The sequence below is a fragment of the Phalacrocorax carbo genome, chromosome 7 (genome assembly GCF_963921805.1).
Source record: "Phalacrocorax carbo chromosome 7, bPhaCar2.1, whole genome shotgun sequence".
Classification (NCBI taxonomy): domain Eukaryota; kingdom Metazoa; phylum Chordata; class Aves; order Suliformes; family Phalacrocoracidae; genus Phalacrocorax; species Phalacrocorax carbo.
In genome coordinates this window covers 34329251-34473429 of record NC_087519.1, presented here as the reverse complement: position 1 = coordinate 34473429, position 144179 = coordinate 34329251, and the positions used below count along the sequence as shown (strand labels likewise).

Sequence of the window (144179 nt, the reverse complement as noted above, 5' to 3'; positions counted from 1 at the left end):
TAAATTATATTCTATGTGAATGCTATGTAGGGACAAAGTCGGGTTTAGCGCTCCCAGCATACAATCTTCTAAGTAGATGAGCCTCCAATTAAAGAAAGATACAAATCATTCATTCTGAATCTCAACATGCTTGGACTTTGGGTAACTCTGGAAATTAATGCCTCAGATTTATTTCCAACTCAAGTGAGGCTAATTAAATTCCACAGTTCCCTGTATTTATTCTCTCCAGATCTACGTACAGTGTAGCAAACAGCTACTTTAAACAATTCCAAGTAGCTGTGATATGTCTGTGATTGTCTACTGTAGCTCAGAACCATAAAAGGTATAATGCAAGTTTTTTCCCTTTTCCAGTTTTTAATTTTTGTCTGTTTGGCGCATATTAAATAAAGGGATTTTATCTTTCTGTTGCTACTGCTCATTTTTGGACACACCCCTGACCCCACCACAATTAACTAGAGTGTTCCTCTCTGCCTCCACACAACATAAATAACAGCCCAGACCCAACAGGAGGAATATGGAGGAATAAAACAGTATTAAGTGATGAGTTATTTTAAGTGTGTAAAGGGATAAAGTCTTACATGCTACAAAAGTCTTGTCTCAAGGGACTGCTGATTGGAGAGGGAATTAAATTATCTTGCACTTCTAGAAGATTCATTCAGCAGTCTTGCAGCCACCTGTTAACTGTGCTACCATTGAAAAACCCTTATTTGTGACTGCATAGTCATAGATCAACTCACCCCAGTTCTAGTTTGTCTGTAATTCCGTAGTCCTCAGACACAGACCATGCCTCTTGTAGGGACATCTCTATTGCAGGCTCAGCTTGAGGATCTCTTCACAGGAGCTTATCAAATTGCATTGCTTCCTTTGCCTGCAATAAGAACAACAGAAGCAACAATTGATCTCTGAATTGCAAATCCTTTAAGTGATAGATTTTTCCCTCCTTGATTCTATTCAGAGAGGATCTTCCAAGGTAAGGCTGTGCATGAAGCTCATCAATCAACTTCAGTGGCTTAAAAAGACACGTCAAAGCTCACTTGAATCACCCTTAACTTGCTACCTCACCTGAAGGCAAAAGGATTATCTATGGCTTAACCAAATTCTAGGTAGGCAGCTGGCATGGACTGGAAAAGACCCCGTGCCAATACTGTAGGAGCAGGGAGTTTCAAAAACATTAAGCTTTTAATCCAATAAAGAGGAAGGGACTACACCAGTTACACATGCCATCAAACTTAATATAGCTCTGCTCATTTTAAGGGAATGACTAACTTGTAAAACTAAGGATGTGATCTTGCATGACAAGCGTCTAGCTGCCATCCCACGATTATAAACCCGAGATTATGCCTGGCTTCACACCTACTGTGTTCACAGAGGCACAAGAGAGGTAGGCTGTATTTATTGCTCTGAATGTTGCTTACACAGACACTGATTTATGATTATACTTCTTGCAACAGCTTGAGCTATGTTTTGGTCTAGGATAGACAGCCAGAAGAAAAATGAAATTAGAATCAACCAATGCTGAATATAAACATATGTTCACAAGTGTCTGGTCAAATTTATGATTTTCATTAAGATGTGCTTACTTTTAAGTCTGTTTTACAAGGAAATTGCAAAGCAATTACTGAATTGTTTAATCTATTTTTATTTTCCATGACCTCTGATATTGCTGCACTGCAAAATAAGGTCTCAAAATTCACCATTTAATCGCATAGAAATCTGAAAGAATTTCACCTCCTTTCCAGGTGCTATATTTAAATGCCTATACCCTGCATAATCTCTCCAGAGGCAAAAATAGACGTCCTTTTTATAAATACCTATAGCAATAATATTTGCATCTGTTTTTTGGTTGGTTTTTTTTTTGCTTTGTGTTTTTGGTGTTCTTTAATTTACACACACGCTATACAAAGCAAGGAAGAGTGAAATTGCTTGTAAGTACAGCTACACAGAATAAATCCTGCTCTGGAAGGATTTTGCAATATTTGGAATCTTGGTTTCATTCTGACTGGAAATTCTCCAAAGGAATGTTTTTCCATAGGAAAATGCTGACTCATCAAAACCAAAGCATTTAGCAAAGGCCAGCTACAGTGGAAACCTGTCTTCTACTGGAAACATGCCCAGGCTCCTGCCTGAGGCTCTGTGCTGCACAAATGGGAAACCAAATAATCCTGAAACTAAAAATAAGAGGTTTTATATGGAGATAATCTCATGGAAGGTGCATTAGATCCTCTCTTCAATGTCTGAAATTTCCAGGGTTTCTCATTCTGACAGAATTCACCTGGAGGATTGCTATGCTAGCAGAGAAGGATTCAGGGTCCTAACAGGGTAGAAGCCTATAGTCCTCAGGGCCAGGAGGTCCTGCTGCTCCCTGCCTTCTCTTCCCCCATTTGCCAGCCAGCCTGACAGAGCTCAGGAACTTTGGTTTATGAAAATACTCTAAAACCCACAAAGCTCATACAGAGCACAGAACATATCATTACCACTACTTTTGAAAAAAAAATATTTCTCTAAACTTTCTTTTGCCCCCCAAAATGCTTCCAACTCTGTAAAGCATCACACTGAAATATAACATCATCTATGATACTCCTATCTGGATTCTCACACCCATTCCCTTCACCATTAAATGCTTAAAGTTCCTGAGAAAGATCTTCTCACCTAACTGAAGAGTATTTGATATTTCTGTTAAGTGGAGAAATTTTCATGGAATCATAATATGTCCTGAGTTGGAAGGGACCCGCAAGGATCATCAAATCCAAGTCCTGTCCCTGCACAGGACAACTTCAAAATCCACACCATGTGTCTAAGGGCATTCTCCAAATGTTTCTTGAATATAATCATATAATAATTAAAATATTAATTTAAATATTAAATAAATAAAATTAATTGAAAGGACCATTCAAATTTATCAAAGTATAAGCATAGGTCAAACTACCACAAAAATCCCAAAACTCATACATCAGGGAGCTGCAGGTGCTTAGTCACCCTGAAATGGTTCCAGGTCTCGAATTTGCCACACACAGCTCTGGAAACCCCAGAAGTACAATCATCCTCCTCACCACCCCAGTGAGCATCAGTGCACTCACTTGCTCTTATAGAAGCAAGAACAAGACTTGGCTCAAAAAATTATTGTTTGAAGCTTGCAGTCTGGGTAACTGTAGCTTGTGGAATAAAATTTGCAGGGAAGATCATGACAAGAGGTCTCAAAACCTAGCTGACTCTCTTAATCTAGACACAGACCCTAAGGCAAAGGGTTTGTACTAAAGGATGATCTCATCTTGCTAATAGACACAGAAGTGGTGTCCATGTTATGGTGATGAGATCTGCCAGCCGGTACTCAGGTGACAGCACACCTGCTCAGCAGATCATTACAAACAACCTTTACCTCACCAGATCTTCTAATGCGTAAGTACTTCTCAGGGAACTAGGCCATCACAGACTGCTATGCAGTCATTGTGCCCTGCTCTGCAGGGAAGGACTGAACAATTCTCAGCATGCCAAGAAATCCGGCTCTATTTCCCACTTCATTTAATTTGGACAATTCTATTCAGAGCCAGAGCCAGCAGCCAGAGGGGTCTACAGGAGCACCAAGTGGCTGATGCTCAACCTAAGCAAGCCAGAGACAATGCCAGCTCCTTCAGGAGTAAGATTGCTATTATGGGCATGAATGTTTTCAAATCAGTGGCAACTTTAGATGCCTCTATAAGACATGCATTCAATGCAGCTTTTGGAAAGTGGAGTTGACTGCTAAGCAAGTCATCTTGCAGGGAGCACATGACTCTGGTGCCCCAGAATTCGAACCAGCTGCCCACTAGCCTTAGTGGGACAGGAGGAGTTTAAACTTTCAAAATAAAAAGGAAGTTAAATTAAGGACAGCATGCTATTAAATAACTGAAATTTCCTACAAAAATTGCAGTTTCTGGCATTGTTTTGCAATTAGATCATGTCTCATCATTTAGATACACTAAAAGATGTAATAATGGGAATTACTGTAATGGAGTTTATATATAGCTAATAATCCACTGGCCTGTATCTGGGAAAGCATCCCACAAATGTGCAATACTCAGCAGGCAGCTGAGATGTAGGCTAGGAAGTATTAAGTTGTCCATTATATATCTGAAAATTGCCTTATTCCGCATAAAACAACTTCCCGGTTGCTTGTCCTAGCAATAGGACCTGCAACTTCCTAGTGTGGCATTCAAAATACAGTGGCTTAACTGACAGTTCCTCCTTTTCCTCTGTATCTCCTTGAGGTAGGTTTTCACACTTGCCAGTATTCTGGATCCTTGCCTTTCCTCCCAGACCTCAAAGACATTCCCTTATGGCTATCTCAGAGGGGCTGGAGCAAAATATTTTGGAGCCCTTAAGACACTGTGGAACTTCAGACCCACAGGATGACCATTATATGAAGAATCACAGTATGACTGTAACAAAGAAAAGCACCACTGCAGTGGCGTGAATCCCTTCAGGCCAATATTAGGCTCCCTCTATGCCAAAAGAGAATCCTCTAGAAAAGTCTCCTTTCTATCTTAGCTATGTAGTTTCCTACTGGGTTGGGGGGGGGAAGCTAATAAGCCTTCTCTCATTACTGACTAGAGAATGAATGAACCTCTGTATTCACTCAGCTGTAATTATTCTTTGTGAAACTCCTCAATGGAAGGCAAAAGGATAATGGGGATTATAGACATAAGGAACATTTCAAAGATTCAGGGAATCTTATCAGAATTTTGTGCAGCCAGAACCATACAGTGAAAACTACAGTACCTTTCATGAGAGTTACTTGCCACTCATATCTACTAAGCACAAAATACTGGGAGATGAAAGGGACAACAGAATCTAATAAAATCATAATGTAGGATTTCCACTGCTCTCTTCTAAACTTGCCTCGTATCAGAAAGTTTGACCTTTGGGGCATTGTTTCTTGGAACGACTCGTTCTGGAGCACAAAGGGGAGAGGATGTTCTGACGCTTGTCCTGAAAACATATGAGCCTGGGTTGGTGCAGCTCAAGAAGCAGCTTTAGCAGAGCTGCTAATGAACAGTTACTACCATATAATCAAATGCAACATTCTTGAGGAAGAAATCACTAAGGGTTGGGCGAATATATCAAAGGAATGTTCAATCTAGCCGAGTGACACTGAACTCTATAAAGAGGAATTTTTTCAAAACTTAATTTTGTTAGAGACACCCTGAAGCATAAATATACAAATTGAGGTACTTGGCAAAGATGTTTCTCTTGATTTGTTTGAATCAAAAATCCATCCATTAGGAAAGAAATCCAACCCCAGCTGCACAGTAACCTTAAGTAAACTAGAAACAAATTGACTGATAATTAAGGCCAAAGCATTCCACATGACTCACAGGCAGTGATCCAGAAGAACAAGATTATCATAAAGCTTCAATATTAAATGAATTTTCCACTAACCCTGTTAAGTCCCAAGTGTTAATATATCCTTTTCTTGTTCAGCTAGGTTGTCCAAGGTATGATAGAGTGGAGGTTGGTTTTACCAGTTATATGCTGGCATAGTCAAGAATAGTCTAGCAGGTACTTTGAGGCATACATGAACTTGAAAAGGACATAAAAATGAGACAGTTATCAATAAGTTTATGAACCTGACTCTCAGGCATACAGTTTGAAAATGCATAGTCTAGTGTACAGGAAAAGAATTTATTTTATAAAGCAATGGAAAGTTTGCGCAAAAAGTAATGGACAAGAAAGGAAATTGCTCAGTAAATAAAACTGTATTTATAGCCATTTACTAGAGGGTTCCTTGTGTCTTCCTTTGAAGACACTCCGATGATGGCCCTACCATTTGAGACAGGGAGCTAATTAGGTGTGACTACAACTATCCCTTTACGCATAGATGTGAAAGCATGCCCCTAGCATGAATACTTACAAGGACAGCAGAAGGCCGAAAAGCCATACTATCTTGTGAATTTATGCAGGTTTTATGGGATAAAGTTCCAGATTTCTTAAGGCTGCAAAGTATCTCTTTCTTTTGGGTACAAGATACACAGATATCTTGAGATGTCTCCATAATCACCTTCCTCTACAATCCTCTTCTGCCACCTCTTTCCTTCTTTAAAGGTTCATTTGCTTAAGTCCAAAGCCTGGTCTGATACCACATAGCTGTATAACCTTGAATCAGAGTTCTGTAAAACAGGGAAGGTGTGAGAAGCAGGGCTGTGCAAAGTCTTACCTGGGCTATCCACTCAGGTACCCTCTGCCTACTGGACTGAGAGATGCATTTGGTCCTTCTCCAAACTATATGATAGGTACACTGTACGTTGTTGAACTTTTACTTTCCTTGGCTTTTTTGCTTGACCTTGGACCTGCCTTGTCACCAGACTTGTCTGGTGATCACTGGACTCTTGTCTAGATCTGGCTATTCTCACTGGACCTTCTGTGCTCTCATTCAGGTGCTGTGGGACTGGACCCTTGTCAGAGAGGTTGCTGCCAATTGCCACACTGTCCCTCTGGCTCCGCTTCCCTTGCCAGGCACTTGGCTCCCTGACACACATTTCACCATGACCATTCCAAGCATCTGCTGAAAAGCACCTGTGGATCAGCTGATGTGAACAGCACAGCATTAAATATCTGCTGGATCAATATTTTAAATGAACTGCTAAGAGTGACAATGCTGTAGTTGCCTCATCTTGGGAAAACTAGAGAGAGTTGGACTGGTGTTCATGTTGTGATGGAAAGTTCTTTGGCTGACTTTGTGGGGGGTGGTTTCCATCCCTTTGTGGAGCTGTGGTTTGTTTTGTTTCTTGTTTTGTTTCTTGATAGCTTGCCAGTGTCCTCTGGGATAGATTATTCCTCAGCATTTTCTGAGTCTCTGTCAGTACAGTCCAGTGCTTCCTCCTCCCAGCTCTCATACATGCAATGACTCAGCCCTGGCTCTCACTTTCCCTTTGTTGAACTTTGTGACAATTTTTTCAGCTGCATTCCTATGTGGCCAAAAGAAGTATGTCTACACTGTGCCAAAAAGGAATTTCAAGCAACAGAAAGAAAAAGCAAGAAAGCTATTTGTTTGCTTTGTATTAGAAGATCTGTGCTTTATGTCTCAAAACAATATGCGTAGGGATACTTGCATTTATATACCCAGGGCTGGCGTGACAAGGTTCTCAACAGTTGCTAAATCTGCAGAAAGTTTTAGCTGAGAAAAGTTTTGAATAATTCTCTCTTGTTTCATAGGCCTCATATTACATTATCAGAGGGCACTGACAAGACACATTTGAGACTTGAAAAAGTTAAGTGATGGAATGAGCTGCAGAGATGGAGTTGTGGGCACACAAAGCTGGTTAAGACACAAGTCTGTCTGAAGGACAGGCCTAGAATTGGTTGCAAGCAAAATAACCCATTATTGATACTAAAGGCAAGGACAACAGAATTAACGAATAAAATTTCATTGAGAAAGACCACAAGGGGCCAGTGATGTGCCCAAACAAAAGAAAAGAATAGGATAGCTGGACAAACTAGGAATCACACTAAGGTAATTTTCAGTTTACCTTTGAAAATGGATAATACAAGTTCTTGTTCAGATAAGCTTGATCCTCTTTACAATTGAATTCCAATTAAAAACATACAAGGAAGGAAAACCCTTAACTAACACGGAATGACGCATGGTATCTTGAGGGGCAGCAAAAGCAACACAGGTACTGTAATGCAAAATCCTTAATCCCACCCCCCCAATGAAAAATCACAATTAAAAAAAGAAAAACTCTCAATTTAAAAAAAACCAAAACCGAAACCACACACCTCTTTACTACAACCATTTTGCTGCATATTTATTAAAAGCTTGATGCACCAGCATTCCCTAACTTATGGAATAATTCATTCCTCTGTGAATGGGTCTGAGGTACAATTAAATTCCAAATGGAAGTCTTGACTCAGGCTTACTAGAACAGCCCGAACTTTTTCCAAGTTTCAAAATTTAGAGAAAACTTATAAATTAACTAGAAGTATTTCATAAGCTGTGCATGCATTTTTCCCTCCTCTTTCTCAGACTAGTTTTGTTAGAGTTGTGTTCTGCTACAATATTTTGCTCCAGTTGCTGAGTAGCAATAACTTATATTGATCTCTCAGGCAAAGCTCCAACTCTATTGATTTTGTAAGAACTCACAAACCCAGAGATCAAGATTTTGCTTGGCATAAGAGCTGGAGAAGTTTAAGAATTCTTAGTACCAGTTGCTGCTGGCCAAGAGATACACAAGACCCCCCCCACCTTTGCTGTACTCTTTTAGACTTAGTTCGCTTGTAAAACTTCATCAGTAGTCAGACTCCTAATTCAATGAAGACTTGCTGTAAACAACTCCTCCTATCAACATCTTTTCTAGGTCACAGTCAGGCTTTCACAGACATCTTCCCCGAGACGGATGTGCTGTTGCCACGGCCTTTCCTTAGGATAATCACTTATATAACAGTGCGATCTCTGCAGTGACGCAAGCCTCTCACATTCCTGGGCACAGCAGGACAGTGTGTGAAACATGCACCCTCCAGGAAAAAACGGTTCAAGTTATGATAATGCTCCACTTGGGATCTCGATCTGGAGATGAGCCTGAGCTAAAGGAGCAGACAGATGCACGTGTTCTGTTAAGATCATGCTCATTTTTATGTACACAAAAAATTGCCAGGGTTACTACAAGGCTTTTCTTCCACTTCCAAAACAATCTGCTTCCAGCTTGACAGAATCCATTTCTGTACCATGGTTTAGGTTGCTCAGCCTTGAAAACAAGAACTTTTCCATTAGTACAAATATATCTACCCTGCAGGTTGGCTGTGGGGAAGGGCTGGAACATTGGAGACAGAAACATCTCTGGTCCGTTATTTCACTGTCAAATTGTTCAGGAACCAATAAATATGGATTCTGTTCCTGCCTTCTAGCATTCAAAAAAAAAAGTTAAACTATTTGAAGTAAACGAACAAGCAGGAGGAAAATAAAGGCAACTCCCTCCCATTCTAGAAGCTAGCTAACAGACAAGCTTACGTTGTACTTACTGTGACTAAATGGTATGATATCTGTCTCCTTCTTATAAACATTAATAGTTTCAAGTGGAACAGAAAAAAAGAGGTTCAAAAAACTATGATGTTTATACCAAAATGCCTTGCTCTTGGTAAAGCACATTGATTTTGATAAACAGAGTAATTTCAATAAACTCCAAAATTATATAGAAGCTTTTCTGGTGTTTTCAAATTATGATTTATAGGACTCTATACAGTCATAACACTGTGTGCTATGGTTTAATAGATATCAGATTTAAGGAAGATAAATTTGTGTTTGTTAAGATATGGACGGGCTCATCCACATTAGGCAGGATTCTCTAAGTCTTGTTTGATTTTAGGAGCTTAACATTATTTGGCTGGGAAGCTCCTAAAATGCTGGGTACCCTATGCACAAGACAAGCAGGTCAGCAGTCGGCAAACACAAGACCAAAGGAGTCAGATGAACTGGTAAACTCTACTCTGCCTCATCGCTAATCCTGTGCTAATGGATTTTGGGGGGTGGGGAGAAGGAAGATGACAGTGAATAAAGGAATGTCTTAATTACACAGACTGCACACACACACACAAAAGATGTTTGTGGTGTGACATCAGAGATGCAGAAAATATACTTAACACTCAGTGTGGGAACTTCTTGTCTTCACATAAAGGATTAATCCTGGCTCCTGGTTTACCCGTTAGGAGCATTTGCGGATATTATTAGCTGCATTTTTGAGGGAATTGGTTTGTTTTATTAAAAAATTCTAATGTATCTTTATGATTTCTATTAGATGATATGAAGGAAAAGCAGAACAAGAAAAGGGAAACTAGAGAGGTGTTAGACTAAGACTACAAAATGATGCTATGTCAGGGAAGTGATTTGTCTTCATCTGATGCAATAAGTTATTCCCATTTAGCTTGAAGCTAATTTTCCTCATAGCTCTGCATAAAAGGGCTGAACTACATTTTAGGTGACTATTTCAGGGCAGATTGACATAATTTTATGCACAACGAAAGAGAGAAAGACAATCCTCTTCTATTCAGGCATGAAAAATTTCAAAAATGAATTCCACTAAAAATTTACAGTTCACTATATAGGCTAAATAAACCACTAAGTAAAATAACATGAAGGCAGATCTATTTTTCTTCCTGGGCAGATCTGGAGCCGCTTCAGTTACTTTTTACTGAGGAAAGGGGAGCTTTTTGCAATACAGCCTTGCATGGTGGGCCATTTCTAGTTTACTTCACAGACTTCTATAAGAAATCAGTGAAGCTGCAACAGGTTTTCTCCAGTACAATGGAGAGCAGAACTTGTCTTAACTCTTTTTGCTATTCTGTTCATTAGCTTTATACTAATTTTATTTCAGAAGTGACAAATGGCCTCTAAGATTTTCACATAAGCAATGCACATCTCATATAGCATTCCATTTTGCAGTGAGGCAGCTCAAGTTTTCACATATGTATATTTGAATCTATCCTGTTTACACACAGGCATTGAGTTTTGAACATAATTCTTATCAGATACAAGGCAGGAGACCTTTTTCAGTGGTCAGCTATAGAAATTCAAAGAACATTGAAGAACCAAATTGCAGTGTTTGTGTTCTGGTTCTGAAAGTGAGTTTAAAAACTAAGCAGTATAGAGAACATACAAGTGGTTGGTTTTCCCAGCTCTTGCCGGCTTACAACAGGGAGCATGATGCATCAGAGGAAGCCTGTGCGGATACAAAGTGAGGTATTGCCTCTAGGTGATCTAGACAGGCATCTTCCCATCTAATGGGAAGGATTGTATGGCCACAGAAACAACCAAAGGCATTTTGCCTTTTTCGCAAAACCTCCCTCAAGAGTCCTTTTTCTGGTCTTAAGTTTCCCTCTCATTGTCTCCTTGGTCATGGCAGGATTACAGAGCTCCCCACTAGATGGTCTCATGTAAAAATTTGTTTTGAGGACTACAGCCTGCCATAAACTTGCCTATGCGGAGTGACTTTGATGACTGACAAAGCCAGGAAAAATGGAATAAATCACTACAATGACTTGCCATCCTTTTTTAGTAATGAAGAGCCAGAGATTTTACTTTGTTGGGTAGCTAACATTAAAACTGGCAACTGAGTTGCAGCAGCCCTTGAAACCCTCTGCCAGATATACTGGCACCACTGTGATGGGCATGGTCAGTAGGGAAGGCTGTAGAAACCACAATGAGAAACTCTTCTGGAAAGTTCAAGTTACAACAAATATGGGAGCCCAGGGAACTCTTAATACATTGCCAAAGCTGTAATTTAATGTTCAGACTAAATTCATTGCACTGTGCTTTGGGGAGACAATGTGGTCTGGAGGTTACAGAAGAGGGCTGGGAACCACAAGTATCCTCTTGGGATCCTATCCAAAATGAGCTGCTCACTGCGTGACTTGAGGGAAGTCACTTAATCTGATTTCTGTATGCCTTAGTCAATTTAGATATAAAACTGGATAGAAAGCAGAACAAAGCTAATATTTCCTGGTGCTGCAGTCAGACCTTATCTATGCAGAATGAAGTCCTTTTGATACAATTCATTATGGGAAAGAATATCAGAGAAGGGGACCCAGAAACAGCCTGGTTTCTTAACAAGAAGCAAAATCAGGCACAAAGAACAGCAGCATTTTCAAATATTGAAGAAAAGTATACGCATAGTACAGAAAACACTACAATGCTCAGTGCCTGCAGAGAGGGGCTTTCTAGAGAGAAAAAAAAAGTCTCAGAAGTCTCACTGGCATCATATCACCCATTCATTAAAAAGTTGATCTCTGAGCAATCAGATTGGCTTTGCTGGTGCAGAGATGAGTGTGCTCATTTAGAGTAACTGGATCAACAGTTTGTAGTGTCCACTTGTGAAAGAGAAGCAGACATCAAAGCTGTAAGTACATGTGCTGCTCTGCTGATGATCTATGGAAACAGACAGAATAGTCATATGCTTACACAGTATCCAAAGCCACTTTGCAGCTAATTGGATATCTTTTTACACTACTACCAGTTTGAATCTCAAGGATTTTTCTTACTACAGTTGGAATCAGATTATTAGAGGTCTGGGTTTACCACACTCAGGGCTTACTGGAAGCTGGTAATCTGTTTCAGCTCTGAACTTAGAAGATAATGAAAGAAAAGCGGTCTCCCCTTAGGAGAGAGGGAGAGCTAAATAATTGTATGATTTTTAAAGCAAACAAACAAAGCAACAACCCCGACCACCCACAAAGTGGCCTATACACTGAAACTTCAAGTCTGGATCCACATATCAAAATATTTTGAAAGTTTAAAGGGTTTTGGACTGGGAAACTACCGACAAGAACAACACGTGGAGCCTTCACTCCACATACAAATTCAAGAAGTGGAGTCAAGCAAAGGAATTTGATTTAGGTCCTTATTTTGTACAGAAAGCATTCTGAACACAAAGTATACTGACAACTATTAACAGATGGGGGATTTTAGCACTGGAATTTCATTTATGCTATATTCTAGACCCATTTTCTTTCTCTTGAATACAGGCTTCTAAGCAACGTAACATGTGCCTGCCTGTGAACGGAGAACATGACAGTAAAGCAGAGGTGACTGGCAGGGACGTGTTCAATTTAGAAGGTGTGCAGGAGCCCAGGCGCCACCCAAAGATATTTTACTCAAGTAAAGAATCCTGGACACAGCTTGAAACACACTAAATCATTCAGTTCATCTAGCCCAACATTCTCTGAGAACTGCACCAGGACCCAGCCAAATAAACTGACTACACATTGAGCCAAAGAAAGGAGAGTCTTAGCTACAGCAAGATTTTCCCCTCTCAGTTTAATATGTTACATATCATCACCTAAAAAAAGTGTATTATGTATTTTAACTGCATTTTTATTATTTCTATGTTATTTTAATTTCTTTAAGAATACTTTTTAATATTTCCTTTAAAAGCTATGTCAAATTAATATGATGGGAAAGCATTCTGCAATAAGTATGCATTCTCTCTCTGCTCACAAATGGCTTATAAAATTCAACAGTAACATTTTGGCAATCAGAACTATTTACATAGGAGACGGATGACTAGGCATGGGAAAGCAGCCTTTTGTTCACATCAAAGGACTGCATACAAATTCTCACATGGTACATATACTCATTTTTATTTACAGATAAGGAATATTAAGCAACTTAATACAAGCATGAATAGTGAGAAGTACAGTAGGTTGACAGAGGCAAAAATGCTGCATTACTTGCACAGCATAAGGAAAAGTTGTCTTATTGCATCAGATAGGAAAGTGTTGGCTCAGAGTTCAGCTGAGGGGCACAAAAGCATGGCTCCTTCACCCTCTGCTCACTTTCAATGTCCTGCAGCATAAAGGAAGTTGCTAAGTGATGTTTCTCACTTCAACTACCTCAAAAATAGGTCCCACTATACTACTAAGTATTTCAGAACAAAACAAAAGCCACAAAACAAACTAACCAACCTTTAAACCAAAAACCTCCACATTGCTTAAAAACTTAAACCAAAGAATTAGCCTGAAACAGGGAACAGGCTACAACTATCTCCTATAAATGCTCCCTCACATCAATTGCCTTTCGCATTACAAGGAACCAGTTTATTCAAGGAACAAAATTTGGCTTAGAAACCCTGTTTTAAAGATGTGCAAAGAGGTATTCCAACAGGGTATTTTGTATTTAAAAATTTAATTCTACAGCAGCACTGACCACAACAAGCTAGCAGCTCCAAACTAACTAGTTCACACCTCAAAGGCAACCTCAGCTTGACTGAAGAAATTTTCAGGAACCTGGTTCTAAATACAGGCTGTAGCACACAAGTGATTTTAGTGATCAGTAAAAAGACCAATAATATACTAGCTGATAATACAAATATACATGCTACTCCTCATTACTACTCCTACACTGTTTTATTTTTAACTGCCACTTTTTTTCTCTCCTCAAAATGGTTGCTGTTGTCTTTGAAAAACTTTGGTCCTCCCACCTCCAACAGGAATTGCATCAATTTCTAAATAGCTAAACCGATTCTTTCATGGCAACAGAATGTAGGATGAACGCATGAGGTTCACAAATTGTGAACCGCTGAAAATTACACTGGCAATTAGTGAGCAATGACAGTTCAAAATCCTTGGTATTTCATCAGTAAACTACTGTCTCTGGATGTGCATGCATATCCACATTAGCATGATGTTTAACTGAGAAACGTGCATTGGAGGTCTTATAGTCTCACTACTTGCCTTCAGACCCTCCACAGTTTTCACCCAGAATATCTAAAAGGTTATTTAGCTCTTGTAAAGAGGACTGTGTCCAACATAGTCATTCCTTGGGCATGGTGGAGCTCTCTACAGTAAAGGCCAGGGCTCATTGTCTCTGGAGTCAGAAGTCTGTCAGGGACAGTTAGAAACCATGGAGAAAGTTCCTCTAGGAACACAGGATCATCACAAGGCTTGCTCCTTTTTACTCTGACCAATTTCCTCATTATTCCTTCTTTAACACAAATGTGTGGCAATGTGTATTTAATAAGGACAAACACAACTAAGACACTTGGCATCATATGTTCTTCCTAAAGGGAGACATCTAAGAGACACACTATCATGTGGCATATGGTACTCATATTATTTAAATTACTACTGGAAGACACTGAGATATTCCTACATATGGTAGGATAAGCTATGAAGGTAAGCATGACTACCATATGAGATGAAAAAGGCAGACACCATTACTTCCTGCAAGACCATATCATTTTTGTCATCCCTAGATCTGGTGTAGTCCCATGTGCTCTCTTCTACTGACAAACCAGCAAACGTCAACCCCAGCCAAGAGAACTGACTTTAAGGGAATGACAGTTCAGACTTCTTGCCCACTGTGGCCATTATTTGCCTGGTGTGGATCTTTCCCAGCTACTCGTGCATAGTCTGAGACTACTGAACTCCAGGCAGGTACACAGTCTGCTTGATGACAGCAGTTCTAGTCACTGACCACCTGCTGTATGCAGACTATAAAGCTACAGCTTATTTTCTAACTTGTTGGCAATAATGATTTTCACCTATGATGTTACTTATTTTACCAACTTTAAACCAACTTCTCAAAATAATGATAAAAATAACCTGTGGCTTTAAATTCCATGTAGATAATACATCAATATTGTTTCAGATAGTTTGACCTTCTCTGATCAGGGATGAGTGACTTGAGGGTGGGAGGAGCATTTCTAAAGCTAAACATGCGTTTAGATGTAATTCATTCAAACTGTTTACCAACGGAAGGGATGTGTTTACTGTACAGCCAATACTACTTGATCTTCGAGGAAAACAGCTTCTAAGGAAGGAGATTAAATGACTCATTAGAAGTTGCAATATGCATTTTTTTTCTATTCCCAGGGAATAAAAATGTCTCTTATTTTTATAACTGACACACAAAGTTCTGGACATGCATACATCTTTCTTTGTTGCTAAACTTTTTTTTTTCCTTAAATGCAGGCACTGATCTAGAAAATGAACTTTCTATCTTTACTGCATAGATATAAGCATCTGGAAACAGTCAAACAGTATCTCCAGTTCTGATAAAGAAAGCCCTCAAAGGCAGAGCTTTTTTCCAGGTATCAATTACAGTAACAAGGTACAACCATTGCTGTAGAATATCTTTTATCAGATGGAAGATGATACTTTATATGCAGGTCACTTATTTGCAGAGCAGTTTTGACATGAAAAGTGTTTGGAGAAGGTAAAATGCTAAACTTGGTTTCTTCACACTGCTGATGGCTGGAAGGTCAAGGATTAGCTAGACCATTCTGCCACCTTATAAGGGTCCCATGTTTAACTTCTTCAGCTGCCTGAGGGATCTGAGCTTCCAAAAAAGCTTCCCAAACATCACAAAGTATTCTACATTTCCATCAGCTTTTCCCATAGAAGCCACATTGTTTTGTATAATATACTTAGGAAAACAAAGAGCATAATTCTTTTAGTGGCCAGGGAGATGCACTGTATGATTTGAGCTCAATGCCTTCAGAAGTGTTGATGAACTGAACTTGAGTGGGTTGGACAGAAAGGGAAATAGCAGCTCCTTTTAAGATCTCCACAACCATCATGGGGAGACAGTTAACTTAGTCCTTATTTCAGAAATGTTTTCATTTGAGACCTTTTCAAAAGAAAAAAAAAATTATTATTTTGTCAAATAAAAATCAAGATATTTTAAATCTAATTTGATCTGTATAATACTTCTTTCCACCTGTGAAACCTCAATGATTATTCACACAAACAAGAATGTCCTTTACCCCTTTGAGATTGTCCTGCTACTGGGGCAACCCAGGCACATGTTAAACTTAGAGCTCAGCAGTTGTTCAACATGAGTAAGTTAGCCTTTTCTCTAGCCTTACAAGAAACCTGAATTTGTTCCGCTCTTGCTTGGCCTACATAATCAATACTTTTATCTTCCAAGACCAGGATTCTAGCACTCTGGGCTGTTGCAAGTCTGTGTAAATTTGTAACAGTAAGTGGAGTTAGGCTTGTTCAAACCAGCTGAAAGTTTCATCCTTTCTCTGCACTAGTAATATGAATGGAGTTTAGGTGGTGAAGGTTGAGAAAGTCTAGAAGTAATGCCTGACACAATCTGAAACTGAGGAGTTGTGACTCAGTGCATTACTGAAAAGAAGGTAAAAAAAAAAAAAGATTTGGAGTTGCATCCAAATTCAGCGTGGGAGGACGATTAGGCCCAAGATCCTTGTTTTCCATAAAATTTCATAAACCTCTCATCTTTTGGCATGACACTCTTCAATAGTGCAGTGCTTCAGCCTGCTTGCCCTCAGTAACTCCATTGGCTTCCATACAGGTGGAGTAAGGTACTTTTGGCAGCAGAAAACATTCTTCTGGCTGAGATAGATAAGTTTATGACAAAGCAATCTTCTCTTCTTCACCTTTTATTAAGGAGTTGTATGTAACAAATTACAATGCAAACATTTTCCTAAATTGAGAGGAAGTTTTTAAAATTTTGACACTGAAAAATGGTATCACTTACTTTTTCTTGCTCAGTGAAAACATTTTATGCAAGAACCAATCAAAATACAAAACTACAGCCAGGAAATCAATTGTTAAATCATGCTGAAAGTTTAGTCAATTTTACATATATTCACTGAAAACAAAGACACTAGCTACTGATTTAATTCTACTTAAAAATATATTAGTATGCTAAATAAAAAGAGCAGCCTAAGATATAAATAGAATTTCTAGGATAGCCCAGCCTTTTTGGTATTTTTGCCTCGTTTAGTATTTCTATCGATTTCCGCCCCCCCCCCGCCAGCTATTTAGTTCTGTTGTTTCTTCAGACAAACACTTCTTTCTTACTTTCTTCTTAAGAAACACTTCTTTCTTAGGTAATGGCAAATAAGGTTTTGAAGAAATTTGATGGCAATCAGATACCAGTAGACCTTATACGAAAATCTTTATTCACTTCTGCCTTAAAAAATATAAAATAATGTGAAGACATGTATATACTTGGTCAAGAAACATGGAAGTTAAACCTTGTTATTCATTCAGAATTGGACAGTATTTAATACTGTCCTAAACTGTATTTAATACTAGTTTTAGCCAAGCCTGAAAACACAGATAATGTGAATATATGACAGTTCTACCCCATGCGACCATTCGCCTTAGTTAAATACTCTCTTTCAGACAGCCGAGCCCATGCACTGTTGCCAAAGAAAATAGTCAGAAATCAGCTGGAGTAATTTCTTAATGGCGATAAAATTTCCTTTGCTGTTTGAGCAATGAAGTTTTGCTACCTTCTCCTTAATTTTTAGATATTGCCTATATCTATATTATGGAGAAAAAAAGGTATAAAAGAGGATATATCATTCTAGTTAGCTACTCTGAATATACAGTAAGCCAACTTATTCAAGTTAAATATTAGTTTAGACAAAATACTCGAGTTAGTGGGTTGCATTCAAGGTAAGAGGGAGGCAGATTTTAAGTACAGGCAATCTTGTCTCCTCTCCTAGTTTATCAAAGACTTTTTCCCCTGTGTAGTGTGGATATACCTTTTCATCCAGATTCTAAGCCAACAGAGAATACGCAAATTCATTCACTGTGGGCCAGGTTTCGTTTTTTTTATTATTAAGCAAGCTTAGAGTCTAGTCATAGACCATGACTCCAGAAGGGTTAGCTACCACTGATTAGAAAAAAGAAGCCTACCCAAAGAGTTCCAAACTGACAATCAAGTCAACATCCAAGAGCAAGGTCCAGAGAACCAGGCACAGAGCAGCAACTGAACAGCTTTCAGAACAAACACCCCCAGGCAATCATAAGACACAGAAAACAGAAGAGAAGGCACGTGCAAAACAACTGGTTTACAAGCCTACAGACTATATCGATTTCCTGCCATACAAAAGTTTGATGACTAGTCAAATTCAAGATAATATAAGAATAATTCTGCTTTCCTGCAGAGTAGCAGAATAGCTCATTCCACACCTGGAAATGGGAGAAAGGCAGGAGTATGTAACATATGCTTGCCACAATTCACAACCTGATTAGATTGCATTGCTGACATGCCAGACCAAGTTTAAATCTGGTAGGCAGGCTGACATCCAAGGAATGCCCAACACAGTACCAGGGCAATTACTGCAAATGCACTGACTACTTAGCTCCTCTGAATGACAAGGTGTCGCTCTTGGGGTAACCATGGTTGTGTAACGCTTTCTGAATGCCTACAAGGTGCTTATCTTGTTTCCTATTCCAACTTCATCTCAAGTATATGAATTCAGCCTCCATAACACCTCTCTGGTGTTGAATTTTAGAACTCTAGTAATTCCAGTCATAGATCTAGCCATACTGCTGGGAGGTTACTGTTTTGGAAAATAAATCTCAGGGTTTTCCTCCATAGATTAAACAAAAGGAAGTTCTTCACACAAAGAATAGTTAAGCTGAGGAACACTACAGTGGGATATAGTGGACACTAGAAGTTTAAAAGTGTTTAAGGAAAAACTGGACATGTTCAGGAGAGAAAGATTTATTGAATATTACTAAATACATAGAAGCTCTGTGTGGCTCAGGAAGCTGCTGAGCTGAAAATGGTGGGAGCCTGGGAGAGCACTCACAGGGAAATTGTACACATTCATTTTGCTCCAAAACTCTTCCCTAGACAGTCATCCATTTTCAGTCACTCTCAGAAACAAGATGCTGGGCTGGGTAGGTCTTTGGAATGAATCAAAGATTCTTATATTCTTGTTTTTCATAGACTGGGATTTCTTTACCTGCTGTTTACTTCCATTATATACTAAAAAGCAATGTTTCTCTCAGAGGCTTCCACATTTAACTGTTGGATATATGGTGACCACCGATAATACACTATAGTGATTATATAACCAAACTATTTTACAGACCTATATGCACATCCCAATCAGGAAATAACGAAAAGCTGTATCTACAGATGTTATTCCTGAACTCTACTTCAGACAGTATAGATAATACAAAATTATGCATGTGCCGTTCCAAGATTGTGGAAAATTGAGCTGGCTAATAATGAACAATTCAGCTACACAAAGTCCACCATAAAAGCTAGAAGTGTTTCATGTTTTGCACGGTACTTTAGCTCATTATGCAATTTTCATTACTATCACTGTAATTCTGCCTGAGAGGTGTCAAAGTTTAGTCTAGTTACCGCTAGCAAAAGACACTGTTCAATTCATTTCACAACAACAATTGTTTATTTCTCCTTCTTCCTAATAACATCAGCTGCTTTCAGCTCTGTTGAATAATGTAAATTAGTTATTCTGTGCTAGAAAGTCAGCAAGCAAATTGGCCTTTGTTTGCAACAGCCTCTCCAGCAGGAAGTATTTGCCAGAGACTGTAAGATGAGGAGCTAATTGTGGCTTTCTAAAATGCCTTTCATTTTCTCCACTAAAGGAGGTCTATTTCTGCTTTATTTAACTGATAAACACTAGCAGAACTGTCCCCGTGGAGATGGGGTTAGCTGCAATGCATTAATCTGAGCTTTCTCAAAGACTCAGGCATTTTCCAATCTGACAATAATATCAAAGTGACTTTTTTTTTTTTTTAAGGATTACAACAAATCTTCCTAGTGGAGGAAGTCACAGTATATTTTAAACAATCAAAAGATCAATCAAAGAAAATGGATGCTTCTATTCATGCCACATGGTATCTCTTGTTTGAAACACTATTCTTGTATAGACTTTGCCTACAGTATATGTCAAACCCTATGGCAAAAGTGACCACAGAATGATGCTGAGGATTAGAGAGGCCACAAAGACCACAAAGACTGACAAGATCAGGAAACTTTGGTTACCTCCATACTGACTGGATAAAACTCATGTGCTGGCATGATTCAGAGCTTTAAATAAGCTTAGAAATAACCTTTTAAATAACCTCAGAAAACTCATTAAAAAGTAATTCTCAAATCAGCACAAGATCTGGTTCAACCTGAACCACAGAAAGATTGCTGTGTGATGACTACAATATAATAAATTCTAACAACATTATAAGAGAGAAAACACTTCAGAATTCCACCACAGGAATGTTAAAGTTTATAATGAAAATTACAGAAAAATGAAAGTAATATTTAAAAGAAAACTCAAAAGCGCAGCGACAAAAGTAGGGCGATTGCGTGCAGCAGAGACACTATTCAAAAGTACTACATAAAGGCTTTCAGTTCACAGCCACCTGACAGGAAAAAAAAAAAAAGACTCTAAAAGTAGCAATAAGAAAAAAGATTTTGTGCTTAAACAATGGAGTAACGACTGCTATTAGAAGTAAAAAAGACGTTTTGTAATGTGGAAGACATGGCTAGATAGAGAACACAGAAAAAGGAATTAATTCTGTCAGTTATAAGTGAAAGCATATTAAAAATCATTTCTCTGTTGGCATAAAGTACAACTTGCTATAGGTATAAAGACTACTAATAAAAACTTTTTCAAACATACTGGAAGCCAGAAGCCTACCAGAAAGTTTCTGAAACAAACAGATCATAAAGATACAAACACTGAAGAGGATAATCCCATTTCAGAAAAGCTATCAAATACTTCCTATTTGTGTGCAGTACAGAGGGGGTCAGGCAGGTTCACTCACTAAGCCAGTCTGCCCAAGGAACGATTCTGAGGAACTGCCTCAAATGGAAGTGTTAAAGAGGTGGCTTTTTCCCAGCTCTCTAAAATGAACAGCCACAAATTTCCAAGACCAGACAGTATTCACCTAAGAGTTCTAAGGGAACTCTAATACAAAATTTGACCGAGCTGCTATGGTGCATATCTTGTCACATAAGTCTGTCTCACTCACACATGAGCGCAGGGGGCAAATGTCTTGCAAATCTTATAAAACGGCTCAAGGGTGTTCTGACAAATAAAAAGACCAAGGAATTTAACTTCTGCTTGTGTAGGCCAGTAAAATATACAGTAAGGATCAGAATCAATAGGTACTTGGATAAGCACAATTTAATGAGGAAGATTCGATGAGCTTTCCTAAGACAAAGTGATGCCTAGTAAATCTTTCAGAGTGCTTTGAAGAATTCATCAGTGTGTTAATAAAGACAACTCAACATATATGGTGTACTAGGATTTTCCCCCAAAGACTTTGATTTAGATTTCTGAATGGCTTTGACAGCCACTATTTTTCTGAGGGCTCTCCGACTTCGCTATAGGATAAAGCAACGTCTTTCAAGAATTAATAAGTTGTTAAATGACAGAAACACAGATTTAGTTTTCAGAATTCAAAGTTATAAAAGGGGTCCTCCAAGAATCTATACTGGGACCTGTACTACTCAACATGGAATGGGGAGAGAAACAGAGCAAGAGAGTTTGCTGACTTAAAAAAAAACAGAAAGCCTCATCCTGGATAGTTAAAACCTAAGCCTAACTATGAAGGATCACCAATTTCCCAGTGTTAGCTAATTAGGTCATTAAATGGAAAGTAGCATTTATTGTCAATAAAAAAAGTGATGCACATGGGAAAAGCAGCCTTAACTGTTCCTGTGCAGTGATGACCTCTGGTTTTGCTCTTAGTATTCACATCCATTATCTGACTTGCTACAGGTATCACCTAAACTAGCTTGTCAGAAAGTAGCTAAAATACCCAATCAAGTGTTAGGACTTTTTTTTTTTTTAAATAAAGAAGTAGAAAATGTGTACTATTCAAACCCCACTAGTCACATGTTGCAAATTATATGTAATTTAGTATTCTCTTTGCTTTTTACCCTCCTTTATCTGAAAAAAAGGAGACAAAGGAATTGGAAAGCATTTCAGGCAAAGGATCACCCAATATATGCCTTTAGGGTACTGGGGTGGGTGTTGGTTTTGTTTTGTTGTTGTTCTGGGGTTTTGATTATTTTGGTTTTTAGTTGGTTTTGTGTGTTCTTAAATAGTACTTCCACAGACATTTATTCCCTCCAGTCATCACAGGATACCAAGCAAGACTGGTTCTGATTCTTCACAGCAGCTCCTATGCTCTGCTTTTGTTTTCTGGATCATGCACACAGGTATGGCTGGGTCCACAGCCCTGGTTTAGCCAAATACATCTTCCAGGGTTGGTGGTGGGGGGGGGTTGTCAAGAAAGGAATTCCTCCTTTATCCTTTTATTAATGCATTTTTGTTATTTACCAGATTCTTATGTTAAGGGTGACTGAGCAAACTGACATATGAGTTTCAGTACAAGACCTCTGACTCAACACACTTTTGAGCTTCATCTACTATGAGATTAACAGACTCCACTTGCACTGCATTTAAGTAGCTACTTGCTGCTCTTTCATGTAATCTGTGCATTCAATTATTTCTCAAAAAAAAAAAGAGGTGAATTCTTGCAACATGTATGAAGTTTGCATGAGTTCTAAAAGCCTCTTTTTACCATACCAAATTTTACTTATGACAGTCTCTGTAGCCCTATTAAAACATCTCTTAATATCTTTCTCTGGTGGCTCCACTGTTGACTTCACTGAGACTCACAGATTTTTTTGTGAGGGGGGCGTCTTTATACACAAACAAAGGTTTTCTGAGAGGTCCTCAGCAATATCAAAACCAGCCCATTTCATCAAACGTTCTCATCTTTTATATACAAACTGCAACTCATACAGCACAGAGCTGAAAGAAGTTACCACCATCTCTGTGGTAGCAGTTACCACCACGTCCAAACAAACCAACTCCTGGAGCATTTAGGTGTAAATAAACAAAGCAGTGCAAGATACCAAGCAGTGCAAGATACCAAGCAGTGCAAGATACCAAGCAGTGCAAGATACCAAGCAGTGCAAGATACCAAGCAGTGCAAGATACCAAGCAGTGCAAGATACCAAGCAGTGCAAGATACCAAGCAGTGCAAGATACCAAGCAGTGCAAGATACCAGCCAAAAAAATCTTGGAAGTCACAAAAGCTCTATTTCACTGAATGGGCTCAGCATTTCTAATTCATAAGTATCTTTGGATGAAGAACAAACAAGAAAATCTTAAATAGGGGAAAGAGAACTGGCCTTAATTCTGGAAAACCACAGCAGTACAGCAGATACACAGATAACTTGCCCTTTCCTCAAATAACTTGGCAGCAGGCTTTCTATCTGTCCACAAGTAACTATCTCTGAGCACCATCACATCACAGCCCCACAAAATCCCACTTAGAGAAGTACCGATCCATGCACCTCTTCCCAGCCCCAAGACCACCACCAAACCTAGCTGAGAAACATCAGGTTTATTATGGTCCTCAGACACAATTACAGCTTCATTCCTGCCCCATGAACTCTCTTATACTGGAGCCAGAAGCACTCAGAAATTTGAGCAGAACCTCAAGTACTTGAGGCCAACTCCTTTCTTCTCCCAAGTGTCTCCAAAAGTCCCCAGTTCAGCCAGGTCCAAGCCACAGCATGGGTGCAGCAACTCTCCCAGTGACAGAATCACCACAGAATCACAGGTTGGAAGGGACCTCAGGGATCATCTAGCCCAACCTTTCTAGAAAGAGCACAGTCTAGACAAGATGGCCCAGCACCCTGTCCAGACGACTCCTGAAAGTGTCCAATGTGGCTGAGTCAACCACTTCCCTGGGGAGATTATTCCAATGGTTGACTGGCCTCACTGTGAAAAATTTTCTTCTCGTGTCCAATTGGAATCTCCCCAAGAGCAACTTGTGCCCATTCCCCCTTGTCCTCTCCATGGGACTCCTTGTAAAAAGGGAGCCTCCATCTTCTTTGTAGCTACCCCTTAAGTACTGGTACATGGTGATGAGATCCCCTCTGAGCCTCCTTTTCTCAAGGCTAAACAAACCCAGTTCTCCCAGCCTATCCCCATATGGCAGGCTTCCCAATCCTTTGATCATCTTGGTGGCCCTTCTCTGCACCCGTTCCAGCCTGCCCACATCCTTTTTGTATAGTCGGGCCAGAACCGTACACAGTGCTCCAGGTGTGGCCTGACAAATGCTGAGTAGAGCGGAATAATGACTTCTTTATCTCTGCTGGCGATGCCCTTTTTGATGCAACCCAGCATCCTCTTGGCCTTCTTGGCTGCAGCAACACACTGTTTGCTCATGTTGAGCTTCCTGCCCACCAGGACCCCCAGGTCCCTTTCCACAGAGCTGCTCTCCAGCCAGGTGGATCCCAGTCTGTGCTGCACTCCTGGATTATGTTTTCCCAGGTGCAAGACCTTACACTTGTCCTTGTTGAACTTCATAAGGTTCTTGCTGGCCCACTCTTCCAGCCTATCCAGATCTCCCTGCAGAGCAGCTCTCCCTTCTGGAATGTCTATTTCCCCACTCAGTTTGACATCACCTGCAAACTTCATCGGGCTACACTTGATCCCATTATCCAGATCATTTATAAAGATGTTGAATAACACTGGGCCCAATATCGACCCCTGGGGGACTCCACTTGTGACAGGTTGCCACTTGGAAAAGGAGCTATTTACCACCACCCTTTGGGTGCGGCCTGTCAGCCACTTCCCCACCCATCGCACAGACCATTTGTCTAGGCCATAATGCATTAATTTCTCCAGGAGGAGGCTGTGGGGGACCGTATCAAAGGCCTTGGAGAAGTCCCGGTAGACAATGTCCACTGCCTGCCCCATGTCAACCAGGCAAGTCACTTTGTCATAGAAGGCCACCAGGTTTGGCAAGCACGACAGGGATTTGTCCCGCTTCATTTGGAGTTCTCTAAAGCATTACCTTTCCACACAACCAATAAAGAGTCAAAATACACCAAAGCTTCTCAAGTGAGTCCTATTACCAGAAATATTTGATAAAGAGACTGCATTTTTATTTCATCTGCAAATACAACAGAGGTACAGCAGCACAGAATACATCCAGCTTAGCTCCCTCTCTCTACAGATCAAAAGACAGGAGTGACAGAGATGGCAAATACCAGCCTTATTGCAAAAATACGTCTCAGAGCACTCAAAGCCATGGTGATTGGGATATGAAAGTCAGAACAGATTTGAAACGTGAACCTCTGTGTTCAGGCATCTCATTGGGGTCTGCTATGACAGTACGTGAGATGGATGGGGAGGGAGTAACACACAACGACAGGCTTTTTACTGGGAAACTTTTGTTCACCTTTCATGCAAACCCTGGATCTAGAGGACTAAAAATGGTCCTTTGCCAGCTTTTTTGCTCAGTTGTGCTTACCTACTGCCCAAGCATGATTACAGCCAGCTCTCTTGCACCACCATGCTTACCCACTGGCAAAGCACAATTACCGATCAGTCACCTCTCACATCCTTTGGAGAGGTACTTGCTCTCCCTTTCATCTAGCCAAATACAGGAGGGAGAGCTATGAAGCAGCAGCAGGAGGAATAAATTCAAGAGCTGCAGCCCCTGGCTTGAGGCACACAAAAATGGGAATGCCTGACAAGCAAAGGAGGCGAATATCTTTTCCCTTTACCTTCAAGCATACAGCTAGGAAGACAGGCACAAGGAAGTCAGGGCTGTCCGTTTTCCCCCAAAGCACACTTTATACGCAGACCGTGTCTCAGGGTACGGCAGAAGTTTCATGCCTAAATACACCTCACTAGGGAAAACAACCTGCAATTTCGATTCCTTCTTAAATAAACATCATTCTTTACAAAACCCTGTCAAATAATCAGTGAGGAAATATCTCTTAGACTCTGTATAAATAAGAATTGTGCAAAGTAAAAACTTTTGAAGTTTGTTTTGCTTCCAAAAGAAAACCCTGCTCTACTTGATTAATTTCCCCTTAAGCTCCAAAACCACAATATTTATAATTTCAGTTAGAAACCAGCAATTAGAGCCTTTCACTGCTAAGTCAGTTGATTTCTGCAGTGGGTGATACAGTCAGGCTTCCCTAGTTTACCTGCGCTGAGTTTCCATGGCCTCCCACCCAAGAGGCCGGTACAGCACGTACAGCTTATCCTCCCTATGTTTGTGCTCCCCGAGCACAAAATTTGCCCTTTGCAGGAAGAACACAGCTTCCAGGCAACAGCCCCAGAAAGCTGCCATCTGAAGGCAGTCGTGTACTGAGCTGCTCCACACAGACAATCAGAAAGATACCATTTTCCTATTGGCTAATATTCTTTGGTAATTTGGGGTGTTTGCCCAGGGGAACTTCAGAAAGAACAGCAGTAGTACGGATTTCCTCAGGCCAATTCCAACCAATGTATCAAAGACTACCTGGGAGGAATTCCACCAGCCTGGAAAGGCAGCACAACTACCACATTCATTAAAACTCCTGCTCATGTCTCAGCTGCATTCCCATCAACATCATGCTGAGCATTCAAATGTATAGTAAATTAAAACTGTGTATTAGATTCTGTTCCCAAAGATAGCAGATCCAATTACTCATCTGTTTTTGATTTCCACAGCTGTTCACCAAGTTTCTAACTAGAGCACAGATCAGTTTTAAGCTACCAACTTAAACATTTTCCATATGGTATCCAACTACACAGCTTGAATTCTTTTAGTTTGAAGCTGGGATATTTGAATATTATTAGGGCTTTTTAGGAATAGCATATAGGATATAAAAGCTCATTTCCTCAAAAGTCAGGGACAAAAAGCAGTCTAATTAGTCACCTGCCTCAACAAATCTGCATAACTAATGTGCATGAAAACATTAAAAGTAATGGAACACCCAGAAGTCCCCACTGTGCTACATGCTGCTATCATATATATATATATATATATGTATAAAAACCACCATTACTATATGAAGACTGCAAAATCCCTGTGTTCACCCATGCTTAACTTTGCTCAAAAAAACCTTTTTGCTGAAATCTTCCATTTTTGGATATTAAGGCAGAACTTTTTCTGGAAAGTCTGAGAAAACTCCTTTCAGCTGTTTGTGAAACATGTGGGAATTAAATTCCCCTGTTTAAAACAAACAAACAAACCCCAAACAAAACAAAACTAAAAACCCCAACCCTACACACACTCAACTGCCCACAAAAATACCCCTTTTAAATTATGCTGGATACAACAGCAGCATCATAAACAACTGAAGTATCTTGTGTACCCATCAGTTAATAGTTTAATTTTATTCTTAAGACAGATAATAAGATTTTGGTGTGTTTGTTGTGCTGGGCCTCACTCCTAGGATATAGATCTCAGATTATTTGGGGGTAAATAAATGGAAAAATCAGCTGGCAGCATAACCTCTTTTAAAAGGGTTCATTACTGAAGCAAGCATATGTGCTGCAGGAGCAAACTGAGAAGCAAACAGGTTGGCTGTGCAGCTATGGGACTAGGGGAAATTCCACCAGGCTTAGTGTGTTTTTTTCACATTGTACTAAGAAACCAAGAGGTGAGATGAGCTGCCTTCTTTTGTCCTGATATGTGAGGAGACTTGGCAGAGGACACCAAAAATCTCTTGCAGGAAATAAGAAAATTGCTTTTACTCTCTTTCCTTTACACATGTCCACAGGAGCCTGACTTTCACAGGGCAAAACTCTGGAGGATGACAGAGGCTTCCTTGGAATATACTAAGGAGATTCCCCAGCACCACTGCACATACAGGGTCAGGTCAAAGATCCATCTGATCTGCCGATTTTCCCCTGCAGCAGCTGGGATGCCTAGAGAAAGTAGCACAAGTATACAACATTTCCCTAGTGTATCCTCCCAGCTCTGAACTTCCTCTACCAGAGACTGTATCTACTGTTCAGGAGCCCTTCATGGATTTTTTTCTTCCATTGATTTGTGTAATCATGGTTTGAATCATTTGGCCTTCAAAACATCCTGTGGCAAGGCATGCCATCATTTAATTATGTTTCTATGGAAAAAGGGGGTTTTCTGTTTGTTTTAAACTTGTCAGCTGATTATTTCATTATGTACTTATAGTCCTCATGTCATGAGAAATGTTGAGTATGCCTTCACTAGTCACCTTTTCCATACCTCCTCCAATTTTATTAACTGCTATGATCTGCCTTTCCCACCCTCTAACTCACATCACATCTTCTGAGTTTAAGAATTGCATGTCGCTACTTCCTATACCTTCACAGAAAATTCTGAACACTGTGAGAAGACCAAAACCACTCAGACTAAGCGAGACAGGAACGAACTATGAAGTTAGTGGCACTATGATGCTTTCTTTTATATTTTCCTGGTATTTTTCCTATTTTTTTTCTTTTTTTATTACTGCTGGCACCTCCACTGTGAAAAACTAATGCTTTACTCCCAATTCGACCTCAGTGAGGAATTCTGGGTGTGTGTTTTGAGGCTTTGTTTGGTTGGTTTGGGTTTTGTTTAGAGTTCTAGTACTCTAACGTAAGTCAGACTGAGGCCTAGCCACTTAATTATTGGGACCCTGCAAAAGGAACAGACGTGATAAATGTGAGGCATGGCTTCTTCGTGTAAAAACTGTGTGAACCTCTCTCTTCAGCGCATCCATATGTCTACTAATTCTATTATTTATTTTAATTACCTAATAGTTTTCTACTGTAGAAAGTCATCCTTACCTGTCTCAGGCTTCCCAGAGATGGCATCCATGCACTATCTGCTATTCCTTTGGCATCAAGGCTAATTTAAGTCATATATTATACACCAGTTAACTGAGTAATTTCGCTCAGTAATTTCATATTTTAATTCCTTCAAAACACCTGGGTTATACCATTTCACCTTGACAATTTGTTACTACTCATTTTTACGGATTTATTTCAAAAACTTTATGTACATCTCCATTTGAAAGCATCGCAAAACCTTTGTGAGAAATAATTCAGGTCAGTCAGACCACATCACGCCAAAACACACACAAGAGCAGTGACTGTCCCACAGAAAAGGAAACACAGAGAGGGCTTGGAGCCATCATGATGTATTATGCAATTAAAAGACAGCATTAACCTTAGAAGTGTAAATGCCAAATTTGGAAAGAGTCAAAGATCTTTCCCTTCACCCACGCAAATATTAATGCTGACACCACTTATAACTCAGAGGAAATTGCCAAGCTGAATGGTACAACTTTGTTAGTCCTACTTGCTATAAAAGTTTGAAGACTAAACATTACATTTAGCTACAAGCAATAGCTAGTAAGTTCACGTTACTTGTGGCTTGGGAGAGTACAGAACATCAAGATAGAATGCAGTACCGTTCCAAAGGCAAGCAAACCACAAACTGGTTTGTCCTCGGGGGGGGGGGGGGGGAGGTTTGTTTGTTTTTAAAAGATTCTTATGCTTAAATGGTGTTACCTAAAACAACATAGCAAAACCAAAGAGCACACATTTTCAGGTCTAATTTTATGCTGTAATATAAGTATCTTATAATATGAAAGCAAAGTTTCTTAAGGTTATATAATGAAGGGTATTTCAGACAAAAAAAAAAGAGGTCTGTTCCCACAGGCATCTTTCTTTTCCTGATGCTGCATTCTTTCCACCTTCTCTATATTTCATTTAAGTTGCTTCTGCTTACAAACATATCCCAAGATTGTTTCTTTTGCTCAGTCATGGGGTTTGGACGGGAAGAACCAGCACAACCAGAGCAACGACTGCGCTAATTGTGAAGTTTTAATTAATAGAACATTTCCTGTTAGACCCCCTGTTTTCCCAACAGATACTCCGGTTAAACACTCCAGTTTTGTGTTGTTGCTGGTGTTTAACCGATGTTTTAGTCAATTACTAACATACTACCTTCACATGCAGAAAATGGCATAATTTCACTAAATCTAAAAGTCTCAATCCTTAGCAAAATAACTTTTTACTAAGGTGAAGTGACATTTGCTTGCCCACAGGGGTGGCTGGGAAAAGGGAAGATTTCACATCCCCTGACTTATTTTGTCAGGTTGAATTTGATCTTACCCACATCATCAATTCAGACAGTGAACACTAAGAGCTCCAAGGGAAAGGGAGCCAGACAGTTCATGAAAAGAAAAAGTATTTTTTAAACATGAATATCACTGAATATCCCATCCTATCAGTCATGTACATATGCTAAAGGTATTTACCATCCTCAGCCTGATGTAGCTTCTTCTAAATCACTGCTGCTTAAAGACCACCATCTCCTCCGCTAGTTCATACACTCTCTTTGTCTTCCCTGGTGGGTTTCTAAAACCTAGAGCCCCAAATAAATTGCTTCATATAAGGGTTCACAAAACCCAGAGCTAAAGCTACAGCAACTCAATGCTAACCAACAATCCACCCCCAAACATAATCTATCTCCTCTATCAGAGGGGCTGTAAAAAACAATAACCAGGTAGTCCAGAGTGCAACAAACCAACCAGACTTATTCCATCTTGTTGCGCTCATGTACCTGGTAAGCAGAAGGGTCAAGTTTGACTCTACAGGCATTATGACAACCTGAAGAGCCGCCATCTTAGAGCTCTACAGGGACTAGTTAGCTGCGAATGGGTGATCAGGCCGTTGTCTCAGCAATGTGCATTCCCATGACATGCATAACACACTTCTCTATCCCTCCGTTGGGAAATCAGCGGTCAGGCCAGGAACTGCGTCAGCAGGGGAAAACTCAAAATGCCTTTCTAGTCCAACCTGGAGATAAAAAAGCATCATCCAGCTCCTTTCATTAGCAGTAAGACTCAGACATTCATATATGTTAGTGCACTTAATCCCTGTTGAATTATTTATAGGTTAGGCATTTAAATACCTACAATCCAGTCTTGGTTGACTTTGGTGATCTATAGGTTCTCTTTAGACATTTAATCAAGTCTCTGAGTTATAATACAATAGAATAAAAAGAAACACACATTTTCAGAGTCAGTTCAATTTTAAAGGGCAGCAGGAACTAGCCATCCTAAAAGCAGCACCCATGCCAACGAAAAAAGGCAGCAGTGTCTCTGCACCTATTAACACACTGTTTTCCACCCTGAAAGGTAAAACTACCAGGGCTTTTCTTAGTTATTTTTGCACACACTTTCTGCTCAGCTAAAAAAAAAGTCAGATAGGCATAAGTTACAAGAATCTTTAAGTTATAGCTATAAACTACACCAGAAGTGCAGCTTTGTCTCAGAACACACAAATCACATCATGCAGGTTAGCAGGGTATAAAGTCTATATATATGTAGTCTACTACGTGACTGCACGATTAGGCTGTGTGGGTCATTATTAAGACTAAAATGAACTGAAGGCTTTTGCAGTCAGAGAAGAAATGATAGAAGTATAAGGAGCTTTAACAGACTGGAATTCAAATTTAGAGTGCTTTGGGATTGAACCAGAATTTTAAGATTAGAACTTCTTTTTTAAGACCTGATAGGACTGCAGAAATTGCATGTTAGCGTTCCCTATCACTGGAGAAAGCAGAGCACCAGAAAACAAAAAGAGAGTCACTCTCTCAACATCATCCTTATATTTATAGATCTGGGCTCTCAATACCACTTATTTATAGAGAATAATGGAGACATCTGAAGAAGGCATGGGGCCCTGGCATCCACAGTCAGAATGGTGCTTTTCACTGTGTGTGCAGTGAGCCTGATTGCTCTCCACAAGCACTGAATGTCTGAAGAGCCTCCTTTGCTACTTGCACTCAGTGACCCCATCCCACAAGAACAGGGAAATTTAGTCTTTGTCAGATGCACGTAACTATCAGAGCCACTCTCATCAGGCCCAGTAAACTGAATTCTTCAGGACTGCTGCACACAGGCAGAGCAATTTCACAAACACTGGCTTGGGGGCAACTTTAAAAGTACTAAACCAGTAGACCAGGGACCTGTAGCATAAGCTTTAAGTTACTGTTAGTGAATAACACTTTGAGTATCCCTTCCCCAATTCTGCCTTGTTCTTACACAGTGCAGAGTCAGCACATCCTGCTTGTTTGGCACCATTTATACCTACAGAACTATAAACTGTTGGAGTTATCCAGAGCTTGGAGAGGTCATGGCCACCTAAATTCAGCCCTTTTTCTCACCGGAGAGCCTTCCCAGAGGACCACACAGAACCTCTCTCAGCATGCCATGGTTTGCAGTGGTGCTAGGACACATCAAGCACTTAGCAAACAGACCCAGACAACATGAAAGTTGTGGCAGAGAGCAGATTTTAGCAGTACTCAGTGCTATGGTAGTCTGAGCAAGAAAAGATCTTCTAAAAAATAACCTGAACAGCTATTTCAGAGTCTTTGTGGAAGCAGAGCTCCTTAAATTCTGTCCTTAAGCAGACCTGAAGGCTTTGACTGTAGTGATATAAACCTCTTTTATAGCAAAGATATCTAGGTCCTTTATTTACACGTGCCTGTGATACACAAACCCAAACAATCCTTCACTTTTAAATCATTATTTCAGTCATACACTGATGGCATTAAGCTTCAGCTACTCCTGATGACTAGCAACCTACTTATTTTTGAAGCTTACACATCACAAGGAATCATAGAATGCCCTGAGTTGGAAGGGAACCACAAGGATCAGAGTCCTACTCCTTTCCCTGCACAGGACAAGCCCAAAATTCACACCATATCTCTGAGGATGTCATCCAAGTGCTTCCTGAATATTATCAGTGACTACCTCCCTGGGGAGCCTGTTCCAATGCTCCACCACCCTCTGGATGAAGAGCCTTTTCCTAATACCCAACCTAAACCTCCGCTGGCACATCTTCCTGCCATTCCCTCGGGTCCTATCTTTGGTCACCAGAGAGGAGAGATGAGCACCTGCCCCACCTCCTCCCCTTACGAGGAAGCTGCAGACTGCAACGAGGTCTCCCCTCAGTCTCCTCCAGGCTGAACAAACCAAGTGACTTAAGACGTTCCTCATACAGCTTCCCCTCTAAACCCTTCACCAACTTTGCGGCCCTCCTCCGTGCACTCTCTAGTAGCTTTGTATCCTTAATATACTCTGTCACCCAAAACCGCACACAGTACTCAAGGTGAGGCCGCACCAGCACAGAGTAGAGCAGGACAATCCCCTCCCTCGATCAGCTGCAATGCAGGGCTTGGTGCACCCCAGGGCACGGCTGACACTGTTGGCTCATATTCACCTTGCCGACCTACCAGTGGGCTAAACTCTAGCAGTGTCACAGAATACCTGCTTTCACTACAAGTGTGACTAGCTTTCTTCTCCCCAGGACCTGTTTTTTGTTGCATCTGCATTTCAGTATACCTGCAAAAGGTCAAACTGTTTGAAGTCATGGTTTACTCACATAAGCATTCATTTGCAAAGCCAGTAACAGCTTGCAAGTCTCAGGCTCGTGCACAGCAATTCTTGCACAAGCTGCTTACTTCTCATGGAGATAAAATTTTACTGCCGCACATGTGCTGCGCCTTCAGCCTTTTTGAGAGTGACTCAAAAGGTTGTCATTCTGTTTTTCCATGCATATCAGCTCAAGAATTTCAGCCACCAAGTTCTGCTCAGCCTAGCAGTACAACATGAAGAATAAATATTTTCTTCCACTTTTGCAGAACAGAAGGATGCAAACTGGACTAGCAGAGAATGATCCCTTTAAAGTCTAAGAGTAATAGCATAATGTGATTACTGAATATATTTTAGCAGCTTACAACGTCACTAATGCAATATCTTGGTCTATTTTTGTAAATATTTTAATAAGCTTTTTCTGTGTAAGTAGGTGTTTTTTCCCCCTAGATAAAGTATATCTGTAAAGCTTAGGAAGACACAAATGGCTATGACTCGATAGACCAGAAGAGCCATCTAGCACGGTATCTCCAAGAATACCCTATAATAGATGCATACAGAAAAGAATAAAAGCAAGGGAAGAACAGAATAATACTTGCCCACAATAGTCCCTCAGCATCCTGATATTTGTTGCCAGCAATTTTCTCAGAGACCACAGTTTAATAACTTCAAACCTTAATAAAAGTCTGATTACAAGGATAAGAATAAATAAAATAAATAAAAATAGGGGACGTGCCCCCAGCAAAGTAGTATCTCAGCTGTGATTATGGTTCCCAAAAGCTATACAGTGCCTGCAAATGAGAGGAAAACTATGAATACAAGTGAGGAGGAGCACCAGGACCTGCCTAGCATCTGGCCTCTGTGAGATGCAGTAGTTTCCCAGACTGCAAAGTCTTGGTGGCATCTCCTACTTCAGACAGGGACAAAATGCCAGCCAGGGTTGCGCTGCCGTTACACACTGAAAGGGATGGGGAACAGGGAGGTTACAACAGCAGCAGCTGATTTTACTTAGTCATCTCTAGTATGCCTTGATGCCAGCTTACACCTGCATGAAGCAGAAGCACTCCTATCTGCAGGGACTTGGGGAGAATGTGGTCACTCACATCGGCAAGGGCAGTACAGCATATTCCTTTACCTCCACATACTGCTCCAGTGCTATGACAACACGAACAACAAATAAAAAGCAAGACAAAGTGAACTTTGAGCAGAATTTGCCATTTTCATAACTTCTGATGAAAAATAGCTTTGGGAAAATTTTAGTGAATCTCCACATTTCCTTGAGCCTCTTTTGCCACTAATTCAACAGATACTGAGACTTGGACTCTGCCTACGCATTGCTCTTCACAAGCAGATCCCCAGGTAATAATTATGCTTTTTTCTGGGAAACTTTTCATATATCTTTTATAGAAACAGTGCCCAAAGGCTAATCTACTGATGACGACTGCACTTTCTCCCTCCAGTTCCAGGTGGCAGCTGCTGCCCCAAGACAGCAAAGCAACACAAAAGTCTGGGAAGCAAAGCAACAGGAAGGACCCATTCTTATGCCCCACAGCTTCCAAAGAACAGAACCTTGAAAAATAAAGCTATGCATTCTTTCCACCTTCAGTTTGCCATGTCTCAGTGTCTCTGCTCATTGTGCTCCAGAAGACTTTTTCTTCCAACACCTCCCAAAGGCAATATGTACTAGAGATTAAAAAAAATGCATTCTGCCACAGAACTACCATTCTCACACTGACACTGATATTCCATATGAAATACCAGAACAAAGCAGCGTACTTAACTTGCCACTTTGGTTCTCAGATCACCCTTCAGCTTTTTGATGCAACCTTCCCTGCTATCAGATTTTATTCTTGCACCATATGACCATACATACATATAGACAAATGCACACACATGCACATACAGACACACACATATAAGCCAAATTTACTTAAGAATCTGAAAGACTGTAACACCTTTCACTGTCTTTTCTGCTTAGAACACTTAATATCCTTTTAAAGACTAGTAAAATATTTATCCCCAAAGCCTCTGTCCAGGTTTAGTGATGGTAGCAGGGACAGTCAGTGAAAGGGAATTCCTGTTAGTGAGTTTGCATGTCTTTATGGAGTTCCAGAAAAAAAAAAAGAACAAAAAAACCCACCAAAAAAACCAGCTAAGGTTTATCTTATGTTTCTAGACACTGGACTTAACCTAGTGCAGTTGTGGTAACAGGGGTTATTGCACCCTGGTTGTGGTATCTGCAAGCCTGCCTCCTGCTCCTTCCTTCCCTGCACTTCGCTACTCAACTGAAGCAAACCCCAGAGCTCTGAGCACACCACCATGGGAGGTTTTGGCCAAATCACAGATTGAAGCAGTGACCCACAAGGCTCAAAAGCATGAGCTCTTCCTGCTCAAACACCAGGCTCTCAAGCAAAAGCATCCCACAGGCACACATCCTCTGTGAACTGGGCACAGCTAAGGATGCACACCACATAAAACGCCCACACACTGGTTCATAGGTCACCCAGCAAATATGCAGGACAAATGACTGAACACAACATTTGAATATGGTGAGTCATACCATAGTTTTCAAACCATGGGCTCACAGCAGAAAGAGCAAATTGCCACGCAAAACACTAGAAACTTCCCAGCCACCCCAGACAAACCAGCAGCAGAATTCAAGTTCCATGATCTCCTAGACTTGACCCATCCTAAACAAGCTACCAGGGTGACCCCTTCCACCCACTCCAAGCAGCCCATGAGATGGAAAGCACGTTTCCTGATGCGTCACAGGCAAACATCCCCAAAGCTGATCAAGACTAGGAATCTGCTATGCTCTTGCTGAACAGATGGTTTATTACCTGCTAAGATACTGCAGTATATTCCACCACACTTACAAATTCCTCCACCAGAAGACTCTGACTGCTTTCTTACTGCAACAGGAAATTCCAGTCCACATAGGATAAGAGAAATTTGAAAACATAGGATACAAGAAAGAACCAAAACTGCATCTTCCAGCCACAGAAGCAGTACTTAAAGTAACAGCTTCCTCCCTTCCATATTCTGAGAGCAAACAGGAGAGCTGTAGGAGATCTCAAGCCCCTAAGAGCACTAATAAGCCTTAATTGCCCTGACCAGTCTCACCTTGGGCTGCACCCACACTTGAGTACATGGCCCAGGATCCCGCTTGCAGCTTTGGTTGGGGCCATCAGTCCCTGAGCACACAAGAGGTTATAAGACCCCCAGTTGGCTTGAGCTGTCCCAGGCCCTGAGCCCAGCACCCTCAGCCTGGCCCAGAGCTCTGCAGGGGTTGGTGGTCCCAGCTGGGGCTGTGCTGGGGGGATGCTGGGCAGGGTGAGGCCCCCAGGGAGGCTGGTTGGGGAGATGAAGGGTGACTAGTGCCCTGGGGCTGTAGAAGGAGAAAAGCAGCTGTGGTCTCTGGAAGACAAAAAGGAAAGCATATAATCTGTTGATATTGTCTCTGAGCCATGTGTCTTAGTTAAACTCCTCTGTTGAGACAGATCCTGTTAAAATTGCCCTTTGACTAGCTTATTATTATAGACTTCTCTTGAATTTAAAAAAATAAAAATAATTTTTAAAAATCCTGTGCAATCTTTGTGATGCACCTGTAAATTACATGTCCAAGAGGGTTTGTACTTTTAATCAGACAGGAATATTAGCAATGCAGTGCTAGCAGGTACATGCATTTAGTGAATTTTGACACTTCTGCAGTGCCATAGGATCAGGTACTGTCAGTGGCCAGGCAGCTCATAAGGCAAACCCTCTGCATTTACTTACTGAATTTATGAAAATATCTCCAGTGCAAGCTGCTATTTTTCTCTTGCCTTTATTTGTTTACAGAGAAATCCTGGAACTGCTGATTATGCTGGCTTCTGCATTCTCTCTGTCAACCAGCACCTCAAAAAAGCCGCCTATTCATTTACAGATGCAAAGCCAGACAATTACATATTTCCCTTCAAACATCAGCACACCCTAACATACACAGGAATTAGAGTTTAATGGCTGGGCATTAACCTGCAACAAATCTGAGGTATCAGATAGTAGATATCAATTACTGTGCCAAATTCAGGCAGACACCTGTGTGCACACAGGGAATGATTAGGCACCTGCTACCTCCACTAGGGCTAAAACTGTGTAATAGTTTCCTTGAAGACATTCATATGCAAAATATCCAAACTGATGAGCTCTGGACCATATTAGTATCTCAATGAACTGTTTATGTCAGATGCAGACCTGTTACTGTATGCTATGGGGATAAGATGGTATTGCTCCTGATATGTACAGATGACCCTCATTTCTTATTAACTATCAAGGACAGAGCAGGGGCTGTTTGTTTAAACTGAAGTCTACTTCTGTTGGCTCTGGCTCAACTTCCTGGTTTCTCTAGTGATCAGACATGACTTTGATGAAAGACTGAGATATTTCAAAGTCTCAACCCAAGATGTCCAAACCGAGAAGACCCCTTTTTGTCTTGATCGCTAAAGCTTCATCAAGATAGAGGGGTTCAGTACTTGTATGGGAAACCTCAAAATGAAGCAGCATGTTGTAAACTGAGAGCAGATCTCCTAACTACTTCTCTCACACTTCTGCTTTTGTGTTATGCCCCACCACCAATTCACAGCCATGGGGTCCACCTCCTCACAGGTCTCACAGGTGCCCGATCTTCTTTCCAGATCTGGCAGCTCAGACCAGTGTCTTCTTTTCTATCCCATAATGAGATTGAGTCTCTTTGTCCTTCATACAGAAATGCATGTGTATAGTGTCCTGTTTGCCTTGCCACCATGCTCTGGGCCATTCTCCCTCTTCTTCCCCGTATGGTAGTGTGCAGGCAGACCCTGCAGGGATGCAACAGTCCTCTTAACATCTGCTTGTCATGGGGCAACTTTTCAGCTCTTTGCTGCATGGGTCAGACTGGACATGGAAGAAAAGTACTAACACTTTGAGATGTGGCTGCAGTACTATTAGCTGGTCCCATTAGCTAACTAGAAATACCTGTAGAGGTGCATCTGAAATTCAAGTCTTCTTGTAGGTTACACCCAGTATTTTCATCCTTCCTGTCTTTGAATTTTATTTTTCCCGATAAAAACAGAACTATAAGGAAATGAGCAAAATTTCAGAGACCATTGTGAGCAATGTCTCTTTCCTAAATTAATAGTTGGTCTTTCATAGGATTTTTCCCCTGACACTCTATCCACTGCACCTTCCCCAGTACTAGCAGCTACTAAGAAAAAGACGTGACATATTCTCATCAAAACTTTTAGGTCTGTTTCCAGTTAAGGGTGCAGTAAAATAGCGTCATTTATAAAATCAGATGGAAAAACCCAAAGAACAATTTAAAGACAGCCTGATTTCTTCTCAGAAAAATAAATGTCAGCCTAGCCCCACCTTTTCTTCTCTACATGGGACAGACTGAGAAGAAAAGAGGTCAAATGGTTCTTTCTGTCTCATGAGGTGAATATTTCCCTTACATTTGCACTGGAAAAATTTGTAGTACCTAGCAGCACCTTTAACAAGCACATTGAAGCAGTGAGCAAGACCCAGTTATCGTCTTCAGCTTGTTTTTAAATATCAACACGGTTGCCAAATGACTAATATCTGCCTATAGTCCATTGCCTACATGATCCACGTTACCCAAACTGCATACCAGATTATTTTGCCTCATCTGTCTCTTTACAACATCTCTTCTAGACTGCAAGCTCTGTGAGTTAAGAGCTGCTTTTTTTATCCCTTCCTTTAGCAGCTAGCAAATGAGGCCCCACCTTGACAGTTTCATGAGAGTAACTGCTTTTAGTCAAAGAGACAATCTACAAATTTAAATAAGTTGATGTTTCCTCACCAAACTAAGCAAAACCAACATGGCTTTAACTTGAAACACAGTTGTTTCAGCAAAACATTTGCTTCTCATAAACAGCAAAAGAAAAGAGAGGATAGGGTATTTAATTTCCTGATTAAATCCAAGAAGCAATGGATTTCTACCCAGGCCCTGAGGGAATCCACATCTCATATGAGAGCACTATGGGTTCCAGGCTACAAGATAGCCAAATCTTACAGAGTCATGTTATCGTACAATTTTATACAAGTTACAGTCACCAGAGCAGGAACTGAAATCCTATGCATTCTTGTCTCTGTGTATTTGCTAATCACTGGGCTAGGCAGTATTTGTCTTTTTTTTTTCTCTGGCTCACAAAATACATATTTTATGCTGTGGGGACACAGATCCAGTGAGATAAATTGTGGATGTACTTCTCTTTCATCCTAAGATACACAAAAGTGCTAGTAATTCAATGGGACTGGGTTATCCAGCTCCACCCAAGTACAGACTGGAAATGGCTGAGGGATTCCCATTTTCTGGGCAAGTTCATTAGCCCCAGAGTTAAGTAAAAGGGAGAAATGACTGTCAAAAAAAATCCATTCCCGGAAAAAAACAAAATCCCAGGAGTAACTACTCAGAGAATTTGACCCGAATTCATAAATAGTTTCACCATGACCTAAATATAATTTTCCCAACAAACTCACTATTCTCCAGAATTTTTTCTTCTGATTTTGCAAGCAAGTTGGCTTGCCTGGGGTACCTCACTATAGGAATTGAGCAAGAGTAAACTTAAGAACATACATTTTTCTTTTTATACAGCTTGGAAAGAAAGGAACTCACTATGGGCTTTCTTAGTTCCCACTTAGAAAGCTATAGTCTTGTTTTCTAAAGTGGCCATCATTGCAAAATTATCATTGCAAGGAATACAGCAGATAAAATGACCACAGTCATCGTCAAGAATAACATTCTCCCAAATTAAAGGTCACAAAATGCCTGACAGAATTTCCCTTTACATAAGTCACTGGAATTATTAAAACTCCTGAGAATAGAGGATGACACGGTATCATCCTTAGATATAAAGCAAAACGAAAGGGTGTCTGATTAGAGGTTTCACAAATATCGACAGGGCAAAGCTGAAGAAGAGCTCAGTCTATGGGAAGGAATTGCTTTTGATTACCTTGTGCTTGAGACCATGGCTGTGATCACTGCCACCACCACAGACCAGCTACGTCCCTTCTCCACCTCCATAGGCACGGCCACCAGACAATAAAACCCCCATAACAGGGAAGCTTCCACCAAACTTCTCCGCACTTGTTTTATCCTTCAAAATGGAGCTTTGTAAAGGACAAGTAGACGTCAGAGCTATCTGTATTAAAGATGCAGCAGTGATAAAATATCCACTGGATAAACTCTGCGCATCTTTCTCCAGGTTTTTCAGAGCTGGAAAGCAAAAGTTATCAGTTAATAGGGCTTGACAAGTCTAGCAACTGGAGACATTACTCAGACCAGGGATATGTAATTAAGCAATAAAGTGTACCGTGCTGTGGCTGCTAGGGAGTAATGATGTGTCTCAGGGGATATTAAAAAGCATAAAGCTGTGAGCAACGGCACCTGAGAGGTGCAAATAGGGAGAAAATCACAGGGTTTTTTATTCTTCTTGTGAGCTTGGCAGCTGGTGGGCATGCATGGCGCCCTCCACCCAGTCAGGCCCAGGGGGACTTTCCCTCAGCCCCGTGGCAAGGCCTCTGCCACCGCCCCTCGCCATGGCCCCAGGCCCACCACTGTCCCCGGGCTCCCCTGATACAAACAGCCTCGGGTAGAGACATTGGGACTGCCGTGGGCCTGAGAAACCACTGGTGCAGTCTCCCCCCTCACAAAAACCTCTCAGAGACACCCCATGGGTGTCTGCAAGCCCTCTGCGGTACTCACCAGTCCTTGTTGAGCTGCCATCCCTTGCTGCCCTTGCTCAGAGACAGTAATTCTCATTTTACGGCTTTTATCCCCTGACAGTTTCTTCAGGGAGTCTATCAGCATAATTAAGAGAGAGTTTTTCAACAGCTGCCAGTTGCTCCATGCACATAAACAAAACAACCAGCAGGCCTCACAGAAACAATGTACAAAGGCAACTCCATGTCCATGACACAGAATCACAGAATGGCAGGGGTTGGAAGGGACCTCTGGAAATCATCTTGTCCAACCCCCTTGCTTGAGCAGGGATACCTACAGCAGGGGGAACAGTACTGCATCCATGCAGGTTTTGAATATTTCCAGAGAAGAAGACTCCACAGCCTCCCTGGGCAGCCTGTTCCACTGCTCTAGCACCCTCAAAGTAAAGAAGTTTTTTCTCATATTGAGGTGGAACTGCCTGTGTTCCAACTTGTGTTCATTGCCCCTTGTCCTGTCATTGGGCACCACTGAAAAGAGAGTCTGGACCCACCCTCTCGACACCCACCCTTTAGATATTTATAAGTATTGATGCGATCCCCCCTCAGCCTTCTTGAGGCTAAACAAATGCAGGTGTCTCAGCCTTTCCTCATAAGAGAGATGCTCCAGTCCCCTGATCATCTTTGTAGCTCTCTGCTGGACTTGCTTAAGCAGTTCCCTGTTTTTCTTGAACTGGAGAGCCCAGAACTGGATGCTGTACTCCAAATGTGGTCTCACTAGGGCAGAGTAGAGGGGGAGGATAACCTCCCTCAACCTGCTGGCCACACTTCTTTTAATGCAGCCCAGGGTACCATTGTCCTTCTTGGCCACAAAGACACATTGCTGGCTCATGGTCATCTTGTCCACCAGCACTCCCAGGTCCTTCTCAACAGAGCCACTTTCCAGCAGGTCAGCCCCCAGCCTGCACTGGTGCATGGGGTTGTTCCTCCCCAGGTGCAGGACCTTACACTTGATTTTGTTGAATTTCATGAGGTTCCACTCAGCCCAGCTCTCCAGCCTATCCAGGCCTCACTGAATGGCAGGCCAGCCTTCTGGTGTATCAGCCACTCCTCTCAGTTTTGTATCATCAGCAAACTTGCCAAGGGTACACTCTGTCCCTTTGTCCAGGTCATTGATGAATATGTTGAACAGGACTGGACCCAGCATAGACCCCTGGGGAACACTTCTGGTTACAGGCCTCCAATGAGACTCTGTGCCCTTGATCAGGATCCTCGGAGCTCTGCTGCTCAGCCGGTTCTCTATCCACCTCACTGTCCTCTCATCTAACCCCACACTTCCTAAGCTTACCTATGAGGATGTTATGGGAGACAGTGTCAAAAGCCTTGCTGAAGTCGAGGTAAACAACATCCACTGCTCTCCCTTCATCTACCAAGCCAATGAAGTGCCTGCTGTGTCTCTGTAATGGTTTTCTTCATCCCCAACAGATTCATCCCCCATGGCAGGTGGAAGGGGGTGTTGGGGCACTCCAGGGCCCTCAGCCTGCCCCATGTTGGTCAGGGGCCTGGTGTCAGGGCAGCCCAATCCCTGTCCTTCTGAGCCTGGACAGAGAGGGGAGAACAGAGCAAAAAAAAATAGCATCTGTGAAAGGTAAATTAAAGGCAGGCTGCAGCTTAACCCACTCTCGGGGACAGCTGCGACTGAAGGCAAGGAAACTGGTGTGAACTGGACAAAAAAAAAAAACAGGTTCACTGTGAGGAGATCCCACCAGCATGCTTGAAATGCTGGGGGAGGGGTCCAGGGCTGCTGGAGCTTTTTTGGGGCCATTCATATGGGAACCCTGTCCAGTGAGATGAGCCAAGAGCAAACCTGCTCCTTCATTGAGTTGACGAGAAGTACACAAAGATAAAGAAATTGGTTTTATTTTACTACTTTACTTTTACTTCTACGATTACATACAGAAAGACACCCGTGGTTCTGGGGTGGGCAGGGGAGCCCACAGAAACCAGAATACTGGGGGGAAGATGCTGGATCGAAAGTAACAGAGCTAATGGTTATGTGTGCGAGGATGAGCTGTCCTAACAAATCTTCAGAGCTTCTATTTTAAACCCTTAACTAAAGAAACCCATTCCTAAACAAGCAAGCTGTGGGATTACAACTTTAGCATTCATTTTTCAGCTCTGTGTGTGCTTTAACATGCAGGTCCCTCAAATGGGGAAATAGTGAACTTCTGCCAATTTTTAGTAATTAAGGAAACAAGGACAGCAACTGTGCATGTTAACTGCATAGCTAACCTCACAACACTTGGGGTATATATGAAGTCATTATTTCCACACACAAAAATATCACCAATAACAAATCTTGTGAAAAAGATCAGGAGAGCAGGGAAAAAAAGGCTAAGAGGTGTAGCTGATGTTAGAGCAGGGTGCTGTTTTCACTGTGTCACAGCTTAGCCGGCTGTTTGCAACCCAGTGTTTCCCTAGGGTTTTGTAGTACGGCCACTTTTATGGATCCATGCTTAAATGGAACAGTTTGGCCTTAAGATGCAACAATAGCTTACGTGCAGGACTCCCTAAAAGCGCAGGTCCCTGGAGAGGAACATGAGGATGTCTGCAGGAATGAGCTGGCTGTGGCCCGAAGCGGCGGAGCAGATTTGTGTAATCCTATCCCTTATAGACCAAAGAGAGGAATTAATCATTTTCCAGGCAATGCTTCAAATTGGATCACTAGGGATATCTGTGAGGATTCCAAAAGAAATGTTCCTGACGGCCATTAATGTGTTCCCAGTGACGTACAAGATGAACACACACACACACACACACACACACCATGCGCACGCACAAACAAAGCAGCAGCTAGCCTGGAAAAAAATAATCAGCCTGTGTGCAAAGGTGCATTCAAAGCAAATTACATCACAAGGGACTCATCAATTTCCAGGACAAATAATGACTCCCATTGCCCTTCCACACTTGCCCCCAGCAAAGGGCTACAGGAGCTGGATGCAGGGCATGTGTATAGCCCACCTTCCACCCTTGAAAACTCCAAGGGGCCACACTCTGTTTCCATAACACTATTTACATGCTTACTTTTATGGGTCTCTTGATGACAATCTAAATCCTGCCTGTTCTTCAATAAACCATTAATCTCCCAGATAGAGTTCAGGGAAGTTGCTGTGTAGCAATAAAGTGCATGTTTCCAGAGCCCAGAGGGAACAAAAAGGAAAAAAGTGAAAGGGAGTGACATTGTTTTTGAAAGACAACTTCCTGGCTTGGAAAGGGTGGGGGGCATGCAAGGGTTATTTCCCCAAACCCTACCTGGAGCCTGCCCCTCCCCTCACCAAACCCTGATACCACTTTGCCTGTAACATCTGTGAGAAGAAGGTCCACCTCTCCAAAATCAGGGTCAGCATAAGAAAGGGGCTGGTCACCTCCTGTACCTTCCACGCTGGTGGGCCAGGGGCCTTTTGTGAGCAGTGCCATCTGGGATTGTGCTTTGGTGAGCAGATAGCAGCTGTGGAGAGTCAGTGTTCATCACTGCTACCCCCAGTCCGCCAGACCTGGCTTGGAGGTCAGTGGGGAGGGGACTCCACTGGTTCCTCACTAGCCAGTGATTTCATTAGCTGACTCACATCACCCAGTTTACAGGCTTGCTGCTGCTTTTGCAGACTGAAGCATAAACTGTCTCCTCTTTGTCTTCAAACCACTTCTTTTTGGTGTGCCAAGGGTACCAGTCTCACAGAGCCAGTGTCACAAAACCCATCAGCTCCCCATGCCAAGCTTGGCTAGTCCTGTCCTGGGTTTGCATTTGAACTGGTGACCCACAGTAGAAGTAACAAATTCTGTGCCCCGCTTTATAACAGGAAAAATTAACACAATCCCCTGCACTGCCAGGCCCCTATAAAATTGATGTTAACCATATGTCAGTGTGTGAATTGTGTATAGCTGTTAGGAAAGCACGTACTGCGCTACTCAAAAGAGATGGTAGCAATCAGCATTAGAAAGTGCCAAGGAACAGAAAAAAACACGTTCAACCTGACTTAAGTGCCCTAAGCTATGGCTTTTATGCAGAAAAGAAAAAGAAGATAAGGAGAGGCCTGAAAAAAAAAAATTCCCTGGGCTACAGTCCTGTAGAAAAATGGTAGTGAGGGGGGAAAAACAGGCACATTGGGAATATACATACAGATAGAAGGCCATTTATTGGACTCTCCCTGTTCGAACTGGCACAGCTCTCGACCAAAATATGAGGGAAAATTCACTGTCTGTCTAGACATCATAAATGAAAGGACTCAAAATGTCTAGTACTTTTACTCTAAACACCTGGGTCTGTGATCTTTCCCCCGCACACATGTATTTCACAAATATTCCTATACAGGATACTTTTAATCCAAAGCTCTGCCTATTCCATATGAATGGTATGTTCTCTTCTTTCCATATGAATAAAACTTTCTCATCATTCCTGATGACAGTACTTCACAAGGCAAACTAAAGGTCATGGAAGAGAAGCTATGGAAAAATTCTTTTCACTGACAAGAAGAATCCTGTGATGTTTTGAATGTCCTTCATGAGTTTTATTATAATGGTAATGCATAACTAATCACAGAATCACAGAACTAAGTATGTAAATATCCACCCAAACACTAAGTACAGTATCTATAGCTCACCTGAAGGAGTAAAAACCTTAAGCAGCCAGCCCCAAGGCAACATTTTTGCTTGCCACTGCAGCACGATGACCACCAATGGTGGCTACCTCTGTCAGCAGCCATTTACACCACCCTAATGATGGCTCCCAGCAAAGGCAAGCTGCACAATCTTTTTCATCTGGTGTTTCAATTCTCGATGAATATAAGAGGAAAAAAACTTACGGTGAGAATCTATCTGAGACTCACATCCTGGCCAAAGAGCAGCTAATTAGATGTGACTGAAGTTAATTATGTTTAACACTGAACAGCTAGACCTCGGGCAACAGAATGTGACAGAGCTGTAGCTGCTGTTTCATTTGGTGAAGGCACAATGAGCAGTTCCTAGGTAAATATGGGTAGGTGCTACCATCAAATCACCGATGTGCCTCACTGTTGTTTCTTAAATAACACTGACACTTCTAATCAAAGTCAACAGCATCCTTGGGTGTAAAATCCTGTGTAACTGATCAAAATTAACACATATGCACAGGATGTGTGCACAGCCCCAGACTTTCCACAGTGCTCTCATGCAGTGCTGTGTGTGAAAAGTGACATCTGGAGAAATGCCCCAGTGGTGCTTGGGCATTCAGCAGGCCCAGCACTGCTCCATGCTTCTACAAGTGTCAAGGGCGTTCCCTGCTTCCCAGTGCAGCAGAATCAGAGTGCTAGCACGCTGAAAAGCAATTAATGACACTCATTAGCCTGCTGTTGCTGACAGGATTAGCAATAGCAACGGGTTGTTTTGTAGCCTCAGGTATTTGTAAGGAAAATGATGAGATGGTGCTCCATTAAGGCATTGAAAGAGGTACCACTGAGGGCTGTCTGTGTAACGTTCAAGGGTAGTCTGCTTGCTACTACATAGCTCCATACCTATTATTAAAAAATAGCAGCAGCAATACTCTTTTTCTCTTCTCTCTTCCCTCTTAAAGAAAACCTTGTTTGAACAGTTTATTGTGTTATGAAGAGAGAGAAGGGGCATATACCTCCTTAGAAGTGTACAGTTTACATTTCCTCCTAAAGAGAGGAAAGTCTCATATTTTTTGTATTCTTTAGGACAGGTTTCAAAATCTCTTGCAAACATTGTGTGTCTCACATCCTCTTGCCTGCACTGTTCAGCTAACATTTTCATGGCTGAGATGAGACACAGCTGTCCCAGGTAGAGCTAGGCTGGGGACCAGCACCACGGCAGGCTTGCTCCAAGCCCAGCATTCATAGGTAAGCTGCAGGCGATGGAACAATCACATGCTGGCCCTGGCTAAACTGCTGGAGTTCACACCAGATGAAATTCTTTAATTTTGTGGTTCCTCCTCCAAGTACAAAGAGTAACAAATCATCTGTCTTTTCTCACTTCCATCAGAGCTCAGCACCCTGAGATTCTCAGTGTAGCTATTCTCACATCAGCCTTAGGCAGCGAAGATGTGCTTTTCTTTACAGTTTATAAATAAGAGCCTTAGCCAAAGCAAGTAATTTTCCGGAATACCACAGTGAACCTGGAGCAGAAAAGGGAGCTGAATTTAGTCTGTCACATCCCAGGGCTATTGCCCCACTCACTGGCAGCTCCTCTCTCTTTCTCTTTCCCAAGTGAAAAGGCCCTGTTACATGGCTTCTGCTGACCTGAGGATGTCCAGTGGGATAAGCTGCACTCTTCCAGATAGTCATAGATGGTAGCAATTGTCATTTGTTGCCAGTGGCTACTCTAGCATCTAATAGTATTAAGGGAGGCAAAAAAGTTGTTGTTCCTAGGTGGGCAAATGCTTTCTATTTATACCATATCTTTCATTTGAGAATCACAAGCATTTCATGTCTATCAAGAACACTTCATATTCTCACAGACAGGACTATAAGCAGCAGCATCTGATAATCAAGTGAAGCACAGGGCATTTAAACAGATTACCCAGGGAGAGAGATGGGAACATAGCCTGTAATGCACCATTCAATAGCCTTTATTATCCTTCTTTTAGTCACTTATTTGGATGGCAGAAGTCTCAGCCTAACCTGGTCTGACATAAACTGGAGCACTACCCAAAAACAAACTAAAATAAAATAAAGCTTTGAAAAACTTTAGTGCTCATTCATTCTGTATTATTTTCCATTTTCTTCCCTAGATGAGATGGATACAGAAGTGTCAATATAGTAAGGCAGCAGCTCATCTCACAGCTATTTTTGGCTGTATGCAGTAGGAACTGCAGAGGCGTGTGAAAATGGAAAGAATATGAAAGCAAATCAACCAAATACACTGGGACAAATATGATCAGTGCTTAAAAACCAATAGCCTAAACAATTTTATTAATTTTTATGCCTCTCAGATCCAAGCCTGGTATTTTAAATCTAAAATGCAACTCTGAACTGAGGCAGAAATAAATTCCCCACTAGAACAACAAGGTCCAAGAAGATTATAACACGAGCATGGTAGGTCGACAGCCACAGAAGAGCATGGTCCAGCATTGGTACAATTGCGTCTGTGCAAACAACTACACTGTCCAGCACCCCACTTCGAGCATCTCTGAGAATGCTCATCTATCGTGTGGTAGGGACTCCTTCTGCCTTTGCAGGGTCTTGAAATTTTGAGGTGAAAATTAAAGCAGGTGGTTTAATCTTCTCTTAGTTGAAATGGCTGTGATAAAAGTGCAGTCTGCACTGGGGACCTGTGTGCTCCTTGTCCTCGAGCAGTGCACCTATCCTTGCCCAACATCATGCACTGAGAGCTTAGAAACAGAAATTACTGTTACAGTTTATCCATTTCCTTCCTTTCCAACCCTGTGAGAATTGATTTGATTATTTGGGTAGGTGTGGGTACATGTCTGAGAAAGGGACTGATCCAGGGGAACCCACTGTGAGAGGCCAAGCTCAGGAGAGGTTTTGCAATAAGTTGTAACACATGAGGCTCCTGGCCTCACTTACCATGATCTGTGACCTGTGCTCCAGCCCTGGGAAAGTGGATTCTCTCGTATTCATCAACCTTCCCTCCCTGCTTAATTCCTTCCCTGGTCCAGAGCACGGCAGTTCTGGGAGAGCCTGTGCCTGGGGAAGAGACAGGTTTTGCATCTCCACTTCAATTATTCAGCAGGGTCAGTCTGTTGAAAGAATAACCTCACAGGTGCATCTGTATGCGATCCACTGGTAGGATTTAGGACTGTACATCAGGCAGCTACTATCACAGACCCCAATGTGGTAATCTTGAGAGCTGGCACTTATATTTACAGTAGGTCCTGGAGCCAAACCTTGTACACATGCTACATTGGTCATCTTTTCCTCTTCTATCAAAGGTGATATGTGTCTGTTATTACAGCAAACGTATGAGGTACAGAACTGCAAGGAAATGGGAGCCGAATTGCTGTGTTCTTTTAAGAAAAAATGCATTTGTAAAAATAAAATCATCTCCATTCAGTCAAATTACAGTCAATTATCATTGCCCTCAAGCCAAGATATATTAGCTCTGAATTTGATTTAACTCCGTTACTGAAGCACATTGGAAATGCCTGTCATTTTTGGGGAAAAAAATATTATTAGTACCTTTTACTCCTAAGTAGCCAGAAGGCTTTTGAGACAAGCTTAATGGGGGCAATCTTCTTCGTTCCATCTGTAGCTTTTCAAGATTAACAACACTTCTTTTATTTTGGAATAATAGCTACCTGGCAGTGTTGGGCCACTGGACTGTCTTCAAGGCATCATTGCATTCAGTTGCACATTCAATTAACTTTTATAGCTAAAATATACTTTTGCTTCTTTTTTTTTCCATTGGTGCCATCAAAATACTAATTTGGACAAAGACAAATGCCCTATGACAAAGACAAATACATACTAAACTATCACGCATACTTTCTCAAACCCCATGGGCCAGGGATAGCTCCATCAGTCTGCACGAAGATGGCCACATTTTTGTGCTTACTAGCTCACTTCAATGTAAATAGACCCCAAAGCACACAGTGTTTCCCTTTATAGCAGCTCCATTTAACACAACAAACCGCTGCAATAAGCTAGCTTTTTGATCCATAAAGCAGAGCTGTAATTTACATTTTGTTCTGTTTTTCCTTCTTATCACCAGTGCTGTCAGAAGTCTCTTGATTCATTATTGTGGCAATGGAAACACTGAAACAGCAGCATGGGTAAATGTGGAAGATGCAACATTACTGACCTGCTATTCCAGGACACTCTGGGTGTCCCGGGAGATTACACTGCCGGAGGGAAACACAGGCTTGCTGATGGGTAGCTTTAGGTCCACAGAAGCTTGTGAACAGGCCACAGAATTATTTAATAAGGAGTGAATGAAGACAGCAGAGCACAGGGGAACAGGTTTTATGGGAAAGCAAGCAGATATAACTTCATAGCAACCTGATTTTTGAAATAACCTCAAATGACCCCATGCAAGTAGGTTTCAGCCAGTGCCTGTGACTCTGTGCACACTGTCACAGCTTGAAGGAGATATGGAAGCGCAAAGTTCCCTCTAAACACTTCCATCCTGCATTGGGAGTCAGAATCCCAAAACCTCCCCTATCCCTAATGCTGGAAATGACAGAGCAGCAATAAGACCCAGGGTCAAAGCTTGTGACAAAGCCAGCTACGTACCATGGCCAAGTACCGGAAATTCAGTGGGAACAGAGACCTGTATCAGATACTTGCCTGTAGCCTCAACCCTAACCCACCCAATTTGCTACAATGCAAATTTAAAACCAGAACTCAAAATGCAAACTTTTCAAGAGGCTGAATAAGTGATAAAAAAGTTTTCAGAGCAGCTTGTCAGTTTTTCTAGCCTCCTCAATGGCTAGCCGGCACCCCCAGCTCCTTGCAGGAGGACCCTGGGCATCCCTGCAGACCTGCCTGCACATGGGCAGAAGCTGACCGCCAAGAAGTTTTGCAGTGCCCCAAAGAGGCAGTATGGACCTAAGGCAGATCTGGAGTGCCTGGCTCAGCCCTGCAGTCAGCCAGCAATGCTGCAGCACTGTCAAACACAAGGAATCATTTCAAAAAGAGGCTAAGAAAAGGATCCTGCAGAAATTTTGCACAGTCACATTACTGGAAAACTATTTGACGTAGTGAGCAGACATGGAAACTTTTCCAGGAAATGTGTTTATTTAAATAAAAATTAGTGCCAGTAGAAATAATAAATTTTAAATACATGAGACAACTATATACAACTCAACGTTAGGAATTATATACATCAGTTTTTTACAGATACAAACACATTTATACCAAAAGTAAAAGGACGAAGGAGAAAGCAATGGAAAATGTGACAACTCGCGCATGTCAGTCTCATTTGGAAAGTTTCAGGATTCAAGTGATTCCAGGCAAAGTGCCAAACTTAATTTGGCTTCTTTCAAACTTAAAAACAGCCCATTTTGGAGTAAATCTACCAAAAAGCTTTACATGGTCTGATCCAAAGTTCACTGAAGTCGATGGAAAAACTCCCACTGCCTTCAGTCTGAACCGAATCAGGCCCTTTCTGAGCACAATGCAGCGTTTGTTCTGCTGTGTTTAGAGGCAGACAGTGATACCCCTGCAGGCTACATCACATCGTATTAACCCTCCAAGCCAAAAGCAGAGTTCTCCCTTCTAAACGGCAGAAGTACAGCAGACTCTTGCCTCAGTTCTTTTCTGCTGTTCAGCATTCTTATTCTTCAAGCTGTCTCTCAAGCTCTAATGCCAGTGGATAAATCACAGAGCTATTTTAGCGCAGGAAATATGTGGAGACATTTTGCAAACATTTTGCTGTGCAATGCTTTAGATTCAGGCTCTTTAGCCCTCATGGTTCAGAACTAATCCAAACATTGTAATAAGTTATTATAAAATATAAGGTATGATTGAAATAATCATACTTTGCTACAATATTAACATTACTTCTTTTAACAGTGCAATAATTCAGTAACTAATTTCATGAGCATTTGAAAAAAATCACAGTACCATTAAATTAGGGGGGGAAGTTTGTGGTGGTTTTAAAAACTAGTTACTAATGACTTTATAGAAATGCATGTGTCACATGCGAGCTGATAACAACAAAACAAAAAAAAAAGGTGTAATGCAATGTTTATCTGCACTGGCTTAAATAGAGCAGAAAGGCCAGATTCTTTAATGATGTAAATAGGTACAGTTTTACTGACCTCAAATGGAGAATTCAGCTCCAACAGAGAAGCACAAAATCTTGTGCATGTCCCCTGAAGTCAGGAGGACTCAGCTGATGACTTCAGTGGGGCCAAGATTTCACCCTTGCTAGGTTAAATTCTATTCTGAATTCCACCTATTTTTCAAGGGGGCGTAACAGAGCAGCATTTATTCAAGCTTTTCTACATCTTACACCTTGTAACAAAGATCTTTTAATGTCTTTTTTTAACTTGCAGATCTTTGGCTTTATTAAGCAAATGTACATGTGTTTGAAAAATACAAAAGCAAAAATCAAAACCACTTTTCCTACTAGTAACTCAGTCAAAGGCTGGACTGCAGCAGAAGTTAGTGAACCTGACCCAGCCAGTACAGGTACAACTTAAGCAAAGATAGATATATTGGCATGGATCTGAAACTGGGCTTTACAATCCTCTTAGAAATTTGGTGCCTTTTTTTTTTTTTTTTCATTTTCTTTCATTCTTTCTGTGCCTAACATCAGTCTCCAGCCATGCTACAATCTCCTTTCAACTACGCATCGACAAATTTTCAGCTTTTGAGGCCTCATTGAGCAAATCTGAAATATGCAGAGACATGCCAGTAATAGTTACCTCGTTAGAAAGTATATATATGTATTCTTCTGTTCTTAGCTCTTAAAGTAAGAAATAATAATGGAAAATTTAAAATTAAGCATCCCAATTATGTGCAAGTTACACTTTGGTGTTGGATACCACTGCTTTCTTGTTCTGCTGGCTCTCAGGAACACCTCAGGCCCAGGGTCACAGGTACCTGTTGAGAGTTCATTGGAGAGCAGGAAAAAAGAACCACAAGTTCTTAGTGGGAGCCCCACTCACGCTTTGGCAGCTGATCACAGGAGCCCTGCAAGTGCTAGGAGTTCTTGTGGATGTTTTCTGCAGATCCCTCACTGCTCTCGTTGAGGAGTGTTTCTGACACTTCCCCCAGTTCAGCACCCAGCACTTCCTCCTGGATGGTGAAGTGCACATCTGGGGAGGAGGATTCGGAGCTCACACTGCTGCCTTCCATTGAGCAGATGGCGCAGGACAGGGACGGCACCATGCTCTCCTGCAGCATGTTCAGCATCATAGGGATCTGGACAGATTTCAGCCCCGATATGCTTGGTAGGGGCTTCACAGCTTCTCCCCATTCTCTCTCTTCATCTTTGTAAAGCAGAAGCAAATTGGACTTCTTCTCTTTTCTTTTGGATTTCATGTAACCCAGCATTATCCCTATCAGGAAGATCCCGTAGAAAGACATGACGATCAGAATGTAAAAATACTCATTGCTGTTGTTCTCTGTGTTGCGGGATTCAGCATCAAGCATGGCTTGGGTCATGTTTGCATGGTCCATTTTCAGCATGGAAAGTGTTTCACCACAGCTAAAGCCTGGAGGAGAATGCATATGTATATGTAAGATCAAACTTCAGACCAAAGGTGTAAAAGAAACATCTGAAAAAAGATACCCCCAAGCTATTCCTTGCTACTTGTAATTTGTAAGTTTGCAGGACACACTTGATTGAAGCTTGCAGTCTCTCATACTTCTGCATTAATATTGTAACTGAATGAACTGTTATTCAGGTACAGAAAACATCAGAGGAAAGAAAATACTTAATATTAAATCATGTTGAGTTCTATGCTGAATTATAAAACCCCCAATCCACATGACTAATGAAAGAAAACTATATAGAAATACTCTGATAAGTACTTAAACATAGTTCTGTGCTACTTGACCATGTTTCCACAGGGTGGAAAATAGTTAGAAGTATTATTTTATTCGATGGCACAGGCAAAAAAATCAAGAAGCAACTTACGTCGGTATGCAAATAATTCCTCCTTTTGCAAAGCTCAAGAGACCTTTCCTCTACCAAATGCCGGGTGTTCTGAAAACTTTCCTCTGCTGCAGTTGGAATAAATAGCTCTCAAGAAATGTTTCATCACGTGTTCTAGAGGCACAGTTTATAATAGTTTTGTGTTGGAGTCAACAGATGAACTTGAAGGATTGCAGTTCAACCCACTGAACCCTTAACAGCTGTGAAAAGAAGAAGAGTTGGGAATTCAGATTTTACTCTTTCCTAACTGGTTCAGCACTGGCTTTTTTGCTTGTGAATCAGTTCCTTTCACTGCCACCCCAATTGCTAAATCTGGCCTGTTACTCTGAGAGCTGCTGTGCAGAATGGAAAGCCTACAAACCATTATTCTGTCTGGCATAAAATACAGAAAAATATATATGTGAATTTTACAGTAGGTGTTATCAAGTTCTTTATATGCCTGCTATACTTGGTTTTCCCTGGAGGGGGGGGGGGGTAGTGGAAGAACTGGTTATTTTCTTTGTCTGGGACTTGTGACAAAGCTTTATGAAGTGCATGCAAAACAAAGTGAAGACTTTCAACTCATGCTGCAGCTCCACTTTGCCACAGGGTGTGGGGCTGTGGAGAACTGGGCCCTGGGTCTCAAGTGAGTTTTAGATGGCGGGGTGCTGGTGCCACCTAAATTTGGCCGTCAAAACACCGACTATGGGATTTTAGTTCCCACATAATCAGTGGAAAGGTACAGACACCTTCAGGGAGAAACTTGGAGCTCCTGAAGATGATAGCCCCCTTCTGCCACTGTTTGTAGAAGCAGCCAAGTGTAACATGTCCTGCATGCTGTTTATACATAGACCAGGACCACTCAGTTAACGCCGATTTTAGTATGAAGGGATGTTAACAACTTCTCGGCAGAGGGATGCTCTCTGAGTGACTGCTGAAGGCTGTTGCAGCTGGATGCTGGGCTGAGCAGGATGCCTCCCAGACCACTGCAGAGGGCAAAATTAGGATGCAGGCTGGGTTGCGGGGCCTGCAGAGTTCCCAGTCATCAGCTCAGTGGTACACGAGGCTCTGAGACCCCTTTTCAACACGTAAGCAACAGTACAGGCCATGGGAAGAAGGAGGCCCAGCTTGCACCTTGGGGATTTCACTTCCTTATCCTCTCCATCCCCGTTCTTCACACACAAAGCCCAATTAGTCAGGCCCCACATATGTGATGTGAATGTCACCCCTTCTGCAAAGCTTCAAGGATGTTTATGTAACAGGACAGTCCACTTCCAGAAAGTAGTCGACTGGTGCTGGAGTTTCCCAACGGTAGGTCTGGGGTTTTTTCCTCCCCTGCAGTCACTTGTGGATTCTTTGCATAGACAGCAAATTCTTTTCCAAACTGCCCTCACAATCCCTCTGAGGTAAAAGCAGATAGGATTAACCTCTCTTCACATGTAGGAAAACACAAGAGAGAAGAGTTAAGCAACTTTAAACGAAGTGAAGTATTCAAGAAAAGACAGAATTGTATCTGTTTGGAACCAGCATTTTCCATAATTTCTCTGAACAACTCCACAAAGAAAGAAAAAAAAAGATTACATTAGCCAGATTCCCTTCTCTGCCCCTTAAAATAGAGAATCCACCCTTTAGGATGTTCGTTTTATCTCCTTGTGCATTCCCATGTGATAGCTCAGGAGCTGTTGATGTTGGACTAACGTCTACTGGGATTTCATCTGACAAAATCTGTCTGCAGCACCGGCTTGCCAAGTCTGGATTCTTCTTCCTTGTTTCCAGCAAATTACTGAGCAGGCAGCAAGAGCATATTAACTGGTAAGCTAAAGCATAACCCAGAGCAAGTGTCTGGATTTTCTAGCTAACTTGGGGAATTCTTATTTCACATCTTTCTCAACTCCATGCAATATTTGCTCCCCCATTCAGCTCCAGAAATTTGAAATTTGAAAAATTAAAGCCAATGTGTCGGGTTTTATCAACACCTTTTTATACAGGACTTTCACAGAATGGTGAAGAAATGCTCAGCATTGTCAGGTCAATGAAAATTGGTTCAGTACAAGGAGAAATCCTTTCTCTGTACCTATGACACCCTAGGAAAACAGCTCTGAAGCCGCTTGATCCTGGGAACAAGAAGACCTAAAGCCTGTTCTGTTGCCTTCTGTTGTCAGTGCTCTATGCAGGTCATCACTGACCTCAACACAAAGAGCACTTTCAGGCATCCAGAGGCACCAACACCCCACAGCTCCCACCAGTAAGCCAGCAGAGCAGAGGCAGACAGGCTCTTCAGCAGGTGCCTGCAGGTGTGAACAGGGCCTCTTATTTGCTCCAAAGCCTGATATTTTTCATGTAGGTGAAGCTCTGTATGAAGTTACCAAGACGAACTGCAGCATCCAACAAGGGCACAGGAAGACTGGTCAGGTACATCCATAGATTTAAGCAATCTTCCAAAGTTCAGCTGAAAGATGACTGAATTGCATAATTATACCTAGTTATTGCTGAAGACTCTTTGCAACTATATTTACTTTGGCTAGCTGATGACAACAACTCTTCTCCATCTGTTAGCCTATGATTCTGAAAAACAGTTTAATTTTTAAAAGGCCTGGAAGGAATCCCTAAGCCTTCTATAGTCATGAAGAGGAGGGATAGGAAGACACTGGGGAATAACCACCTGAAAAACATATGCCACTTGTGTACTGGTGCCATAAGTCAGCTTTCTCAAGCTGTACCCTGTAGAAACTCTATTTTTGTCTAAAAACAAGACCTAGAAATTTGAAAATTGGAGCCTTTTAATTCTGTGTTTCAAAATCACTTTTTTTTTGCAAATTATGTTATTCAATGCATAATGTAAAACCATTGATGATGACAAAAATACTTGCTTAATTTGAAGTAATTTCTTTTTTGGAGTTAAGGTTACTAGCTCTTTCTTGTTTGAGGTTTCTTTCTTCCTTTCAGATAATTTTTTTTCCCCCCAACTTCACAAAATTCCCCCTGAAATTTCACTTACAGGTCTCTTATGCTTTCCGCAATTGCCCCTCATGTGTTCCTCCTCACCTTTGCCTCACTCCCAACTTAGGCTATAATATTTAAGAATAATCCTCATGCTGTTGCTCCCACCTTCTAGATTCCCCCTTTGGAAAACATTCACACTAATAAAGCAGGGGAACATCTAGGCACTCCAATAATGAAAAGGTCACAACATAGTTGAGGATGCCAGATTTTTTTTTCTCAAGGTCCCTGTCTCCTCAAGAGCCTTTTGTGGCAGCAAACTCCATCACCAAAGGATGCAGAAATTGAGGCTTGAGGCACCCCACGGGGCAGGAATTGTTCACAACATGGCTTAAGAGATAGTATAATGTGAGCCCTTTCTCCAAGTAAAAATTTGAGGACAATCAGAAAGTGGACCAAAGACAAAATCCATTATGAAGACAACATGAAACATCCTTAGAGACTCAGATGATGCTCTGCAGGCTTCCATGGAAAATATACACCTAGCCCTTCATTATGGGCATAATCCATGGTCTGATACTGCATATATCTTTCTTTTTCCACTTAGTGAGTTAAATAAGGCAAGACACAACTGTTAAAGGGCTAGCTCCTATGCGAAGCTGAACCTGTGTGATAAGTGTATGTTAACAGTATGTCTTTAAAGAGTATCTGAGCATATGCATTTTCGGAAGTAATCATCTGATAATCTGAAAAAGATCGAAAGAAAAGATAAATGGGAAGGACAGAGGGGTTGGGTTTTTTTTTCTTCCTGCACGTGGCTCTTTAATGGAAGTAATGGTTGGGAATTTACCAGTAGGGAGAAAAAGGGGGGAGAGTTTTGCTGTGCTGTGCTATTGACTTACTTACAACTTAGATCTTCCAGACATTGCAGTTGGGAAAGGAAAGGACAGCAAAGGTGATCAGTATTTTTCACTCACATATATGATTTCAATTAAAGTAAAATTAGAAAGCAATAGCTGGATTTGACACCATAAAGAAAGACACAATGAAAAGGGATGTTTGTGCTCTTGATTTGGCCTTGCATTTAAAGACCTGCCATGCTGAGATGTATGTACTGACTTTTGGTCAAGCCTCACAAAGGACCTGATCCAAAGTTCCTTGAAGTCAAAACCCCTTAAAGTTAATGGCAGTACCTCACTTAAAGGGAGCGTCAGATCAGGAATGGCACCCGCTCCTTTCAAGTTCTGTGTGACTCAGAGTCAATTCTCAGTGAAGCCTGTGAGTGTGTTGGAATACAAGAGCTAGATCAAAAGCAGCAAGTCACGCACTCATTCCCAGAGCAGGGAATGAGTAGCAGCCCAACACAGCCATGTGCCTCCTCACTAACAAGCCTACTTACAGTATGACATTTATGAGCTTTACTATATGCTCTTAATGCTTCTATGCCTCAGTTCACTCGTAAAATGAATCTAATAATACCTACAAATTATACATGCTGTGAAGGTACAGCATGGTAATGCACTTGCAGATCATTACCTGAAAAGGTAATAACCATTGTATTTGCAAGTGCAACAGCATTACCACATGGCTGGGCAGGCAGCTGAGCAGTTCTCACACAGCTCTAGGTTTGGTGTCATTTTCTGTCACTTTTCCTTATTGTTCATACTGCAGAAATAGATGACATTTTTATGTATTTCACGCAAGCGATTTCTAGAGGAAAGTGGCAGTTTTCTCAGTGTCATCCACAATATACCATGCTTCCATCTGGATACCAAATGGAAGTAATACTCTGTCTGGTTATTAACTGTGGAAAACTTAGTAAAATGCTCAGCTCTGCGTTAAAATCTTCACTAGTAAAAACATGCAAATATAAGTCTAGAAGATGCATGCATCAGCCTTCTTTCCAACTTCAGCCCGCAGTTTGCTTTAATTCAAGTTTTAGTTAACCTTCGTAGCAGATCCCCATATCATGAAGCTTCAAGTTTATCAGGTGTTCCCTGCACCCAGAGCAGCAAAAACTCTACCAATAGTAGCAAATACAGGATTCAGAAGCACCTCACAGCCGAGGTGCCCTAGCGCTCTCGACTCTAGCAGTGGCAAGAGATTTCCCAGAAGTCATATCCGGAGTATTCCAATTGACCTCCATGCACACAACAAGGATCTGTAGGAAAATTGGTTTCTGATCCTGAGAGATGACAAGCAACAGAAAATCTCAGTTATACCTGTAATAACAGTTTACCCTAAATTTAGCATTTACTGTAAGGCATGTGTAGTGGGAGCCTTGGAGTTTTGGGATAGGCATTTCTTTACAACCCCTCAACTGAATTTCAGAAAGCTAAGAGTGACTGGAAACAAACAGAGTGGAAACAGGTAACTCTCATGATAGCAAGAACAAGAAATTACATTTTAAAAATAAAGATTTTTCAGTGGCTAATATGAGAACCTTAGTCCAAAGTCATCACATCCTCAGTTCTCTTTCCCATAGCTGAGACATGTTACAAAACTATTTTATCACTACGTATTTCTATACAATAAAATGGAACTTACACTTCATATTACCATAGCTTTTTATTTTGATGTGGCACAGAGGATGTTTGATTTGAAAATGCTTTTTCTTTCCTTTTTCCTTTATTTTTTCCCCAAACAGAATTGTTTGTTGGATGCATTATCTTTAAAAACAAAACAAATTATTTCTTTGCCCTCAGTGTCAAATGCTAGATTCAGTTGCACTGTATGCGACCAACAGTGTTTGACATATTTACCTATATCTGGGATTCAGAACAGTTACCAACATACCAAAGTTTGGATGCCATTAAAAAATAAATCAAACCCCTCTAAATTTGATTAGCAGTATTTAGAATAAATTCACTGAAAAATCCAAACACACATTTCTGTTTCTTCAGTGAACAGGCAGTGCTTATTCTTCCAACTATGGAAAGGTGCTTTATGAAGGACCACTCAACTTCTCTATGAACTGATTCTAACTCTAATCAGCTCAGAATTAGCACTTTGATTTACATTAGAGAGGGCTTCTAAGAAACAAGTTGTAGGTGAAGGGGTATGAATGAGTATTTAGAGGGTTTTTGAAAAATTCCTCTGCACACAGCATGAAGATCTCTCCTTAGCTTTCTTTTTTATTCATTTTAAGATTCTCATGATCTGAGAAATTCAGCATACACCAGCAATTGAGAAGCATAATAAATAAAGGGGACAAAACCACTGAAAACGTTGAAGTGCTTCACTTGAACCCTCACCTGACTACAGATCAGAAATGAAAGATCTTTCTGAAAGTTAAGACGCTTGCACGACATAAGGCAGAAAGCTTATAGAGACATTGATAAATGCCTGGCTATCCAGTTAAAAATAACCAAAGTTCAAATACGAAAGCATGCATTCATTCCTTCGCGCCAGGAAACATTTTGTTAGGTTGCATTCATTTTAGTTGGGACTCTGCTGCCTTCTTCACAAAGAGCAGCTACCCTCTACCTACCGTCACTCATGCAGTTTCACGCCTCCGTCTGGTTACTCTCCTTTTGCTTCTCAGTTCTGCTGACTATGTGGAAGCCCAGCACAGTTTGGTCATTTTGCTTTGGGCTTCTTTGAAAACAATATTTGCAAACCAAGAAGAAGAAGAACAGGGGAGCAGGATGCTGTGGCATGAAATGAACAGGGTAGGGTTCACACACCTAGTGACTTCCCCTGCACTGGTACAGAGGTGTAACAGTTCTCAAAGTCCACCACACTTGGAAGAATTTGAGAAAAAAAACCAAACAGGCAAAAATGTAACCACTGGGGAAACCACAGACTCTGAAGTCAAGGAGACAGTTATTGCTTAGTCTCACTAAACTGCAGCATTGCAGTTTTCATTTTCATACACCAAGAAATGGCAAAGACCGCAACATTTAGGTGAGTTCTGCCTCAGATACGTGCCCAGAACTCCCACTGAATCGAGCGGGACTTTGGTGAGCATGAAGAATACAAACACTAATACAGAGCAAGGTACCAGTCTGGCTGCCTGCATGGGCCATGACGAGTTTTCTGCTCTGAGGTTAAAGTACCTGCCAGTATATAACGGGCATTTCATAATCATCTCTACTAACGCTGCTCTTGAGGACAGGGTTGAATACACAGTGTTCAAAACAGGTTGAAAAAAGGGAGGGAGACCATAACGTCATTTGCCACAAAAGCAATTCTACCCCCTTAGGAATGCATGATAGGGTACAATAAAGAATACAAAACAAGTGTCACAGTGATCTTCTGTCTCTCGTGAGGAGAGAAAACACGTGAAGAGGTAAGTTCACTCTCCTGTCCCAGAAATCAGTGTACAGCAGAAATGAAAGGGACAGATAGTGCTTTCTCAGTGGCACATATCCAGTCCAGCTGAAGCAAAAGCACTTGCAAGGTCTTAGAGGAACAAGGCACTTCTCTCTTTTTTTTTTTTCCAATCCTGGAAAATTTGTTCGCAAAGTAAAAAGCAGCCCATGCTGTTTCACAGCAGCCATGTCGGCGTAGCATCCCAGGTCACTGTGACCTTCAGCACATACGGGATTTTTCACTTTCACATGGCTACCAGATGTTGAGCCCTCTCTCCCTCTGATGTTCAAGGCCCACCGGCTTTTGTACATCAGGGACTCAGCATCATGTGCATTCGTAACACTCCCTTCAAGTTTTTGTTGTGAAACCTCCACATTTACTGTAGCTGTTGCAGCAAACATCACACTCCATTAATTTCTGCTCTCAACCCTGTTGACCTGAATCTTCATGGGATTGCAAATGCAGTTTAGATTTCATCACTGCCTTTTTCTACCGCAGTTCCCTTTCAGGCTGAAGCAACTAAGACAGCACTTCAGTTTGATTTACTACATTTTGGCATCTGTTGACTGTGCTCACTTTTAGAGCACAAAATACTAAGAACAGCTATTTGTATTCTTATTCCAAAAGTCTGTTTTGGAGAACACAACACAAGGCACAAAATAGCAATCTGGGGTGTAAATAGCATCAATTGCATGAATGTCAGGTGTACACCAAAAAGGACAGAGGCAGCAACAGCACACGCATACTCTCTAAAGAGAGGGATTCTGCATGGCAAAGGAGGGAAAGCACGAAGTTGTGATTTCTGAAACCTGACGCTGAACTCCCAGTCTCAAATGATGAACCCATCTGCAGTTTAGTTCCTGTAAGGTCTGGATTTTCCCTTTTAGTGCCTGGATACAAGAAGTTAAGGTGATTCCTGAAAGTGAGCTGAGATCTGTTCCTGTATTTCTGTATTTTGGTATTAGCCCACAAAGCCACAGACTTGAGTATGCAGAGGATGAGTCCCTAAATGCGTAATGCAGAGAATGGGTTGTACACAATGCGGTGTCATGCCAGCTTTAACAGAACAGGATTTCTCCCTTCCTGATAGAAAAGTTTCATTTCTTTCAGTTAAAATAAGAACTCGTAATCCAGCCTTGTGTGAACAACTGATAGAGCTCAAACGATGTAATCCTCCATTACCAGGACCCTGATTGATCTAACAGCCTTCCACACCCTCCCATACCTCCTGCACGAAAGAAAGTTCAAAAGAGCTCCAAGAGGCCTGAAAAATCCCAAGGAGAAGCCTGGTGAGAGAAGCTCTCCTGACATTTTCCTCATCAGTGCAGCAAGTTTGCACCCTGCAGATTAGCTGCACCCTGTGGGTGCATACGGCATCAAACTGAACAGACAGAAAGGGTGCAGCCCTCTGGGAACCACTGCCATGTTCCCCATGGAGTCCACAGCCACGCCATCCCATGGAAAATGCTTCCTATGCTGTGTGCTGAACAGAAAGAGGGGCAAGAACACACTTCAACAGTGCAACAATAAGGTTGATTAAAGGAATCAAAATTAACTTCCTAAATTAATTTTTTTAAAGTGATACGAAAGAAAAGAAACTTAGTAACATGTAAATGTCTACTTTAAGCAGGGATGGCTTACATGCAAATGATAAAAGAAACCAGAGGGGATGTAGTTTTCAAGTGTAGGCATTTATATCTCAGTGGGGAGACATCCGTTCTTGAATGCATTTTGTTAAAGCAAAGACAACCATAGGTTTGATGGAATTGTGCTTCTAGACTTAGGGGAAAACAGTCTCCTCTCTTGGCTGCTCATAACATGTGAATAATCAGCCCAAAGTAAACAACATGTGGTCTTGTGTGGTCTTTTTGCTCTTCATATGAGGCTGGTATTTCGCTCAGACCTAGGAAGTGACAGGAAGTGGGAAATTCTGCACAGATACAGGAGATCCTACACTTTCCTAAGAAGCTCTGGAAATGCAGCGTGTTTGGGGAAAAATATTGCTGTTCCAGATGGGAAATACAAAAAAAAAAAAAACGTCTAGACACATAGCACGAATTAATACTCTTTTGAGTCACATAACTAAAGAATTTTGATGTAGCTATATTCACAGCATTTCCCAACTTTCATAAACATTTGAATGTTCACGCATCAGTGGAATACTAATCAATTCTTAAACTGAAGTGTTAAAGGAGCTCCTGAAAGCAGCGTAACTGCTGCATTATTTGCACGTACAATTCATGGTGTATGGTGGTTGCTCACATAGATCACCCACTTAGGGAATAGTGCTCCGGCAGATGAAAGGCCTCAGCACAGCAGGGTCTGCGTTCCCTTTGCTGTTGCACTGCAGGCAAGGATCCTGAAGAACGATGACTGTTTAACACACTGCTACACATTTTCAAATTAATAAGAGGCGTGGAAAGTTTGTGTTCGTTTTCTTAACTGTCGCTTGCTCGTTTGACCCCAGCATACCCTGCCTCCACCCATCATGGCAGGGGACACACACAAACCATTTACTCAGAGTGTTTTCCAACTACCTGGTCCGTTTCCCTACCACAAAACTTCTGTTCCAGCTGATCCATACACGTGCCCATCTCTCTGACTCTTCCTCCACATGGTCTTGACCGCACCAACCCATTCAGTCCAGCTCAGACAAAACTCAGGAGAGGTTTGCTACCTCCACGTGAATTTGCTGGCTCCCTCTGCACCACGGGCTCAGCTCCATGCTCTGTGTATCGCACAGGCTAGAGGACACAGGCTACTCTCAGATCAAGTTCTTGAACTGTGAACTGAAAATGCAACCTGGAAGCTGTTGCTTTGAAAGCTGGAACTTCTGTAGTACTTACCTACATTTCAGAGTTTACTTGCTCCTGGGGTAAAGCTCCCACCACCTTCTCCATCCATGACTCTTGTCGTTCTCCTTTGATTTCTCCTATGTTATCTCATTTTCACCATCAATGTTCTTCACAAACCAGGTTGTGAAGCATCTCCTTCAAACCCCTCTAAAACCCACCTGCTTGGCTATAGGGAGATAGGAAAGAGATTTTAAGGAAATTCTAAATAAAAGACAATGAAAAATACCCGCACGCACACGTTACTCAGCACCACACATCCATATTACTTGGCCATGCCCCCTATAGCTTTTCTCTGACATTTCGGTATATAAACTTACTTACCATGTCACATCAAACCACATTGCTGTGTTTTTGCTGGGGCAGGGCTGTGTCTTCAGAGAGATACCTCGCATTTTTCTGAGCCCTCAAACAGCAATCACACCCCATACATTTGTGAAGCACGCCCAGCTGGGACAGCTCTGCAAAGCTCTGAGTGGTTTCCCAATATCTCCCTCCGAGAAAAAGCTGCCAGAAACAGTTCCTTCCTTCTCCCAAAAGATAAACTCTCTTTGCCGCATCTCCCTGGGGGTGCAGCTCAGCCCCTTGCCCCCCGCCGCCAGCGGCGCTGGGGCTAGTGCAAGGCACATTCCAGGAATGCTTCCAGCCAGCGCGCCCTGTGCTTCTAGCTCTCCTCCTTTTCCTAAACATTCAGCCACGGTTTAGACAGACAATTTTTTTTTTAAAATATTTGCTCATTGTCAAGCAGAGATGGGTGCATCAATTCTGGAAGGTTCCCTGCCCAAGTCGTTGTCGCCTGGTATATCTTACTTGGATTAGAGCTCAGACCTAGAAAACATTAATCTGAAATAATTTGTTTGTAAATAACAGATTAAAATTAAAAACTGCATGCAGATGTAATTGCTGTGTGTATAAAAATCTTAGCATTAGGGTTAGCTAGCAGCATAACCAAAAAATAATAATAAAAAAAACACCCAAAAACCAGTTATCTGAGATTAAGGAGTCTTGACGATTAAGCTTTATAATTTGCTGCTGAATGAACCAACACATCTAAAATATGTCATTTTTTCCTAAAGCAAGAACTAACAAGATAAAACAAAATATATTCCCACCAAAGTTTCAGTCTGTTATAAAGGTTTTTTTAAAATATTCTATAAATATTTATTAAATATAAATATTTAAATATTAAATAAAAAAGAATATAAAACATTCTTTTCTTAAAGAAGCTGACTTCTGAAGACTATATGAAACTGGGTGGTGAGCTGTGCCAGGCTGCAAGTTCGAGGCAGCGAGGGCAGAAGAACCTTGTTCTGGTCTCCTGTGTGATCTAGGAGCAAATAAAACAAAATTAATCTCCTATGAGAATGACAAAAAGCAGCTGCAGAATCATTCAGAACAGGGCACAGAGTGGACACCCCTGAGGATGCCACACCACTTTTTCTGAATCACAATTTCTAGAAATTCTGCAGGGGTCGGACTCCTATTGTTTCTGACTGTTGAACCTGAAAAGCACACTACTGAATTGGGAGCTCAGTTGCTAGAGATGCAGCAGATTTAACGGGCAATGCAGAGGCCGATTACCTTTGGTGTTGGGGGGGCTCTGCCCTGCCTCTGCTGCAGCCTGTGCCAGCTCCCATGGCTCTCTCTGGAGGCAGGGCCGGGCTGATGGACTTTGCTGAATCCTAAAATCTCCCGGTAGGAAGCTGACAGTGCCTGTGCTCTCTCACAGACTCCCACTATGTCGATTTCAAGGAAAGAAAGTATCTGTTCTATTACAGCCGGTCAACAAGCACAGGCTCAGCCTGTGAACTGCTCATTTCCGTTAGACACAGCAAATCCTCACAGGGGTCGTTTCCCACTGGATTTGTTTGGTTTTCTATAAGGTGAATCATATTCTGCTCTTTGGGCTTAATACTTAAATCCTTTTCCAGATAAGGTTCCCACTAACTCGGCTCTGGAAGTTGCCAGCCTCATAACCTTGTATCCCATCGATGTCAACAGCAACGAGGGTTGGTCACCTCTTCATAGTGCCCCAAAACACCATATTTGTGTTACTACAAATCTGTCCCCTTTGCAGAGGTCACTGCAGCACCTCCAGGTCTCACGGTTTAATGTTTGCTGGCCTCTGGTACAACCCTGCCATCACCTCCATCTCAAACACAACTCATCCAGACCCTCTCTGGGTACTCAGCAAATCACAACAGGCTTCCATACTTTGTACAAAGAAAAGCTGTAAAAGGTCCTATCTCAGCGTTGGAAAGCTCAGCGGGGGAAAGCCTGGGTCATCACCAAAACACTGAGTTGTCCTTTTAGGTTTTTTGGTGCTTGGGGTTTTTTTAACCCTTCCCCCTCAAGACTGGTTTCAGGGTCTGATCAGTCTCAAAAAGGAATAAAAAATACAGACATGGATTCAGGTATCCACTCAGACACTTCAAATAAATTGCCCAGCTCCTCTCTGTAATTTAGCTCAGGAAAGTGGCCAATTTGCTAAATTAAAGATTTTAGAATTCTTATGAGTTTAATTTCATTTCTCTTATCTTCCTCAACCCTTCATTTCAGAACCAGTAAAGTTTCAGCTAAGTGGGTTCATTATCACATGGAAAAACCCATGTGCTAGACTAGTGCTATAGACTGTGCCCTTAAAAATAATAACTTCAGCAGGAGTGAGCTGCCACATGCCCAATGCGGGCCAGCTCGGGCTTCCCTGTCACCCCACGTTGCCGTGGCTACCAACGATGCTCAGAAACCAACGCTGCCACAGACATGAGATTGCCATGACACCGAGGCAAGCAGGAGGCTACGCTGGGCAGGTAACACACTCCAAATACTGGATGTCATCATTTTAATTAAAAAAGGAATATAATGTAGCTGCTTACAGGTAGGCCATGAAGAACCTTAGTAGCATTTCTGCTGATTTAAATTTAGGAGAGGTTTTAATCTGGCTTTAAAACCAAATAGCAAAAATGCAAGATCTTTTTAACAAAACAAATTACAAATATATTGGATTTCTATCGTTATACCCATAAAGTGGAAACAATTAATAAGCACTAAACATAAATAAAACTCAAATGAGTATCCCTTACATCTATATTAACTACATATTACTGCCTTTCTAAAGATGAAGGGTAGAGGCTTCCCAGGAGTCAATTACAGTGCGAGAGAAACTAAGCAAGAAGCAAACTCCTCTGTACCAGGATTTTTAATACTGGAATCGTGTCTGTGACTGGGGGTGTACAGGACTCAGCCTGTGCGATCCCTTAAGCAAGACCCATGTTATCAACTCCCTCCATTTGACTAGGTACCTTGAGGTACTGAGATACTAATCTCATGCTATTCAGTTGTTGCCAAGACACCATTCACAATTCTGATTCCCCATTAGCATCAGCTAATCATCTTCTGCTGGCTGATTTTCAAAGAGCTCCAGAAGGACTCAAGGCTGCTACAAGAAAAGAACAAGGCAAGAGAGAAAAGCTGCTTGTTCTTGCAGTCAAAAGAAGTACAGCCCGTGGCTTTTGCATGACTCGGATAACCAGGAAAGCAGAAAATAAGCCCCAAATAAATAAATAAATAAATAAAACCCTTTCTTAAGTCTAATCATTTGGGGATCTGGGTTGTGATTTTTTGAGCTGTAACTTGCTTGGAGTTAGCAAGAGCAATAAAGCTTTAAAAAAAGCAGACATAACCACAAGTTCCCCTGTTTCCACTCTCCTCCCTCAAGCACTAAGCAAGCTTTCCCTCCACAGGTGGATCCCTGCTGCTTCCCTGGAAGCCCACAGCACAGCCCCTACATTTCTCAGCCACTTTACTGTGTTGTTCAAAACCTAGATGACTTGAGCAGAGGTTCAGACAAGGGTGCAGAAATTGTTCATCCTGGGCAAAGCTTCAGGGAGCCGCATCCCAGTGCCGGGCTGGGGGAAGCCCTGCTGCAGAGGCCAGCCAGGGATGCTGCCGTATGTAGATGGTGGGGTTGGCATGGACAAGGCCAGACACACGGAAAATGCCAGCCAGACTGGTTTCACCCCATTATTTTGCTCTGGCCAAAACAGAGATGACGTTATCTTTGACCCTGCTCTCCTTCGAGGATGCAATCAAAGCACTTCTGAAATGCTGCTGCTTCTGCAACAGTAAATCCACAGTGGAGAAATCAGTCACATAGATCTTAGAGCCTGAGCAAAAGCTAAACACCTTCAGTAATCACCATGTTTATAGGGCTGTATATTCTAGGCTTTGCATTGGTTTAACACTGGATACCTGTGTTGACTGCTCAGCCACGAAGGTAACAGTGGCAGAGAGAGACTAACACCAAGGCTAGCAGGAAGCCAATGACACAATAAATGACCAGCTGCCCAGCCTCTACCGTAGCAACATGACTACCCTTTTCCTCAGGTAGAGATTTCTTTCAGATCTTATCTCAGCTTAACTTGATAGTAGCCTTCAAAACAGTTTAGAAAAAAGCCTTTGCTTCTATGAAAACAATATTGCAGACAAAGGAAAAAGGTACGAGAACCCGAACATTTCATTCTGAGGTTGGTGTGAAGATACCTGGGCTTGTGGAGATTTCTGACTTGCACCCTTCATTCTGTCTCTGGGCAAGTCACTTGGCTCCAGGACTGAGAGGCAGAGCATGACTGGGTCACTGCCTGGGAGGTAGACGGCCTTCAGGGAGGTCAGGATTTCCACCCCCCCCAGCAGGAAAACTACAAAGGATGGATTAAAAAGAGAGAAAGATTGTTTTTTTACTTTGTTTTACTATTGTGAAGACACTCAAAATATTTTCAAAATAAATAAGTAGGACTGGGGAGATAATTCTTCACAATACTTAGAGGTATTGCTTTTTTTTGAATCCAAAAGGCAAGGGAATCTCATCAGAACTACAGTCTGCTTTTGTACAAGCTTCTCAAATTCATGGGAAAACAAATGTCACTGCTGTTCACCAAGTCACCTGTTGCACACAAGCGTGACTGTAACTGAGTCATTGACAAATTACAAACATTTGCGACAATTTATTAGTCCTGTAATGTTGGTTTTTTCCCCTCTAGTGGCTGAAAAGAAAAAAAACTGAGTCAGCTCCAGCACAAAAATCTGCTCTTCAAATCCTAGTGAACGGCATGAGGGGTTTTCTTATTTACCCTGAGAAAGCAGGTCTACAGCTCTGCAAAGGCAGGCGCCGAGGACCGTGACCCCTTTGCCGGTCTGGCCCCGGGCACTGGCTGGGTGCAGCTTCGCACTGGTGACACAGGGTGCAAATTTGGCTGGAGAGAGAATGGAGCTGCCTGTATCCATCTGTGCAGCTGGGCAGAGGTTGCTTTACTTCTCTCTGCTCACCTAAACTGCCAAGGATTAGGTTTTACTGATTGAGCTGCAGTGGCATGAAGCATCCTTCCTCTACAGGAGAGTCACTCACTCGGCTGCTCCCCTAAACAGACAATAAGTGGGACCTACAAGGTCTGGATGAGAAGATCCACGTTGGTCGTGCCTGACTCTCCCCTTTCTTACAACAGACTCACGGCGCTGGGACAGCCCCATCACCTGCTTCCACCAGCGGTGGAGAGAGAATCATGCATTTTGCAGGTACAAATTTCCTTTCTCCCTTGAGACAGTCTGCTCACTTTCAGGGCAATTCTTGAAGCTGATTTTTCTAGAAGTGATTAAGTTGTTGCCTGCATAGTAGCAGCCTTTCTTGCTCAGCCATCTTCCTGAGAGACTCAGAATCATCCAGAACTTGTCAAGATTTTTTTTTCTTTTTTGGATGTTGATGTACCCTTAATGTTTAGATACATTCCTGCACTCCCAAGAGCTCACTTTGCGGGATTGCAGGAAGATGGCTGGTTAGAAGGGGCTAGGCACTTGGAAGTGTTTTTTATGGCAGTGGAGCATCAGATCACCAGCCTTGCCCACCCTTTCCCTTCCCCATCACAGTTATGATTCATCTTCTCACATAGATCCTTCTGCACTCTCAGGCATCGCTTGTTAAAAATAACTGCTACATCCCAGTTTATACAAGCCCCCTAGTCAGTTCCCTGAGCACTCGGTGTGGCTAACGCAAGTCTCTTCCTTTGCCCCCCCCCTGACAAACAAGCCCTTCTCAAAGCCTGGGCCATCCAGGCTCCTTCCCAACAGCAGAAGTCTCACCTGCAGAAGGGCTGGCTATGCTCCACACCCAGGTCTTTCCAGAGGTGCTCCAGGGACGATGAGGGCTCTGGTTTCATGGGTAGTTTGCAACTATTGGAGTATTTAGTTTACAGACATTTTAAGCTAAAGTTGAATACAAAATAGCTTATTCTTATTTACATATCCATAACCCCCCTCAGCCTTGAGGATCCTAAACAGTGTGTGTGTGCATTAACATATTAAAAAATAATTATGTCATTTGCAAAAATCCTAGCCCAAAGTGACATTAGCAAAGAAATGGAGATCTTACGCAGAAGAAAAGGAAATATTGTTTGAATAGGTCAACAGTGAAAGCAGGAATCTCTGCACTCGGCAGCAGGGCCCTACAGAGGCGGGTGGGACACCGCAGGGCAGCGGGGCTCCTGCCTGCAAGGGTCTGGGGGGACGGCAGGACCTGCAGCAAGGCTGCAGCCGCGGTGTGGGCTGGGGCCAGGGCACAGACCCTGCTCTGCCGCACCTCTGCCACACTCCCCGGGACGGCCCTGCGGCTGGGCAGCACTGCGAGGTGAAAGCAGGACAGACACAGTCCTTTGAAGTAAACCAAACCAGAACAAACAAAGCGGGAAATAAACACTGAGCGTTATGCTATGTATGGGAGTGAGGCAAAGCCAGTCACTGCTTTCCAGGCGCCACGGTGAGCGGCTCCCCGGGGCTGCCAGCCCCCAGCACGGGGACACTGGTACATCCCGCTGCCCGCTGAACGCACACCTTCGCTCACACAGCCAAGGCTAAAATCACAATAAAGCTGTGAAGAAAGCAGCGTGAAAATTACCCCCCTCAAGTAACATTTTATATCACTTAAATTATATTTAAATAGTATAAATATGTATTGCCAACCTTTATACCTATTGTTAGCCATATTATCTTACACTGGAGTTTGAGGGTATGAACATACTCAGATTGTACCCTAGGATATTCACTGAAGATCATCGCGCGGACCAGTAAAGAAAAATCAGTAGATTTTTCCTTTGAAACTACCAACACTTCTGTTTATTAGCCTGGGGGGAGCGGGAATCGAGTTAATTATCGCAACCCCAGATGGGCTGAGTTACTGATTCCCTCCAGTGCTACAGGATTGTCCACTCCCAGAGGAGCTGCACTGACAAGGGGCTCCGTGATATTTACTTGCTCATCTCTCCAGTATCACACGCTGGTTGGGGATCCCGACAAGTAAGACTACAGCCCACAGGTCCTGTGACTGCAGCCACCACCAGAAGCGATGCCCAGTCATGTCACCAAACTCCTAGAGACTGTTTGAGGTATCAGCTCTGGAATCAAACGGGCCAGCAGATGAAGAAAAGGGTGATGAAGAGAATTAAAGTTCCGCTATACTTACGGAAAAACATTGACAAGAGTTCTGCCTACGCAGTTAATACAGAAAGCCTTTTGCTGCAGTCCACACATCCTTCCTATTTTCAAAAGATTTATAAATTATGGGTAAGATACCAGATGTGCAGATGCTACAAGTGTTTGAGATGTATCAATCTTTAAAGCTATCGGTCTCGAAAAACTATGAGAAAGGTCTTGGCAACAAAATCAAAAAATCATAGTGAAAAAAATAGGGCAGACAAGATGCTAATGGGTTTCTTAAGTGGAGCTGGGATGAAAACTAAAGCTGGGCTATTTAACAGTGAAAGCTGGGTATAATTTTCTAAAGCCTCCGCTAAAGGTTACCACACCAGTGTCCTTTGCTGTACAAAGTCACTGTTTATGAGTAAGGAGTCTTTATGGAGCTTAATCCAAAGGCTCCTGACGTCAGGAGGAAAAGCTCCTTTTGCCTTCCCGGGCTTTGGCGCAAGTCCTGACTCAGCAGCTGGCTGCAGGCAGTGACACAGACCGTGGCGCTTCGGATGGGAAAGTATGCCACAGCTCCGCTCTCCCCGCCCGAAAGCTGGCGTGACCCACGCAGCCGCTCCCAGCAGCAATGGAGGGCAAACGCATGGACAAACTCCTTGAAGACAGACGATCAGGAGCCCACCCACCACCAGCATTCCCTGTGATATTGCCAATGTGGCTGGCTCCAGTCAGACCCAGAAGGCAAAGGGAATACCATAGGAAACCTGGAGGTACAGCCAGATGCAAAGAGAAAAATATGAGCATGGAAGAGAACCAATGAAACACTTTTAAAAATAAGTCTTAATCACACAAAAATTGAAAGAAGCCTGGGAGTGCACTGTAGTCTCAGCCTGAGGTGGGAAAGGAGATGTCAAACGGTGTCAGTCTGTGGTCTCGAGTAGACTTTCTAAGGCTTTGCTGCACAGGAATCTGCAAATCACAGTGGGCTAGAAATTTCTAGCACAATAAAGCTGTTCTAAGTACTACTGGAGCTTTCCTGAAAGCGTAAATAAATAAAGACAGAGATATGGAAATAATTATAATCTGAATGCTTGAGATTGTTGGAGTGCAGTTTTCAATAATCCCAGATTGGCCTGTCCCTAAAAGCCCATCCAAACAGATAAAGCTACAAGAGAGGGGAAAAAATTCTCTCCTGGCATGAGCCAGGAGCCTCCTGGGCTCTCAAATGCCAGCGGGGCCTCTGGCCCACAGCTGGTACCAGCAGCAAAACCCACCAGGCATGCAGGTGGGGCTGCTGCACTGATGCTGGCATGCACAGGGCTGCAGAGGAGCGCTCCATGCTGCAAGCCTGCGTGACACAGCCCGGGACCGCCGGCACCCCCCGCCTCGCAGTCGGGCCAAGCCCACGTTGTGGGACGTTGCTCCCTGCACGGGGGTGAGCCAAACTTAGGTGGCTGCGCCAGTATAACAGGAGAAGTTCTGGTGTCTGGCAAATGCCCCCTGCCTCAGGGCATCCCAAAGCCCATCTCCTTCTCCTGCCCACTGGTCACCCCTGCAGCAGGACCAAGAAGTTATCTGCCTACACTTCCTGCAGCTGCATCGCATAGGGAATTCTTACTTCAAAAAAATAAAAATTAAAAATAAAGAGCTAATAACAAAAGTTTTTTTAAAAACACCCTGAAACTTCTTCCCATACGCAAGGAAAATAACCCTGTGTTGCAGATTTCTCACCCAAACCAGTTGCCTCCAGGGTGCCCATCGCTGTTGCTGCTGTCACTAATGACACCAGTTCCAGAAGCCACCCAAGAAACAAGCGATTTTGAGTGGCATTTCTACAAAGTCACAGCTATTGTCAGGTGGCAAGTAACTCTTAAGAACAGAGAGAACCAGGCACGTGCCTCAGGGCTAAGGCCTTGCTGGTGACCAGTACCGGGGCGGGGTTCTTTGTTTCGTTATAAAAACCCGTGGGCAGCACCAAATGACCACGGCTATTCTGCTCTCTGGGCCCTCAGTCCCCCAAGAGCCGGCCAGCGCCACCAGCCCTGCGACTCCCCGAAGCCCGGAGGAGCACGTTGTCCGTGAGCCCCGGTGAAGCTTGTCCTGGGCTCAGCATCTTCCCCCAGGGGTGCCCCCACGCTTGCTGCGAGCAGCCCTGCCCCGAGCCGGCTGAGCCACCACACAAGGGGCACACTGCGGGTGCCAAAGCGCATGCCCAGCCTGCGCGATTAGGTGGATTTCTCTATTATTCTCTATTATTCAAAGTATCTCAGCTTCTTCTTCCCTAAGGATAAGAGAGTTGAATGTAAAATACATTTCTTCTTGCACTTTGGCCAGCCCTTGCCTTCAAAGGGCTCTGTCAGGGTGGGTAATTTCCAAGCTGCTTAAGACTGGATAACTCTACCTTCTGTGAGCTCTCTGCTTTCTTTAAAAAAGAAAAAATCTGTAGCTGATCTAATTATAAATATTGAAAGGTTTATTTAGGCATATTTTCCATTGTGGAAAACACAGGGAAGCTCTGAAAGGTTGGGGGGAAGGGGGGGGGGCGGCAGGGAGAGTGTCTACTTTACCGCCGTGCGCTGGCTGCTTCTCACAATGTAATAATTTAACATTTTTTGCCTACCTGACAGTTTGCAATTTGCCCGCACCGTTCTTGTGCACGAGCCTGTCACGTTACAGTAACTTAAATAAACTGCACTCCGTGGCAGGCGGCCCGGAGCTTCGGAGCACAGCAACTTTCCCCATACACCATTTTTGGCAAGAGGAATGAAAAAGAAAAACCGACATCTTTACGGAGCGCTGGCAAGAGCAGCTCCCGCGCCCGCGCCCCGCGCCCCGCGCCCGCGCCCCGCGCCCCGCGCCCGCGCCCCGCGCCCCGCGCCCCGCGCCCGCGCCCCGCGCCCCGCGCCCCGCGCCCCGCGCCCCGCGCCCGCGCCCCGCGCCCCGCGCCCCGCGCCCCGCGCCGGCCTGTCCCAGCCCGCGCCGCGGGACGAGCACGGCCGAAGCACGGAAGGGCTTTTCCACGAGAGCCCGGCGGAGCGAACCACTGATGTCAGCACCGCGCGTCACGCGCGTGCCCTGCGTAGACGGCGGCAAACCACGCGCGTGCCGCCGGACGCGGGCTTTGGGTACGTGCGGAGCCTCCGCGTCCCCGTTCGGCTTTTGGGCGGGGGCGGCGCCGGGGCGGGGCGCGGGGGGGGGCGCGGGGGGGGGCGTCCCCGCCCCCGGGCCCCCGCTCGCCGCGCCGCAGCCGGCGGGGCCGGGGCGCGGGTGCCCCCTGCGGGCGGCGGCCCTGCCCGCGGGAGGGAGCCGCGGGAGCAGCGTGCGCGTCGTCCCCGGGCGCCCGGGGGCAAAGCAGCGGCTCTGGAGGTGATTAACCGAGTCTTTACTGCCGTACGGAAGGGCAAGGGGCAAGTGCAATGGGTGATCAAAGCCGCCAAGGCTGCTGCGGTCAGCGGAGGAGAGAGGCCCCCCCTCAGGCGGGGCAGGGGGTACCAGGGAAAGGGCAGCATCCTTTCACCAGCAGCGCATGTCGTAGCCAGTTAAACCATAGGACAGCACATGGAGATTCATTCCCTTGTTTAATTTAACTGTGAATATTTAGACTAATGCAAGAGGAAAGGTGTCAGGGTAACGTAAAAATTGATTTTTCTTTTTTTAATCAGGTTTTCCATTTCCCACTGAACCAGGAGGCTGCTGCAGTCCAGCAGCACTGGCTGTGCACAGATCCTGAAACTAGAGGCTGAGGACAGCAAGCCTTTGCTTCCACTGCAGGTACTTCCTAAATGGGGTCCTTCCTCGCCACCCAAATTAGCAGTGGGCCCACCCTTCCACAAGGCCCAGCAAAGGCAGGGTGGGGTACACACCTCCGCAGCACCCCGGGCACGGTCTGCTCCAGGCATCAGTCACCTCCAGGCTCACCATTCTGGGATTTTAGAAAAACTTACCTAGAAATCTCTGCCAGTCAAGACTTACAGAGAGCAGCGTGCCTCCTTTGCAACCAATCCATTGTATCTACATCCAAGATAGTCCAAATTTTGTAAAATAATTAACAAGGACAAAACATCAGTTATGGAAAAGACCACACCAGAAGGATCTGATCGGTGCATGGTACAATGAAAAGTTACTGGCAGAAAAATAAAGCTGACAGAATTAAATGGAAAAATGAGTTAAAAGCAAGTATCCCTTTGTACCGCTGGGAAAAAAATGGAGGGAGAGTCCCAGATCTCATTTATTTATGAAGACACTATGAAAATTACTGCAAAACATATTATCAATGGCCTATCAATTAATGTAAACAGAAGCAAATGCAAAACAAGCAGATCCTGGCTACTAGAGAACATGTGAGGGCACAGAAACTTTTCTGCATGCTCAATGGAAACACCATAACTGCGATTGGAAGAACAACTAAATTTGAGCAAACCGAAGTTGGGCTATGCAGAGCCCTCAGCAGCTCCTCGGGTTTAGGATGTAAAGGCAGCCAGCCCTGGGGAAGCACACGCCATCAGCAACACAAGAAACCCATCACCTGCCATTCCTGGAAAACATCACCTAATCCATTATTAGACAATGGGAGAATAACTACATGGGAGTTGTTTTCAAATAAGTATTCACTGAGTTTGTCAAGCCTTCAAACCAACAAAAACAGGTCTCTGAAAGATTAGTACATTTTGGTCACAACATCCTTGGTGAGATATAAAGCAGTTCGGCTGAAACCGCCGCTGTCCGAGCAGCCAGACTGACCACAGGCTGCCTCTCAGAAGCCACGAGCCCCCAGCAGCTCTGCTGCTCCGCGCCAAGCAGGGACAACCCAAAATCTTCTGGCCCTAAATATTGAACCTTCCTGCCCTGTTGCAGTTGACCCACACAGCATTTGCTTGGGCATATCAGTGAGCGTGAGTGCATACACATGTGTAAATATCCTAGTGGAGTTGCACTAAATCACAAATTTATCAGCCTATTCTGATACAGAAATTATTCTTTAAAATCTACCTTCTCCCCCTCCCCCCCTTATATGGCTTTGATGCAACTTTGGCAAGGAGGAGGAGGAAAGAGGGTGCGGTACTGGGTAGGCCAGATCGCTCATTGGCATTTTCAGTTTTCCTGATAATTTTGTTACACTACTTTATCTGGAACAGACCAAGTTGTGACTTGCAACAAAATAATGCAAAACCGTTTCATTTCCAAGAAGCTTGGCAGTAATGCCCAGTAAACATGGGGAAGATGCAGAGAAGCGAACTTATGAGACAAAACTCTTAATGAGTTTTAACAACTAGTTTCCTTACAGCTTGTTAAGTATCCACAACCTTCCTCCTACATCAAATAATGGAAAGTATCCCTTCCAAGTCATTCTTAAATCTTATTAATTATACACTTAAGCTTTAAAAACAACCATAGATACATATGGTACCAGGAACATATCAAAAATAGTGAGTTTGCAGCAAGATCCTTCATGTAAATCTTATTTAGAAAAAACTGAACTGCATCTGATCAGGGTCATTAAGGTAAATCTCTAAGGCAAAGTTTGTATTCATCAGCTAACCATCCAGGACTTTTTACCAGGTTAGGATACAGTGAATTTTATGGGCATTTAATACAATAGACTCTCTCTTTTACTATTAATATTTTCATATTTCAAAATTATGCTATATTCTCCCTTACCCTTTTTAGGGGCCTGAAGCAGCAGAAACTCTATGGAAATATAATGATCTATAATGCCGTTTCAGAGGGATTAAAGGACACTATCCACCAGGCCTGTTGCCAAACACAGTTATTTTAACTGCACATCAGTGGAAAGCCACATGAACTTTTCCATTAAAACCATTTACGTTATAGAAGTTGTCTCTCAATTACCTGGAAATAATAAAAAAAAAAATTAAAAAAGCATTCATTTTAGGAAAAAAAAAACATGGCAACTAAACATACACTTATAATAAGTGGGAAAGGGCATATCAGAATACGTGCATATTCAGATACTAGGGATTAAAATGTGGCACGTGGCTTTTTCCTGCTCTTGCACTTGGCAGCGCTGCATAACCCTGAATTCTAGAGTAAAGCATCTTTTTTGATGTACGTGCACGGAATATTCCATTATAGGCAGCTGTTCCACTCTTTCAGGTAGGTGTGTTCACAGCCAACATAACCCACCTACCCCAACAGGAAAATCACATTTGCTTTTCTACCAGGCAGCCGTTTGGAGATGCCCATCCACGACCACACGCAGACACAAGTGGTCCAACTCTCAGCCGTGTGCAAAGGCTGCAAGGTCTTTACGTTAGGGAGACAGGCAGTTAAAGCTAAGCAGGAATGAAATGCTGAAATCATGGAAACATAGAACGGTTTGGGTTGGAAGGGACCTTAAAGATTATCCTGTTCCAACCCCTCTGCCATGGGCAGGGACACCTTCCAGTAGACCGGGTTGTTCAAATCCTCATCCTACCTGGCCTTGAATACTTCCAGGGATGGGGCATCCACAGCTTCTCGGGGCAACCTGTTCCAGTGCCTCACCACCCTCATAATGAATTTCTTCCCTATATCTAACCTAAATCTACTCTTTCTGTTTAAAGCCATTACCCCTTGTTCCATCACTACATGTCCTGTAAAAAGTCTGTCTCCAGCTTGCTTGTAGGTCCCCTTCAAGTACTGGAAAGCTGCTATAAGGTCTCCCCGCAGACTTCTCTTCTCCAGGCTGAACCACCCCAGCTCTCTCAGCCCATCTTCATAAGAGAGGTGCTCCAGCCCTCGGATCACCTTCATGGCCTGCCCTGTGGACTCACCCCAACAGGTCAGTGTCCTTCTTATGTTGGGTGCCCCAGAGCTGAACACAGTAGTCCAGGTGGGGTCTCATAGCAAAGTAGAGGGGGAGAATCACCTCCCTTGACCTGCTGGTCACACTTCTTTTCAAAAACCCCAGGATACGGTTGGTCTTCTGGCCTGCGAGCGCACATTGCCGGGTGATGTTGAGCACCTCATCAACCAACACCCCAAGTCCTTCTCCTCATGGATGCTCTTAATCCATTCTCTGCCCAGCCTGTTTTTGCTTGGGATTGCCCTGACCCATGTGCAGGACCTTGGCCTTATTGTGAGGTTCACACGGGCCCACCTCTCAAGCCTGTCAAGGTCCCTCTGGATGGCATCCCTTCCCTCAGGTGTCAACTGCACCACACTTCTTGGTGTTGTCAGCCAACTTGCTGAGGGTGCACTCAATCCTGCTGTCCGCACCAACAAAGATGTTAGTGCTGGTCCCAATACTGACCCCTGAGGAACACCACTCATCACCGGTGTCCCCTTGGACATCAAGCTGTTGACCGCAACTCTGAGTGCAACCATCCAGCCAGTTCCTTATCCACCGAGTGGTCTGTCTGCCGAAGCCATGTCCCTCCAATTTAGAGACAAGGACGTTGTGGGGGACAGTGTCAAATGCTTTGTACAAGTCCAGGTATATGGCAGCGGTTGCTCTTCCCTTACACACCAACATTGTAACCCTGTTGTAGGTGGTCACCAAATTTGTCAGGCACAATTTGTCCTTAGTGAAGCCTTTTTGGCTGTCACCAATCACCTTATTTTCCCTGTGCCTTATAGCATAGATTCCAGGAGGATGTGCTTCGTGGTCTTGCCAGACAGAGTTGAGACTGATGGGCCTGTTGTTCCCTGGGTCTTCTTTTCTCTTTTCAAAAATGGGAGTTAGGTTTCCCCTTGTCCACTCAGTGAGAACTTCACTGGACTCCCACAACTTCTCAGATATGATGGACAGTGGCTTAGCAACTTCATCTGCCAGTTCCCTCAGGACCCGCGAATACATCTCATCAGACCCCATGGACTTGTGCACCTTCATGTTCCTTAGATGGTCTCGAACCTGATCTTCTCCTACAGGAGGCAGTTCTTCATTCTCCAGTCCCTGCCTTTGCCTTCTGCAACTTGGCCGACGTAGCTTGAGCACTTGCTGGTGAAGACTGACGCAAAAAAGGTCATTGAGCACCTCAGCCTTCTCCATATCCCAGCCTCTCCTTCTGGAGAGGGCCCACATTTTCCCTTGTCTTCCTTTTATCCCTGATGTACCTATAGAAGCTTTCCTTGTTGCCCTTGACATCCCTGGCCAGATTTAATTCTATCACGGTTTCAATTCAAGGTATCAGATTTAGTTATATCTTTAGCTTTACTAACCTGATCCCTGGCTGCTCAGACAATTTGTCAGTATTTCTCCCAGGCTACTTGTCCTTGCGTTCACCTTCTGTAGACTTTGTGTTTGAGTTTGTCCAGGAGCTCCTCATTCATCCTTGCAGGCCTGGCGTTTTTGCCTGTCATCCTTGGTTTAAACAAATGTATAATGAAATCTGGGATTCAAATCTTAGATAGCTACTTGCTGAAAGTTAGAGGTGACTGTTTATTTTAATACTTAGTAGCTTCAGCAGAGAAAACATTTATGAATTCTGAAATTTGAGCTACCTGCACCTGCTGTCCTACCATCCACAGCAGCTGGATCCCACCTGGACAGGCAGGGGCACACGCCCCCCCACCAACATCAGTTCTGGCCCAGAAGTTCAGCTTTAGTTAACCATGTGCAACAGCTATCCCTCCTGGGAACATTTAGTACTTTCCGAATTTTCACTGGCACCTCAGGAGGCAGGTAAATACTATCCAACTCTCTCATCCCAAAGAAGTATTTCTACCACTGGCTCTGCCAGCACAAAGAAAAGGCATGTTTATCATCTGCTCCCCCAGCTTGCCAAGTGCAGACAAATCCCTTTCATTCACATGATTTCTAGGGGAAAAACAGTGGTAATTTTCCACACCATTTGCCTTTCATCTGCTCTCACCTGCAAGAGAACTTTTAAAACAGGAGGGCCAGCAGACTCCCTCACCTGGTTACAGCTGGCCCCGCCACCCAGCTGCAGCCCCCGCTCGGTAAAGAGTGGGGCCATTTCTGAGCCAGTACCATGCGATGGCATGTAAGAACAGGTACAGCTGCAGAAGTGTAGCACAGGCATTGTTCTTGGTTTAACTTGTATTGCCAAGATAGGAATTGTATATACACAGAAATATTAAAAGACTTTCAAGAAATATTATTCCCAAGTATTAAATTTAAAAAATAAAAACCCCACTCACTTTTTCAGCTGTTGGGGTACTCCCTTTCCCTGCTGTCTCCGTTAGGTTTTCCTGGTGTAGACAACAATAGCAACTCAGGACTTCAATGTTTTTATTCATAATTTTGTTGCATCTATTATTTTGGATCCTATGCCTCTCTAATGGCTTCTTAACATCATATGTTCTGAGAACTAAGGCTCTTAAAATAGTTACGTTTATCCTTTCTGAAATTAGTTGCTGTAATATATTACCTACTGTAACAGTTCAGAACTTGTTTACTTCTATTTTATTAAAGAGCCCCCTAAAAGCATTTTAACAGCTGTGGATGCCTAAGGTGTGGGGGGAACACACACACCCCCCACCCCACCCCCCCAAAAAAAAAAGTCAATTGAAGTATGTCATCTTATCCTGAATGAATCTGAAGTTAAAAGTTTTCAGTCTGAAAAAAACAGTATTTTTGAAGGAAAGAAAACAAACAACTACGTGAATGTAACTGAAGATCAGGAGGAAGCTGGAGCCTTCTCAAGGCTGATTAAAGGGATAAAGATCGGCTAAGCAGCAGGGAAGGTTTGACATTTGGCCAGCACTTACAACCCTAGGCATCTGGGGAACCTGTAAACAAAGACCCAAACTAAAAGAAGAAAGAGGCATCTCCTGAGATGCCTCCAGGTTGGATGGTTACCAGCAATGGTTTGTGAGCTTGTAATCAAAGCCTTAAATTTAAGTCCTCCAGATCTAACAGCTCTTTGGGATCTGACCCTTCAAGCCCACAAACCTAAGGAAAACTAAACACCAAATATAAGTCCTAGTACACCTGGATAGTAAAAAAAGTCAGGAGCTCACAGCTTTATATAACATTTTCCCATAGCCAGCGCCCTTGAAAAAGGGTAAATGGCAGACCACATGCAAATAAAATCGACAAAGCAGGACGGTAACTTTCTTGTAGTGGAAAACCAGGCTAACCTGATAAGCAGCGTTCCTGCATTCGTCTTGAAACAGTCTCATTTATTTTGAATATTTGACAAGACTTGAAATTATAGTTTCACAAGTCATGAGCTGGCTGAAGTCCCACTATGTCAGGTATCACTCCTGCTCCCGAATTAGCAAGCCTTGCACATAAGGGTAATTACTGCCCAGTCCAGATACATAAACTCACTACCAACAATATTAACATACAGAAAAATACATCAGCAATATCTGTATAGCACAAATGGCTGAGTAGTCAACCAGAACATTCACTACCTGCAAAGCACAAGGCTATTAACATAGAAAACTGTCAAGATACCAAAGATGAGCAACGCAGGGACGGAGCCCGTTGCAAAAGGTTACCAGCAACATGAGGCAGAGCAGAACAAAAAGGACATGCCCGCCATCAAAGAGGTTTCCCTGGCAATGCAACACTTTGAACGATCCTAACCCACTGCCCTACTTTAACAGCCACGTACTCAACTAAAGGGATTTAAATTCACTAATTTACAATTGTAAATTTTCTAGGCTCAGAGAGATAAAAATGAAATGTCACTTTAAAAACTGGACGCATGGGGCCCGATTTGTGAAATTAATTTTATTTGTGAAACATGATATCCAATTACAAATAAATAATTCATACAGTATAACTCAGGATATACAACATTCAGGCAGTTCATAGTAACAACCAAGATCACATTGAAAATGAGTTTACATTAAATAACCAATTACAATAACATACAACTGGTCGTTCAATTAATTTTCAGCCTGGTCCAAGGTGTATGCAAGTTGAAGATTTTTTCCTCTTACAAGTAAAGAAACAGATGTACACAATTTTATACCAAGTCCAAAGAAGTTAATACATCACATGAATAAAAATTTAAAATGCTGCATTGCATCGCCTAAATGTAGTTTTAGTACAGAATAAAAGCTTGTGAATTTTACCAGGATTAAGGTCATTGCAAAGGAGTCATGTCCTATAGCAATTTCTGCATAAACTTACAAGCTTTACAGGTCATTTTTAATGAATGGGTTCAATTCCATACCCTTCTCTGTGACCTATCTATAAAACACCAGTAGGACGTAGGTATGCACTATGTTCTTAGTTTCAGTTGCATGTTGCTTTTTGCTTTCATTTCAGCAAAATATTTTACTGCTATGATACAGCTGGAGGTTTGGTCCTGCTTGTGTGTAAACTGCAGTAGCAGCAGCATCAGTAAACTTGCAAGGTCTTTTCTGACATGTAATTTTTACATTTCCTAACCTACTCCAGAAACGCCATTCGCTGCAAGGAACACTTATGATGTCTACATTGAATTTAGCCTGAATATTTGAAATATTTTCAAATAACTGTAGGAATTTAAAGATTCACAGCATCCTTTGAATTTCTTGCTCATTTTTTATAATGAAATATGTACATTTTCATAACAGAATAAGTAGTTACAATTTCCAATGATTCAGAGTCCTGGGAAGTTTAGATTTACAAAAGGTTTGCTAAAAATTCCCCCCTTTAGGGGCCTGTCAGGTGAGGTATATGCCCTTTGTTCTCAGTTTGAACTTAGAAAGACTGTTTAATGTTACAGCTCTTTCCATTACAAAATTCCCCATGTGATGGAGACTGTTACTTCCAACATGCACTTTTCCTAATTTATTCTACAGCTGTCTGCAGCCTTTGGGACATGAGCAATACATTCCAGCAGGTGCTTTTGTTCTTCTAGTTACATTGGGCATGGGCAGACACACACACACAAAAAAAAACCCACCCCACCCACAAGAAAAAAAACCCACCCCACAACCCAAAAAAAACCACCACAAAAAGGGGCGAGAGACCAGGTAAATTCCTGGCTGGCATGTAGCACACCTACGCAGGGTCTCAAAGCACAGGGTGAGAACATGGTGGCAGCCAAAACTATCTGACAGGCACAGCAGTCTACAGGACTAAGACTGCCCTACGTCTGAACAGCAACGGTGACTTATCGTCCCCTTACAGGCCAGGCCAGTTAATGAGAAGCGTGGGCACCCATGGGACAGGTGGCCTCCACGGGACGCAGAAGTACTCAGAATCTAGCAGTATTAAAGTCTGTCTTTTGTTATAAATCAGAAGAAATAACAGTCAAAAATATTTTAAGCCCATACAAATATTTTTAAAATCTATCTTCAATGCTGAGGCTAAAATAAATGAACTGATTTATTTTCACAGTCTGTAGAAGAAATAAATGTCCACAATGGATCTGATGTCTAAAGGAGGAGGAACTATAGATATCAACATCCATTTTAAATACAAAAAAACTGAACTGTAAAATCAAACGCACAGTTAGACTGCAACCCAATCTTGTGACCAGATTAGAAGAAAAATTAAAACTACTACTTCCAAATAATTTTAGAAATTTCATTTATGCTATTTATGCCAAAGGTATTTAAACACTTAGCAGAATAAAATACTAACTTCAGGTTTCTTCTGAATTAACCAAAAGCAGATTTCTTTTCTTAAATCTGCTGCACAATGCACCAAGTGATATACATAGTACTTCAGCAATTTATTAGTTTTCTCTAGAAATCACATCCAAAAAATTGAACAATATACATCCTGTGCTGAGTGCGAAGTATTTAAGAACCTGTTGATGGAGCACAGATACATATTTAAGTATTAGCAATGTCTAATATGTGGTGTGAAACTTCCCTACAGGCTTGGCAATTTCCACATTTGGATTTCTTCAGCCATTTTCCAACATTAGTCTTACCTCTATCTGCCAGGGTTTAATTTATGATCTAGATATCTGAAGGCATTAATCTCATAAATGTGGTTCTGATTTCTTTTTGTTGCTTATATTTCCATTTGACTAGTTACACCAAAATTCACTAAATGGAAACAGTTTTTCACAGACAGCAGCAGAGGAAATCCTGGAATAGTGCGAGAGATGGTAATGTAACAAAATACAGCACAAACTTTCTCATCGTTTCATCAAAACTAAAGTACAGGTACAAAACTAAAGTACTTGATAACTTTCGACTCCTGTGAAGCTGCTTTCTATAATCAATGGTAAGTGTTAATTTTAGTGATGTTTTTGATTTTTTTAAATGTGAATTTGTATATCAAACATTTCCCAGAACTCGCATGTCACAAATGCTAACAGCAGGAACTCCCTCCCCCAAACAAAGCTTATGCCATTCAGCATTGCCATATACCATAGTAGGGTACTAAGTGAGCATCAAGACCTTGATTTTTAGTACAAGTAAATGATACACGAGAGAATAATCTCCATATTAAAGCCATTTTAATATTTGCTCCATCACAAAGTTGACTGATGTATGCCTTTTCACAGTCTCATGTAACCTGATTAAAATATTCTTTCTAGAAGTATCTTGAAAATAAAATTCACATCTGAAACACGTCTAAACACTCACTGAAGAAAAGATCCCCCATAGCTCTTCAAACAATATTCACATATCTATAGTAAAACAGAAGTTGAGATGCCTTCCCAAAGTAAGAATTGGGTGTAACAAACCAAGCAACATAAGTAACTCTGGCTGACAAACACTTCAAATATCTGTTTTTAAAGCAAAAAATGCTAAATATAACAACACAGAATTAAAGGGAGATTTTTAATGGCACAAAGGGCAGCTAGGCACTGTGTGAGCTGAGAACATAACTGTCATTATGACTTTAAAAATCCCCCCAGTAAGATTTGGGTTGCAGCTAGGACAGAACAGGGGTCTTGCCAGACTTTCAGAAACAATGAAAGAGCAAACCCAGTGTAATGTCCAAACCTAGCGAGAAAAGACAAAAGTTGTTACAGTCCCTCTGCTAAAAGGACACTGTCAAACACAAAGTGTTAAGTGAAATTAATGCTGAGAGTTCTTATTAGCTCTACACAATTCTGGATGGAATCTACTGGATGGAATGGTCACGAGCTGTTTAAGAAAGGAGTTCTCTATTTGAGAGATTATTCTTAGGTTTAACTTCTGCTGTGTTAATAACATATTTTGTATTAAACAAGTTTTACTAACACCTGCAAGAGTACCTGCCTTTATGCAGAGCTGTGCCATGACCTTTTCATTTTCAGATAAAAATAAAAGTAACCATTAGGCACATACTGAAGGTATATTACACAAGCTAGAATGTCAAACATTTTCTCCCTCAGATTTACATGGAAAAATAGCACAGCAGCAAATAACCTGGTCCCCTGCCCAATAAAGATCTCGTTACAAGCATTTTCAATGTACATAACATCCCAACATCAATACCTTATCATCTTTAAATAATTAGGTTAAAAAAGGCCCCAGTATAACCATTTCTTATATAGCCAAGTTTTCGCTATATACATCCAATTTTTAAAGATACAAATAAAACATTATACAGGATTTATAAATGTTTAAAAACTTGAGGCTTCAGAATCATGGCTTCCCACAAAGACTTGGGAAATCCATGGACTGACAAGGTAGCAGAGAAAACTGGAAAAAAGGAGACAGACACAAGTTTGCTGCCGTAACATTTTACTAAACTTGCCAGTCATCATGGTGATGTTACCAGAAATAACATTTTAAGCTGCAAATGAGGAATGGTTGTTTTCTGTGTTCATCTCAAGTGTTGAGAGAGGCAATTCAAGTATTTCCTATTTGATCCAAGCTCATTGTAGCAAAGTGGTGCAGAAAAAAAAAGACTTATTTTACATTTTTTCCATACATTCGATCAATGTCCATTTGATAGTATGCTGTAAGCTCTTTGCGTTTTAGTTTGAATGCATCTGTCACTAGACCAGTCTCAGGGGTCCAAGGATCAGGGCTCAAACGAATTTTTACTGGTATTTCAAACTTCTCCAGATTAGCTGTAAAAATAAACATTTTTAATTAAAAAATGTAAATGTAACCGTTTTTCTACAATTAATCACAAAAGGAGGAACCATGTTCTCACACAGAAAAGCACCTGACATAAATGAAGAACTGCTCCTTAACACCCGCCATGCTTAGCTTTGAAAACCACTGTGGTCAGAAGTAGAGTGACAAGATCCACCAGTAACCGTTCTCCAGTTTCCACAGAAATACTGAAATAAGCCCCCGCTGTTTTGGTAGTTGTGCTGCTCCCTAACGTCAGAAAAGCCTCAGTGCATGGAATCCTCAAAACATACGCTGTTTTATCAGCATTATGATTATCATCTTCTGGAGATCAAGTCTTAAAATCCATACTACTTAAGCCGGAAAAAACAAGAGGGTTTCATGTTTTTTCCTGATAGTTAAAATTATTAAAGGAAAAGAAGTTCATATGGTAGCTGCTCCCCTTACTGAAACAGAACTGTGTGCATGTTATACCTTTAGCACAAAACACTTATCATTTGCAAGAGCTTCTGCTATGGGTTCACACACAGAGAAGAAAAACATGTGAGCAATATTTTTTTTTAAAAAAATCTATTTTCAGAATTAAAAAAACTCACAAATGCCTAATTATCCTGTGCAACCTGCCATTTTTAGGTTTTCCTGCACCTTTTACACCCCTTGATGTTAAATCACTAGGTTTGGAGGGTTTTTTGTGATCTAGCACTAAAAATCATAATATTACTTTAGAAGTAAAGCCTACGATACCAAAGTGAAAAACAAAGCCAAATATAAAATAACATCAAAACATGTAAAAATGCCTGTTAGAAGTATAAAGTTATCCAGGGTGGAAAAGATGAGGACAAATTTCAGAGAGGTGCAGAAGGACATCGTGATACTAAGTGACTGCAAAACAGACAGCAGAAAACATTCACTGCAGAGAAGTGTAAAAGAGAATGCATATGAAACATTTAACATCCACAGTGACCATTTAAAAAACATTCTGCAGTCACAACTGACAGCTTTATGCAAAAAGCTCAGTGTTAAGTAATGGTCAAAAACACAAGACAGAAATTACTACTAAAGAACAAACAAAATATCACCGTGCCGTTGTTTAGTTCTGCACCAGAATAGCTAAACAGGCTATGACCAATTAGCATGAAAAAGATACAGCTGAGGGGGAAGTATAACAAACAGTGGAGGAAAAAAAAATCACGACTGCCATTGTGACTGCTCACTGCCTCTTCCCACACAAGAGCTCAGCAGAACCAAGCTGGACTAGCAGACGGCAGGGTTAAAATAAACGAGGCATTTCTTCACATGAACATAGCTGAGCTATGCAACTCCAGCACAAGGTAGTATGGATACTGATACAGTATATTTAAAATGCAACTGGAACAGTTAATGGAAGAAAAGTCTACTGAAAATTACTAACTACAAAGCCGCTGCTTTCAGTTTAGGAAATCCCTCAGATGCAAGTCACTGGAAGCTAAGAGAGGCCCTGCCACCATGGGCTTATTTCAACTTTGCATAGGTAGGTAGGCATGCGAGACTGTGATACCTAACACACATATCATGGATCTACAGGAGATCCATGTCCTCTTGGACCAGCAGCTAAGGGCAAAAAGATACTACAGGACATTCTTAAAGAGCGCCAGACGTACACACATGCATAAATATATATTTTTAAATATATATATAGGGAACTAAGATTTGCCCTGTTTTTATATTATTTCCTCAGCTACTAGCCATGGTAAAAAAAAAAGTTACACAAACCAAAAGGACTGACCCAACTCATGGTTTGTTGTTGGGTTTTTATGTATGAAAATTTCACTTCATTTATGTTCTACGCACACTCTATACACGCTCACTGAAACACTTTTAGGGCCTATGCTTATCTGTTTCAGAGACATGACAGTCCACAAGGTTAATGGTATCTACCCAGCTACTCACCTGCCATGGCAGCCTCAGCTAGCACCTTCAGTACCTCTTTTTCCATCTCAGGACTGTTGCAGATCTCTTCCCAGGTTCCTTTAAATCCTTTCTTTCGAGCTAGTTCTGCGAGCTCCTTTTGATTTGGCACAACAAATCCAACGACATAAGAATGGAAACTGAGAAGTATAATGTATTTTAGTATGAATTTTGTAAAGTTAACAAGTCTTCAGAAACAACATTTCAAGTTGGGGGTTTGTACTTCATACAGAGATATTGCTCTTAACAGTTGGCTTTTGTTCACCTGATAATCTTTCTGAAATAGTACACAAATTACTTCTGCCTGCTTAAAAGTAAGTAGAAAGAGAAGCTACTTACCTTACAGCAACTGGATTGCTTCAAGGTGTACTGTCCATATGCATATTCCACTGTGTCTCATGCTCAAAGCTTTGGGGAAGCAGTACCCATACGATGTCAATGCGCCCTGCCCCTCCTCATGTTTTGCATCCCGGTATGAAGACTGGAGTGCGGCTTCCCTACCTCAGTTTCCTCTCAACTGCAGAATCCAGTTACTGTAGAGGAGTAGAGGACTGCAGTGAAGAGGGGTTGGAGAGCAGGTTGTGGAATGAGCATATGCACAACACAACTCAAAGAATGCCTGCTTCTGTAAGGGAAGTGACTTCTTTCTCCTTCAAGTGATTGTCCATACACTCACTCTACTGTTGGCAATCTTTGTCTGCTCCTGATATGCCTAGAACATTCACAGCTATGATCTCAAACTCTTTGGAAAACACTGAAGCACAATTCACCCTGGACAGGTATTCAAGATTTTTCAGATTGTGTAAAGTTCAGGGAAAATGTGAACAGAACCTCACAGAGCAACTCTACATGTTCTAACAAAGCAGATCACAGAATCAGAGAGCTGAAAGCCATCTCAGAAGATCATCTAATTCACCTGTCTTGAAGCAAGGTCAGCTACATCTAACAGATGTTTGTCTAACCCATTCTTAAACATCAGGCAAACACTAACGGCAATGCTTTGTTATTCTTAGCATTGGTAAGCTGATCCTAATGGCTGTTCTAGACTTCCTCTGCAGTTTACATAAGTTGCATTTTCATACAGCCAGCAGTCAGTTGTTCCTTTCCTTTCCACAGAAGTAATTTATTCGTTCATGGACTGTTACTGTTTTGTGTTTTTTTTAAAACCTTCTCACTTTTTTAGTCTTCCTTCCTTTCTTAAGTTTCTTCAGGAATTTAAGCAATGCTCTCTTAAGTCATGCATCACAGATCTCTTGCCCATATGTTCCCATTTTTCTCCTGGACTCTTTTCAAGAAGTCCACCTTTTCTGAAGGGTTGCATGTGGAACTCAGGCCCATTAATGCTTGGTGGAACAAAAAGATCATTGTGCATCTTGTAGGCTATACATCTGATTATGCCATATTATTTACCTTCTTATAACATCATGGCACTTGTTGACTCATATAACCACTAGCTGGTGGTCCTCATCCTGTATTTTTACAGTTTATTTAGGTGCAAGTATAATTTATATTTCCCCTCTTTAAACTGGCATCATCTGTTGACAAGCTTTGCCTTTTGGCTGACTTGAAACTGTTCTCATTTTTCTCTTACTAAGAATGTACTTACAGAAAGACTTCAGATTAGCCTCAGTATCACTTCCTGCTTGCATCTCACCTTCTGTCTTTGTCTAATTCCACACTCCCACTCCCCACCCCCCCCTCGTGCCATACTCTGTACTGAACCCTTTTAACTTCACCTAGGGTCTACTCTGCAACGTATATGTATCATATATGAAGGCATCCAGAACACAAAGCACTCTGGCGCTTTCATCCCTGGTTCCTGTAGTCTTCTGACATGCTTAATGTCTTGTCCAACAATATCACCAGTGTCTCCAGCAATAAACAGCATATAGAAGTAACCACTTGGCTGGGTAAGCCTCAAACTTTCAGTTCATCTAAAATTCAGCCTCTTGAGTGGAAGCATACTTCCACTGGACAAACAGGTTCATCCAACTATGCTTTTTCCAATAAAGAGCACCTTGGAGCTCACAGCTCCTGAAACATGTAGCTTTTTGTTCTGCACCACTAAGTTAAATCTTAATTTGTTGGCAGTTCAAATGCTAAAGCACTGTTTGCCTTCAGAAGCATCCTCAAGACCACACCTTCTCTCTGGAGCAGCTACTTCCTTCTCCACTACTGTTCCTTCTGCAGAACCCAAGTACAGCCCTCAGACCTACGGTAAGAGACACACAGTGGCACTACATGTCGATATCACCATTTCTATTCTGTGAAGTCTGGTCCTTAACAGCTCTCGAACTTCCTGCTGAGAACTGCCTTTATTTTTTTTTGCCATGTTTGCTTATTCCTCAGGCAACTGAACTACTCACTTTCCTGATGTGATGCTTGAGACCCAGTGAATGCATCTTGGATGGGTGAAGTGCTGATAAAACGGTTGGAGCCTCCTTTGAAAGAGCTCTGATCATGATTCCTTTCAGCAAACATTTTATTCCTTATCACACTGAGTATTTTGTTTGAAGTGGTCAATTTATAGTTTTTGAAGCAGTGATATCGTGCAAACACTGTTGATTCCCTACTACCATGTTCAGAGGAGCTTTGCACCCCAAGATCTAAGGTCAAATCACAGATTTAACCCATTTGTAAAAGTCCACCCTCCTTATCCTTTTGCATGTGGGAGATAGAACAGCTGCAAATGAAGGACTCCTCTTGCATATGAGATCACTCAGGCAAAGTATAAGGAGAGACAGGATAAGAGAGGTCATAGGCACTGCTAACAAAAAGTCTCTGAGCTCACACTGCTGAGTATATACCCACAATGAAATGTGCATATGGACAATCATTCAGAGAATCTGTATTACATGGCTACTTATGCCGAATTACACACATGAAAGTATTGAGAAGAAATACAGCAGCAGCAGAAAAACCTATCTGGAATGTACCTGGACTCAGTAAATTACCTTTAAAAATTGCTCATAGGTTTTCCTATTGTTAAGTAATAGACAGCACAGACTATCACAGTCAAGTGCCTGTCTGACAAGTGCATTTTAGCCTCCAATGTTATGTTGACCTGGCAAAATTAACACAAAATTTGATAGTGTAATTCCAATAGTGAACTTCAACTCTAGAACAGCAGAAATCATTATCTGTAGGCAACTCCTCCTCCATAGACCACAGAGGGTGCTCAGAACAGGCACATCACCTCAGGCAGTCAAAGCAAGCAAACATGAGATTCGCCCACCAGGTCAAAACCACAAATAAAGCTTATTATAACAGCAGTTTTCTCAGCAGTGGCATGTCAGCCTACTGATCCAAAACTGAACTTACAGGATGACTACCATTAGATAACACAAAATAAAATATGACAGAGAACCAGGTGAACAAACCAAAAGTTAATTTTCTATTCATTACCACTGAGCAATTCTCTGGTATGCTTGTTCTGTCCTCTTTCAGTCAAAGTTATCAAGTAGGGCTTTTTTGGCCACACTGAAAATCAGAATATTTCTGATCATTCAGAAGCTCCAAAATGACTTTCCATATATCAAAATAACAACAGGAAACAAAGACCACCTGAAGTATATTTATACGTGTAAGTGCACATTATGCACAGGTAGGAAATTCTCGAAATAGAAACTTAAGACATGTTTGAGCCCTTGTATGCCTGATTTGGTAGTACATATAAGAAAGCAAATAGAAAGGACATTTGATCATCATTAATTGTGTGTTTGCATAGTATTTACAGAGTGTTTTCTATCAAGCTTCAAGGCTTCTGCTGGTGTACTGCAGGGGTTAAATAAAAGTATTTTTCATGTTCAAGCCAGCTTCTGGGCTGTTGGTGTTTTTTCCTCCCGCCTTCCTCTGAAGTACAACTCTGAGGAACAGATCACAGCTAAATACAGCAAGGAACAAGGTGGCCTAGGGCTTCTGCAGGTAATAAGCTCTGAAGCGCTTGAGTGATGTCTGTTATGAATGCAGTCAGAGCTTAGCTTGTTTTCAGATTGGGGAAAAGGGAATGAAAGACTCATTCTTGGCATTTTCCAAAGAATGATAAAAAATGGGAAAGGAAAAAAAACCATACATCTCAGATATTTTAGTTTTGATAGAGAAAGTTATTCCACTGTGTAAGTGCAATTCTTTCTCAACTGGTTAAAGAAAACTCCACACATTGAGTGGCAAAAAAATGTCTGTCCTACTGAAGCCGTAAGCAAAAGAATGCAGCAATATCAGATGTCTCTTACCTGCTTGCATACACACAAATATTATCTACCAGTGGAAGATTCTTTAGAGCTGCTTCTACTTTGCCAAGAGAAACATATTCTCCTGCCTGGAGTTTTACAAGATCTTTTTTACGATCTATTGAGGAAAAAAGGAATTAAACGTTAATTACAGAATGCAAAACTTTAGACACTGATTTTATAATTTTCTGAAACGTACGTATAAATGCCAAAAGGTAAGCTGACTCATTTTTGGTGAACATACCAGAAACAGTTAGTATAAGGTTTCCAGATTTTGCATTTTATCAATCTGTCCCTCATAAAAACGAGACATTTCAATTCCACGCATTTTTTGCCTTCAGAACAGTGTTTCCTGTATGATAGCATTGCCACATGAATGGAAGGCAACTAGCATTATGCAAAAGCCAGTGTTTGGCTAGAAGCACACATTTTTGTGCTGTCTGGTCCAGATGCTTAAGGTAGGAGATGAACCATTTGGTAGCATTGTTACTTATTCCCTGGATAAATCCATATTTGAAGAGCAACTGTCCACCTGTTACTTGAAACAAAAAATTAACCCCAAATTACTTGAGCTTATTTTATGTACCCCAAAGGCAAAGGTGACTACAGAGCCTTACCCACACAGCCAGGAGTACCTCTCCTTTGCTATATACCTTCATGCTACTTTGTGCAACCACGCAAGGTATTTCTGTAGCTGTCTGACCAGTGCAAGGCAGCTGCAATGTGACCCAAGATTCTTCTCATGTAATAAATCAAGTAAGCTTAGTTTTCAGAATTAAACAGCACTCTGAATCACCACTGTCTTCAGGAGAGACATCTGGTAGTTTCTAGAGCACCTATTTTTTTGTCTACAGGCATTAAAGAATTATGAGTCTATCACAGTCTTATGTATAGCACTTTTACCTTAGTATATTTTTCTTCTGGTTCCTTTACGATAAAGAAATATTCTTATTATAAAGAATGGCAAGTTTACAAATAGGCTTATTAAATTCCTGAGCACATATTACCAAAAAGCCCTTCCACTGAACCAAATTCCACACTTACAAAATTATAAAATCTAAGGCAGCTTATCTAGCTCAATTAGCCTATATTTAACTCTCTAATTGCTACCCGGTCTCACTAACAGAGTGGAATCAGTGTTAAGACTGTTTTAAAAGGTAGCAACTGTTTTACAAATCTGCTTTTAAAACATACAATCAGGTTTACATTAACAGATCAGAATTTCCCTGGATACATGGTAGGGCTTTAGCCTGCATGCCAAGATATGGAGATCTTTTTTGTTGTTGTTATTAATTACAGTATTTAGCAGCCCTGAAAAATTGTGTATATATATGTTCAACTGAATTTATTAACTCACCAATAATTTTTAGACATCCATCTTGATGAAACTCTCCAATGTCTCCAGTATGGAGCCACCTCTGCCCATTCTCATCAACAGTGAAATCTTTTTTGGTCCGTGCTTCGTTTTTGTAGTAGCCCGCAGTCACGTTTTGCCCTCCAATAAGAATTTCACCTCTAGGATATGGTTTATCAGTGTTGTAATATCCACCTAAAAGTACAGTTTTTATTAAGTTAACAAGAATTAAAATATATTCCAAAGCAAGAATTCCTATTTTTACTATTTAAACATAGAACTAAACACTAAGTCCTTTGCCAAAGTTACCACATGCCTAAATAGTTCAGTAAGAGGAAAGGTGGTTCTAATTCTTTTCAGCATATAAACAGCTGTTTAACACGTGTGTTTACAAACAGTGAAATTCACACACATGCAGATGGCAAATGCCACCCCTCTGCAATCCTTCCGCCATGCTCTAACATGCTCTATCAGTTTCATACATACAAATAAAAAAAATTCACCTCATATATTAGGAAAGAAAATAACTAAGGTTTCACATTAGCTCCAAACACCCTTAAGTATTATGTATTTCTACGCTACAATGCATAAAAGCCTACAGTGAAAGGAAATCACCTGATTATATTCCAAACTTCCTTTAATATATTTTATATAACATCCATTAAGCTTCCAATGCCAATGTTTTAATGATTTTAATAATAATATTAAGACTATTTTGAAATTATTTCTTTAATGGCAACAGAAGGTACCATGCATGCACGTTAGCTGAAGTCTCCCGAATCCCACGTCTCTTAAGACACAACATACAAGATCTGCTCCCTGCCCTGCAAGAACACTGATCTAAATCGGAAAGAGGTACAATGCTATATATATTTACACAACATGCATATACAATTAGAGATTGGAATAAAAGAAATAGCATAACCAAACAGACTTATAATACAACCTAGTCAATATGCCACTCACATTGATAGCTTTTGTCTAGATATCTAAGTTTAAAAACCACTGAGGAATTTATTTTACCTTTTTTCTCCCCCAAGATCAAACTTTTTAGGTGAAAGTAGCATTTAAAATTTTAAAAGCCAAGAAATAGTCTTTTAAGTGCTCCTACTGAGCAAAGCCCAATAGAATAATAGCTATATACAGTTCTTACACACTATAATTTAATCACATAAATTCTCACCTTCTTCCCAGTTCATTAACTTGATTTCACAACAGACCAAAGGTGCTCCTACTCTCCCTGTAGTGTAGTCCCAAACTAGAAGTTTAAAAAAAGCATTTTTCAGAAAAAAAATTTTACAAAAACTGGTTAGAAAAATCTTTGCTACCATGCGTATTATTTGGTAAAAATTAAATGCTACTTATTTCTGAACTTTAACTCATAGAACAGAACTTCCAAGAAAACCAACAGATCTGTGAAGGTAATGCAGATAAAATCCTTGTCCTGCAAAGAGAACAGATGACTGTATTTACAGATACCTCCAGTCATATCAACACAGCTCTGATAGTCAGCTGCCTGTATGGGATTAGACTTCAGAAGTGGCATAGCTTTAGATAGCGTTTGCTGGACTCTGAAATAAGTAGTAGCATTTTGTAACAATTCAGGGATTCTATATTTTGATTCACTTCCTTGAAGTGTCCATCCCAAACACTTCTGCATCTGGGCACCTTCCCAAAAGAGCATTACCGGGGACTGCGTCATTTGTATTGCAGTTCCACTACTTTTTTCCAAGCTACTGAAGAAGCCATTTCCAAATGCCTCTTGGAATAAAATAAAAAAAAATATCACAGCACTTTGTGGATCACCAAGGAACACAATACACATTATACTATCCGGCACAATCTAGACATGAACCTTAGATACTCCTCATACAATTCCTAGGTAGCTCATGCCATTGCCAAAAAATAGGAGCTCTGACTGCTTCTGCCACCACTGAATATGAATGAAATTTTAGTCCTAAAAGGCAACTGAAACCATTAACTTCTGTTATATTAAATTAAAATCTGGTGCAGGCTTTTGCATTCCATTTTACTATTTTCTTAGCATCTCAATATACTCACCAAAATTAGAAATAATTTATTCAGTTCAACAGTAAGTGCAATAATGCCAAGATCCTGTTGACACTATTACAGGTTTCTCTATCCTAAATGAGAACATTAATTTTACATGTAGGTCACCAGTTTTAGCACAATATGTCAAAATCAGCACTCCTACTGCTTTATACATTTATGATTACAAGTAATTCCCAGGATTCCCCTGTTGTGCTTGGTGGCGTACACCAAACGAATAGACTGTCAAAAATGATACATGTGGAGCACTCAGCACCGATCACAGCACTCAGCGGGATGCGCCAACACTGACCTTCCGTGATTGTTCCAGCTCCAGCTGATTCAGTTAGTCCGTACCCCTGTCCTACAGGGCAACAGAAACAAATGTTCATAAACCGTTGAGTTGCTGCAGAGAGTGGAGCTCCTCCACAAAGCAGGATGCGAATTTTTCCACCTAGCAGCATTCGTACTTTCCGGAAAATAAGGCTAAAACGCAAAGATAAGAGTATATATTTGTTGCTTCAAAACAAAAAAAGAGTACCTGATTTTGTATCTGAACTGAAAATTTCCATAATCTTCAAATAAATCATGGCAAAAATGAACACCTTCGAAGGGGGACATTTAAGTTTTCAAAAACACAGGCACAGATTTCTAAGCTTATTTCCCATTCTAATTTGAAGAGGGATTACACGTTCTGAGAACACATTTAGTTACACAGGAAAGTTCTGTGATTTTCTCATCAGAAGTAATTTAAATAAGCTATATAAATTTTGCATTTATATTATCCTTTAGTGTCACTGAAGTTGGGAGTTAGACTCAATGACCCTTATGGGTTCCTTCCAACTTGAGATATTCTATGATTCACTTCTGTGAAAGCATGGTCTACAGTTGTCTATAGCAATAGACTTCCCACCTTACCCAGGAGTTGTATAAACCCATTATTAAACCCCTGATGAAAATAATGCAATGAATATAAATCCCCAGTTTCAAGTCAAGTAAGATTTAAATTATATCAAGTAAATATTTAAAACCATCACACAGACTACTGTTCTGTTGTTTGAATTTACACTTAACTACAGACTGGTTCACATTCAAACTGTAAACACTGAAACAAGGAAAAGCACAAAAAATATCAGATACTGCTCATGTGGTAAGACTTTGATAAGCGGGTTTTTTTGTGCCATTAAAAATAAAATTAAAATTACCTATCGCAGAGTGGGGTAGTGTAACCCTTAGAAATCTGTTCCATTTTGTAGTTGTAGGCCAATATAAATAGATTCCGCTGGAAACTAGTCATTTCATTCACTTTATTCATGACGTTTTTGTAGATCCGATCCATAATTTCCTAGTTATATAAAAAAATTAACTTTAACTCAAAGAAACAGAAATCCTAAATTCAGTGCAACAAAAAGGGGAAATGATCTAGAAATTTTAGTACGTTCCACATGATAACCCACTCCTGGGTTGCTTCCCTTTCCGTTGCTAAGAGATAGCAAGATGGTCACAGGCACAAGGAAAGCAAACAGCTGAGCAGGAGCACTAGCTAACCCCAAGCTGCCTGCTGCCAACTATCTTTATTCCATTCATTTACTATGATAAACAACAGGTGGCTAATTAAAGCAGCAATCCAATCCCCATAGCTATTTAAAGAAAAATGTTGACATACATATGAAGTTTACCCCCAACAGACAAATACCAAAAATATTATTTTAAGCTATCTTAACATACAAGGTTCTACCTTTTATATTTAAATGATCATTGCATTAATTTTCTTGTTAAAAATTTGAATTATGAACTATATTTTAAAAGTAACTTTAAAAACTATTTATCCTTCAGTTACTTACTGGGACAGCTGCCATCAGGGTTGGCTTAAGTGTAGTAACATCACCTTTGCTTCCTTTCTTTATTTTAGAGGACTAAAGTGAAGAACAAGTAGACACATTAAAGATTAACATGAGAGACAAAATGACATAGCACACTTTTTAAACAATAATTTTAACTAAAACTAGAATAATTAAAACTAGTCCAGAGTACCAGTCATAACCATCAATACCTGGTTTCATGACACACAAAACCCTTACAGAAAAGAAGATTTGTTGTAATATATTTTAAGAAATATTACAGAGATCTGATGCAAGTAATTATATTTTTTTTACCATAAGGGCTTACATCTACAACGTACCTGGTCAGCTAATGTCTGAGGCGAGGAGTAACCAATGCGGCATCCATGGGACAGACACACAAGTTCAGCACTCAGCTCCAGAACATGGGCAAGAGGCAAATAGCCGATATAGATGTCTTTTTCCCTGTAAAGAATTTTTAAGATAGCTTTATGTTGTACTATTAGAGTCCTGAGATAAGTCATTAAGCTAAATTTACACAGAGCTTACCGCAGAACTAGAGAAAGCAGAAAATCGCCTTTGAGTTTGAGAATGTATTTCAAATAATACTGGTTCTGTTTCAAAAGTTACTTACTACCTACAGTAGGTTTAAGGCATGAACAAAGTCTGACGCTCACTCATCCCAAGACAATTAACCACGTGTTATGGTTGCAAAAGCAACTCTGTGGAGAAGATTAAACACTGCACCAAACAAAGAAACCACAGAATTTAACACTAACCAAAGGAAGTACTGCTTAGGGAAGCTTTCAACCACTCTAGTGCAAGGCGGCCTCATAGGCATTTGTGTCCCGGTCTTGCCCACATACAGAAGACGAGAGAACAAACAGCACATGAAGTAGTCATGTCATTTAATGCAGTACTGGAAGATGCTTAGACATCAGTGCATAGTATGATGCATCACAGACAAAGCAATACAAAACAGTTAACCTTTTATACAGTAATTAATCTAAAATTATATGCAACTACATGACTTCTTTATTTGCTGGTAAGTAGCTGTTGGTACGTACCCCAGATTTGGAATCCTCTCAGCCATTCCAGTTATGCCAGCAATTATGTTGCAATGGGAGATCATAACTCCTTTGGGAACTCCTGTGGATCCACTTGTGTACATGATCACCGCGATATCCGAGGGCACAGGCCTGGCTTGCTGTCTGTTTCCTGCAATTTGTGTTAAAAAAAGAGAATGTATACTGTGTGGAGAGCCTATCAGACTGGGAGATCTGATACACTAACATATTTCAACAGTCATTCCATCATAACACTACATGACTGTTGCTATTACATTTTGCTTTTGGTTAAAGAGATTGTGGTCAAGCTTAAGGACCTTCACTTCTTTGTATTAGCTAAGCAATACTTTGAGTGATTGTCCTAGATTACCACGACAACATCTTTTCTATTACGTTTCCCATATTCCCACAGACAAGAGAAAAATGGAGAGAGCTTTGGCTTCTCCAAAATGCCACTGAGCTTCACATCCTCAGGAAGGCATGTTCCACTGATTCGGTGCTGCCACATGGTCAATCCCCATTTGCAAAGCTACTTTCTCATGCATTCCCCAACAGGGGAACAACATGCTGCCTCATTTGCAACACCTGCAGCAAGGCACTGCTGAGCCAACATGAGGTCCAATTTCTATAAATATTTCAAGGAAGTTCAATAGCTTTAATAGGATTAAAGCATTTTTTTAAATACTTGCACTGAGAGCAAGACAATACAAAAACAATTGTGTTTATTCAGAAGAAAAACTGCATAATGTGCAATACATGTGGCACAACATATACTCTGAATAAGAAGAGTGAAAGCATATTTAATAATTTCCCACTCACTGAATCCTGTCTATCCTGCACGATGAACAAGAGAGGAAAAAAGCATAGGCAGCATCTCATGTACTTGGTATAGTATTGTTTGAACATGCTTGACCACAAACAATTCATTCTAGTATTCCACAATGTATGAATAGTTACCCTGACAAAGATAATGTTCCTTTAGTATAGTGTATAGCATGTGGTATTTAAAAGACTGAAGAAAGAAGGATTAAACACTTTTTACATAGCACATAGATTAACAAACCTACAGAAGCTAATAAATTAGAGCCATAATTTTTTCTGTTGGTGTTGTCCAAAACAGTTTTAATAGTACATAAAACTGGTACATTGAAAACAGAAAACCATCTTTTAAAGGAATTGAGAGGTCATGATGTTGGGAGCAAAGCTGCCATTCCCCTGGACATCACCAGCAAATGGATTAACCAACCATCCTACTCCTAAAACAAAATTCAATCCAACATTCATGTGCCTTCAGCAGTTAAAAGATTCTGAAAACACAAGGAATAAGGACAGAAGAAAGCAACTGCTGAATATAATGAAAACTTAAGATAATTGGTTTAGCAGCTCTTCAGAGCCAAGAATAAATATTTATTATATTAGTTAAAACACTTCTGAAATTCTGAATTCTTGAAGTGTTACATAGATTGGAAATAGATTTCAAGAAATTTGCGTAGTAGATTGATACTTTCAGAAGTGCAATAAAAGTGACCAGGTTCTATGAGATTTAAATGGCTAATTTACATTTTGTTATTTGTGAATTTAACAAAACTTAATGGTAGCAAATTACTGATGTCTTTTGCTACAAAATGCACAATCGTCTTCTCTGTGTGGTCTGAATAACCTGGTTTAAATATGTCTGATCATAAGAATGCTTTCTAAATTCCTATCCTTGCCTAAATGCTTATCCTAAAAATTATTCTCCACAAGAGTCAGATATTGAAGATGACAGTTTTTATTAAAAGCATTTTACCCTGCTCTGTTGAAAAAACAAAACAACAAAAAAGCCACACCCCAAAATCCAACCACAACCAAACCAGAAACCCCCACAGATTTTATTTAAAGAAAAAGCAAATGATAATATCTGCTGTTAATCATTGCATAATTTTTTGAGATCTGCAATTTCCCCAAGTTTACTCAACTGGGTCAAAGCAGGACAATAAATGGCATGATTCAAATGGAAAGAAGAGATAACCTACCAGTATCTGCCTTGGCCCCCATAGCTTGCACAGAAGCCATAGTGTGAACAATGACACCCTTGGGAAACTCTGCCCATGTTGTTGGTTTGCCATCCACTGTAATAATATGTCGCAGGCGTGGAACTTGAGAAACAATTTCCTGTAGACATGAACATGCATTCAGAAATCAAACATGAGGTTTGTGCCAAAGAGAAGGGAGAGGGTAGAAAAAAAATCTATCTCCTGTATACATTAAAAAAAAAGCACTGACATAAAATATCTGAGGATTTAAAATATCAGAGGATAAACTTGCCTAGCTCCAACAGCTGCAAAGCTTGAAACTTTCCACATTTAGATTCGCAGAACTAACTGAACTTCCCACTTCCAAGTCCAAAAACTTTTCCAACCATTTACTGATCCGGGTCTAATTTCAAGGGAAGTCCATGAATAAGAGTGCAAAGATTTGTAGAGATAATTGGCCTTCTACTCTCATAGAATACTGAGAAGAAAAGGTCCTGGGCAGCAACACTAAGCTCACAATAATTCTTCTGTTGCTCCTTGATTACTATGCTATTTAAAATGAGCAACAGCTAGCAAAAATGCAAAAAATCATTAATTAAGCATTTCAAATAAAATGTGACTTCTAAAACAATTATCAGTGTTCTAGTGGAAGAAGAGATGATTATCATCTCTAGCAGAAGAAATTCATTCTCTTACTGCAAGCTGAAATAAATGTGCACTATATATACACTGTCATTCTAGTAACTTTAAAAAAGGTTTGGGAAATTCTCATTCAAAATTTGGCAATATTGCACAGTTTTTAATTAAAACAATTTCCTTATGTGAAAGGTCAAGTTCCCCCGAAACACATCATGATGAAACTCATGCAAATTAGTTGTTCCACTTGTGTATTCAATCTGGGTCAGTAAGTAAAAGTGGTTTTTTGACTGTTCTCGATGTTTAGTAAGCTTTCCCCTGCACTGGAACACAGCTCTAACTCTTCAAGCACCCATCTTTCGATTCAAAAGCCATTCTCTGCTGGGAAATCCTCCAACGGTAAATTAGGAGGATGAGGACATTTAGCTATTCATATACAGCTTATACATTTTTCTGTTCTTCCCATTTGCTTCAACTGTTAAATTTATAGGCACTAAATCCACATAGAAACCATAGCGGTTTCTTGTAAAGGTGTTGTTCCAGGCAGTGCTGCAGCTCTTCATTAGTCCAAATTGCTCAACCTGTTCTCCAAAGTCACTGCAGAGCCTAAATCCCACTGAAGGCCAACTATGTTTTTTTTCTGTACATGAAGAGATATATAAATCTTATTCTAAAAGAAGTGTTGCCCTATAGAAAGGCAATAAATCATTGTTTTGTACAACAGAATCAGGCATTTTAACAATAATGAACAGATACACTGGCAAGATAGAGAAATAGCAGTTTTCTGACCTTCAGTTTTGTTTGCATCAGTTCTTTACTAGTAATGATGGTGGTCACCTCTGTTTCATTTAGCCCATGTACTATTGCTGGGCCTCCCAGAGTAGCATACAGAGTAACAACTGAAACAGAAAATGGCAGGAAAAAATGGTGAATCTATTTCACACTTTCAAGTATAGTTTACAATAAAGGGCTGAGATTAACCTATTCTAAGATAGGCAAAACAGCAAAAATATTTGTAAAACTAATAAAAATGGTATAATTGTGGTTTATAAAAGTACATATTACATGGATTTAAATACGGCATAATTTTCAGTTACTTCTTGAAGAAATAAAGAACAACCATTGTCTATGTGACTGTTTACTATTTTTCAACCATTTTTGCAGGCCTTTTTTCAAGTTCTAACTAGAGATATCGAAACCACATCAACCTATGCAATTCTCTTCTAGATGTACTCTTGTACCTTCATGGCTTTTACCATTTTAGAAGTAGCATCTGTTCTCAGTTTAATACACTGTTTAAGTCCTCTTGTACACAGGAAAGAAGCAGCTTTCATCTAGGTGACTTCTCTTTTCAGAATTCACATGCTCTGTTACTAGCCTTTTATAATTTAAGCAATTATTATAACACTGTAATACATGCCATCAGCACATTAAGTCTCACACTCAGAAATAAATCTGTGACTATGAAATTTTCCCATCTATTTACAACAACATTATAAAGGTTTAACCATCATAATCATTACACATTGAACTGACATCAGAAGAATACAGAACAGCAAGGAAAAGAAAAGATTTAGGAACACCGTTTCCTGTATCTAAGGACAGCTTGTTAGCAATAGTGTTATACCACAATTATTTCATATGAACAATTTTAAAATCATATTTAATTTCCTGCCATTTTTATGGGAACTACATGAGAAAAGACAGAGACTGGGGAAGAAAAAGGCAGATCAAAAAGGTAGAGAGGTACTGCTCTCAAAAAAAATTTTCCTATTTTCCAAGCAGAAAGCTAAACGAGGGCATCCCAAAAAAAGTTGTAAGGTCAATCACACAATCATTAACAATTACAACATCAGTGCTGGAAGTTTTGTTCACATTAGGTATCTGAATTTCTTTTGTGTTTTAGTCTGCATTTAACTGACCACTTCGTAATTATTAAAACAAGACACCCCATTGTACGTTAGGGCTGTAACTATACTGTGTTCACAGCAGCAAAAATAAAAAATTAAAATAAATGAAAATCAAACTCTGGTGTTTTCCAAGATTTGAAATCCAGGGAGTTACTAACCCAGTGCAGCACAATAAGGAAGAACCCAAAAGCAGTTTTCTTATACAGAAAAGTAAATAGTTGACCTCTACTTATTTTTCCCGTTAAAACAGTCCATCATAGTTCAGAACTGTTGCAGGGCAAACGCACATGCACTGTGTTTTCTTTAATTTGGTGGGAGCAAAGTCCAGAAGAGTGCCTCTACTAGTTCCCACGAGCTCTCTCTACTTACTGCAGTGACCCCTGTTATATAAACATGTAGCAGAAATTCAGTTTCTCCAAGCCAACAAGCATAACCAAGACAACACACCACCCGGAAAGAAAAGTATAATCTCCAAAATAACCATTTATGTAGTTAATTACTCATCTACATAAGTACATCAAGGACAGCTTAGAGCTATATGACAGAGCCAAAGTGAAAGAGATATACACCACTTATATGATGGTGTACTGACTGATGTGATGGAAGAGAAAAGCCTGAGCAAGGACTCTGATCTGAAATTCTCACTTCTCTGCATTGGCACCTAATACTTTTTCAAGCAAATCTGAAAGTTTAGGTATTTTTTCTTCTCCCCTTTTTCCTCTCGAAGACGTACTGAGAAGGGATTATCTTTCATATTCATCTTTATACATGCAATAGTACAAGTGAGTCTTTGATAACTGGATTTCTACTAGGAATAGTGCTCTAGAAGCCTGACAACAAGAAAAATCTCAACACCACTAAATTTGCCAGCTAATATACAAGAACAAAGCCTTGCCCTAAAGAAACAAATAAAACTTTTGCCGTTTATTTCAATGTAACTAAAATGTTAAACTGAGTATTTCAGCATCCATCATACATAAAAAATAAGAAGCAAAGTATACCTTTAAAGGCTTCAGCCAAATCAATTCTGACAAAACAACTACAGCTCAAGGTTCAGGAAGGTATGATTGAAAAATCATACCTATTTATTTCATTATTTGGTTATACACTCAGGTGGTTTATCTGCCCACACTGGTGAAGAGCTCTTAACACAAATGAAGAGGAGATACTTTGGAAGAAAATCTGGTCTCACCTTTGTACTTATTTTTCCTCTCCATTTTTTGAACTAGCAACCCCACGCTACCTCCTGCCAATAGAAGCTTCAAACAACATAAAATTTACAATCAAGCATTTCTAATCGTACAACCACTTGTTTGTGAGAGTAATCCATAACATAAAAATTACTTTCCCCATTTTAATTCCATAGTACAAAAGGCATTCTCTCCAACACTAGGTACGAAGCAGATGAACCTGCTCTCTTGGCATCAGTTCTGGTCACGTACCATCAGATTTAATACATTTCACATTCGGAAAGAATGTCACAACACTACCACAGCAGTTAGCTGTTGTGAAACTTGTAAACTGAAAAATGCTAAAGTCAGTCATTTAGCAATATCTTGCCACACTACTTCAACATCATCTGGGTGTTATAATTCATCAGCAAACTGACTATGTGAATACTGCATGATATCATCTGCCAACACACAAGTCACCCAAGTTCACCTAAGGTGACATACTGCTTAGATGCTAAATACCACACCAGACAGTGTGCCGAAGCACATCTCAATTAGGGAATTTAAAACAGTAATCCAACAAAATAAAAAACACATGCATATCACTGTACACACAACATCCATCCACTGTCTCATTTGTTGGTTTGTACCCCCCCTCCCCAAATTACAAAATCTTCTTAAGAATTGTAAGGCTTTCCAAAGAAAAAAAAATAACTAATACAAGCCTTTGCATTTTATTCCCAGGATAGTCACTAGGAATCTAACAGACCCCAAAAGCGATGAAAGGGAACTGACACAGCATATTATGAAGCATGTAATTTAAAAGCAACACAGACATCTCATCTGAGAAGAGCCTGTGCAGATCTCTGCTCTGGCAGGCAAGTTAGCAGCAGTTACTCACTGAAGAAAGGACCAAAACTATCACTGAATTTAGGCTAGAAGGCACCTGGGAAGATGACCTGCACACAACAGTTTATTAGAGCAGAGTGCCCAGGGCATAGCCAGTTTGGTTTTAAGTATCTCCAAGGTTGGAGATTTCACAACTGTTCTATGCTCCTGCTCCAGTAATTAACCACCCTCACAAGGAAAACATTTGTCCTAATATCTAATCAAATTTTCCTATATTTCAACTTGCGCCTGTTGCCTTCAGTTTTATCAAAACATACTGTTGAGCAGAGCCTGGCTTCATCCTCTCTGTACACTCCCATTAGATAGCTGCTATATCGATGTCACTACCACCCAGGATGCTGTTGGCCTTCACTGCAAGAAGGCACTGCACACTCATGGTTGACCCACTGTTCACCAGAACCCCCAGGTGCTTTTCTGCAAAGGTTCTCTCCATCCAGTTGACCCCCAGCCTATACTGGTGCATGAGGTTATTCCAGCACACAGAGAGGAATTTCTAGTTGCCTTCGTTGAACACCATGAGGTTCCCAACAGCCCACTTTTCCAGCTGACAGACCCTTCTGAACATCAGCCCTGTGCTCCAGTGTACTGGCTGCTCCTGCCAACTTGCTACAGACTGTGACCTGCTGTGTTTACACACTGTCCCATGATCCAAATGTTCAATAAAGACATTAAACAGTATTAGACTCTATATCAACCCCCAACAGCTGGCAGCTTTGTCCTGCTGATCACAATCCTTTCAGCCAATGGATCAATGACTTTTCCATCCATCTTACCAGATACTTATCCAGTCTCTATCTAAATATTTTGGATGTACAGATACTACAAGAGACCATGTCAAACGCCTTGCTAAAGTCACAGTAGACAACAGCCACTCTTTCCCAGTCCACAGAGCCAGTTGTTATACAAGGCAAGCAGGCTGATTCTGAAACAGTACGGGCTAAGGCAGTACATCTCACAACCAACTCCACCCTTAAAACTGAGGGAATACTACAGTGTAAGGGTGTAGACAAAATAACCACACAGTAAAGACTTATTTAAATGAAAACTGCTATATTCTCATGAACATATCACTTCTCAAACTGCAACAGACTCGAGGTTAGAGCAGAGAAGAACCATTTAAGACAATTTTCTTGTTAGGCTTACTTCAAAAATCTGAAAAACAAGCCTAACTGATATACATCTTTAGTGTAGGTAGGTAGTAAATCTGGAATTTCTGTACATTTGGCTTTTACAGCCCACCTCTTATTGAGGAAGGGTAAATGTGGCATGGGAAAGAGGACAAAGACTGTGTCCTGATTTCAGCTGGGATAGAGTTAAATTTCTTCACAGTAGTGAGTGTGGGGCTGTGTTTTGGATTTGTGCTGGAAACAGTGGTGATAATGGGGAGATGTTTTAGTTGTTGCCAAGTAGCGCTCACACTAGTCAAGGACTTTTTCAGCTCCCCAAGCTCTGCTGGGTGCACAAGGAGCTGGGAGGACACACCGCTGGGACAGCTGACCCCAACTGACCAGTGGGATGTTCCACACCATATGGCGTCATGCTCGGTATATAAAGCTGGGGGAAGAGGAAGGAAGGGGGGACATTCGGAGTGATGGCGTTTGTCTTCCCAAGTAACCATTACGCGTAACAGAGCCCTGCTTTCCTGGAGATGGCTGAACAACCTGCCTGCCCATGGAAAATAGTGAATGAATTCCTTGTTTTGCTTTGCTTCCATGTGCAGCTTTTGCTTTACCTATTAAACTGTCTTTATCTCAACCCATGAGTTGCCTCACTTTTACACTTCCAATTCTCTCCCCTGTCCCACCAGGGGGGAGTGAGCGAGCACTGCATGGTGCTTGGTTGCTGACTGGGGCTAAACCACAGGACTGAGGAGCAGCAGCTTCTAGATTGCCCTGGAGGAAAATGAGAAACATCCCCCACCCCAAGAACATCACAGAACCCAGCCAGGCTGGGCTTACCATTAGGTGAATGACATATTAAGAACTGATGATGAAACAGACATTTGAAAACAATTCCTATATCAAGGTGGGATCCCCACTCAATAGGCTTCTCAGCAAGAAAAAAAGGCCAGAGCTCCCATGCATATCCTTCTGCCCAGGTTCAGACTATGTTAGGGTATGCAGCAGGCTTTCCACCATGGCAGAAATGGCCGCAGCTGTGTCCATGGTACCTCTACAAGACCCAAGTGAAAGGGGAGCAGCCTTGGCTTTGCTCTGTCTCTGCCTGTGCTGTGACATGAAACTGTACAAGGACACCTCCAGTCACTCTGTCCTATTCTTCCACTCCTCAAAGGCACCTCCAGCACAGCCTGCTACTGCCCAGTGTACACATCCTGCCAAGAAGGCACCTTCTCCTTGAGCAGGCTCAGCTCTGCCCCAATGGAGTTAGTGGCCTCCACAATAAAAGAGCAGAAGACTAAAGGATAAGTAACTAGAAGTTACAGAATGGGACTAAGACTGTCAGCCAGACAAAAAAGCCCAAAAGACACTTCTCTTATGGTCACTCCATGAGAAAATTAGTATTGTCCAGGTCCAAGAACCTAGTCTCGGTCCACTGCCAGGGTTAAGGATGCAGTTAGTGCATGATTAAACCATACACTATGAATGAGAGTGGGACTGATTTTAAATAGCTCACCAAAACTAAACACAGTCTTAAGGTTTCTGAAGTAATAACTAGGATTGAAGATTGTCCTTGAGCAGAGTCTCCAATCAGCGTTCAGGATAAATTAGGATGTATTAAAATGACATGCAATGGACTATGAGAAAGTCAAGAGGCAGAGAGCAGACAGACAAATATAAAAATATACAAGAAAAACTGTATCAGGCTCAGCCTAAGGTTTGAGTTAAGGAATGACTTACAGTTTGGTAAAGGAGTTACTAAGCAACCTTTTAATTTGAAAGAGCTGTCCAAAGTAAGTTCAGGACTTACTTGTTCTTATTCACTTTTTAGAGATAACATGATAAACTCTAACCAAAATCAAAATCGAAGAGTTGACAAAACATCCAGTTAAAACAAAACTTATAGGCACAGATGAAGGTTTGACGTCAACTCCTGAAACTGAGTCAATGAAATCATGTGTGATTTTTGTTTGTTTGTTTTTAGAAACTTGGGAATCTGTACTGATTTGAGATTAAAAGAAAATAAACCTCCCACAAATTCATTGAGCAAGACATACTTATTGAAACCATACTCCAAGTTCACACAGATACAAATTACTCCATTCAGTAAGACAAAACACTACAAAGTGCAGTCTTTACCTTATGCAGTGTTTTTCATTTGTAGTTTTAAATGCTCTGTATAAACTTTACATTAAGTTTTCTTAGTGTGTCAAGTGAAGTAAGAAAAAGGTTTGTGTTCAGATTGTGGTGTAAGATAAAAAACATAATGCATATAATCACAGAGCGAATCACAGAACAGTTTAGGTTGGAAGGGACTTTTAGAGGTCATCCAGTCCAATCCCCCTGCAGTGAGCAGGGACATCTGCAACTACATCAGGTTGCTCAGAGCCCCATCCAACCGGACCTTGAATGTGCCTAGGGATGGGGCCTCCACAGCCTCTCTGGGCAACCTGTTCCTGTGTTTCACCACCCTCACTGTAATAAGTTTTTTCCTTATATCCAGTCTAAATCTACACTTCTTCAGTTTAAAACCTTTACCCCATGTCCTGTCACAACAGGCCTTGCTAGAGATTGTCCCCATCCTTCCTATAGTCCCCCTTCAAGTACTGCAAGACCGCAATAAGGTCTCCCCACAGCCTTCTCTTCTTCAGGATGAACAACCCCAGCTCTCACAGACTGTCCTCACAGGAGAGGTGCTCCAGCCCTCAGATCATTTTTGTGGCCCTCCTCTGGACCTGCTCCAACAGGTCCATGTCCTTCCTGTGTTGAGGGCCCCAGAGCTGGACACAGCACTGCATGTGGGGTCTCACCAGAGCAGAGTAGAGGGGCAGAATCACCTCCCTCGTCCTGCTGGCCATGCTGCTCTTGATGCAGCCCAGGATACGGCTGGCCTTCTGGACAGCAAGCACACATTGTTGGCTCATGTCCAGCTTTTCATCCACCAGTACCCTCAAGTCCTTCTCTGCAGGGCTGCTCTCAATCTCTTCATTCCCCAGCTTGTACTGATACCAGGAATTGCCCTGACCCAGGTGCAGGACTTGGTCCTGCATTTTGGTATAAAATAAAAATATTTTAGGAAAGACGCATACTTACGCTGGTAGTTGCACATAAAGCAGGCCTGTGCTGCAATCATCCACTCAGCTCTAGTCTCACAAAAGATTGCAATGTTAGTCTTTGGTTGCTGACCCAGTACTGCTAAGCCATTTCCAAAATTAACAGCTTTAATGTATACATCTTCATATGAAAGCCAGGTGTACTTGCCAAGGATGACCTAATAAGAATAATAAATTCAATTTAGAAAACAAAATCCTTAATGCATGTCCTACTACATCTTTATCCACGTGAAGAAGCCACAGATGTTTGAAGTAAAAGTTGCTTAAACTCTAAAAGCACTTTACTCAATATAGCAAATAATATTTTTGCCAAAACCTACAGGGACTGTGGAAGTTCCAAAACAAATACTGCAGTATCTCCACACATGTTATCACCTCAGTTTCTGTTTTCACATTAGGAAAGCATGTGGTTCCCACCATATTTCGTAGCTTCAGAAGACCTCCGAAAGGCCACGGTTATCTGACCCATATGTCTTTAGATTTTTTACAAAGGTTTGTTTTAAATAAAGGGTGAAAAGCACTAGCTGGTACAATACATACTCTATATTTGCTTTATTGGATATTTGGGCTAGATTCTGCTACACAAATATGGTACTTAGGTGTTTGTTCTTATTAAAAGAAAAACCACACCAAAAACCCAGGGAAACTGGAATCCAGAAGCCAGTATATCAACGGGTCTCAGTTAGAAATTGTGAAATCCCTCTCCCTTTGTTCCGAAAAATGTCGGGGGAAGAGGAGTAATCCTTTTGCCCTTTTTTACTGCTAAGCAAAAGTGGGACTGAAGACTAGACTGGAAATTACTGGCAAATCTCAGTACTGAAAAGTCATGTGGAAAAAGTTAAGCAATCTCACTGTTGTTCTATATGGGAAAGCTGGTGCACAGTAAAATCGGACTTGAGTTTACAGTTCACTGTGTGTCAGATTTCTATGTGTGCACTTGCACCTCAGCGTACTATTTTCTCACTGATAGGTTATTTCTTTGATGACATCCTAGAAATCATATACAGATACAGTACAGAAAATATGTTTTGCACTGAAAAAAAGATTCAAATTGTTATACCTTACCTCTCTAGATATACAAGACCTTGACAATTTTGAAAACTAATTTTTATTAGTCAGGTATTTCGAACATTTCCTTTGGCTACAGAGCATTAGTAATAAATGCAAGGAAACAACAACAAAAAAGAGCTAGAAAAGCAAAAATTCTCCCTCCACTCTCCATTCTGTTTTCCAGATTTCATTTATCAACTTTAACTACACTTCAAACTTGTGGGCTGTAAAATCTAACAACTTTTTGGCATGTAACTACATTTCTAATGAGCCTGTATTTCCTCACATGCTTCCTCAATATAACTAACTTGAAAATCTCTCAAACACTAATAGAAAAATAAAATCTAATAGGTTTCTTTTATCAAAAAACTTCTTCAAACTGCTGAAGTTTACCCTTGGGTAACTGAGTTGTACCTACTACAGCCTTGCTGCATATTGCTCATTAACCTACTTGTTTAGCAGGACAAACCTTTCTTAACTCAGGACAGGTATATGTGCATTTGCTTGGAAATTTCATTAATGTTTTCATGGGGAAATATCATGTAACAAAACTGAAACAAACAATACTTGGCAACAGTAGCAATACTTAGCAATTTCACCAGAAAATAAACATTGGTCACACAAATATCTGCTCAGGTTTTCCTGCTATATTTACAGAAACTCAGCTTCATTGGAAAATAGTCTGTTACAGAGCCAAAAACCTTACTGGAGAAGAAAGACCACATTGAATTTCTCTGCTGTAACCAGTGAGACACCCACAGCAGAACTGCTGCCTGACCACATCCACAGCACCGTGGGCAGAGCACTCACACGCTACCTGTGCTCAGAAGTAAGGCACCGCAAGGAGAAGGACCTAGGAGTTCCTTTCTGGTTCAACACACCAAGATATTTCTGGTGTGGAAAACATTTATTGCTTCCAAAGAAAATATTGTGCCTTTTCCTGTCCCTCAAAATGTCAATAATTTGTAATTTTAATTGGGGGACATTTTCCCCCTAAATGCAGTAGGATTGGCAGACTTGTAAATTCTCTGAAAACAATTTACAGAAATGAATCAGACGACACCCTTTCCACCATTATACTCCACCACCAACGTGGCCTCAGGGATGCTGCTCTCATATAACTGGGACAAGAAATACAAGCAGACACTTGTTACTGTTTCTGTTAAGTTTGCCAATCCATAAATGAACACGTTTTAGTGATTCCAACCATTCACTACATAACTCACTGAAGTTGAAATAATTATAGGGTCAAAAATGGATCTTTCTGAACAACATTTGTTTTTCTGATTTTTTCCCTTTTTTATTCTCTTAAATAATTTATCCTCAGTGCTTAAAAAAGTTTGATAAAAAGTAGTGAATGGAGGCCTTATTGGTGCTTTCCTTTAAGAGGTTAGAAAGCCCACAGAAAGGATGTATAGCATAGTTATTTTTCTATATGTAGAAATAAAAATATTGTATTTTTATTCAGTTGTATGTCTGAAGAACACTGACATGAGAAAACAGATTAAACCTTTTTCAGCACAGCTATTCTGGGTTCTACTCTTCCTACTTCCACATATTGATATTCCCATATTCTCTTCCTCCTCATGCTCAGCCTTTCTTCTCTATCCCCTCCCTATGACATATTAATATACTGCCTCTGGCCATATGTCCCTTTCTTCTGCACATCCCTACATGCTTCTTTTGCAGGACACAGAGCAGGTTATGGTTGCTCTCATCCTTCCTTATATTTGAGTATATCTCCAAATCCATCTCCCTTCTTGGCCCTTCCCTCAGTAGCTTTTGCTAATATTTTCCAATGTACAGTTTCTACTGTACACACCTGTTAAGACCAATGTTAAATGCCAGAATATTTTCAACATTCACACACATTTAATTTTACAACTTTCAGAACTTATTTGTGCTAGATAACTACTTACACATGTAAAGAAGTTATCTGCCCAAGAGTCTGCAAGAGAAGGGCCCAAGAAGTCAGGATTACTGAGAATTGATTAAACAGACACACAAAACCAAACACTACATCAGAAGAGAGGGCACCTCTGAATGTTTACTTTGAAATACTACATTAAATAGAAAAATACTGCCCTCTAGTGCACCAGCTTTTAAACATACTTAAACTGCAAGTTATTAAAAATATTTGAGTTATCTATTTAATACCTTAGAAAATATTATTAAATATCAGTACTTATTAATATCTGGAAATCCAGCAAAGTATTTAGAGACTAAATACTTGCTGCACAGGGAACATTTCTTTAATCTGGATTTTAGGGCAACTATATTAGACTTTTTAGTGTGAAGGTGCCATAAAATGTCCTCAGAAAAAGCTGCAGGCACGTGTAGAGTCATTAAACTACCTGACCTCAGCTAACTTTCAAGGTCTTCCTAAAAGTAGCTTATAATTTGGAAACCAGTGACAACAGATTAAATACACTTCCTAGTAGAAAGTACATTTTAAAAAGTCATACAAATGAGGTTATTTGAAATGTCTGGTTTTGGCCTTTTTCACATGAAAACATGGATTGCAGCTACACACTTCTGAAAAAAACACCCTAAAATATTACTTACATAGCACCCTATGTTTTATTTATTATGTTTCCATTAATTCTGTTCTTGGTTACAAACCCTTTTTAAAACACAACAAAACAAATACCACCACCATCCCTAAAAAACCCCAACAAAAACACACACACACAGAGCAAAATCCATATACTGACATCTATAAAAGCAAGCACATGAAAATATAACCTATAACTAAGATGACATAAAATAATCAACCAGCAGAATAAAGTTCATCTCTTGAGCATCATAAAATTTAAGCTCTGCTTAAATTAATTTTTCCAATTCATGACATCTTAATCTCAAATACTTTCAATATTATTTTACCCTGACTTAAATACATATTTGATGAAATTAATATTAGGTATGCTCTCCAATCCATGTATTAACGGAGACTACAGAAGGGAACAGAAAAACTAACTACACATGAAATATTATAAAATGCAACAAAGTGAGCAAAAGCAAATATTTGTATTTTATTAACATCCATGAATTTCTGCTGCTTTGGCAACTACACAGGAATAGATAAATCTTTTTAACAATATAATACAATAAGAATTCCAGATGATCTGTAATTTCTTGGATATCATTATTCTCAGAACAAATTAATGTATTCTCTGCTCTTAAAGATGTTAAATATCTAGCTTTAAAAAACTTCAGCTAGAAGTGTGAGCACACCTAGTTCTCCTAAGAATCAGAAGCTTAATATTTCACTTTTGAGACATGTATTTAACCCGTTAATGAATCACTAATTAGGCTAATCTAGCCCACTGCAATTTGCACAGGGAGACATCTTCTAATAGGTAATGTAATTCAGTACACAGACCCATAATCTACATTCCGATCTGCCCCTGACTTGCCGATGACCTCAGAAAAATGCATCAATCATTCCCACCACTGTGTTCAATCTCTGAAAGGGAAAAGATAATTAACAAGTTTTGCAACTCCTTTAAGGTATAGAAGTTATATGCATATCTAAGAATTAAGTTGTCATGCACCTTTTCCAAAGGTTGCACCAAATAAACCTCAACAAGTTGCCTTTTCTAAAGGGAATCAGGCAGTAAAAAGATGCATGTTATGAAAGAAAAAAATCAAAGGAAAAGAACCTTGACATTTAGAACCAACAAGGTACCCTGTGAAATTTTCGCATCTTCCTCACTTGCTAAAACATGTTATGAGTTATTAAGAAACAGTGTATTCCTTAATAAAAAAATTAAAAGTAGACTTACATGATAGTGCCACAACTTGGAACTGAATACCACAAGAGCAAGTATGGCAATCGACTATAATGAACTGTTGTGTCAAGCTTAGGCAAAATTACCTAACTTAGGTAATTTCTTAGGTAATTTCTAAGTCTAAATACTTAGAAACAAGTAATTTAACTAGGTCAACACCAGAACACTTTGCATAATGGAAAATGCTAAAACTCCTAAGTTCTTAAGCCTTATATTACTAATTATGTTTAAAAAACACAGCACAGACCACAGGCAGCCAAAATTGTGATTTGTGCTCAGAAGCTCACTTTGTATAACATGAACTTTATTTCTTTATAGGGCAAGGAGGTAGCAAAACATACATCAAGAAAGCGTATGTCCCAGCATCTCCTTCATACACAAAAATTAACTCTATAACTGGGAGGAAGTTTCACTAACAATTAAAGCTTCTACGAAGACTTTAACAGAACTACGCTTTGCCACGTATTGTGATATTAACAAAATTCTACTTTAAACTTTATACTCCTATATCAGAATTAAAACTAGCAGTATTTAAGGAATCCTTTATTATATGAAGAGATAAATTTTTCTTCTGCAGGAAAACTAATCTTAAGTAAAAATTGTCTTTAAAGCATGTAGTTAACAACTTCTAATACAGAAGTGCAGACCTTTAACACCTATCTGCACATATACACATATCCTGTTAATGGCACCTTGACTTGCTTCTTCAGGCAAAACTGCATTTTTAAGTGCCTCCGAACAAACACAAAGCAGCAACTGTCAACACAGGCCTGAACTTAAAGGACTCTAAAAAGTAAGTTCCTTGAAACAACAGATTTTATACTGAAATTACATCTCTCGCACACACACCATGATTACAGATTAGCAGAGTAGCTGTTCACCTTGAAGGAGATTGAAATAGACACAAAAATAATAAAAAACAAAAAACCTAACATAAAAAAATCCCACTCTCCCAATTAAAGTCTGTGCAATCCTCTTCCAAACAAGAGTTTCATTTAAGCCCTGAATTCAGAGGGCAAAACTGTAAATCCTTAACTTAGAATTAAGTTTACTGGAAAGGCACATCTGAGTACAGGCACCTAGTAATTTTTCTGTATTATCTGTTCATAGTTCAGAATAACACAAAGAGAGACTTTTTAATTCGCCTAAAAGGAAAACCTGAAAGCCAGTTACATCATCAGCTAAGTATTAAAAACAAATACCTAAAACACATTTGCGGTTTTTTTCTTTGGCTGAAACCATATTAAAAAAAAGAATATCTACTCAAGAATGCAAAAAAGAAGATTTAGAATTGCCTCAAGTGCTGCGTAATGAAAGGTTGGGAATTACAGAATTTAACTCTTCACAACTACTTAATCTAAGTAGAGAAACCTATTTCTTGACCCCAGATTTGCTTTACATGACTAGGAAGAGTTGCAAAAGAAAGAAAACATACTTTGAAAAAATTCTTGAAGGCAGACTGGAAAAAGACTTACCTTTTTAAAGACTTTTCCTGACGGCTGGATTTCATCTTCCTCTTTTAGGATTTCACGTGTTCCCAAGAGTTTCTTGTCCTTAAATTTAGTCTTAGCATATTTAAAAACTTTGTCAAGTGTATCACATCCAGGATATAAAACTGAAGCTAAGCAATGTAGACTGTTAACAGATCTGTATGCACCCCCGGGCTTGTTATTCACAGGTTTAGCTTTAACCTGCTTGGCTTTCGCTACAGCCTGCCTTGATCCTGAAAATATGTACCATGGAATGTATGTTAGAAAGGAGTACACCAAGATTATGAAGTTTATAAACTGTAGAAGAACAGGGTTGATGCTATGCTTCAACTTCATTTTGGCTGCTTGCGAAGGTTACAAGGAAGAGTTTGGAAACATGGATCAATTAGACAGGGATCCAAAAAGATCTGAAAAGAGAAAAGAAAATGTTAGTAGTAAACTCTATAGCTGCTGGCAAGGGGGTTATTTTCAAACATATTATTGCAATCCGTATCCAAGTAGGTCTCTTTTATGCAGAAACTAGACTAAAAGTCTTAACCTCTAACAGAAAGGAAGCAAGACAGATACATGAGGAAAAACTCTTCCATTCCCATTGAATGGACTACAGTATTTAATTATCTTTTTATTTCTTTGGACACTACACAACACAAACACAGAACCTAAGGAATTCAAGACCTGGATTTTTAATTAGATTACATGTAAATAGTGTGTATTTATGTGAAAATGTTATGAGATTGTACAATTTAAGAGACCCTCTCCAACCACATCAGAATACCTATATACTTCTATCTTCATTAGCAATCTTTTATGACATTTGACTGTAAATCATCAACTTCCATACAAGCCCTAAGAACACAAGTAGTGCCACCGCTCTGTACGTGAGAACCCCGATCACTAACTTTGTTGAAATGCTTTCCAAACATGAAACAGACTGGGACACCTTTGTAAGAGATGGAAATTGTAACCTTCCTCCATGAAGGCCCTGCGTGCAAGAGAATATTGGTGGTTCTTTTATTCCTAGGGGCTTTCCATCAGTCCTATGATTTCAGCCTCAGTACCGGCATGCAATGGGCACACTTGTTATATAAATATGTCAATAAGATAACTAGTATTTGCTAAATACTGGAAAATGGCTTAGAAATATCCCCAAAATCCTAGCAACAGCACTATGAAGAAGGGACATGTACCTTTTCCAAGGTCCCTAATAATGTCAGGATATTCACTTTGACTTTTTTACAGCATCATTTATCATATCTAAAGAACACAACGATAAAACTTTCTAATGTATTCTATTGTGAAGGCAAGAAATTAATCCCATCTATCTAAAGACCAAAAAAACCCAAAATAATTAAAATCATTATGGAGAACAGGGACATTTGTCATAATGGCTGAAGATTAATTTCTGCAACAGTGAATGAGCTACCAGTTATAAACATCAGCGTTTTGCACAAAAAAGCAAAATGAACTATAAATACACTTCACCAAGTTAACTTTTTAAATGTATTGATAGAATTGTATTAAAAACAATACCATTAATCAAGCAACTAATAATGATGTGTACCTAATATGCACAACTAGTAATTCTTTCTAAATACAGTAAATTTTCATTCATAAGATACAGTGCCAATACCATATTATTTTTTGCTGATGTCTTTCATTGACTGTATGAAAACCCTAATGAAAAGAAGCTGTGCTTGAAAAAGTACTGTTTACGATCCTTCAGCAGTAACGAAAGGAAACCTTGCTTCGCGAATCTTAGATTTGTACATCCTTTTGGGAGCAGATCAATCCAATATCCTTCATTTGTAAGATGAGATTAATTCCATTTTCCTCTAAACCATACAATTTATTAAAACTCCAAGTAAAACTATATCACCATCAACTTCTTCCCTAACAAGCTGCTGTAACCTCATCGTTAACACCGCATTGTTACAGGCAGTTTGAAGGAACCAAGCAACACCAAGGTGTATTCTGCAAAGCACCCAGACACGTATGCAAATAAAGCACAGCAACTCTTCACAGTAAGGATTTACTGAATGAAGCAGCAGAGGGGGAGGGGATTTAAAAACTAAAAAAATTGAAGTGTATACATTTTAATTTTCAGATCAAAGGCCAAAAGCAATGACAAATTAAAAAAAACTTAAATAGGCTAAAGGGCAAATTTAGTAATCGTTCGAAGAGACTTATGTTCTTAGGCTGTCACTGAAGGATACTTAATGGAAATAATCATGTGCCAGCCAATAAGCTACTGCAGTCTAGAAAAATTATGCAAAACACCGACGTTGTTGATAGCAGCATAGAAAATTATGTTTTAAAGCTGAATCCAGAGTTCACAAAGCAAAAGTCTACCTACTTTTTGAAAAGTTATACATTGTACTATAATTTTCTCTGGCCCAGTTCGGGGGAGGACACATTTTTTTTCCTCCTTATGAAGCTAGGGAACTTTTCTGTTCCTACAGAGTAAAAACAGTATTTAACCAAACACAAGCAAAAATGAAGGTGTGATAATTAATTTAGCCTTAAATGGAATTTCAATTAAAGTTTACAATTTATTGAATAGAGACAAGCAAGCAGCGCTGGATGCACGGGGGATCCTTCCGCCTAACGTGCATACCATCATACAATACTACAGGGTTTATATTCAGTTAATTAATAACAATTAGTAAAAACAAGCCTAAGTTTACACTCATTGGTCAGTGATAACCATCCCACTTGCCGTTGGTCAGCCGTATTTAAATTAGCCACGCTTGCCATGTAGATTAGCACGCATGCTCTTTAGGGGTTGTGGGGGCGAGTCTTTTTGGTCCTGAATTGGGTCGGTGGTCGCAATCTCCCCCTGCCAGAATTACCTTTCCCCCAGTTTCCATGCTTCAGCGCCTTCTGAGCCAAGAAGTTCCCTGTTATCACTACTGGCTGATTTGTGGCCTTCCCTTATCTTGGCACTCTCCTTTGTAGCAGGATGTTTCCACCGTTAGTAACAAATCGCCAATCAACATTCCAACCATTAAGACAGTTAGCAAGTCAATTGAACGGCCCTCGGTTACACAAGCACAAACAGTTCCATATTGACACAAATCAGATGAACACATTTTACAATCCCTCATCATCTTTTTTTAATGGCATTGATTCATGGTTTTGTTTCCAATCGAGTCAATACTTGCTGAATTAGCTTCTTTTGTTGCAGTTTTCTGCATTCCTTGTATAACCGAGTGTATTAGTCTAGTAAAACAGGGTATTAAACATGGAATTATTAAGTCCTCCACATATCCCCAATACAGACCGTCCATAAAGTTCCCCCCTAATTCTCCTACATTGATTCCATTCCAAGTTTGAACTGGGACATATGCAATTTTCTTAATTTCTTTTCACCTTGGTTTGTTCCACCACAAACATAACAATTGGTTACATTCACTGCACAAACACAACAATTGGTTACATTCAATGACTTAGCAATGTTTTCAGCAAGATTTACAAATAGATTTTTAGCAACTGTGGGAATTTCATATTTTACTCCTGTTTCTATTTCATGAACAGTCTATGCTGCCAATTAGTCTTCCTACTTCCAAATTTGTGAGTTCTTTTGGATCATAGCATACGGTCCTGATACCTTCTCTGCATAAAGCATAATGCAGCTTCCTATTTCCTGGCCTTTACAGTCATATTACACATTGACTGCAGTTGTTTGTCATAGCCAGGGTTAAGGAACTCACCCCAAGTAGGACTAGAAGAGGTCCGGTAAGGGCCATAGTGATTGGCGGTTGCGGCCCAACGGGGTTGCAGCCCTTGGCAGACCTTTTCAAACCATAGCACCAGTTCCCTATCCGGTCTTGCCCTCTTCCTTAATCTTAAGGGGTGTCCTTTCCTGAGTATTTAAGGATTGGCTTTTTCCAATTCATATGCTATGTCTCAAAAAAATCCAGTGTATACCATGGATAGCCTATTGCTATTCCCAGGAACCAATATTTCCTTGTTATTGACAAATTGTCTTCCCTAATGGGTATTCATTTAGGAGCTTCTCAGTTTACAAATTCTACAGGAGTAGTCACAATAAAATTCCCACAGCAACTTAGCTTATGTTCTTTGATGATGGCCTCTTCAGGTTCTTCTGATGGTTAGCTTAGTTTCTCCAGGTTCAGATGTGACTCTCCACTCCTTCACTGGACCTTTCACTCGCGACACATGTGTCCACCCTTTTTCAGCAGTTCTCACAGCTGTTTCTCCCTACTTTAGGCAGTTCAGTAAAATCTATTTGTACTTTCTCGAAAGGTCTGTAAGCTGTTTTTCTCCCTCCTATTGCCACTTGTCGAAACACTAACTTTTGCTTTAATGATCTCAAATTCTGTGACAGATTTTTGGTCAAGTTTCCATTTTAAAAAATTTACCGATTTTAAAGACTAATAACTTAAACTGCCACGAAACAAATGGTCCACAAACACTCCTTTCCTTCTGAAGCTTTTATGATGCACTGTAATCATTAACCAGTCTTTTACTATTAAACTTAAATGGCCAATTGAGAGATTTCTCCCTTGAGTATTAAACAAACCTCTTTCTTCCCAAAATTTCCCAAAAGTATGGACCACCCCATATGCATATTTAGAATCCATAAATATGGTCCCGCTTTTGCCTTTTAATAGTTCCAGGGCCCTACAGAGGGCATACAGCTCACAAGCTTGAGCTGACCATGATGGACTCAGAGGTCCTGACTCCACAAGTTCTAGGTCCTCATTAATTATTGCATATCCTGATTTTCTTTTCCCTTCCACCACTCGGGAGGAACCATCTATAAACAGCACCTTCCCATCTTCCAACTCAGTATGCCTTAAATCTGGCCTCACCTTAGTCTGGGCCTCAATTACCTCTAAACAATTATGTTGTAATTCCTCCTCTGATGGCTCTCCAAACAAAAATTGTGCTGGATTCTGGGCAGAAGTCACCCTCAATTCTAAGTCAGGGGAGTCTACTAGTATTGCTTCATACTTTAGGATCCGGCTGTCTGTTAACCATTTTTCTGCCTTCTGCTGTAAAACATTTCTGACATTGTGTGGGGTATACACCTTTAAAGGAGCACTAAAAGTAATTTTTCAAACTTCCTCTATTAATAAGGCTGTAGCAACCAGAGCTTGGAGGCAAGCAGGCCATCTTCTGCTTACTGGATCAAGTAACTTAAAGCAATACCCCACAGGTTTTTTGATTCCTACCCAGTCTTGAGTAAGAACTCCATATGCTGTCTGGTTTGATGTATTTACAAAAAGATAGAAAGGTTTTTCTAAATCTGGGAGGCTCGGTACAGGTGCTTGTATTAATGCCTTTTTTATTTCCTCGAATCTCTGGTCATCTTCTATGAACCACTTGAGTTGGTTATTAGTTAATTTCTCATATAGGAATTTTACCTTTTCACTATAATTTTCAAGCCATGGTCTACAGTATCCTAATAATCCCAATATTTGTCGAATTTCCTTTTTAGTTTGTGGTGGTCTCAAGGGTAGAATCCCAGATATCCTATCAGGATCTAGCTTCTTCCTTTACTCAGCCAATGTCCTAAGTACTTTACTTCCTGTTCTACAAACCGTAGCTTTGATCGGGACACCTTCAATCCCTTCTCCCCCAGAAAATTTAACAATTTAATGGTGGCCTCTCAGGTCCCCTCTTCAGTTTCTCTTGCTCCTAATAAATCATCCACATATTGTAATAATTTTACCTCCTTGGGTAATGTAAAATCTTGTAAGATTTTCTCTAAAGTTTGTCCAAATAGATTTGGTGACTCTGTAAACCCCTGTGGTAGTACAGTCCATTTTAATTGTTGTTTTCGTCCTGTTTCGGGGTCCTCCCACTCAAAGGCAAAATAATCTCTGGATTCCTCATCCAGAGGACAGGCCCAAAAAGCATCCTTCAAATCTATTACACTATACCAAGTACACCTGGGAGAAATATGACTCAGTAAAGTGTAAGGATTTGCCACCACAGGGAACTTGGTGATCGTTCGCTGATTTACAGCTCTTAAATCCTGTACCATCCTGTATGACCCATCCGGTTTCTTTATAGGGAGGATGGGTCTATTATGGGGTGACACACATGGTTCCAAAGTTCCTTTTTTCAGAAGTCTATCAACTTCGTCCCTCCTAACATAGACTTTCTGGGCTTCTCTAAGTAACTCCTCTAATCCGCTTTCTTGCCAGTTTCTTCTAGTTTTTCTAATTTCCTTCTTATATCCCCCCAAGATTTGGCTACGAATTGTGTTCTAAGGAGTGCAGTCCCAGCCACTGTATTCGGATCAATTAAAGAATACATTTGTAAGCTTTTCCTCAACCTCTCCAACCATTCTGTTGGAGATTCGTCTTTGCCTTGTTGTTCATTAAATGCTTTATTAATGTTTTGCCCTCAGGGAACCACTTCCCTTATTCCCTGTATGATTAACGTTCTCAAATCCCTCATATTCTGTCTTCCTTGAGGTTGTTGATGATCCCAGTGGGGATCCACATTTGGCCATTTCTGATCTCCCGGGAGTCCTGCCTGATTCTGTCTTTCCCAAATCCTTATTCCAGCTTGTCTAATCATTCCCCTTTCTTCAGCAGTAAATAAGATTCCCAAAATGGACTGTATTTCTTCCCAGGTATAAGTACTGGGGCCTCAGAATTGATCTAGTTTTTCAGCTAGTCCGAGGGGATCATCTAATAGGGTCCCCATTTCTTTCTTAAAGTTTCTTACATCTGTGGTATTTAATGGGACTGCCACAAACCCGATGCCTCCCTGATTGCCTCCGAGGGGTACCTCTCGTAAGGGATATAGAGAAGCCCCCTCAGATATGGCAGTCCTACTTCTCGTACGTGCAGCCAGCAGTTGATCTAATTCCAGTGCTGTTGGTGGGGGACGCAGGGATAACGGTGGGACTGGTGGAGGTACTACGGCCACTGGAGGGGAAGCCGCTACCAGAGGTGGATTATTAGGATATGGGGGCGGCAGGTTATCCAGTGGTTCTCATTTATCATCTTCTTACCTTTCTTTTTCATTTTTATCTCCTTCTTCTTCCTCAAAGTTTTCATCTCTTTTCTTTAATGTAAGTATTGAGGCTGGAAAAGGACGTGAAGTCCTGATCCATAATCCTGCATAATCACTTTCCTCCTGACTAAAAGGTTCCTTTGAATTAACGTATATATTCAAGGCCTGGCAAATCCAGTCTTCAAAAGATCCAAAAACAGGCCAAAAGGCAAGTGGTCTTAAAGGTTCCTTCGGCCATTCAACCACACAATATTGAACCAATTTTAATTTACTTTTTCCTTTTCTGGGGCCCCTTTCATTCCTATTTCTAATCATTATTCCTAATGGACTTTCTGATGGTATGTCTGGTAGTTTCCTCCCTTTCTTCTGGTCCTGGGTCCTCGATTCTGTCTGACCCATCTAGGAATTTTACTGTGGCAATTCCTACAGCCCTTGGTTACCGGTAAGAGTGTCTTGCAGGGGGTTTAGGACCTATCACCCTCCCACGAATCCTATAGGAATCACTTCGGTCCTTCACTGGCCAAGTCCCTCGCGGGAGATTGGAACCGCGGTTAGACGACCTCCACAACCACTTTGGAACTAGGTTCCATCTCAGTCACTCTTACACACACAGGCAACTGAATCCCACCCAACCAAACGGTATACAGCCTAAATACTTACAACTCCGTCGTCTTTGTTTGGACATTTGCGCGCAGAATTATGGGCAAAACAAACTGCTGCAGCCGGCAAGGGAGCTTATAAAAATTAAATTCTATGCTTGTCCCTATTCAGGTTCAGGATGGCGTTAGCCCTGACCCAACCTGACCAGGAGCCACCAAATGGTGGGGCGCCACTCCTAGATCAAGTCAGAATTCAGGAACCAAGACCATCCCGGACGAGCCCCCAATTGTTATAATTAATTTAGCCTTAAACGGAATTTCAATTAAAGTTTACAATTTATTGAATAGAGACAAGCAAGCAGCGCTGGATGCACGGGGGATCCTTCCGCCTAACGTGCATACCATCATACAATACTACAGGGTTTATATTCAGTTAATTAATAACAATTAGTAAAAACAAGCCTAAGTTTACACTCATTGGTCAGTGATAAGCATCCCACTTGCCGTTGGTCAGCCGTATTTAAATTAGCCACGCTTGCCATGTAGATTAGCACGCATGCTCTTTAGGGGTTGTGGGGGCGAGTCTTTTTGGTCCTGAATTGGGTCGGTGGTCGCAATCTCCCCCTGCCAGAATTACCTTTCCCCCAGTTTCCATGCTTCAGCGCCTTCTGAGCCAAGAAGTTCCCTGTTATCACTACTGGCTGATTTGTGGCCTTCCCTTATCTTGGCACTCTCCTTTGTAGCAGGATGTTTCCACTGTTAGTCCTTGAAGTTCTACTGAGTTGTATTCTTTTAGGAGGCTTCTTGTCAATGAAGCATTCATTGCTAATGCCCTCTTGTCTGGCCTAAGCATTATTTATTATCTTGTTAAAATTCTCAGGTGTTAGTTTCTACTCCTAACTAAAATTCTTTCTTAACAATTAACTTAACAAATCGCCAATCAACATTCCAACCATTAAGACCGTTAACAAGTCAACTGAACGGCCCTCGGTTACACAAGCACAAACAGAACGGTCAAATGCTAGAGGGTCACACTTCACTTTGTGGCCCTAGCATTGTTCCATATTGACACGAATCAGATGAACACATTTTACAAAGGCAATTGATTTAATGCCTTTTGGAAAATTGTTCTCCAAGGAGATTCCCTGTCTGACAAACAATAGAGCCTGTCCAAAAATATTCTCTCTGGGTTTCGTAACTTTCCTTTGTTAGAGAAGCACTGAGCCCTTCTAGAATAGCAGCTTCCCATTTGATTTTGCAGTTATCCCAGCAGCTTTATTCCTATCTCAGAAGGAGAGAGGAAACTTTTCCACCATTTCTAAAACAACCACACTCATGCCAAGCTCTCATGGTCTCATGCCAAGCTCTCTCTTCTGGCTTACTTGACTTACACACAGCCCCCAAACCTGGAAACATTTGCTTTGAATTGCAAATTTAAGTTGTGCTATGCCCACTATTTCATGAAGGGTGCATCACAAGAAAGGGTCTAAGGAACACTCCAACAGGACAGACTAAGGGGAAATGTCACCCTGGTTCAGAAAAGTAAGCATCCAGCTCTAGAACTCTATTCTGATGTACAATCTGTTACCCTGAGTAATTTGCTATTTCAGTTTCTCCTTCAGTAAAGTGAGGCTGTTACAAGTCATCTACTTCAGTTTCCTTTAAAACTTAACACTTACAAAAAATTTTCACTTAAAAAGCAATTTAAGGATTAAAAAAAGTAACTTTTGCAAATGCAGTCTCTTGCCTTAAAGGCCCAATAAAACTCCATTTTTCTTTCTTTAAAATCTTCTAATTAGAAGATAGGAAACTTTAGCAAGAGCTCCTGTGCCAGCCCCTAACACTATGGCAACTGTTTTCAGACTGTGATATTTACCAAGCAGCTATGCTTGTTACAATTGTAATTACAATTACAATCAACTAATTACCATTGCAATTGGGAGTGGGAAAAGTGCGGTCCCTTTATGAACAAGCAAGAAAAATATATTATAGTACTCTCAATAGCAGGGTAAGTTCCAATATCTTTGTACAGTGATGGTTCTAAAGAGAGCTGAGCCACAACACAAAGTTTCTTGGTGGCAACATAAAGGTTCCACCTCTTTCCTTTTATAAATCGAAGAACACAGGATGCATTTTAACCCATGATTTCATTTGTTTGCTACGTTGCTGAAGAGAAAAATCCAAGGAAGCAAAGGAGATGCATTGTTTCAGTTTAACATGCCTTCATCCAACAGATTTATTATTGCCATTCACAGAAGAACATCAAAGTCAGCTAAATGGATCACAGAGCATCCAAGAAAAAACCATTCCGATTACAATGTAGGAACAAAACTTAACCTAACTTGAGACTGGAGTGCTAGCAGTAAGACAATTACCTTTTTCTTTTACTGCAAGCAAAACAATGGAGCTGAACTTGACAGTTCTTTTTAAATGACTTTTTTTAAAAGAAAAGGTCGTTTAGCCTCCTAAAAAACCCCAGTTTTAGTCATATTGTAAAAGATGATTCTTTTCATTAAGATACAGCATTTGCACATGCATTTTCTATATAACAATTGTTATTTTGGATGGTATTTTGTTATGTTTTGTTACATTATTGTTTTGTTATAGCTTATATATTTATATATAATATATATTATATTTTTAAAACTCAGAATTAAAATATCTAATTAATAATCAATTTGCAGATCTGAAAATGAAACCTACCCTCTGAAATACTTAGCAAACTGGGACTTCTAATATTTCATTGAAATACTATTTGTGGTCACCTCATTGATTTTGGAAGTATATGACTGCTTTTGACCATAAAAAGAGGGTAAGTAAACCCAACGTTTTGGGCAGGGAATGGAAAGCAGAGGACAACAGGATCCCAAGCAGTTTTAGTAAATATTAGTTAAATCATGTCACTGTGATAAAGTCCACTGCCTTTCCGATACCAGAATTTTGTTCTTAGGTAACTCCTGCTTAATCACTGATAAATAAAAATACACGACACATGAAAATATCTTTAACTTAGTCGTTCAGTCTGCAGATTTGCTGTAAACACTCAGGTTCTTATAGGACATGTACCCATTCTGGTTTCACATAATCCTGTTGGGGTTTTTGAGGAATCAGTGTAAAAACCCTTACTAGCGATGCAGGAGAGGTTGGCAGATTAAATCCTGGAGGAAAGAGCTGCTTGTTTATGCAAAAATATGACTTTTAGAAAAATCATGCAGAGGAATGTTTCTGCACACACATAATAGCTGTTCTGTTTATACGCAATTCTGTTTCATGAAGTAGTGACCAAATGGGAAAGGGTAAGACCACAGGTAAAAAGTTATACACTTTTTTCAACAGCAAAAAGAAGCTACCAGCACACTCATTCACAAGTCTGGAGAAGTAAACCAGCAGTTTTCAGGTCTGATCCTGCTTAATACATAATCAGTGATTTGGTCTAATATACTACTTACACTAATACTGTTATACCCTTTAGTTTTAGAAGAAAACTTTTGTTAAATGAGAAAAAAAATCCTTAAAGGAATGTGTTTACTAATTGACCTGCTTATAATAATTACGCTACAATAAAAGCATGAATTAACAAGAAAAAGAAACCTTATGCAACTTCTCATCGTGGCAGGTACAGGTGCATCAGCCAACACAAGATGTTCCCGTCTCAGTTTACCCAACAGGAGCTGTCACAGGCAGCTGCATGAAATCTAAAAATGGAAAATCCCCATTAAATATGGCAATTATAAAACATATCCTCCTTTCCTTCACTTGTCTTTTATAAATAAAAAAACCCTTTTGCTCATCTAATACTTCAATGTGTCACCTGGAGAGTCTAGGCACACTACATCTAAGTTAAAATAAGGTCAACTGCAATACACAACAAGTTATTCATGGTTCATACTCAAGTCCAGTATAATCAAGGTGGCGGGAAGAGCATTAAATTCAGTAGCTCATGCTGCTTGCTTCCCCAACAAACTAACTCCCCAGTGCCTTTCAGCGTAACGCTGGTTCTACCATTTGGAGTGGAAAAAATTTACCTATCTTCATACACCTATCTACACAGAGAATACATTTCAGTCTGAGTAATAAATATTTCTGGACACTTTCTAAAAAGACTACATAAAATAGTAATCATTACATTTATTGACTTTGCTCTACTACACATCAAGGTTCTATTCATTGCTTTTTGCAGAAAGAAGTCTTACTTAAAAACCTGCGCCACAATTCACATCTAAAATATGGAGCATATGTAAACATTCTGTACTTACTACCTGTCTGCAAACATTATTACTTACACACCTATTCAGTTCTTCTCAGGCAGACAATCTTTTCCAGAAATCAGTTTCAGTGGATTGACCATTTGTCACTTGAGGTAAGTACCCAGGGTGCTCACTGCCCCATTTCTTCACTTCCATGATTTCACATGTACTAATTAAACAAAACGAAACTCAAACCAAGACATTCCAAAGATAATCCTTGCAAAAAAAACCATTCCCGTTAACAATTTATAGCCGCAGGCGCTCATTAGATTTCTCTTATCAGTGAATCTTACAAAAAGAAACCGATTTGTTAACATTCACAGAAGAGATAAAAGGGTTTTTTACAGGGTTAGGCTTTATTGGACAAAATAACTGTCTTCATGTATTGCCTGATATCTTCAATGTAAAAAATAGTAATCCAAGTACTCAATATAACAAAGCCCACAATATAAAATTTTAACTGTATCAGAAATTAGCCTCTACTAGTTTACATTTGTACTTAAAAAGCAACATTAGCAACTCTAGGGAGGCAGGTTTTTTACTACATCTAGAATTAGGTATTAGAGCTTCCAGTGAAAACATTTCTTTGCTGGCACTGAGCAAGTGACTTTCTCTTACAAAAGGAAGAGATCTAAAAAACCGAAATTACTATAATTCATTTATAAATAATACTCATGTAGTCATCTACATAAAAGTAGAAAAGAAAACCAAACATACACAGAAGTAACAGCCTCTGCTTCACAAGGAAACTCCCTTGACTATGAAGTGAGGTAGAGCCTGATGTAATTAACAGTGGTGCTGAGGTAAAAATCCTAAATGTATAGCCATCTAGGCAGAAGATCTGTTTTGCAATATGAATTTAAGTCAGTTATATTTGAAAACAGATGTTCCTCACAGCTACAGCAGAACTGTTTTCACACATTTCTTAAAACGGAGAGGATGGAAATCCCAACAAGCCCCAGGGAATGGTGGAAGTGATGCTTTGGTCCCCAGAGAAGAATTGGTGCTCAGCACATTTTCCCAAACTTGGAGCAACTGCAGAGCAAGCGCAAGGACCCACCTCAGCTCCCCAGCTCACCCCCCCACCCCCGCTGCTTCCCGCAGCAAGCCTCTCCCAACCCCATCACCTCCCACATTCCCACAGAGCCACTGCCTTGAGACTGCTCACAAGACCTGTGCTGCTCCCCAGGGCCCAGCTCCCTCCCAGCCATCCTGGTGACCCTCTCTCCCACAAGCCCAGTGGTTTCCATACAAGCACAAGCACTGCCCTTGTCCCCTGCCTGCTTATCTACCAGCCTTTCCACCCCTCCCTGCCACCCTTCCCCAGGCTGGTACCTGGGTCTCAGCATCACTTCTAGAGCAAAGGCGACCTTCCACATGCCTCAAACATCCACAAAGCTGTCCACCAGCAGACCTGAAACCCTGTTCCAAACTGGACTGCCTCTATTGACTGAAGTAAGGAACACATCCGCAGTTCTGTCCAAAAGGACAGCTGCTCACAACAGGGAAGAAAAAAAAACTCCGTGCACCAACCCTTCGGTTACCTATACCCACTGGAAACAAACCTAGCAGTTCCTCAACAGCAATACCTGACAATGCAAGGCTTATTACAGTTATGAAAAAGCCTTTGCTAAAGAAATATCTAGGAGAACAGGACTGCCTGGCTGTACAGTCTGACATACACTCAGCTAGAGGTTTTCATGAAATGTTTTCAAGCAGGCAGACCCAGTACAAACCTGATTCCTACATCATCTCCAGTCCTTGATTTCTCACTCCCAAGTCCTGAACAAGAGGTATCTGTCTCCCCTTGGACTTTGCCCTCCTTGACACTTACACATATTATGAACTGTTACTAGCTTGCACAGAAAGAGGGAGACCCAACATTACTCTTGATTATGGCTTTTCTCTCAAAAGGACACAGGTTTTCTGGACGTGGGGAGAGTAACTACTCTCCGTATGCACATCCAGCGTACTTTTGAACAACCTTGCTCAGATCATCCTGGACCCATCTCAGCTACAACATGGGTCACACAACCAGCTGTGACCCACCTCTCACACAACCCTGGGTGAACACTCAGGCTCTTTAAATGCTTCCAGTTACTCTGCTGGGGACCACAAACACACGCAGGTGGATTCCCAGAGACACCTAAAGCACTCCTGCTCACACAACTCACCCCGCAGGAGACTTCAACACAAGCAAATCCACAACTGAACCCCAGTCCTGACAGCAACACGCACAAGGGTGTTTCTGAAAAGTACACAAGGGGACACACAGCCCATAGGAAAGACACATCATAACCTGGAAGAACCCGTTTTCCAAGGTAAGTGTTTAACAGACCCCCTGGGGCAGCCAAGGTTGTACATGAAGCGCATGGCCTGAGGGTATGGTTTCTCTGTTTGGCCCAAGCAGATTTAACGCTGGGCTGCTAATAAAAACACACTGTTCATCCCCAAAACACTCCAGCTCTTTCCCTCCACTGTACCAGCACACGAGTGCCTGTGTGGCTAGGAATGAGTCAGATTAGCTTGCTGATCCAGTTTGAACTCTCTGCTTCTCAGGGCAGAAGGGCAGATTTTCCTTTGTATCAACTTTGATGCTTACTTGAGCCTAGGGTGAGTCATTGCAGGCACCTAGATCAACAGAAAATTAGCACTACAAAAGAAGTTATTCTTCTGCCATCTCAAACTGAGTAACCATGAAGTGACAGGCGTTAATGCCACCGCAAAGACAGAACACACAGATGGAAGAAGAGAGGGAAGAAGCCTGGATCAGAGAAGAGCTGTGGTCTAGAGGATTACCCTTCTGCTCCCACAACTAATGGTCTCACTGTCACCGAAACTGGGAATAAACCTCGTAACACCAATGTAGTGTTAAAAGGCAGGCATTCTTTATTCATGGTGCCAGATGCACAGGGGATCACTCCACCTAACGTGCATACCTTACACATCTTTCCCATGTGATTTATATAGACCAAATATATGTTCATTTTATCCATACATATTCAATATTATTCTCTTTGGTGATTGGCACAAACTTGCTTGCTTCACATGTTAATCATTGCATAGACTCAGTTGTCCTCTCCCATTGTTCTCTTTTGAGTAGGTGGTATTACTTGGGTCAGTGGTCCATGTGTCAGTGGTCATGATCTCCCCCTGCCAGAATTATCTTTCACCTACTTGGTTCTTAATCTTGGCAGTCCTGGCCAGTTTTCTCAGTCCACTACACAAAACCACATTTTGTCATCCTCTTCTGACAGAAACACATTGTCTGTTGTTTTGTTCACATTAATGATTACCTAGAGACTAAAATACAAATCAAAATACACTGATCTGTATACTCCATGTCCCCAGACTTAATGTCCAGTTGGATTGGGCTGTACAAGGAGTATAGCAACATCCATGGTTGGTTAATTCCATCACCCTGGTTACATCACTACTTACTTTTTTTGGAGCTCACCCTCGGTAGTTTCAAGTGCTACAGTCTAAGTAAGTACCTTGAAACTTTGGATGTAGGCTATTGAACATTCCTATAAAAACAAAGGGGTTTAATTTATGTCCTTCACATCTCAATGCTACATTTGTAAAATGATACTCCTATTTCCTTAGGAGGCAGCCAGAAGGCATGTTATTAGGATAAACATACTATGTACTTGTTAGACAGTAAGATACTATAAAGGTAACATGAACCAAAGAAGTCCCTCGTCTTAAGGACAGACTTTCTACTATCTTAACTAAATCTTGAGAAAAATGAAGTAGTTTTACTATCTAGAAAAGTTTGCAAAACATTAACATTTTCTTTTCCTTTTAGTAGGCCCATTTACACCAAGTGGGGGGATGGCAGGGGTGGGGCAGAATCACACCTAGTAGTGGCAGACACCAGGGAGACAAATGTGATAGCACAGAACTAGATAGAAGCAGTTGCCATTTCTTGAGGGCAAAGACCTGGCTTTCTCTTAAATGGATCCTTTGTATATCCAGTTGTTTCTAGAAAGATAAATGGTAAGCGGGTGTTAAAAATGCCCATTTGCCATCAATCTCTCATAGGTATTTCCATGCCCCACTTATACGAAGTAACACTGCATGCTGCAGGAGAGGGAGGGGCTCAGGTTCCTAAATCTGTCCTCTGCTTTCTAATGCAACAACCAACAGTGATATTCATGAGGACCTGACAGCTAAAGTGACAATCACAAAGTAGACAAAAACTTTATTTAAAAAAAACAAACTATGGAACTTTCAATGCACAGTCTGACCGCGTGGGCTACAAACTGAAGTTTAAACCCTTGTTACAGGTGAAAAGTAAAACTAAACCATAATGGGTTCAGCACTAATTCAAGAGCAACACTTAAACATGCACTCCTAACACTACCATTACCTACGACACAATTACCCTTCTGAGATACTAAAATCAGCTGTAAATGCAAACCCCATTGTAATTCTGCATCTTGGAAATTTTCCTATTCAAAGCATTTTAGAACTTATTTTCTTTAAATAAGTTATTTTTTTACTTTAAACAAGACAGATTAAATATTTAATGGACAAATACATCTTCTATTAATAAGAGTAACAAAGCGGAGGTTAACATCACTGTTACTACTAATACAGAGAATAAAACAGTGCGATAAAAACATTTCTTGAAAGTCATTCAACAAAGTAATGGCTATGCCAGGAACACAATCCCGTGCTGCTACATCTTTGTCCCCTTCCCACTACATAATACTGCATCATGGCAAACAAGTGTCTTACCCAGTTCAGGCACTTTGATTTATCAGATATTGGCAATACATTGTTTCCATTCCTTCTCATAAGCAGTTATTAGAGCATTTAAGAGATGTATTTAATGCTGAAATAATTTGAATGTTTTCACGTTTGTGTCAGAGAAACAGAGAAATTAATGGATAAAGTACCTTACTACTGAAGAAGACCTCACAGTAACTTTGGTATCTGCAAATTAACTGTCAAAGAGAGACAAAACCAATTTCCCAAGCATACGGTTAGATTTTTAAACCACAAATAGAAATTAAACATGGAAGAGCACTTAAATAAGAACACCAATACCACTGCACACACAGCATGAAAAATGTCTGCATAAAAATAAACCACAAGCTTCATCATTCCCCCCAACCTTTGGCTACCAGAGAACTGGAGTAACAGCCCAGTACTTATCACTGGCAGTTTATCACTGCCCGAATTCCTACAATAATTTTCCAATTGTTTAAGACAATCCTCCTAAGCACTTCCACTGGGAGGCAGGCTCTGCTTTCCACTTGAATGGAAGGGACCGACCACAATGGTTTCATATGGTATTTTCTACTACAAAAATACAGCCTTAGATCAGTTCTCTAATTTCTGAGAATTCTGAAATGCTATGGAGTAAACAGGTATCATTTGTTTCTTAAAAATCAAAACAGAAATAGATGTTCTGTTGCTGTATATTCAGTCTGGTTGTGTGCTGTATTCTAGTCGTTATTCATCAGATCAGAATAAAAATCTAACATAATGATACCAGAGATTTTTAGCAGTAAAGGTGCTTCTGGTTTTTTCTCTAGCAGAAGCTACATGTGCATAAAAATGTTCTCATTTACTTTTAGATGAATTAGAGTCCATGCAATGTGACAGTAAAAATTATTACCCATTATCCTATATTCATTTTTTTAGCAGTACCAGGTAGACAGCTCCAAAACCTGGTAAGCCCTTGCATTTATATTGTCTTTGCCTTCTTTCTGTAACATTTCTTCTTCTTTGACTTGCTTTTGTGAGGAAAAACCTTAAGACAGAACCTTTTTAAAGAACAAGCAGCAGATGAATATATTCAAGCAACAAAGCAAATCTGAGAACAATATTATATGGGCTTCAGAAGAAAAAGTAGAGGATTTATTCCAAGACTTTACAGAAGTTCCTCACAAGAAAATCATCAGGTTGATGAACAATACTTTCCAGAGGAATTTTACAATACATTTCAAAGGAATAACGACATCCACAGCACAATCAAAGCTATCGAAGTGATAGTGTGATGTTTCACCACTTAATTTGAAAGGCTGAGCTGTTGACATTTTCAATTCACTTTTTCTTTTGAAGGATAAAATCATTTTCAGGTTCCAATTCCCTGGGTTTTGGTGTGTTTGGTTTGGTTTTTCAACATCGTGTCCAGTCATCTACAGGGATTTACTACCAAAAAAATTTATTTAAGAAGTTCCCACAGGAACACCTGCTTTCCTCCCCCCACCACTTTCCGCCGTGGTGACTGCATCTCCACAACAGGAGTAATCACTCTCCTCTGGCCAGCCATGGAAGCCACAAGTCCCTCAGAGGGGACCAGTACCTTTTCAGGGAAAGACCACTGTTCCCAAGCCCACCTGCATGCTTCAGACTGCATTTTGTAACATTCACACTCAATATAATGAGATCTCCCCCAAGCCACACAGCAGAAAAGCAACAGGAACCCAGTTTATACAAATCACGGTCCCAGGATGTGTTGCCTCAAGCCAACATTAGCACAAGACTCACTGGGTGTTTCATACCTCATGAAGTGAACCTCTCCACAAGGACTAAGCGAGACATCTCGAATGCAGTACTTCACTCTAGCAAATATATAAATACAGAAAATAACTTGTGGAGCTTTTCCTGAGCACAAATAGAAAGGGAGAAGTGAAATTTACTCAAAGTTCTGTGAATATTTAATTTTCAAGTACACTGTTAGTAATCGTACCCCTGCCACAAGTTACAAATCTGTTCTCAAAACCATAACCTTCAGTTTCTTAGACTGCTTACTTTAGTATCTGTGAAATTCCACCTCCTAAACAGGTTTACAGATGATTACCCTTGACTCCTAAGCTGTTTTAACAGAAATACTTTGTTTAAGATTACTTATATTTGAACATATACCCCAACTGTACTGCAATGCACAGAAGCTGCCTGTCTCCTAGTATTTTTTAGAACCTAATGCTAAAAAATTACTTGGCTTATTTAACTCCAGATTTCAAAAAGGCTCAAACTAAACCAAACTGTGATTTTTAAGACACTAGAAATGCTGCACACACAGCCAATCAGTGGAAATCAGACTTAAATGTTTCCTATAGATATAAGCATGACACTATAAACACCAAGTTGCTAAAAGGAATGTCACCTGGAAGCCACTTCAGAACTTTTATGCTTTTGTCACAGATGCAGTCCTGCTCTCTGCAACATCAAAGCTGGCCAAAATGGTTCATGAACTAAGCACTTCTATGAAGTCCAGGGAAGGGTACCACAGGAGCAGGTTTCAGCTCCTACTGCTTCAACCTCATTCCCCCGTGTGTTTATGGGCAGTCAGCACTTTCTTTGCACTCAAAAGTAAGGGGTGACCCATGGGGAAATCACACAAAAGCTTAAGTTACTGAAAGACTAGCAGGCTGTTTTACTGCAAACCACTTTGTGAGGTTTTTATTTCTCTTGGCTGATGTGAAATTGTAGTGACAGTAGGGGATGCAATATTACGAAACAAAGAAATAGCAAAGGAAAAAGAAAATATTTCAAATTCAGTGTTTTCCTAAAGAGCTACTTTATCTAGGTTTTAGATCTATACTGCCTGGGGAAGTGACTTTTATTCAAAATCCAGCACTGGAATTTATTTAAGTACAGCATAAGGATACCTATCCTCCTCATTTGAGTTATCACCCTATTTTCTAAGGTTAGAAGTAACAGAGTATCAGGACAACTTCTCACCTCCACCACATTGGAACAAATATCCTTTTCTCTCTTTTTTGTAAGCAAAGCAAAGCAGAATCAGTTATGAACATCCCAACAACTGCATAACATGAAACAAATGCAAAACAAGGCCTCATTAAATTAGAGGTCATTTTATTCTATGGTATTAAAGCAGCATGGTCCTCAGCTCCAAGTCCTTATGTGTCACCCTTAAAAATAAAACTTCAACACAGGTGTTGAAAATCAGAGGACAACATCCAGTGCCCACAGATACCGGCTGGAGGAGCTGAAGGTGGGGAGGGAACTAAGTTCTCACAGGAGATAATTCAAGTCAGTAGTTCAGAATCAGTATACAAATACTATGTAGGCATATGGAGCTTTTGGCAGAAGGGAATAATGTTTTTCTGTTCAGGGAAAACAAACACACCCTTAGACTCTGCTTACGTAAACATGACCAAATTATTGAAGTACCTGGCTGGGTAGAGCCTTCACTGCTAAGTTGTTTTAAAACAAGTACATTGAGCTTTTTTAAAAAGAAAGGTGCCATAGTACCAACAGCATTTGCAGGAATTTGGTGAATATTCTCAGGCAAAATTATTTTGCCTGTGTTACACAGATGGTCTGATTAAATTAACACACATTGACAAGTTGGAAGTCCAGAACAAACCATTAAATATTTCTACAAGAATAATAAATAAAATGTTATGTTTCATAAACCACTAACATTTCAAAAAAACAAAAGAACTACATCTTGCATTTAAAAAAAAATCCCTGAATCATGACAGATTAAGCTAATGATATAATTAAAATATATAAAATTTCAACCACTGTACTCTTAGACTCTTATCTTAGATGTATATACATCTACAGATGCATAAAAAAAGTCAGGCTAACAGATCTCTCCATTCTTTTACACCCTGAACCCGGCCACAACTGCATACGTGAATGCATAACACAGGATGTGGCCAGAATTTTTTTTTTTTTAAATAAAACATTTTATTGGTAAATGACAGATTTTTCTAAAACAAAAGTGGTCACAAGTTTCTTTATGAATGTCTATTTTAGTTGTGTTCCTGATCAAAACCTCTCACACCACCTTCCAACACCCACTAACAGCCCTGGTTTTGTGGCTAGGACACTACACACTAGCTCAGAGCCCTGCTACACTTGACTGGGAAGTGGCTTTGTACCTTGTTTGTGAAGGTACTGGATGTTATCAGGTTAAGCTATTTGTGCAGAATGTAAGAGAACTAGATAAAGATCTCCATAAGCATCTTCCCTCCCAAGGGGGTGGGGATATAAAATCTACACAGTTATCAGCACTGCAGACCTGGAAAATATTTTCTACGTATCTCAAAGCTGTCCATTAGGAGAACCTTTTCTCTATTCACAGTTTCTCCGGAACAAGAATGTAGCAATAATTCCTCAGAACAATTAAATTGCCGCTATAAATGACTGACAAGCCTTAAATGACTGACAAGCCTTGTCAACAGATCTTCCCAAATAGTTTGTGGACCTACTGCTGCGGAACAGGCTGAACCCACATTTTGCCATACAGACAATCAAGTTTCCTGCCTGAGACTGGGACCACTGTCTCCCTCCTATGCCTGTGCTTTACCTCTCTCCTCTCCAGCACTCACCAAACAATATAAATCCTTACAAAATCTGCAGACAAAAAAAAAGCAGATGCATTTCTCTACATAATCACTTAAACCCTCCTGCAAAGCCATCACCTCCTGCTTCTGCTCCCTTCTGCCTTTCTCCATACTCACATAGTTAAAACACAGGCATCCTCTTTACCAAACCTAAGTTACGCACACACTTCTACATTTTAAAAAGTAACCAGAGATGCTCCACTTCCCACATTTTTCATAGGTTCTCACAGAATGAGACCATAAGTTTTAATTTTAATAATGATTTGGTGAAACAACCGCAGACCATGCTCTGTTGTTTCACAGACTATATTCAGATACCATCTTAAAACTTTGGTTGGTAGAAGTCATACTGTATGTCCGATCCAACAAACCTTATGCCATCATGCACACTAATGTATGATACTGGAGTAATGACTCTGAAGTCTTCTGGTCAAGAAGCAAAGGACCCATGCAAAACCTTCCTGTGGATTGTCAAGGTTTCTTGCATGTCTCAGTAGTCAACCTGAACAAGATGAGGCACGTTCTATACCCTGTCCCAGACAGCTGTGAGGGAAAGGCAGAAAAGCCTTTTCTCTAAAGCTGCAGAAAAACTGTTTTTATGTAGTTTTCAGTTCACAGTATCCTTTAGAGTTTATTACAAGAGGAGAGAGTGTTCTACATGGACAGTAACGTAATACAGCAAATAGATGGGGAACTGGATCTGGCAGTGCAGTACTAGTGCTATTTGGCTGCTTAATCTTCAGCAAGTCACTTCTAATCTTTATTATCTATTTCCCCCTTCCAGGTCTCATACTGGTTTCATCTAGTAGATAAAAGCAATTAGGGTAATAATATTTACACAGTACCTAAAAAAACCCAAAGCACTAGGTTTCCAATTTTTAAGTGACATGGGAAAAGGCTTGCAGTTTGTTATTGGTGTTCTCCACTATGAACAGTAAAACTCTAAGTCAGTAGCTTTCAATAATCCTATCTTCCCTGCTTTTCAGGAAACTCATAAAACTGAGAAGCCTGGTTGTCCCATTTTAGATATTGTAATTAACTAGCACATCTTCGTAATTAACAAGACTCATGAATACCGAGGGAAACATGACTTCCCAATGCACGTGTGTTGACAAACAGCAGCCACCACCTCCTCCTTCAGGATTGCAGACACTAAGTCAGCACCTTAACTTCCCGTGAGCTGCAGGCTCACTTAAGGAACAAGAGGACACATGTGTGAGTAACTCCTTCCCCAAGACCAGTAAAGACTGTTGCAAGTTTTGAAACAGGCTGCTTCTAAAACCATTTTCCATTTTGAACTTTTCTCTAATTGACTTAGAAGATAATACAGAGTAAGATTTGAGCTTTCTTCAGACAGCTGCACCTTTTTCCTCTCTGCAGTCCTGGATTTACTAATAGCCATTCAGGAGGTGTGATTAGGATATGACCTTGTCCAGGTGATTTTCTTTAACACCCTCAAAGCAGTTAGATCCCAAACTGTATCTCAAAGCAGTACTGAAACTCTCAAGAGCCCTTCAGGCCTTACTACATGGCAAACCCTGATGTAGAGCAGGATCTCAGGATGAAGAGAAGTTCTTCCAATTATTTGTTTAATTATGCAGCTAAAAAGTCCTGCCATTTGAGAGCCGCTTAAGATTGGCTTGAGTGCTTGCTGTATTCCTCCACGTATGATGAGTAAACCTGCACTGCCAGACCACATGCAGTCCTAAATAAGCTGGCTCAAACTTCCACTGCAACTGCTCCACAGGCAGAAACTACATAAGGCCATGGGATAATTCAGGTGGGAGAGGACCTCAGGGGAACTCTGGTTCAACCTCCAGCTCAAAGCAAAGCAGGGTCACCCATGAAAGCACACCTGCTTTCTCAGGGCTTTTTCCAGTTGAATTTTGAAAATCTCCATGGAAAGAGACTGCACAACCTCTCCGGGCAGCAAGTCCCACTGCCTCATTGGCCTCACGGTGAAGAATGCCTTATAGACACAGATCCCTCTGGCTTCAATTCATGCCTGCTGTCTGTTGCCCTCCAGCTGCGCACCACTGTGGAAAACCAGCTTCACTCTCTTGAGATCCTCCCCACAGGTGCTGGAAGGGCCCCCTAAAGCTTCTCTTCTCCAGGCTCAACAACAGGCACAGTTCCTCTGCCTCCCCTCACAAGGCAAAAGCTCACACCTCAAGACAATATTGGTAGCTCTCCACTGAACTCACCCCAGTTTATCAACATTTCCCTTGTCCTGGGGGGCAGTTCAAATGGATGCTGTATTCTGGATATGGCCTAACGAGCACTGAGTGGAAGGGGATGATCGTTTCACTTGACCTACTGGCTGTGCTCCTGTTAATACAGGGCACACGGCTGCCTCCAGCTTGGCTTGCTGTCCACCATGACCCCGGGGGCCTTCCCAGCAGTTCCCCAGCCAGGCTGGCCCCAGGCTGTACTAGTGCAAGGGGTTACTCTTGCCAGGAAACAAAGCCAGGAAGCCCCCACCCTTACATGCCTGTTTAAATGGTAAATTTGCTTAGTAATCAGCAGCAGATGAAACGGATAGAAACTGAAGCCAAGTCTTCTTAGTGTTAATACACCTTACTTAGTACTACTAAGTCGCATCTTAGGGCCATATTCAGATGGCCTGAATTCCACATAAATCCTACTCCCTCCTATTTCTTATTAGCTGGCTTTCAGGCAGCTCCCCATTCAGCGTCTTATGTAAATTCTCTGAATTGCTCACCAAAACCACCTAGATTTCTCCATTGACTGAAAAAAAGGCACTTGAGTGGAATTCAGGCCACCTGAACTTAATCTTTAAGGTCTGGTAACATTGCAGCATCAGACTGCATTATTCCTTTGGTTTTGTCACTGTGACAGTAAGTAACATCTTGTTTGTCAGGACGGGTTTTAGTTTAGTTACTCTTCCACTGGAACATATATTTTTAAAGAAAATTTATAGATTTGTAAACAATTCAGGATTCAGTTCATCCTGCTACCTTCTGGAAACTTATTCTATAGCTGATCTCCTTGAACAAGAATGCCTTATCCATAGTTCTCTCGAATTTAGTCCCGAGCCATGTGCGCTGCTTTGTTCCAGGTGTCTTGACAAGTCACTGATAAAAATTTTGTCTTTAGTGTGATTGTGGCTCAAACCATTCACCAGTCTACAGAAAGGAGGAATAAAAGCCCTACGTCAGCACTAAATGTCAGCTGGGGGAATCAATGGCTTAAATGCTCACCAGTTCAGCAAAAGCACACCATGCTTTAAGTCAAGCATGAAGACATCTCCTCTAGTTCCTCAAAGATTATCAGTTTTCCAATAAATACCATTCCGGTTTTCTCAGGCTTCAAGCTGAGCCAGATCTCTTGACTTGAGAAATTATTTCTCATAGGCATTATGGTTTTATAAGGGTGTCATAAATTGAAAAGTTGCACATACCAACATACTCAGCCCAATGTGCTCTACTCAGTGGACTTATGAATCAGGATCCTCCAAGCAAGAGAGAAGAAATGGGGAAGACAGGAACTACATCAACACTTCTGAAAAGCGGAACCAGATTCAACACACCACAGTCCTGACACCTTGCTTCAGGACATGAAGAGTGCTTGTGTCAAAGCCCCAGCCCACTCCAGATGCACAGGTACGGCCAGCCTACCCTTGCCCACAGCTCTAAGCCAGATCTCTCTCAAAACAACACAGTACACCAAGAGATAAGCAACTGTGAAATATACTGAGGCTGAGATATATTATCCTCACGATTACTTTGAGTGGAATGGGACACTTGGAGATGGCTCAACTTTCAGAGCCAAGTGACAGCTTATTGAGGATCAAACAGCCTATTTTAGAATAAATTCAGTAAGTTTTCTTCTCTAGAAGGGATTCTGCTTCCACTAGTAAGAAGCTTGCTTTCCTGACCAGCTAACAGGGACTGGATCCACACCACAGGATGAACACGTTATGTGTTTCAGAAGCCTTGACCACCACATGTATCAGCAGACCCATCAGATTCACTCCTGTTTTGATGGCTGACTGACAAACTTAACACACAAAGCATGAAATTTGGACCTACCTCCTGTTTCTAGGGACTAACAATAACAAGCACACCAAACTACAAGAAAATAAAGTCTTTCAGTCACAACATTTAGCTTAAGCCATTCCTGAAGCATAAATCCACAGGACAAGGAGGAACCAGGCTTAACAGTGTTTTTCCTTAATTTTTCAAGGCACACAGCACAGGCAAATACAACCAGATGCACTTGCTCTCTCAGTGGTGCAGACAGCTATGAGTATAAAGTCTTATGAGTACACCCAGATGATTACCTTTGTCTTAGGACATAATTAAGGCATGATAACACATCTACCATTTCTAACTTTTACTTTTTACCCCGGGGGGGTTGGGGGGGGGGGGGGGGGGAGTCAAGGTCATATGCCACAATGAATGTTTGCCCCATGAGATGCTGAGTCCACTCTGGAGAAATACTTTCTAGAGCAGAACATAACCAGACAAAAATCCCATTAAGCGTTTTCCATTTCATGCTGTGCTTTTTCTTTACATGATGCTTAGAATAACATAGTTAAAAAAACTTCCTCTCAACTCAAATATTCCATAAGACTTCTATAATATTTTAAAATATTTTGAGTAAAAATGGGTGCCCTTGCCCTTAACAGACTTTTAAAAGCACTCAAAATGATTTATCATTGGTTTTGCTCTTTTTCATAAGTTTTGTATGGATCACAGCACTTTTGAAGTTAGAGAGCGAGGCTATCTAAACACAGGAATTTCACATTTGGGTCACAAATCCACTTCATAGGCCAAAAAAAAGCCAAGTCTAAAATCTGGTACTTCTAAACAAAATACAGTACTTCTCGTTTAGAAAAATTATATACCGGCTGTTGTACATAGTTATTACATGTTTTGTGGAGGTTATTTCTTCAGCAAGTTTAAAAAAAAAAATCTAGCAGCGCTCACAAACTACTTCACAACTATTTTTATTCAAGTCACCATTTTAATTTTTCTGAAGGTTACCGTTTGCTTACTTCCCAAAGATTTTGTATGGGTCCAACAAACTGAGGCTCATGCTGTTTACGGAACTATCTGAAGTAATCTCCCCCATACATGTTCCTCTGCTATCTGTCCCCAGCAAGTCCGAGAAGGGGACGTGCCTCAGCGCTAAACCTGGCGCCAACCCCCAGGCACCAGGGCGAGAAGAGTAAAACATCACTGGAAATTGGGATCGGCACCTCCTTCAGCCGCACTGCCTTCACGTTACCCGCACTCACACACCACACGCTGCACGCCGAGGCCGAAGACGACGCGCAAACGCACTTTGGGCGCCAACCCCCGGGCCGGGGGGTCGCGGCGGGGGGAGGCGGCGCCCCCGGCCCCGCAGGGCGGGCGGCTACCGGCCGGGCGGGCAGCCCCCGGCCCCGGCCGGCTCGGTGATTCACGGCGTGCTTTCTCCACCTCCTCGTGGCACGTAAGAGTCGAAACACAAAGAAAAGCAGAAGGAAAAAAGCGCCTATTATTGTCTATTATTCCCCTGTCAGCCGGCTTGCCGCTCCCGCGCGCCCCGGCGCCCTGCGAGGCGTCAATCGCCTCACAGCGGCAGTGAGGCCGGCCGGCCGCCGCGGCGGGACCCGCCGGGCCGCCCCTCACCGCGAGCCGGGCCCAGGGCGGCTCTCGCTGCCCTCCTCTGCTTCAGCACCGCCGGGGGCCGCCCCGGGCTGCGGCCCCGGGAGGCCCGTTCCGGTGGTGCCGCACAACAGCGGGCCCTGGCGCGCTCCCGGCGGCGCAGGGCCGCGCAGCCACCCCCGCGCTCCCGGCCTCCAGCCCCGCAGTCCCCGCACTCACCGGGCCCCGGCCCAGAGAACGCCCGCCGCCGGCGCCTCGCACGCTGCCGGCCGCCTCCGCCCGCCGCGGCCCGAGTGCGCGCCCCCAGCCCGGCCTCCCCGCGCCAGTGGCTGGGCTCAGCGGCGGCCCCGCAGCCCGCCGCCGCCGGGCGCCCTCATTCCGTATGCGCCACGGCGCCTCCTGGTTGGCCGGGGCCGGGTGGCGCGCGGGGCCGGGCTCCCGGGGAATCGGGGGAGGGAGGGGGGAGGACCCCGACCGGGGTTACTACGGGTCACCGGCGGCGGGGGGCGGGGAGAGGGGCGGGGCGAGAGGCGGGCCCCGCCCCCCGGGCCGGCCTGCGTTACCCGCGGCACCGCTCCGTGCCCCAGCCCCGCTGCGCGTGCGCGGCCGCCGCGCCGCTCCCCGCCGCCCTGAGGCGAGGGGCGGTTTCGGGGGTCAGCGGGGCTGGCGACGGCGGGCGCTGGGCGGAGTCTGCCGCCGCCGCCGCCGCCGCAGCTCGGAATTACCCGGCCTCCTCCTCCCCAAATCTTTCATCTCTGTTAAAACGCCTGTTAATTACCTCTAGTCCGCCATCAGTTCCGTTACTTTGACAGGAGCTCCCACAGCGGTGGGTGACTGCAGAAATGCCTGGGTTATGTAAAAAGTTAATTTTGCCTCGGTGTGGGAACGTGCACCGTTACCCGATTTTGGCTGGAGCCCTGATGCGCGTTAGTACATGTATTTTTGACCAGGCTCCTGATGAGCCTCTGTAAAGTGTAGAACTTCCAGGGCTCCTGAAGAGTCGGCCAGAACCGCAGCGGTAGCGGGGGGCTGGAGGCGCGCGCCTGGGCTGCGAGCAGGGCGCCCGCGGCGGAGCCGGGTGGGACCCCAACACCTGCCGCAGGTGTTGGGGGGCTCCGGGGGACGCGGGCCCTGGCGAGGCAACGCGCCAGAGAGCCAGTCCCCTCCGCGTGCCTACGTGCTTCGGTCGTTGTTTCAAAATGCTGCAAGAACTTCAGAGTTTGAGGTTGCCGTTAAGGCTTTACTGAGTTTGAGGCTTTACAGGAAGGTGTCATTAGTGGCAGTTGCCGCAGAGGATCGTGACGTGGATCTCGGCTGACAGAACTGAACAAAGACCGCTCGCTTCACATTGACTGTCATCAAAGCTGGCGTCACTTGGAGCAAGTTTTGGTTAGTACTGCTCGAGGCTAGGTTCCTTTTTAACAATTACCGAGGACCTCTTCTTACCAGTATTGACTCATCCAGATCCTGCAAATGTTCCTTCAGAATTAAAGGTATTAATTTAACTGGCATAATACAATACTGAAA

General features: G+C 41.3%; 2 protein-coding genes across 5 annotated transcripts; both read right to left on the bottom strand.

Moving 5' to 3' along the window:
* Positions 1–50846: 50846 nt before the first annotated feature.
* Positions 50847–55286, bottom strand: KCNE4 (potassium voltage-gated channel subfamily E regulatory subunit 4). Its single transcript, XM_064457368.1, has 2 exons — positions 53717–55286; positions 50847–53291 (listed from the first exon to the last, which is right to left on the bottom strand). The coding sequence occupies exon 2, from the start codon at positions 53263–53265 to the stop codon at positions 52777–52779; it is 489 nt and encodes a 162-aa protein (XP_064313438.1). The 5' UTR covers positions 53266–53291; positions 53717–55286; the 3' UTR covers positions 50847–52776.
* Positions 55287–81916: 26630 nt separating this feature from the next.
* ACSL3 (acyl-CoA synthetase long chain family member 3) lies at positions 81917–143065 on the bottom strand. Of its 4 annotated transcripts, none has more exons than XM_064457365.1 (16): positions 142872–143062; positions 127044–127147; positions 115843–116264; positions 109507–109684; positions 102094–102203; positions 100669–100807; positions 98654–98804; positions 97928–98051; positions 97590–97661; positions 96951–97090; positions 96059–96231; positions 94880–94954; positions 93700–93891; positions 92346–92460; positions 88096–88253; positions 81917–86159 (listed from the first exon to the last, which is right to left on the bottom strand). In XM_064457365.1, exons 3-16 carry the CDS (start codon positions 116191–116193, stop codon positions 85996–85998), a joined length of 2142 nt encoding a protein of 713 aa, XP_064313435.1. In that variant the 5' UTR covers positions 116194–116264; positions 127044–127147; positions 142872–143062; the 3' UTR covers positions 81917–85995. The 4 variants fall into 4 exon arrangements, 3 of the variants coding, with proteins under 3 accessions (XP_064313435.1, XP_064313436.1, XP_064313437.1); XM_064457366.1 differs by lacking the exon at positions 142872–143062 and adding an exon at positions 127740–127868; XR_010373865.1 differs by lacking the exon at positions 81917–86159 and adding an exon at positions 88453–88646 and having other exon boundaries at positions 88118–88253; positions 142872–143065.
* Between the last annotated feature and the right edge of the window lie 1114 nt (positions 143066–144179).

Bases quoted from the DNA above. Each gene is read 5' to 3' on its own strand.
- ACSL3 (XM_064457365.1), bottom strand. From the start codon at position 116,193: ATGAAGTTGAAGCATAGCATCAACCCTGTTCTTCTACAGTTTATAAAC. The intron at 109,685-115,842 runs GTAAGTCTTTTT...TATTCTTATTAG, and splicing joins CAGGAAAAGTCTTTAAAAAG to GTCATCCTTGGCAAGTACAC. The intron at 93,892-94,879 runs GTGAGAATTTAT...CTGTACTTTTAG, and splicing joins GTTAATGAACTGGGAAGAAG to GTGGATATTACAACACTGAT.
- KCNE4 (XM_064457368.1), bottom strand. From the start codon at position 53,265: ATGCTGAAAATGGACCATGCAAACATGACCCAAGCCATGCTTGATGCT.